General features: G+C 40.3%; 1 protein-coding gene across 1 annotated transcript; it reads left to right on the forward strand.

Annotated features, from left to right (window-relative positions):
- The first annotated feature begins 22075 nt into the window (after positions 1-22075).
- GADL1 (glutamate decarboxylase like 1) lies at positions 22076-107417 on the forward strand. The gene is made up of 15 exons (XM_075745743.1): positions 22076-22229; positions 34264-34436; positions 35340-35466; positions 37328-37418; positions 38095-38201; positions 39827-39942; positions 45696-45775; positions 45891-45945; positions 49332-49448; positions 55363-55427; positions 55690-55771; positions 63904-64103; positions 68395-68446; positions 71490-71579; positions 104640-107417. The coding sequence occupies exons 1-15, from the start codon at positions 22223-22225 to the stop codon at positions 104811-104813; spliced, it is 1536 nt and encodes a 511-aa protein (XP_075601858.1). The 5' UTR covers positions 22076-22222; the 3' UTR covers positions 104814-107417.
- The last annotated feature ends 12326 nt before the right edge of the window (positions 107418-119743 follow it).

A 119743-nucleotide genomic window follows, 5' to 3' on the forward strand; every position in this document is an offset into this window, starting at 1 on the left:
TTTTCTCCTGAAATGAAGAAGTGCTTCTCAGGGCAATAGGTGGTACTCCCCCTTCCGAGTCAGCACCAAACAGTGCTCTAGCAGGGTAGGAAAGAGAATTAGGCTAAATTCCCTCCTGAAGGGAAGGGTTGTCATTGCCCATAGCCGTTACATTAGTTTTATTGTTGAGGTAGAACGGGCCTCACCTTTAATGTTCCCTCACCAAATCTATCCTTCAGCTGCATGAGAAGAGTAGACTCTTGTATCCCCTAATATTGCTCTGTACTATATGACAGCTTTTTCAAAGTGGCTTTTGTTGCATCTGAGATGTTTGCAGCTTATTTCTGTAAAGCATATATATGCTTTGTGATCTTTAGATCATTAATCTCAGCCACTGGTATTATCTTATTTTGAAAAGAGACAGATTTTGCCAATAGACTCTTTCTTGGTGTCACTCAGCCTGATTTTTTCCATAGGCTTTGTGCAATAGTCACTGAAAACAACTTCAATGCCATGTTTATTTTAGTCGCCACTCAGTGACTCATCTTCCTCTGACTGTAATGGGATTTAAGGAGCATTTAATGTTCTCTGCCATGTAAGGGGCAGTTTCTTAGCCAAGAGAATGATAAGCATCTTAGACTTACTATAGATAGAGATGTTAGGCTGATGGGAAGGATTAAACCACGTACACATTTTGTATTTGAGACAGCAAATAATAAATACTTCCTCTACAAGAACAGAAGTCCTACAGAGGAAAGATCAGGCCACTTCGTTTCTTCATGTGGCAAAAATATCAGAGGACATGGAAGAAATCAGTGAAGCTTTGTTTGTAAAGCACACACCGGTTAAATTGCTGCCCCTTGCTGATCAGTGTAATCCTTTTAATGAGGCTAGGTAAGCAGAAAGGAGGCGGTAATGATGCTGATGACTCATAGATTTCGCTCTGTGAAAGAAAACAAGCAGAAGATGGTTGTCTAAACAGTACAGTACAGTGACTCTCCAGGTGTCCTTTTCACCTGTAAAATGCCTTTTTTTTTGGATAGCAAGCTAACCAAACTCAGAGGCTCCCAGTGTCCCTGGGTACAAGTGCTGGAATACAAATCAGTATAGTGTAAGAGTGTGAGATTTGTTATGTTTCAGCCACCCCTTTGGCTTGCAGTATGCATTTTTCTTAAGACTGGATTTGTGTTGGTCCTTTCTGTTTACAGAATGATGCAGGAGCACAACAGCTCGGAGGCTAGGACCAGCATGCAGAGACATTGGGGCACTTTGTTCTGCTCTGCCATACAGGATTTAACCCATCTTTCTTGGTGAAACTTCCCTGATCTGAGGATAAGGGACAGTACATCTTTTACACCCCCTCATTCTCTTTTTTTTTTTTTTTTTTTTTGTAAAATAATTAAAGATTTGGGAGTTATGCTTTGTCTTCAGTGATTCCCCCATGGAGAGTCCTGGGACACCATCCCTTCACCAACATTGATTTCACTGCAAAATTTGTAGTCACTTCTATAGACCTAGGAATGAGAAGTCCTTGGGGAGAACCCTGGCTGCTAGGTGACAGAGTCAGGTTACTTACATTCACCCAATGAGCTTTTAATTTTTTATGCAAAGTAAAGCAGGCTCAGCCAGAAAGATGGTAAGGACTCCTGCCACATAAAATAGCCAGATGCTTGTGGTAAGAACAGTTTCCTGGAAAGACCAGTTTGAATCCTATCAGGCAGAAGATGGCTTTGAATGTGTGTTTTCTGCTGCTGCATTTGCTGAAGTTACCACTAGATTGTAGTACAAAAGGGAGAGCGGTAGTTCATCTGTTAGCTGTGCTTCAAAAGACAGGAGTAACACTCTTCCTTTAGACATGCTGATAGACCACCACCTGGATCACCTGTCAACTGGAAAACCAACTGGTGGGACCTAGCCAGGCTTGGCACTTGATTGCCAAGTGATGTTAAGTATCCGTGTGCATGCTCAGAAGTACTTTAGATACCTGGGGAACACTCACGTTTACACTTGAGTCCCTTGAGGGACTTGAGGATTTATATGGCAAGTGGGGAAGGAGGCAGCCAGCAGTTTTATGTATCTCAGCTTCAGGGCTGGGTGGCAAATACAGAGACAAGTGAAATGTAGATGCCCTAGCCTTTTTGTGCATCTGGTACTTAGTAGCTTTATCACTTGAACAACATGGCCTTCTGCCATCACAACCTCATGCCAAGGAAATCACAGTAATGTATGTTTGGTGCCAGCTGTACAAGTTACACAAACAAAACTAGTTAGAGGAAAGTTTAGCAAATCTGACTGATTTCTGCAGGGGAATTTTTTTTTCACCTGCAAGGCTTAATTAGTAGGACTCCAGATTGTAACAGTGCAGTGCTTGAAAACGTGTTGGATTGCGTTGAGACATGTGGTTTTTTAATGGGATGCTTTCATATGCAAGTTTTGATGATACAGTGAAGCTGTTGAAAAATCCAGCAGCATTTCCTCAGACAGCTCCAGCTTATGCACACCGCTTTGGATATCGGACCCCATTTTGTTGTGGGCCTGAAAGTTTCGCATTTGACTTCTTTTTCTTCATACAGTTCTTACAACAGTTTTATATTTTTATTTGTCACTATAGAAATCTACATGACCTCTACTATAATCTTGGATAGTTGTAGCAGGTTCAGTACAGCGTATGTTCAAATGTACAAGGTAGGTGAGAATGTCATCTGCAGTACAGAACATCTCTGTGTTTTGCCTGGGGAGCTGTTAGCCTACTCTGCACAAGAAAGCAGAATGCAGTACAGTGCATTTCACAGTGCATAAGGCTAGCTGAGCACTTGGTAATATTTTTCACTTTCTATCAATACTCTAGAAAGTATTGTATAGAAATAGTATACATATTTCTAAGCAACAGTGCATTTTTGCACATTGGGAAATATAATAATTTTCTTCTGCTTGTCAAGATGTGCCACTTACGAGCATGGGGCTTCAAAGGAGGCCATTTAAAAACATAATTTTCCAGTCTGGATTGGCACTTACATGCCCCCCTAAAAGCGAGTCATTGAGACTGCATTTTTGAAATCCTGCTAAAAAAGGCAGTATCTCTCTCCTGACGTGTCTGTGTGCTTACTGCTGGAAACCAGTTAAACCAAGGGAATATTTATAGCACCAGTGAGAGAATAAAGTTGGTCCCTTAACTGTGAGAGAACCCATTTCAGTCCTGTCAGCTCTCTCCTTTCTTAGTTGAACATCAGAAAGCAAGTTCCATTCAATGGTGGCTTCATGCTGCTCTCTGCTGCTAGCTGAAACTTCAGTCATTGTCAGTGTGAATCAGTTATTAGACCCTTCTGCCTGTACTGGCTGCAGCTCATGCTCTTGATCCCTCATCTCTTGCATCTAACATCCACTTGCCTGCTTGATTGTGTAATGCTTCATGGAAGTTTTCTAGTCCATCTATGTGTAGGAGATTTTAAGTATATGCTAATTTTATTGTAAATTATTGACAAGTTGAATACGGAAAGATCTGTTTGTATAATGCTTTTGATACCGGAGAAATCTGATCAGACATTTTCCATTAAGGAAGCCTCTTGTCCTGTTTTCCCCTCTTTGTATGCTTCATTGAGAGCGTCTCCTGCTTGGCAAATGGTCTGAGAAACTAAGAACTAGCCCCCACAGTGTTCATACCTGCAAATACCAAGTTTAGGCAGCTCAGACTGACTCATTATGTTGGTGTCTGCATGTTTGGCCCTGTGGTGACCATCACTAATTCCTTCGCTGCAGTTTAGGATGGGGAGGCCCAGTGAACGCCTTCTGGGACATGCTCAAGAGAGCCCAAAGAACAGCGGTTAAGGCAGCTGGATGTCATTAATTAAAACCATAAGTAAATTTCCTTAGCTAAACCTAGTAGCAATCCTTCTTTGACCTTTCAGTTATTATGCGTTGTTACTAGGATTGGTTTTAGGATGTTATTAGGATGACTGTCATGAGGATTAAGGGCCCCAAGCTCTTTTCCTCCTAAAAGGATAACGTGTTCTTTTTATTTTAGATTAAGGAAATCACAGACCTGTCAAATCTCATGATTGCTCATGAGGTTCCTGCCACGGCATCACATCTTGTTTTCCTCACCTGCCTGTCCTTTGCTGCAGCCATCCACTGTGTAACACCCTGCGCTTTCTCCTGCTTTGTGGAACCTGATGATGGAGGATGTGAACGACCAATGTGATCTGTAATCTGCCTGTAGTGGCACCTAGTGCATGGGTCGGTGGAAGGGCAAGGCCATGGTGCTACCATGAAGCACAGATATGCCCTCTCATGAGATCCAATATTCAAAGAGACTTTCAGAACTTCTTCAGCAGGAGCCTTTTACCAAGACCCCTCCCAGTCACAGGCTTACCAGATCCAGTCCACTATCACACTCTGAAGGCTCTGGCACTTGAATACTGGGAAAGAAGCAGCTTGCAAAGACTACCAAAAAAAACCCAACCCAAAAACCCCAAAGCAAAATAAACCTTCAGTGAAAGCTATGTGAATACTTTCCTTAATTGTCAGAAGTGACTCTGATACAAAATGTTTGCTATGCTAAGGAGTCTGAAGGCACAATGCACAGAAAATGTACTTTGGCTGCATAAATCACAGAATTTGAGAATATTACCAGTGTCCCCTGTGCAGACCCTGTTGATTATCTGTGCTCTAGAGAATATAGTTTTTATTTCCCTCCTGCAAACTGATCTTGTACACACTTGTCTGACATATGAACTTTCAAAAAAAAATTTGATTTATTTTTTTCTCTCTCCAGAGCTGACAGCCTGAGTTCCTGCCAGAAATTAAATCCAGGTTCTTTGATTCATGACCATGTCTCTTTCCCATTATGCCTGAGCACTGATACCCTAAACACTGAATTCTGGGAATTTGATTCTGAACTTCACAGTCTTGGCCTCTCCATCTGTGTGCACATACCCAATGCGTACTATGTCCTTATGTGCTCAGAACTGGTATCTCTGTTTAGGGATTCTTGTCTGATATTTCTGGGACTTGGAATTTGCTCTTTTGGATTCTCTTGGCAGAGAGACCTCAACCTGGCCCTCTGCCTGCTTCCTTTGGCCTTTAGCTTTTGCTGTGGTATGTTCTTCTTTCCTGAGACCTGTCTTCATCTCAGCTGTCTGGGAGAACTCTGTGACTTTTCCCATCCTTTGCCCTCTGGTTTTGCAGGGACTCTGACCTGATTGTGATCTGCACAGGTCACTGATGTTGCAGGGAATGGAGTTTCTGAGAAAACTTGCTCTCAATGTTCTTTTTTTTTTTCCTCCATTTCCTTTCCCAAGTATCCATCTTAGCACCTTTGCTTTTCACTTGGCCTTGATTTAATATCTCATGCAACTTCACACTTTGCCCACTTCATAGTATTTCATCTACCTGCTGATGTTAAACAATTCAAAATGTCTTGCAAAGCCCTGATTCAGTTGTAACCTTCTGAAAATAAAAATATAGAGAACATTTCCTGAAGAGGAATCAAAACAAAAGAGTTAGATACTGTCATATTATTGTTTAAAAAAACTCCTAAATATTCACATCCATTGCACTTGAGCATAGATTGCCAGAGCTGAAAATGTCCTTATTAGATTAAACATTGTGGAAAAAGTTCACATGAGATCATTAATGACTTTAAAATACAACAGTTAATTTTCATTTCCCTTCCTCTTGAAAAAAATGTAATTTGGTGATCTGAACTGTGATGATCTGAACTCTTTCAGTAGAAGTTTTACAGATTTCCTAACCAGTGTCAGATGATTTTCATTGTTGGAAAAAGTTCTAGTTCTATCACACCTAAATATATACCTATTCTCTTTCAGAAAACTTCTTAAAAATAAGTTCTCTTGACCGAGATTCAATTATTAAAATCGCTTCAGTCTCAGTGAGGAGACTCACTAAGCTCAGAGAGAGATCAGAGCCCTTCATCTGGTAGATAAGTACACCTGTAAGTGTACTGCGAAGCCTAAGATGCATCCAAGGTTGGCTTCCCTCTCTATCAATGGATTCAACACAAAGCCATCCTGAGGGCTTTCCAGGTGGCAATTAGTGCAGCAATTTGGCTTTAAGTCAAGCCTCTGCTGCACAGTACTGTAAGGATTGTGTAGGGGCAGTGTTTCTAATGCTACATAAAATGGGCCAGGGAGTATTCTCTATGCTTAGGCCAGGTAGTGTAGCCTAGCTCATGTTCACATAGATACATTCTCTTTCCCTCTTCAACTATGATGATTGAGCCCAAATGGCTTAATAAGAACACAACGATGCTGTTCCACCCCAAAACTGAGCCCGGGTAGGATATGGGAGAGTGGGAGTTAGCATGGGTGAGAAATGGGCTGGGAGCATGCTAACACCTAAATGGCATCGATGATCACGGGCCAGGCCTCAGGTCAGTACCCAGCCCTGCTTAGTTTACAGTATATAGTTTTTAAGATTGAACTTCTTGAGTATTTTAAGTTCCATTGTAACACACTGTAACGATGATCACTGTGATGGCAGGGTCACAATGATGACAATTAGCAACAAGGCTGACCAGCAAAGAAAAGAACCTTTGCTATTAATGGCTAACAATTTCCAGCAACAGTAAAGAAACTTCATGGAAAAAAGGTGTGAATACTTACTCCACTTACTCCATTGGCTTTGAATTGGTTTCATATTCTGTGACTATGAATGTGTAAGTGGGATCAGACTGGAAAACCTTTGCTCCTTCAAGCAAAAAAAAATGATGACCAGATGCTGCCTTTGCCTTAGAACTGTTGCCCTAGTTTTAATCCCAAGTAGCTTCTTTTTGGACCAAAATAGTTTATTCCCATAGAAACTCTGCATTTGCATGTTGCTGCTCTGAGCCAAGTCCTTTCAGGCTTTTGCCTTGAGGTACTCTGTCCTGTACAATTTTGATCACGTAGCCACAATCCTATGCTTCAGTACAAGACTTCCTTTTCATTCCTAAAAATGTATGTTTTCCAGCTCAGTTATAAGATGACCTAACAAATATATCTCCTGTAACCTCATCTATTTGTTTAATGGTCAGTGCAGCCCAGCAATGAATGTCAGAAATTTCACTCCTTCAGTTGCAGAGGAAAGAAGCAGAAGTTCAACATATGGCATGTCAGGGGTGGACAGAGAAGCATAGGCCTAATTAGCATTCCCTAGATGATTTTCATCCAGTTCATTTTTTTGTATCTTGACAGGGCAGTATTGTTTTCATAGGTCTCTGATCTGAAAGTCATAAGTGTCAAACTCGATCAGTGTTCTCTTCCTCTGTGTTGTGACTGTTATCTTAATTTATTTTTCTGCTTTTAGAAGAATAATGATCATGCACTCACTTGGGTTAAAATATACAGGCATCTGGGAATTCCAGGTCATATTTTTTGCTGGAAAATTCCAGTTAAAATGTTTTCTGATAAACAATGAAGTTGATAATACCTTTGAATTATGGTGGGGTTTTTTTTAGTAATATTTGATCATTTGGAGGTAAGTTTTATTTATCCAGGAAGAGGTATGAGGAAAGAGCTTATTATGGTACAGCTTTGTGTGTGATTGTCTTTGGCTCCAATCCTGCAACTTGATCTTTGCAGAGGGACTTCTCTGAAGGCTGTATGGAGGCTCTTGAGGTCATGGACGATGTTTCTGCATTAAGTAATGAAACTCAACACATAGACCTCTGGGGTACCACTGGCCTGCACTCACACATGCAGATGGTGCACAGATGCTAGCCCAGCGCTCTGCAGAGCCCTCGATCAAGCAGTACTGACCAAGAGCCACTGGTTATGATCAGCTACAACATGGTGCACTGAAGGTAGGCCTTGACTAAAAAGGTTGGGAGTCAGTGGTCTGCAATGTCCCACACTGAAGACTTTTGTAATGCTTTTGTTTCCCAGTTGAGTTGTTCACAGGTATGACTAAATCATTGCCAAATGCATGGGGATAGTCCCGCAATCCACTTTGGGGTTTGGCTTTGACCTCAACCACCTCAGCCAGAAAACAAAGGTCCCTCCTCCATTCTCCATCCACACACAGAGCCTGTACAGTTTAGAAATAGCTAATAAATAGTAATAGGTAGTAAGTGGCAAGTAATAAGTAATAATTCCTTCTGACAAGGGGGGGAGCTCCTGACAGGCTTGTTCAGAGACTGAAGAATTGGTCTATTTGGTCTGCCCCTGAAGAGAGAAGAGGACAGGAGGTTGCCCCACTGGGAAACTGCAGAGCACAGTCCTGGTGATGAACCTGAGCTGGATGCAGTAAGCAGTATAGCTGAAGGAGTAGAGAGGGGCAACCTTGCCCACAATCCTTCTTCTGGAGCTAGACTGCTAATTTCCTTTCATCACAGATAGCTCTACTCAGACTATGGCCAAGCAAGGGAATGTGACAAGTGATAACAATTTATCACCCATTTGGTGAAGCTGCTAGAACTGTGTGTTTGCAGTTAAGGCTAATCAGTTGCTAAGAAAACAGCTGCACTGGTTTAAGCTCTTGTAGCCTCTTTGCTGCTTGGTACCCTCCCTCTGTTAGCAGTTACTATTCCTGTAGGAGACCTGGCAGAAGGAAAAGTGTACCCAGGTCTCCACCATTCACAGTCTGGTGTCTTAGTGGAAACTCACGTTCTTTGGTATTGTGAGCTATCAGATGTATTGGCAAATAAGGTGATTCTGGTTTAAACTTGGTGAACAGGATTTAAACTAACACACTTCATGTTTAAATCAACTTAAATTTTACATTAAATTAATTGAAAATCATGCTTTTGGTTAAACTAATGTTACTTCATTGTGAAGTTAAATCCTCAGATTCACACCTGAATACTCAGAAATGTGACCTCTTGTGGAGATTTTTTTTCTTTATCATGGAATTACGAATTTGCTGCAGAGAGAAGTAACAGGTTTTGGTACGGCACCATCATAAATGTATGTTACTTGAATCTTTATTGCACCAGATCAAATGCTTCTATGCAAACTGCAAAAATGAAATCCAAGAAAATTGACTTCATTAAGGTATAAATGGAACTATTTGCTGTACTTACAAAGACATTGCCAACCTGTTTTTGGCATAAAATGTGTCTTTTACAGCCTATCTTGGCACACGCATCTCCTGCCTCCCAATTATGAATGCCTTGGGGTGACCAAGTAAGCAATAATTCCAGCTGCTCCTGACAGAAGAAGACACTGCTGCACTGCATTATTTTCCTGATGAATGTATCTTCCCAATAAGCTGAAACAGGCTTTGCATCAGCAACATCTGCAACAACAGGGATTTAGAAAATGGGTCAGGTATGTTGATGGATGAAGGAGGGTGTGTGTGAGCACATGTATAAATGTGGATCTACTTTTGTCTTCATATTTTCCTCCAAATACCTTGCTAATTGATTCAGGTCCTCTGGCAGTAGTCACAGAGGGAGCTTTCAGTATAAAGTGCTTTACGTAGAGTTTTAGTCACCATGGCTGAAAAATCTGACTCTGTTATAGTTAATAGCAATTCATTTTCTTGACTTGCATGGGGACAGCATTTCTCCTTGTAATCCCTAAACTAGTTCAGGGCAGGATATAGGTAACACATTGATTATGCTATTTGTCCTCAGCACTACTCTTTACTATTGGCTCTGGAATTGTGTATGTGGCAATGACAGTAGGTTGCTTGAGGTTAAAAAACGTCTAAAATAAGATGACAAATTTCAGGAGGGAAAGGACTAAAATCTGCAGACCAAGGATTACAATCAGCTAAAGAAAGAGACAGACGGAAAACCTGTGTTGTTTTGAGTCTGGTGTTAATATATCAGGCAGGAGGATGTTTTGCGAAAACATCTGCAGTGTGAAGTTTGATTCCCTGGGGTGTGAAAGGAGATAGTGGAAGCAGCTGCAGTCAGACTGAGAAATCTCTGCTTTTCTTCTTTATTTTAACAGCAATATTGAGCTTATGTTGTGTTGATGGCTCTGGAGGCTGTCTGGTTTTCTTCTTGCTGGCTGGGCAGGGGAGATTTGGAGCACGCTTCCTGGGAGCTGCCCATTAAGTTGGTTAATGCCTAAACTGGAAGTGCTACCTAGAGGGAACAGGGATCTTGAAGGAAGCACCTCAGCCATCGCATTTAGTCCTTTGCAGTAGCAGGCAGCCCTGTGATAAATGTTTGCTACAGATGAGTCAACAGATACGCTACTCTGTGTATATCCTAGGAGCCACAGGACACTTTCCCCAACCTTGTAAAAATGTAAAAGACCATAATACAAAAGGCAGAACCACAAAAGTGCACCGCACCACAGGGAAAGAACAGAAGAGATTGGGGTATTACCACTGTGTTCAGAATCCAAAGTATCAGGACAATTTGTCCCCTAAAGAAGTCTAGAAGATCCTACAAAGTAAACAATCCCTCACACTATTGATAGAGACCAAAACCTTCCAAGCCTTCCCTGCCAATCTGCTCTGAAAGAATTTTTTGGCCACAAACCTGGCGACCAGCTTAACCCTCGATGCCTGAGCAAGATGCATCATGATTTGGACAGCTGTTTATCCTCCATGTCCATTCAGTTTTCTCACTGGCTTTTATCTTCCGAGACAGTTAATGAGGTTCTCTGTTCATAGCGATTATGGATATAGTGATAGTGAGACACTAGAAACTATTTTAACACAGACTTTCAGACCCATCTTATGCTGACCATTTACCCACCACTACAGAGATCTTGTTGCATCATGTAAAAAAATATTCTGAAAATAAGTTAATTTTTTAAATGTTTGTTTGTTTTCTTGTTAGACCTTGCTGCAGGGTGAAGGAGAAGGGGCTCATTAGAGACTAGCACAGGAATCTTGTGGGTTTGCTTTCCTGTGTTGCCACCATATATGTCTATCTTCTTTTTCACTGTTGTTGTCTATAGTAGGGGGAACTGCTGTCAAACTAGGTTAACTTTTAGACTCTTTATCATAGACAATGTCTCTTAAAATTACCCTATAGGATTTCAAGGCCACTAAGGGCCATATGCTTCTAGCCTTTAAACAAAATGGAAGAAAGCAGATGTGTAGACATTGTAAAAGAGAAATCAAGTGAAAGCTTCAGCTCATTCTTTCCATCAAGAGGTTGAACATAATATTCTGAAGCAGAACACAGCAAAGGGGGGGGCTGTGAAAGAGTCCATTAATACTTATGTTGTCCTGGGGCAGAAACTGGCATTTCAGCACACAAATCACCAGCTACTTTCTAAACAGATGAACTGAACTCTGAGTTGCAAACCTTTGAAAGTCGCATACATAGTTCCCAATAGATGGAAAAGATTGGGTTTATAATGCCTTAATATATCACAAGTTCCGTATTCTTTTTAGTGCTAAGTAGATTCTGGAAAACTCCTGAATGCAGTCCTGTTATTCACCATTTTGCTGTAACCTTTCTACTGAATTGATTTTTTTGGACTGCTAAGAGAGAAATACTAATTAGCTCTCTCCATTTTTGATAGCTTGCCTTATTATAAAACTAATTAGTGTCTGACTTTTATTGTTGTGAGAATTAGAATACTGAAAAAAGTCTCAGAGTAACAAAATTAAAACTATGAGATTTTCCTAATGATTCTGTGCTGGGTCAGACACTTATGTATTTCTTCCTACAAGTTTTCATTTTCTTTGGAAAGGAAAAAGAAATGAGAGTACTCTTTGGGATACCTGAAGTTCTGTTACTGCACCAGTTCTTAAAACTAGCCTCTGAGAAAAATGGAGCAGTAAAGTGTAAAAGATACTCAGAGCTAGGATTGTTAAGTAAAAAATCCAGTTTGCTATCAATAGAGGTTTCTGCTTGAAAACTAATGGCAGAATTATTATCTTTATTCTAGTACTGAGAATACTGAGGAATGTATTTGTCATCTGAAAAGGAACCAAAGCATCTAGAATAGATCAAAAGCCCTTATTGCCACTCTGCGACTGTAAATGAACTGAGTAACAAGGGACTAGGATTAAAGAATATATTAATGGATTTACAGAGAAGGGTCAAAAATAGTAGAAGTGCTGTCTTTTGATGGGCCAATACTGTAATAAAAAGCAAATGGCTGTAAAGGGTCATCTTGAAAAACTGGAAGTAATCTGAGGTACCTAATTTTGCTACAGTGGGTCAATTTATGTTAGGAGACTATATTAATGAAATTTTATTGAGTAGTTTGAAACTGTAGGGATTGACCTTTGAAGAGGAATCAAATAGTTACACGACTAAGAAGTTCTATATGAATATAAGTAGCCCTATTTTAAAAGGCATATGCTGATTTGAGCTACTGATTTAGCACTTCTAAATACCAGTGGTAAGAGAATCTGTTTCAGTGATTGTGTTAGTAGTTCAGACATAGAAAAACTACACTGATACTAAAACTGTGTCTAAACAAACCTTTATAGGTTGCTTATGCGCAGGATGCAACACAGATGATGTAAAATTACGTATTTTGGTTTTATGTTGCTGTCGACATTAAATGTTTGAAGATGGTTATGACTCAGGAGGGAATGTAACTGGTTTTAATGGACCACAGTTGGTTGTGAAGTATATAATTTAACGGCATCTTTATCTCTAAAAGTGTTCTATACCACTCTGTATTGCTTTATGTAAATAGGTACTAAAAGAATGCGTTAAAATGATGCATTTTCTCTTCATTTCATTTTTAACACTATGTATATTTATACATTTTAGGTTTATATATTTGTCAGATATTTCCTACAGTTCAGTTTATTTGTAAAATGGTATTGGCATCTTTTCTAAAACAAGGTGGAAGTTCATTTTGATTTCTTTCCATTGCACTGCTGGCAGGCCTCGTATTTTGTGACTGATTTGGCTCCATTCTTTCTGATATGCCTGTAGAGTAAGTCTTTGTATTTGTATTCTTCTGTGTTGTTGAGTACAGAAGACTATACAGTGTTGTCATCTCTACTAGTTTGAATACAACTGGCAGAGTGAGCAATCACAGTCTGCATTTCTTTACCTGTGAAATCAAAAGACACCCCAAGAGAAAAGATGTCTTGGCAAAGAATGCCTTAGAAGTTTAAATGGAGGGTGTCTCAGGAGAAAACCAGTTCTGAATGATTAAATAAAAAAAATATTCTTGGAAATAATGAATCCTTCTTCCTACCTGGGCAGCCTGATACCAGCACACTTCATGAAAGAGTCTACATAACTGAAAGTCACAGGACTTTGAACCATTTCCCTCAAGCTTCAACTTTTGGTTTGCAGCTGACTAAGTTTTCCTCTACTTTTCTTCCTTAAAAAAAAAAAAATCTCAAAAATAATGTGTGAATTGCTGTTTTCAAGAGACCAGTTCACATAATCCTAACATCTAATAGTGCTCCCAAAGTGTTTGATGGTGAAAGAAATAGCAGTGCACAGGCTCCAGTTCAGCTATTCAGCTGTGAATGTCTTTGCTAAAGTGAAAATGTGGTCAAAAACAGTCGAAAAAGCCCTCTTGTTCAAAGTTCTACTATTCTCTCATTTGTTTACACACTGCCATTTCTACACTGGAAACTCTAGTTTCTTTCTTTATTAATGTACTGATCCTACTGTAAAAGGTCTGGAGGTACCCACGTCAAAACCCTACTGCAGAATAAAGGTTGTGCTATACTCATTAAGTACCATATCTTAACTTCTATCAGCGCCTTTTTCAGGTAGACCTGTCCTAGTTTTACCTCAGCTCTATCAGCAGAAGTAGGTGGTGCTTTTCATGGGTGTCGTCTTTGGAGGAAGTGGTCTTCCTAGCCCTTAAAAAGCAGAAACAGGGGTTAGTGTTTCAGCAACAAGGACAGGCTTTTCTCCTAGTTAGGGGCTGGGACTTCCCTTTCTTTTTACTGTGTAACAATTTTAAATCACTAGCCCATTCTCAGTCTCAAAATATGAAATGTACTTGGTGTTTTCTTCAATCTAACAATAGGGAGTTTTGAAAAGTTATGTAAGAGTTGAAGATGCTGAGAGGAGTGAGCTGCTTAGCATAATTCTTGTCATGAGAGGAGCTTATATTTCTTGTTTATCTCCTTTGATCTCAGAAAAGATGCTTTGTCACAAACTAACCTTTTTCCTCACTATAAAAGAGTTGCTGGAGAAATAACTGAAAAAAAAAAAAAAGTTGCAGACATTACTGATATGCGTTGTACTGTGCCCAACTCCCAGTCATCTCCATTTCTTGGTCTTAAGTTTGAGTTTGCAAGGCCAGCTTGTCCTATTCATTGTCTGTTTGTAGGTGATGACGTCGTTCAGTGTTGTGAAAGCTATACAAAAACCAGACGCATCAGGACAGACTCGAATTGCAGTTGAATGTGTGTCCATTGGAACTAACTAGTCACTTTACTTTCTGCAGAGGGCGCTAAATACTAAAACCACTTCCAGTTATCACACTAACAAGGTTTAGCATAGCTGTGCTTTGTAATCAACAGTGTACAGACAGACAAAAGGGCCACTGAACTACTTAATTTCTGCCTCTGCTAGCATGACAAAGATGACATAGGCCAGAAGTGCCTTCTAGTTTCACGTAGCTAATACTGTCCTGAAGAAGTTAGTCCTCTTTCTATTGCTGCTTCACTTCTCCTGAAAGATGGAGGAGTAGTAAGCCACCTAACTGACACTGGCTCTCTAATCTACATGCAGTATTTGCATTATTTAAAACATGTTATCATTAAAAAAATACTTTGTTCTGGGCGTGGGCTGGTGACATCTGTTTGCTTCTTGCCTGTGCCTAGTCTCTGTATCCCAGCCATGACATCAACTATTACAGTCCCTGCACACAGCAGATTTTACCTCAGACTTCTTTAGCCATAACACTTCTTCGCACAAATACAAGAAATAGTACTCATTCCAGTGAGATTGAACAAGGTCACATCAGATATGAAGATGGCTCAAGCTTTTTTTTTTTGTCCCCAAATGCAGTTTCATGGTGCTCAGCGTACATTATTTGTACATAGAATTTTACATTTGCCATGCAAGTGAGTGTCGGGGTCATTTCATTTGCAGAACCCACACGCTCCTTTTTTCTAAATAACACTGCTCAGTATGATTCTGAAATTGCCTGCTGCTTTGCATCCTTCTGAATGTTATGTGGTCCATGACTCTTGTTTGGCAAGAGGACAGAATTCATATAAAATCTGTCTTGAATCAATATAAACTTCATTCTTTTCCTGAAGTTTACAGACACAGGAGGCTCACGCATTAGCCCTCCTTACTTAATATGGTTACATGCTCTGGAAGACAATGTAGATGTGTTCCACTTACACTCTGCGATATCTGTATCTGCCTCCAAATGGTACCACCCAATGCCCTGCACTGGACGAAGAGTAGACCTGTTTGAGTGCATTTCTTGGGCTCGTGTTCCCTTCTGGTGGCTGCAAGTTACAAAGAAGATAAATCGTGATTCTAGAAACAATATTCATGCCTTTTATTTTATGGCTTGCTAATGTGATAATTACAGCTTTTCCCCACAAAGGTATTTCAGGATGGCATATACTTAGCCTGCTCCAAATTTCCTAGTTTTTATTCTTTTGGAAAATGAAAAGATATTATTTTTTAGGTAGGGTGGCAAATGTGCAACCTACTTTATGTGGAAAACCAGGTATATAGGGTTTTCTTAAGGTTCCTGCACTACAAAATGTAAAAGTGGAGAGTTTGCCCCATCTCTGCTTTGCCACCACTAATGTTGTGCTCTTCCGAGCTTATTGTCCAAAGAATATCTAGTGAAGCCTGATTCAGAAGTATCTATAAAAAAATTTGGAAAAGAGCCATTGTGGGAGAGTCTAATTGATGCAGCTGACTGATGAGTGAAACCCTGCCTTTTTACTAATTGCATCTTCAATTTTTGTAATCTTCATACGTGGATTTTTATCTCCTAACTTCCAGGATAAACTAAGGACTTATCTTTCCTCTGTTCTGCTGGCATGTATGATCATCTGTTACAGCCCTGTGCACAACAGCATGCTGGCTGCAGCAGTGCATAGCTCCGTGTGGGCCACGTGCCAAATACCCAGCCTTGAGGAAGAGTCTGCAGCTTGCCTTGAGCATTGTGTTACTTTTGCTACTTCTTCAGCAATATCCAAGCTTGCTAGTTTAAAGATAGCTCATACATGCCCACACTAGCTGCAGTGACCGCAGTACAGCAGTATCTGGTGTTTCTTTAATTTTTCTCTATCCCTCCTCTGTGATCCCCTTTGTCTTTCTATGCTTAAAACAGAATGTTAAGATTTTTGCATTAAAAAAAAAGAAAAAAGCTATGTGCACTTTTAGTATATTTTTGTTTATTAAAAACCATCAAGTACAAACACATAATAAGGATAAAAACACCTTGCTTTTATTAGCCATTTTCCCCTAGACTTCTCTGTCTAGAACACAATGAAACAGGCAAATGTGAATTATATGGCTATCAAAAGATTTTGGTAATGTTATAAAACATAAGAATGAAGCTTGTATAGTCATCTTCTTTGTAATCCATGAGATCTTGAGATAAAATTAGAATTTGAGATTTGAAATATCCTCATTTTTTACAATTCTTCAACATGATTTCCTTATTGCTTCTGCTCCCTCTTTTTTCTGCCTGATTCAAATAGGAAACAGAAGCCCTGCTCTAATCAGTTGATCGTCCTATTTTTAATTTGCAGGAGTGATTTAATCCCTGAGAATTACAAAAGGGGCAAGTGACTTCATAAACCTGAGTAATGAGATTTGTTAAGCATTATTTTATCATGAGGATCTTTCCTAGAGCACGTATCTACCCCAGGAAGATATTTGATTAAAACATACTGGGTGAAACAGTATGCCGATTCCCAAATCCTACAAGGTTCTTCCTCCTATGAGGTTTTAAATTCTTTCACCTCCCACCAAAACAAGCATTAGAGGAGGGATATAACATGACCTCATTTGTCAGCATTGATTGAAGGAGAGTATAGAAAATGTATCAGTTATTCAAGAACAGTATTACAATTTTGAGATCAGGCACCTCATGTAGTCTACCCTTTAATAAAGTATGTTGCAAGGCTTCTTTTATTAAACATGGGAACAATAACAGTCAGATCTGTAATGATAATTATTTACTTGAATCAACAAAAGTCACTCTTGAAAGGTTTCATGTTCAAGGGTTATAAATAGCCCTATTTGGATTCCCCTATGGTTTTTGTTTTGTTTTTTCAAGAATATAAAAATGTGATTTAATAGATTTAAATATGCAACATGGGTATCTAAACTGGGTTGATGAAACTGTGAAAGACTTGCCAGCAATTTGAGTGAGCTTCTGTTTGAGCAGCAAGTGGGCAAAAAGCTAGTAATGTGAGGTTGCCACAGGCCTGAGCCGGACGTCTAGCCCAGGCCTGTGGTGGGACATCTTTTCAGTGCCTCTGCCTCTTTTAGGCTGGTGTTATCTCCTGCTCATCCTGCCTCTGGCACCAGCAGCTGGGACAGCAGTGGGTTCTGGTTATTTGACAGCTCCTTGGCCTGCCTCCTAAGGATGCAGAGGCTTTTGCTGCTTATGAACTGTGCTCTCCATGCTTTCCTCCACCTAGACTCTTCATAGAATATGCGATGACCAAAAGAAGATATGGTCTATGTGTGTCTCAAGGGAATGACATTTGATCACCTCTGATATGCAGAATATAATCTCCAGAAGGTGTCCTGTAGCCATATTTTGCTGCTTAAATACAGTATTCCTTCTGCCAGCTTTGTTGTCTTTGCTGATGCCTTTAGGGTCTGAGCCTCACCTACTGATGTTTTGTTGTTTTGAGCCTTGATGCTCTGAACAATGTGTTTTGCCAGCCAGCTAATGTAATATTGTTCCTTTGAAGGCATCAGATGCTGCAATTTGAGAGCCTAACTACTTCTTCACTTTACTGTATCGAATGATCAGTCTTCACCTTTGGTTGGCCTCCAGTAGCACAGCAACGTTATTCCTCTAGGCATCAAAACGGTAATGAATGCCCTTCAACCTCTTAATGCTTTTTTTTCCCTGTCTCAGTTACCTGCACCAGACTACTAATGTCTGAGTTCCATAGGTGATGTTGATGCCAATAGAGGTAACCATGACACTTCTATTATTAATGCCCCAGGATCTGATTTTCACAAGCACAGGGATCTTGCAGCTTTCGTTTACTCCATTTGGAATTGGGAATTCTTTGTGATTCTAAAAATGGAGCCCACAGCTTCTCCAGGGGAAAAGATCGAGAAAGAGCCAAGATCCTATTTTATGCACCTTCCAGGTAAGATTTGCAAAAGCATCTGGTAATTTTGAAAGCTTCCATCTTTACGACCATCTTAAGGGCCTGGCATTTTTCTAATAATTTCTAAAAATCAGAACCATTCACAGGGTGTTAAGGTTTGCATACCAAAATTAGGCAGTTCAGAATCTTTGAGTCTCTTGGAAAAAATTGTTTTCTTGTTTGGAAAGCACCCTTGTTTTGAATTTTGGGGTAGTGGAACTGAAAAAATGTTTACATGCTGACTCCAAAATAAACTCTCCCTCTCCATTCTTTCTTCCTTCAATTAAGGAATGTATTATTATTCTACTGTTCTAACTATTTGTTTATGGCCATTGGTTGTCTGCATAGTTTAGAGGACGTTCCTCACTTGATGAAAAAGTTGTGTCTTCATACAACATACTTCAGGGAGAGGAACAGGTGATGAGAACAGAAAGGGCACTGACGTGAACATTGCCATATCAACTTTGTGAGCAGAAGAGAGAAGATGCAGGTTCACATCCTAGCAAATAAAACAATTTAAGAAGAATGTTAGTTCATTAATGTTTAAATGGAGTTCTCAATAGTTTATGCGCAACACAATTCAGTTGTGTCATCCTGGCTGCTTTCAGAGAGGTAGGTATTACTTGTCAGTGTCAAACCTTTTAGTCTTCATTGCATACCACTGCTCATTATGGGGGATCATAGCTTCAGGTGAGGTAACTTGATTCATTTATGCACAAGCTGGGCAAGAAACCCATAAATATTTAAAACTGATGTATATTTACTAGCGTAATATTGCATATAAAATTAGTTGTCTGGTTTGTCTGCCAGTGTTTCAAAGCTTGCAGTTTAATTACCATGTTACCTAAGTCTGATGGACAGTGTTTTTTAATGGATTCATGCTTCTGCCCTTTCCTTCAGCATCTCCTTAAGCTCTTCTGAGCTCCTCTGCAACCCAGATGAATTGAAATCTTGTCTGCTTAGTGCACTGACAAATGAAAATAGGTGACTAATGTTGACTGTCTTTTGATATTTCATACTCTGCTTGCCAAGAATGTCTCATGTACTGCGAACATTTAAAATCCTACACATTCAGGGTAGTCATGTTGTTCATAAAGGCTGATCGCAGCCAGTTGACAAAGAATATTATCTTGAGCAGATGCTCACTGGTAGCCTTCTTATATTTACTATTACAAGAAATAATGAAGTAAGACCACAAATATGTCTCATGGTCTGATCTCCTCTGTATCCTATGTCATTAGATTTCAAGGATGTATAAGCACTAAGGGCAGTAACCTGCATTTGGCTAAAACCTGTCTTCCAGAATGACATCTTGTCCTGGTTGGGGGACATAAAACCATTAAGCATTTCTTGGTGCCCCTGTTAGCGTGTTCCACTATATACTAGGTGTATTGTCACCTTAAGATGAAAAATTTTGTGTTTCATTTGAATTCGTCTGACATCAGTTTCCACCACAGCTTCTTGTTATGCCATTCTCTGCTAGGTTAAAGAGCCCTTCAGAATTCAGTATTTTTTTCTCCACAGAGGTACTTATATGCTGTAATCAAGTCAATCTTTTTGATACGACAAACAGATCGACCTCTTTAAGTCTCACTTAGCAGCATTTTTCTTCAATTCTCAAGTCACATTTTCAGCTCTTAATCTGCCCCCTCTCCAATTTTTCAATGGTGTTTTGGGGTTTTTTGTTTGTTTGTTGGGGTTTTTTTTCTCAATACATGGGCAGGAACAGAGTTTTATCTCTGGATATATCACTGATGAGACCAATCTTGTATACTATCTCCCCTACTTCCTACTCCCCTGATGCAGATTAACCTTCCTGTTACCAGTGTCAGAGCAAGCATTTATGATGAGTTGGTGACTACAACCCCTAAATCTTTTTCAGCAAGTGCCAACTCCCTCCCAGTACACAGCACCTTGTTACAGGGATTTAGTTATAGTAAATGCATTTTGTTTGACAAGGCCCAGTTTGCCACTCAATTCAGAGTACTTCATGTGGTTGCTTGGTCCTTATTACTTCTACCATTTCTCTCCTCTTTGTGTCATTTTCAGATGTGACCCTCTTTTCACAGAAACATACCCGTTCGATGAAGGTTCCTTACTGTCAGCTACTTTTTGTCATCAGTCATTTAGGCAAGTCTTAGTCAATTTAGGAGGTGCTTTAATGATATCACAGGGTACTACATTTTCTTTCAGACTGTCTTAAAGGTCTAAATCATCAATATGCACTTAACCAAAGGAGCAATCTCATCAAAGAATGAATTTAGAGAAGTTGGATTAGACCTGGTCTTCATAAAAAAGACTGGAATTATTTCTGTTCTTTGAAATCTTTTTAAATTGAATCTGTTATTCCCATTATTATTTGGGGTTCTGATGTTGGCCTATATTTTCCTGTCATTGCAATTGCCCTTTTTTGACTACTGGTATAACACCTTGACTACTGGTATAGCACCTCTTTGGAATTTCACAAGTAAAGTTTACTAAAACAGGTGAAAAAGCCCAAGTATCTACTCTGGAACTGGGAGTAAAAGTTATCTCAAGTTTGCTTATAGGAGAATGGTCATGATTCCTATCTTTCTTCATTACTAGCAGGCTGGAGCAGTTCTTCGTAGTCTCCTGGAAGTCTTACAACTACAGATTTTTTCCTGCCTATTAACTTCCCTTATCAATTTTTGATATTGTAACTTGTAATTTATAGCAACTGTAATTTATATAATTTCTCTTTGTTTCCAATTTTATTTCTAACTGCCACCTTTGAGCTTTTAAGGGAAAGTTACTGCCTTCTGTGACTGCCAAATCATAGTCTTTTGCCCATTTAATAGAGTCTTTAAGAGATCTCCTCTTTCAGTGTTCTCACTAAGTGTTTCTTGCCTTGTGAGTTCCCCTTACTGTTTTTCTCATTTGTGGAAATCAGCTTTTTTTGAAGCAGCAGAAATACGTAGTTTTGATTTGAGCTATCCTTCATTTACCCATGATGAATGTAATCAGGCCACGATTGCTTGTTCCCAGGCAACTACGAACTTTTAATTTAGTGATATCTACCATTTTATCTATCACAATGAGGTTCAAATACTTATCTCTTGCAGTGTAGGATATCTATTGGACTACAAAATTACCTTCTGTGAGTTGTGGAAGTTATTAATGACTTAATAGAGGCTGCAGTTGAAGCTAGAAAAGGGCTACCTTTTTTGTTTCCTCACAAACAAGGAAAATGAGGATAGAACATGTGAATAAGCATTTAATTCATGCCTGAATATTTCACTGGCTTCCAAAAATCTTTGCCAAACTTTAATCAGGCCTGAATTTTAATGGAGGACATGAGCTTTTGAGGACTTTGGTAAGGAATTTTTGAATGCTTTCAGACCTTCCTGTGACAATACCACTAATCCTTTTTGTCAAAAAGAAAGCTTGTTTGCAATTTTATTTTTTTTAGCAATTGCGAGGAAATAAAGGGGTGAGAATTAAGAAGGCCTGTGTCGCATTGAATGGGGCTGGTGTCCTGGAATAAACTGGGATAATGAGGTCAGTCACAACTCACTCGGAGGCCTTAAAATAGCCCTCAGCGGCCGGCGGTGCCAGGCCGGGCCCGCATGAGCAGCAGCGCGCAGGCAGGGTTGTGCGGGGCTGGCAGCCGCTCCGGGAATGGTTCTGAGGCACCGAAACACACCCTGTCACAAGCAGCGACAGCAACGAAACCCCGACTTCGGCAATAAGGGCAGCCCGCCGGTATTAAAAACTCCCTTCGTATTTACTGCGGCCTCCCCGCCGGCGGTTCTCTTACACGGGGAGCACCCGGGTAGGAAAACGCGTCCGGCGGCTCCCCCCTTCGGTGCGCCCGGCCATGCCCCATCACCCGCCCCCCGTCGCCGGAGGAGGTGGCTGGCGGCGGGCCAGCGGTGCCGAGGGTATTAATAGGCGGCCCGGAGGCAGCTGCTGGGCGGCTGCGGGTGTGCGGGGCGAAGGCTGCGGGGCTCGGCTCGGCCCCGGCGCGGCACAGGACGGCTCGGCGCGGGAGCGGCCAGGGCCACGCTGGGGAGGTGCCGTGCCTCCCCTCCGGTCCGCACCCGGCTCCCACCGCGAAGGCGAGATGGAGGGTAAATGCTGTCGCGGCTAGAGCCGCCTTCTCCCTCCTCTCTCTCCCCCCGCTTCAGCGGGGCTGCGGCCCCCGCCCGCCGCTCCTCAGGCTGCGGCCGCCGGGGCGGCGCCCTCTCGGCCGGGCGGATGGGCTGGGGGGAGGCAGGAGGAGGGGAGCGCCTCGCTCTCTGCCCCGCTCGGGGCTTTTAACCCCTCTTCCTGCTGGCCGCCGGCTTGTGGGGGCTCCCGGAGCCTCCCCGCCGCGGCTACCACCGTGCCCGGGGAGGAGAGGGACCCGGGGGCTGAAGAGGGAGGCAGGGTCTGTTCTCAGCCAAGGGGCGGGGGTAGGGCTCCCACCGGTTCGGAAACTTCCCCGGTAACGTGTGGAGATGAGCAGAAAGGCTGCCTGTTGAATACCAATCTATAACCTCCTTTTGTTAAAGTGCAGCAGTAGGGTAGCCAGAACGGTTTAATAAGGCATAGAGTTTGCAACAATTATTATAAAAGTATTGCAGTGCAGTATTTTTGTTGAAATAAATGATCTTTAAAGAGTGGTGCCTTTTATTTATTTTCATTTTCTTTCAGGCACCAGAATAAAACAGGCATGGCAATATGTTGATTTGCTTTGGAGCAAAAGGTCTCAGGAAGGGAGAAGTTAATCCTGTTTTATAAATGTATTACAAAGTTAACTTGTCTACCTGCATTAACAGGAAGGCCTTGCATTATTATGTAATGAAAAATAAAAGTTGACTATATGTTTATGAAGTTGTGAACAGGGATGACATATGGATAATAGAATAATGAGGCTCCTGTAGAAGCTTGGAAAATGAGAAGAGACTAAATTGTGGTATGCTTAGGCTTTAGGTATGCTGTTATTTGCAAGGCTCAAAAATGAGGAATTCCTTGATCTTGTGGGTTGAAACTGGTTGCTAAGTCAGAAAACAGTAAAAGTGTTTGCAGATGGCAGTCCCCCTTCCCACAAGATCAGTAGTCTTGATCAGAGTTTCTCCACTTATCCCAAATTGGGAATCTCTTATGAAAACAGTCAGAAAAGCGTGGGTCTAGTAGATTTTACCCTAACTGTGGATGAGACACTTTTAAAAAAGTTTTTACTGGCAGTCTCCTAGCTTTCTCCAAAAGTGCAGTCTCTTTCATTCATGGGTGACCGAAGTTATTAGCACTCTATTGGTGGAAAATGTCTGAACAACAATAATATATTTGAAATTGAGAGAATATAAGAACTCCTTGAACTTAATATCTAAGGACAGTGATTCCCTTTTTCTTAACTTGCTTTGTAAAGTTACATGACAACTCTAGTATGGAGTAGATATGTTCTAGACTGCAAGGTAGCTTAAGGCTGTACTGTACAAGTAGCAGCAGCACTACTGTACGAATGGCAGCAGCTCCAAAAGTGATTCCCTTCAGATGTAGCTTATCTTAATACCCTCTGCCAAGACACCACCAAAGATAAGCTTCTAGTGGTCACTAAGACCAAGATCCTGGTGTTCCCTTCAGCTAAATAATAATTTTCTTGTTGAAATATTGCCCAAAATATGCTACCAAAAGTCTAATTTCCTTCCAAATCCATTGGCTTGTGCTGGTTAAGACAGAATGAGTCTAGCAATAAGACGATCCCTACCCTTGTGCTGCAGGTTTTTCAGTCCCTCTACCTTCCTCATGAGTAGCATCTATAACTTCTGGCTACTTTCTTCTCATCAGAAATTCTTCGGTCTCCCTTCTTCCCTTTACCTTTGGTGATTTGCTGTGTTTTCTGTCTGGTGAATGAACTTCACATCATTGTGGTGGTGAAGGAAGTTGGGCTGCACTGTAGCCTTTGCTGGGGATGTTGATTGTAGCCTGATTATTTGTGGATTTAGGTGATTTGAGATCTGGGGAAAGACTGTGCTTGTTATGCAGAGCCGTATGAGGGTCAGGTTCTTGAGGTGGTAAGGTTGTTGCTGCCTCCTGAAAGCTTTTTTTTCTAGCAAGTGTAGATCCACACATAAACCCAGATCGTTTTGGGCTAGTATGTGCAGTCTTTCTCCTTTCAGTACTGATTTTATGTGCTCTTAGCTGCATCATGTTAAGGCTATATGGAAAAACATCTGGGAGACAAAGACTGAAGGGTACTTGCCTGTTGCAGCAGTAGCATTGTGTTTGCTTTGCACAACTGGAGCAGCTGGTAAAGTGGATGCAGTTGCAGTGAAGACTTGGACGTGTTTCCCAGTGCATAGTTATCCTTGCAGTGGCTGCTGTGGCTGTGAAGGCAGTGGGAGCGCTCTTGGGCAGTGACATTGATTTTGAACACCCTTAACGTATCCGAAAGTGAGGTTCACCTTGCTTTTGCTAACTGACCCTAGTTTCTCTCAGACATTATCACCACTGTCTGCAAGGGCAGCCTTACTGGCTGTGCAGGGATGGGTAAGAGGATTCTTTAAGCTATGCCTCCACTAATACAAAAGGTAGCAAAATCCCATGTGTGAGTGGGGACCAAGTTGTTGATTCCTACTCCTAGCTGCAGAAACGGGTCTTGACTGCATATATCCTTCAGTCATTTGGCATTAGGGTAGCTTTCCAGTGCTCTTGTGGCAGGTAGAAAGCCTGGTGAGTTCTGTATTTGGAGAAAAAAATATGTGAGATGTTCCGTTGTGGGGTATAAACGCTGAGTCTATTAAGCAGAGTCTCTAGCAAGTTGTTACGAGCTCATCAAGTACAACAAATAGAGCTGGAGCTGGAAACCACAAGAGGAAGGGAGCAGCCAGCATTTATGCAATATGCTGCTTAACTTCTGAGTTGCTGGCTGCTCAGTGTGTATATGTTAAATTTGGGGTGTTATGTGGTTTGCATCTGCCAGCAGACTGGGGAGATGGGTCAGTCAAACATTTATTTAATGTAAGATGTTGCTGCGTTGCCATCTCAAACAGGTGTAATGTGAAGCATGGTAAAACATACTGGAAGTTAGGGTGACTTTAAGGCTCTGGTAAGGTGACACTCACGTTAGTATTTTGGTCAGAGCAGAGGGATAGGATCTCTCTTGTGTCTTAAAATCTGATCTGATAAAGATACTAGGATCTTTGCTAATATCACTTCATCAGAGGAAGGGAAACATAGGTTTGCAAGAAATGAAGTTTGCGTCAAATAAAGCCATTCTACGTGCATGCATTCATTGTGCTTTAGAATTAATAAGAATTTTCTTGGCAGTTAATGAACATTTAGTGAAGAAGCTTAATTTGACATTTGAGAAGTTCAATAAATAATTTTTCTTTCTTGATTAAGGCATCTTTTAAGCTGTCACTTACACAACCAAGAATTGTCACTTTTTAATGCACTGGGAGATCTTGTTGCATACTGATTCAGCTATTATTGCCTATTAAACAGTTTAGATTTCACGTGCCTTAATTTTCCCTGCTCTTGATTATTTTAAGTAGCCTGCTTCTATAAAGACCGTTTGCATTTCCATAAGCCTTTATTACATGTGCAAGACACAAAAAATACATGTCTTTGTATTTCTCTGACTTTTCCCCTCTACTGTAGTCTGATTTGGGATAGTCAGTCCTAATGCTCATCCCAAATGTTTGCTACCTCTTCAGGCTTTGTAAAAATCAAAAGTTAAATTTCTTATGGTCTTTTTTTGCTTTGTCTTGTCTCACAAACTGTAGAGGTTGTTGGAGGTAGTTGTTTGTAAAGCATTGATACCTCAAGGATACTCAGCAGGACATGGTTAAATTGAGGCCAATTCCCCCCTTTTTTATTTTCCCATCTGTGCACACAGGTTATCTTATTTTAACATTAATGGGGTTTATACATGTGCAATGAAGGAGTAATAAAAGGCAAATGGCTGTTGCTTTGTGGCATGTCAGTGGAGGCTGTTTCTGTTGATAATTATCAGGACTAGTCTAAGGGTAATAAAAGGTGACTTTGAACTGGTTCAAATGTATGTATGTCCATCTCTGTTACTGTTTTTTGAGTATATGTGATCCTGGCTTTTTTTTTTTTTGTGGGTTTGGTGTTTTTTTAAATGAAAAACTTGTCAAGTGTCAGCAGATAGAAGTGTCTTTAAAGAAAAACTCACTGGACCAGAGCTTTTTTCAGTGCCATAAATATGATGAGGAAAGTGGTTCTTAGTGACCAAGGTCTTTTGTCAGTGAAGTAGCAATAACTCTACAAAGTAGCTGGTTAAATCTAGATAATTTGGAAGAGCTTTTGACTCTGAAGCTTGGATGTCCCTGCCCTCTGTCACTTCTCACCTTATGTAAGCTGAAAAGCCTCATAAACATGATCTTATCCATTGCAAATGTCAGGGTTTCAACAAGAAAGGTTGTCTTGTAAGCGGCTTGGCGTTCCTCACTAGTTACACTGGAATACAGCTTGTGTCTCATTGAATTTCTTAAACTCCTTTTTCTCAAGCAGACCTACTCTATTGTTCAGGGATTATTGAGCCCCCTTTGGGGCTAATATGTCATGTTCAAAAGCTGTTACACCTGCCTGAAGGGGAAACAGCAAACAACAAATGTTTTATGTACCTGGTATTTGGTTGCAGTGCTGAGGCTGATCTCAAATGACTGATTAAAGTTTTGACATGGCCAGAAAAACCCCAACCAAAGTAAGTTATCCATCTTCTGCCTGCCTTACAGGAAAGATGGAAGACTGGGATCACAGGTGCAGTCAGACTGCAGGTGGCGTGGGGACTCTGGGCCTCTTTCAGCTGGGGCAGGGATCACACAGTTTCCTTGGTGAGCCCTAGCATGTGTAGCGTGGTCAGATCTGTGCTTCTGCCAGGCATCACCCTGGCTGCTGCCCTCAAAAAGGACTGCCAGTGTCTTCTGCTGGCACTTGCCACTGCATATCGTCACCCAGCAGCTTGGCCTCTTGCAGCTCAGGAGTAGTTTCCCAAAACCACATAGGAAAAGCAAGGCAGGTGTGATCTAAAGTGATATATCCAGAGCTCTGCTGGGTCCCTTAGCTGTGTGACTGGTCTCTGCTGATCTGGCCAGCAACAATATAATGGTCTGTGCAAGGCAGCTTGCTCCATTTTGAAAGTGGATTGACTACTTTGCGATACATAATATGCTAGTGAATTAATGAATGTCTACATAGGAACTACTTCAGAGTGGGCTGTGAAGTTGCATCTTGATTTACTGTGCACTAACTTCCCTGTGTTAGTAACCAAGGGCATATCTCGGAGCACTGTTGCAGATGTGAATTAGTGAGCAGTAATTGGAAGTCCTTTGTAGGAAATAGAAAATATAGAAGTGTTTATGATGTTAAGAAAAAGTGAAAGGAAAAAAGTTGGTTTGACTGTAACTTGAATGTAGAGGTAAAACTTCCTAAAATGAAATTTGGACTTTACATCTATTTTTACATTTTAACTTGCACTGAATCCCAGAAAATTCAGTTTTAGTAAATTACTGCTTTCTTACTTGATTTTTGAAAGACTGGAGTTAAAAATTGTTTTTATGTTATGACTAAAAATATAGTTCTTGCATGAAATTACAGCCTGTTGCGGACTCTCTTAAATCAAGTTGCAGGGCTTCCATTTGGAAAAAGAACCCAATTGTATTTTCACTTCAATTTTTTCCAGTGGGAAGCAGTGAAATCTCAGGGATTCTTTGTTTTCTATGTGGGTCACACATATATTCGTCGCTTCTGTCTGAATTCAGCCTCCTGGAGTTGTTAACTTTGCTATCCCATGCACAGTGCCTGTGATTGCCTTGGACGTTGCACATATATTCACTTTCCCCCAGAAAAAGGAATGTTCATTAAATGTTCATTATCAATGTGCAACTTCTAATTAAAATAAAAGCCATTTTGTTTCTCAGATGCTCCCTACACTGTTGGCAGATGTTAAAAATTAGAACGTGTGAGCTGAGAGAATCTCATTGGGGTCAGGGAGTTGGGATTTCCATTTCATAGTTGGCATCTGCCGTATCTCAGTTTCTTATCAAGGTGAATTCCAATTCCCCGCAGCCTTTCTTCCTAATTGGAAATGTTACAGCATGAATCATTTCAGCAGTTACTTGGTTAGGGCACTGAGAAGTCATTATTAAATATTAACATCAATTCCTGAGGTTTGGCTGCATAAAAATTCCCGATTCTTGTTTCTTAACATTTGTCTGCTTCTTTTATTATCTTTTTTAGCGTATCCTGCCTAGAACCATTGTATATAGCAAGCGCTTGGCATGCAGTGAATGGGCACGACGTGTCATGAGCATTCAACTAATAAAGGTGCCTCCTCAGGACTCTGGAAACATCTCTGAAAGCAGAACCTCTGTCCTAGCGCGGACCTTGCATTCCCTGTCAGATATTCCTCACTGGGGCTCCTCTCCAGGTTTCTCTCTTTCCTCCCAACCTTTCCTTTCAGAATGGGAAATTCAGGTGTGGAATGGAGAATAGGACCCGTTTGGAGTACTGTTGCCATTCAGTGCTAGCAGTGTGCTCAAAGAGTCTATTGAGGAGTCTCTGAGCCCGGACACAAGCACTTTGTTTTCCTTGGGTCCTGCTCTATACAAGTCACTTTTGCATTTTCAGTCAGAGGGTTCCTCTGTGCGGGAGGCTGTTATGGACCATCTGAAGGGAAGCACCCAACTTGTTCCCTATCGACAGGCCTTGTCTGTAAACCTGCAAAACAGAGGCGTGTAGTACAGGGGCAATTGCATGACCCCTACCGTACCTGTGCCTATTTTTTTTCATGTGGATGGCTTTCCCAGGATACCAAATCAACTTGTATACTGGATTCTAGGAAACTTGCATCTCCTTTACTTGGCAACAGGCCTGGGAAGTCAGTTTACTAAGAAACAATGGATTTTTCCTTAAAACTCGAGTGGCTTTGCTTCAGTCATTGACAAAAAGCGGTGATTAAAGAAACAAAAGTGTCCTTAAAGATTATGTATGCCATGGGACTGTATTGGGTCTGGCTGAGATGGAGTTAATTTTCCCCATAGCAGCTCTACAGTGCTGTGCTGTGTACCGGTAGCCAGCAAGGTGTTGGTAACACCCCAGGGTTTTGGCTACTCTGAGCAGTGCCGGCACAGCACCGAGGCTGTCTCTCGCCAACGTTCCCCCTCACCAGCAGGCTGAGGGTGGGCAAGATCTTGGGAGGGGACACAGCCAGGGCAGCTGACCCACACTGACCAAAGGGATGTTCCATAACGTATGATGTCTGCTCAGCAATAAAAAGCTGAGAGAAAGAAGAAGGAAATGGGGGCATTTGTTACTTACGGCATTTGTCTTCTGGAGCAACCACTATGTGTACTGAAGCCCTGCTTACGTGGAAGTGGCTGGACGTCATCTGCTGATGGGAAGTAGAGAATGAATCTTTTGTTTTTTTCCCTTTGCTTCCATGTGCGGCCTTTTGCTTTTGCTTTATTCAACTGCCTTTATCTTGGCCCACAAGGGTTTTTTTCCATCTTATTTTTCTCCCTTCCCTGTGCTGCTGAGGAGGGGAGTGATAGAGCGGCTTGGTGGGCACGTGGCGTCCAGCCAAGGTCAACCTACCACAGGGATTTGAATAGCTGCATAGTACGGCACAGGTTTGTGTTTTAATACTTTGATACATGATACGGCACCACAGTAATCCATTAAACGTGGTGGTGTGGAGTCTTGACACTGAAGTTCACTTGTTTTCTTTTGCTGGACACACTGAAAGAAAATACTGAGGTCATCTGAAATAGAAACAATGACTAGATCATACAGGATGAGAAACTTAAAATTTGTTTCTGATTAATGCTGGCAATTATTACTGCATTTGTTACAAGGCAGATATCAGCCTTTGGTCAAAACCAGCCTTTTGCATTCACTGAAATAGTCAGTGGCGCTAGTGCAGTGTAAACTGAGCAGTATTTGGCTCCGGCATTCAAGCACAAGCTACTCTTTCACAACCACCCCCTTCTGTTTCCGCCTTTTCCTTCTGAGCAGAAAATCTTTCTGGGCATTTTATTCTACTCTCCCAAATGTTGTTAGAACGTGCCAAGTACAGGGCTCTGGTTTCCTTTTGTAGTGCAAGAATTTAGCAGTGAAAATTTCTGTATGTTTATGGAAACACAGATGCAGCTTTTAAAACACTTGGTAGTGCTTACATAAAGATATAGAAACATCTGAAAAATGTTTATTTTTCTGTACATTATTTCAACTCCAATTAATTTACATTTCCTGCTGGGAAAATAATATTGATCATAAAAATGAAATGCTAGTTGGAAATCCTTAGGCTTCTGTAATAGAATATTTCATTCAGGATGAAATGTGAGAATTATGGGTTTGAGTCTGCTGCTGCTGAAGCCAGTGGCTAAATTCCCAGTTACCTTCAACTGGAGCAGGATAGAGTCATCTCTTTTGCAGAAGGATATCTTGAACAGTCAATAATCCTTAATCTCTGATTTAAAGCACTTCCATTTGGTAAAATTTTAGTACTGTTTCAAGCCTGGAGCCATTTGGCTGAAATTGCATTTGATATACTTTCTGGAAGTCTGTTTTCTGAGTCTGCTTAGGAGTCTGTTTCTATATTCTTAAATAGAAAAGAATATAATTATTGCAGCCACATCTCAGGATTGTTTGCCTATCGTGTTTGAAAACAAAAAAGATGTGTGTGACAAGATGCTGTTTCTACAAAGTGGGCTCCATGTGGAACACGTTCCCTTAGTGCAGTCAGGTGTGTTTGAGACATATATAAAAGGCCCCAAATTCCTGGAAAATAATGTTTTGACCATTCGAGATGTGGGTGGGTTTTTTTGGTTTTGTTTTCTTTTTTTTTTAAAGAGACAACATGAATTACCAGCTCATAAAGACAGCGTGTGTTTATTAGCTTGGATGCTGAGCTCTGAGAAGATGCTAAAAGCATGCTACTTAACTTGAGTAGTGTGACAAAAAAAGTGAAACTTGAATCTTTGTGGAGGTTCACCCATCTAAAACATAATAAATTGGTCACAGGATCTTTTTAAAAATGTGGTAAAAAGAAAAACAATATTATGGAAATTCAGACTTTTATAATCTACTTAGTTTTCCTCTTCAAGGTTTTTGCTGCAACCAAGAGGACACAAATTTATTTTTCAATAAAGAAGAGCTTGGGATTCTCATAAGAATTCCTGAAGTCAGACAGTTATAAGTAGAAGATTAAGTATCACAGGATTTGGAGTAAAATCATGAGGGATGGGACTAGTGTATATATCCAACAGTGGCTTCCAAAACCTGAAGACATCTCCCTCAGAAAATGTGTATGTTTGGGGCTAGATTTAAGCTGCTGATTGTGAAATAGTTGTTCATATTAATTTCCAGTAATAGTCGTGATAAGTTCCAGGGCAGAATTTAGCTCAGCAAGTTCAGATTGAAATGGTAAGTGATAACAAAAAAAATATTGAGAAAATGGTAAATAATTGCAAGGTGTGTTATTTCATGAAATATAACCTGGCTAAGTCCTGAACTCTTTGCTGGAGCCTTACACAGGTAAATTGCTGTTGTAGTGAAGGCTCTTTTCCCTCCCTTCCTTCTGACCCCTCTGCTTTGCCTTTCTGTTTCAGAAACTGTGCCTGAGGCCCAACACAGATTTGTTGGGACTAGGGGTAGGCTGTCACGTATTTTCCAGAGGATGTTGTCTTCCTCAGCCTCCACAAAGTGTCCTGTGGAGACTGTAAAACTATGTGTAGAGGAGAATAGACCTGCTTCAAATAGGGATCAGTTGTTAGACCCATCACCCAGCCCCCTAAAGACCTGGTAAAAGAAGTGATGTGAAGTTCTGCTTTTGCTTTTCACAGAATCTCTGGAAGAGATCGTTGTAAAGTCATGGAAGTACTACTATCACATATCTGTGCAAAAGTATCAGAAATAGGGCTGATGGAGTTACCAACAGGCAGCTTTTGCACAGCTCTGGTTCTAGCAGAGACCTGAGAGGCAGGGCAGAGCAGAGCAAGAAAAGGAGTTAGTGAGTTCTCTTGCTCTGCTGTTTCTTCTTCCTGTAATGAAAGGAAGTATCAACATCTGTGCTCTGTGATAGATATTAATCTCCTATGAAGTTTTCTCAGATCTTGTCCTCTTTTCCATAGAAACAAACCACCTTTGACATACATGGAGATGGTAGCATCTCCAGGAGATGGCAAGGCTGAGATTTTGTTTGTTTGTTTGTTAAGGCAGCTATTTATGCACCAACTAACTCACTCTTAATCCGAAAATAGTTCCTGTTTTGTCTACCCAAAGACCTGGTGGCTTCCAATTCCTTGTTAATACCTGGTGTTTTAAGTCTTGTAAAGTTGACCTACTAGCTTGTGTTTTCAGAGAGAAACCTCTAAGACTTTTTCAAAACTGCAATTTCTGTACAGTGCCTCTGCTGTGGTGTGCTGGGAAGCATGATGAGAATTGACATTTCTGATGTCTGGGATTTTCCCTCTTTACCTGTTGAAGATGGAATACTGTTTACCTGCCAGTTCTGTATCTGTCCCACAAGAACATTCAGGCCTGTCCTGTAACAATGTGCTGAAGGGTACTCTGTTCAGTGAATTTGAGTATATTACCCCTTTGGATTAAAAATAGAAGTAATTTCAGAAGTGCAGAGGGTAGGGGTCTCATTTTTGCTATCAGTGCTATGGGAAGCCTGAGGTTCTACCTCATGTTAGAATTTGATCTTGTTTATCATATCTCTCCTGATAAGCGAAAGTAAACTGAATAGCTTCTCTGAGTCATCAGTAAATAAAAGCTCATGAGATTGACAGGGTTTTGTTCAATCAATGGACCTCAAAGTCACCTTCCTAGGCAGCATTGTTGTTCTTTTATATTCTCCTGTGCATGAAGAACTGTAATTATGATAAGTATGATGAATGTGTCAGACTGCAGTGTCTGGCAGGCTTCTGGAAATTCACTTGTTTGTTTAGACCTGTGAAAAAGGTACCTTTCTTCTGTACATTATAACTGGAGCAAAAAGTAAAGCAGAAGGTAAAGTTGATTTGGGCATAGAACTTTCTCCTCGTACATCTTACCCTTCCACCATCCTCACTGTAGCACTGGCTGAAGAAGACACTCCAAGGCAATGCTGCCTGGCTTCATAGATTTTAGCTGTTCTAGGGTGAGATCAGCGGACAAGCGCTGTCTGTAACCCAGATAATTTGGATACAGTAGTTACCGCCTCTCCTTTGAGAGTTATACCGTTTCAAATGTCTGTTCCCTTGGTATCTCCAAATGTCTCACTTTCGTCTTTATCCTCACGTTGATTAAAACTGGAGTCCTGATCTTGCCGTGTGAAATCAATACATGAAATAGATCCGTGATTGCTGCTGTTGGCCAGTGTCTTATAAGCATCTTGGATGTGCATTCAGAAGTAACGTAAAGAAGGAAGTAGCAATGTGTTTATGGAACACATCAGGAGAGTATGTCTCATGGATAGGTGAGGGAGAAGAGGCATCATTGTTGAAGTGCATAAACTGGATAATCTGCACAGCAAATTACTGTAACTAGTGACTGAGGGCACTTAATAGGATAAGGCCAGAAGGGAGAGAAGTACAGGTATGCGATATTGACAGCAGTCTCAAAAGGTTTTATGTTCATGGAGTGTGGGTCAGTAAAACACTTTGCAAAGGATGCAGAAGACCCAGAGAAAGAGGACTGGCTGGTGGGAAGGATCAGCATAAAGATATGGGAAATGAAGCTGGAAATTAATTCACGAAAAAAGAGGAGCAGGAGAGATGATGTGGAGAGAAACGTTTTCAGCTAAGAAAAATGCCTGCTGTCTTGCACTTTATTTCTGTTTATCCAGCTGCATCATGTTCTAGGCTAGAACTGTATTTTCCTGTGTGTTTGGAAGGTGCCTTGCATGCTTTTTTTATGCTACAGAAAACATTAGATACCATACAGTAGGCTATTATTACTTACATAATAGCAATCTAGGTTTGAAGTAACACACTGAGTTTTTTTGTCTGTAAAGATTCTTACACCAAAATCTTGGATTTTTGTACATGTGAAAAGTCCGTGTGAATTTTTCCTTAAGTTGACTAAATCGTCAGCAATGAAAGAGTATTTGTTTAGTTAATGATTTAGTTGTCCAGGCCTTGCTCTAATGGTGAGTTATTTACCTTACAGTTGGCATTTGCAAACAGGAGATGCTGCAGAAGAAGAAAAATGCTGTTTTGGTGGATGGGGTCATCCTAAATGGTCCAATAATGGACTCAAAAGCAGGAGAGAAGTTTGTGGAAGAGGCCTGTAAGATTATAATGGAAGAAGTCATCCGGAAAGCTGATGATGTAACAGAAAAGGTAAAGCCTTTGTTGAGAATTTGTAACAGAGATAATGAACAGTGAATCATTTTTTTTTTCTAAGCTGTATTTTATTGCACTTTAAGTAGCCTCAGAATTGCTTCTAGTCTGTGCCTGGCTCTGAAATAAAAAGACAGCCTTCCAAATTAAGAGAGATCATATTATAAAACCTTTCAATAACGTAATTAGCATACATATTTGCCAGAATATAATGAGTTTTTTCATCTCAGAATACAATGGTCACTTTCTTTGAGATGACAAATGGGTGCACTGTTTTTCCTGTTCGGGGTGGGGGACTTATTTGTTTGCTCCTCTGGGGCACTGGTTATCAGAGAAGGAGGAACAGTGGATGTGGTACCACTGTGGGGGAGGAACGTTATGATATTGCTCTGTGTTTCACAGAACCCCTGCTTAAGAGGGTGTATGGGAAGAGGAGCTGAAAATGCAGCATGTTTGCCTTTGGTCATGCACTGATTGCTCCCAGCCATTGGCAGAACAGCATCTGAAAATGGTATAATTGCAAATCCTTAGCTAAGGACAGAACTTTACCTGCAGGCCTCTTGCTCCTAGCTAGGACACACGAGCCATGAAATTTGGTTTTCAGACTTGAGGCTAGCTTTTTACACCCCTGCATTCCAACAGGCACACCTTATTCTCTTCTAAATCTATTCTTCCTTCCAGCTTTTCCCACTCTAGTTTTTATGGTCAAGGAATACCTGAGACACAATAAACCCAAGATCCCACAAGACCAGTTTACCAGAGATACTTTCTAGTGGCATGCTGCACTGCAATGGGCAGTTGAGTGAAACCGGTGCTGAATGTGGTGCTTACCTAGTACCTTTATAACCTCTTCCTCTTGGCAAACCTGTTCACTGCTGGTGTCTCCTTCCTCCCCATCGTTAGGTTTGTGAATGGCGGGCCCCCGAAGCACTGAAGCAGATTCTTGACCTGGAAATGAGGGACACCGGAGAATCTCATCAGAAACTCTTGCAACTCTGCCGGGATGTTATACAATACAGCGTCAAAACCAGTAGGAATGGGATTTCTAGTGAAGTTATTTTATATGCTAACCTAGGAAGATGGGATAATGTTTACAAAGTTCTGTCACCTTTCAGGGAACTAGGGGTTTGAATGTTTGTTTTCTGCCTGCCTATACAAGTACGCAAACGTTTGGCTGTGTTTCCATTGTTTGACTGGATGCTAGTCACCATAGGTTTGACTAAAATGTATAATTGTGGCAAACTAAAGGAAAACTAATTCCTGTAATGCCATGGACATTAGTGGTATATTTTGTTATTTTGAAGTCTTATGAAAGTCACCTAGATGAGTATGATATAACAGTCTAGCAAAACAGGCAGGAGAAGGACCTCTGCCTGTGATTTCCTGCTGTCTGAGTGATGAGGAGTGGAGTTGCCATCATTGCCCTCATATATTCTTAGTGATGATTACCCTACATTTACTATTGCTCTTTTTGAGCAATAGTCTTACAGGGTGTTAATTTGCTGATAGGCAGCAATTCCTGTTCCAGACACTGTGAGAAGAGAGCCTGCAGTGTTTCAGAGACAGTACACCACATCTCTGTAGGATTAGCTCTCTACAGCTAACCTTTCTGCAGCATGTGTAGTACAATTCAATCTTAGTGAAAAGGGATGAATAACATCTGTTCAGGAAATAGTGCTGTGGATCAGTAGCTCAGGATTTCAGATGTGGCGTAGCTTAGGCTGTGTTTTGGAAAGTGAGAAGGACGTTTGGTACAGTTAGTTATGCATTTCCAGGGGATGTTCCCTGCTACGGTCACTACGGCTATGAAGTAAAAACGTTAAATAATTTTGAGAGTGAATGTGTGCCTTTGAAAACCATAGAAAAGTAGCAATACTGATCTGCAGGGGAAGTGCACTAATAATATGCAGATATAATTACTGAGTTACTGGAAGGTGTTCTGTTTATCTTATTTTTGCAAATTGCCTTTAGATTTTCATTTTTTACACTATGGTCCCCTTAGAAAGGATATTGTAAATAAAAATATGCTGTACAAATAATCTTTAATTTAAGTAGAAATGCTTATTGAAGCCCCCCAGATATAATATAAAGGGAGCCATACAGTTTACCTGGTTTTGCATGTGAAAGTATTATGTTGTGAGTTAAAATTTAGGTGGTGATCCCACTGCAGAACTGACTTGTTTTTATAGTCAGCAGTAGTATTAGAATTTTCTCATAATTAGTTATATCTCAGTGTTTCAAGGCAGGTAAACAAATTCTTTTGTCATTTTAACTCTATAGCAGGTTTTTCCAGGCTGTTATACCACCTCTCTCTCTCAATACCAATACTCTGGTGGGAGCACAGGCACAGCTGCCTAGGATCAGCAGGTTCTTGTATTCTACTGCTTAGCAAAATTTGGCCAAGCATCCATTGTGGCCTCTGAAGACCACTATTAAAAGCCACTGTGTATACGTAATTGTCAATCCCTTTTTTTCCTCTTTTTCTTTTTTTCCTCTTTTTCTTTTTTTCCTCTTTTTCTTTTTTTCCTCTTTTTCTTTTTTTTCCTCTTTTTCTTTTTTTTCCTCTTTTTCTTTTTTTTCCTCTTTTTCTTTTTTTTCCTCTTTTTCTTTTTTTTCCTCTTTTTCTTTAGTTGTAAAACTTGTGAACAACCCACATTCATTCTGTGCACTACTTACATCTCTCAAACCTTGTTTGGGACCTGAAAGTGCTTATTAAATTTACTTTCAAAAGATTGTGTAACCTAGGAAAAGGACAGTAAGTCCAGAAAATACTGAGAGAATGATGGAGTGAATTGTGGTTTGCAGTGATCAGTGTTCAACTGAGAGGGCCTGTGATATATCCTCTTTGCATGTATATCCTGTCACTGCTTACTTTTCATCTGTATTTTCAGGTCATCCAAGATTTTTCAATCAGCTGTATGCTGGAATAGATTATTCCTCGTTAGTGGCTCGTTTCATTACAGAAGCACTGAACCCAAGTGTGTAAGTGTAGTCCTTTGTCCTCTCGTTGATGAATTAGCATGCTTTTCAGCATAACAGTGTTTTTTGCTCCCTCTGCCCTTCTGATTTCTGTTTTCAGTGTTACAGAGGAGGTAGGAATTGTGCAGGAATTTGGGAGAGAAAAGAGTCTGGATTGGCCGAATAGCTCACCATAAGGTTGGATAATCTGATGAGGCCTTTTTTTTCTAGTTTGTGAGGTGGGGCTTAAGAGGAGAGATCTTTGTTTTTCAATGCTTTTAAACTTAGACTTTTATCTTACTGAGTGCATAAAAATGAATTAATCAGACTTACTCAGTTGTTCGTTTCCTTTGAAGCATTCTGCACACAGTTGAAAGCAAATGGTTACCTGTTTACTTGCAAATGTAAAGCCCAAACAAAAAGTAATTTTTGCTTGCAGTAAATCATTATAGCTGAAATTTAATCCTGTGACCTACATTAAAAGCAAACTGGAAGTGTCAATGTGATGCTGTTAGGAACTAAGCAGTTGCTCTACTGGGTCAGATCTGTAGTGTTTTAGTTTAGAGTTCTACTGCTGATGGTGGTCAGCTTCTGATAGATTAGAGAAAGGTGCAAGAAACCTTTATCTAGTTCTAGCAATATTCTGTGACATGAGTTCTGTAGTCTTAATACCAATCATGATGCCTTCATTTTTGTTCAGATATACATATGAAGTATCCCCTGTGTTTCTGTTGGTGGAAGAAGCAGTCATCAAGAAAATGATTGAGTTTATAGGCTGGGAAGAAGGTGATGGTATATTCAATCCAGGTAAGAACAGTTCAGATTTCAAGTTGAGTCATTATAAAACAGCTAACACCAGTAATTCCATGAACATTGGATTCGTGTAGAATATTTGAAAATGCATGCAAAAATCCAGTGATGCACACGCATAACTATTTAATCCAGGCTTATCTTACGTGTTTCTAGTAATAATTCTGTGAACCTGATCAGTGAATGAATGAAAACAGTTCTACATTAAATATAATTATGTGGAAATTAATTGTTTGTAACCGATGCCCTTCCTGACGTTACTAACAGCAATACCAACAGCCTCATGGGACTGAGTCAAATTGGTTGACAGACAGGGACCTGATTTATGTGCTAGACACCAGCCGGTGGTGCCTGAGAGCACTGATCTGTGTATGCTCCTATCAGCTGTGGGAGCCAGACTTTATCTTAGTGGGAGTGTCATAAGCTTAACGGCTTTCAGTTTTGATCGTTTTTGTAAATGTTATGATAAGGCCAACCAAAAAAATACTTAAGCTTCTTGAGAAGCCACAGTTTTCCAATGTTCTGTAAAGCAGTGTTCCAGCCCACTGTACTGAAATGATAAAGCATACTGATATTATTCCACAGATTATTTGGCTAACAAATTATTATGCCAGATGTGAAGCTTTTCTGTCTAATTTGGGGGTCAGAAGAGAAATAAAATTAGTAAATGGATTTAAACCCCACCTCCAAAACCAAACCAAAGTCAGTAATTCTACATGTAAGTAGTAGAAAAATAAATAAAAATAAATATTTTTTAAAAACGTATTAATGGTCTGGTTTTTTTAATGTCAGATTTGATGTGTATTTTCAGTAGAATCTGTTCTTTTATGGCAGAATTGCTTAATTAAAACTTACTGAGATACTGTCAAAAGAGAAATGAATTGTACTTTTTTATGCTAGTTTTATGTAAGGGTTTTTCTTACTATTTTGGTTTTGTTCTTTTAAGTGAGTAAAACCCATCCAGGTCTTACCTTGCAGATCTTCCAGTTCCCACTCACTCTGGATTTTTTTTTTTTCTAATGGATTTTTTTCTCTGAGGCCTGGTTGCCCAAGAGATCTCCAAGACTCTGTACAGTGCAACCACAGCGGAGCTCAGTGCAGGCAGCTGAGCTGGCACTGCTTCAGTGTAAATGGGAAGGAGCTGTTGCAGGGTATCCTCTCTTGGGGAGGATTGTTTGGGCACAGTTCTCCAGGAAATACAGAATCGTAGGACGGTTTGGGTTGGAAGGGACCTTAAAGATCATCTAGTTCCAACCCCCCCTGCCATGGGCAGGGACACCCTCCACTAGACCAGGTTGCCCAAAGCCCCATCCAACCTGGCCTTGAACACTTCCAGGGATGAGGCATCCACAACCTCTCTGGGCAACCTGTTCCAGTGCCTCACCACCCTCACAGTAAAGAATTTCTTCCCCAAAGAGCATTCAAACACGCTGTTTCCATACATGCTGCAGAGCCCAAAGTTCATTTTATGTTTGTAGGCTTTTGAGGAGGAAATAAGCTATGATGGATGCATCTATAGGGTAACTGTAAGGTTTATTTTTTCCCTAATAGATCAAGTGCTCAGACACAGGACAGGTGCTAGGACTGTGGCTAACGCAATATCTATATGCCTTTTTCTCCAGGTGGCTCTGTTTCTAATATGTATGCTATGAACTTAGCAAGATTCAAATTTTGTCCTGAGATAAAGGAAAAAGGCCTTTCGGGTTTGCCAAGACTAGTCCTGTTCACTTCGGAAGAGGTAAAAACAAAACAAAAAAAGCTTTTGTTTTCATTATAGAATTTCTAAAAATGAACTTTTATTTTTCAATGGTTGCAAAATTGTATCATTTGCATATCTGATGGGGCACTGGTGTGATAAATTTGTCATCAGGGTATGATGTGAAATTTTGGAGCTATTTGGAGAAGTCTGATGGTAAATTTCCCTGCAGAAGCTTCCTTCCTTTCAGAACGCAAACACAGATGTTTCTGCTCTTGGAAATCGCTGATACAAGAATAGGTTGTACGTGGGGCCAACCTGAAGCAGAATGTGGGTGGGAGGTTGTGGAGGTCTGCAGCATTTGATTTCCCACAGCATAAAGTCTAGCAGGAACCATAGATAGTTTTGTATGTCAAAGTTTTTTTCCTGCCGGTTTAATTTGTACTAAGCTGAGCATTTGTACCTGTGAGACAGCTCTCTGCAGCTCCCACTCCTCCCTGTATCAGAATACATACTGGCTGTGGTACAGAACCGAAACCACTGTCAAGCATTTTGGAAAAACCTGCTGGATCTTTAGACAGTTCTTCTTTAAATAATTGAAAATATGTGGCTAGTGTTAAAGTTTTTGAATATTATCTGTACAAACTGCCTGTGGGAAATTGAGTTATATTCATACATTTATTCTGAAGCTATTTTTTGAGGCTTTTTCTCTCACGTATTCCTCCAATTTTAAGAGTTTATAATTTCATTAGTACAGAATTGTTATTAATTCTGACTCCACTATATAAAGGCCCCAGTGGAACTAAGAACCTTATTGTACTAGGGAATATGTAGTTACTAGAATAATTTTAGCTCTTAAGTTTATGCTCCAAACAGTTTGCAGTGTAAATAGACGAGAGGCTTATTTTGAAGAGGCCCAAGGGATGAAGGCATTGCATAAGTTGTCCAAGGCAGCACATATATTTTGGAACTGAATCCAAATGTCCTAAATAAAGGGATTTTTTTTTTTCCCAGGCAAAATATATTTAGGTTTTTTTCTTTCTGAAAAGTGTGTATATGAAATGACATGCCAGCTCATACTTAATCCATCACGTTACATCTTAAAAATAGCTAAGGAGGAAAAAATGAAGTTGAAACATGTTCCGTTAATGCTTTTGAAGAGAAGCACATAGAATTTTTATGATGAAGTAACATTTTATTTCATTGCAAGATTTAACTAAAATGTATACTCTTGTACTCTAAAATAAACATGCATTTAATTTCATAACAAAATAACTTTTATTTAATGCCCAGAGCAAATTTGTTTTGATATCTTTGCTTCTCTAGAAAGACCAAAGCCATAAAATTATTTGTAAGGCAGTGCTCTTGATCTCCAATACTTTGCTTGATTTACAAAACCATGTGGTCTTTAGTGCTAGTGCTGAATGATCACTTGCTGCAGAACTGCCACTTTTAGTGGTTAGATATTGTGGCTATTGTCTAAGATCTCTAGTGTTTATTCATGGTTATGAGCAACAAGATGTGCATATTCATATATCCTTATTTTCGATACACCTGTACTGAGTCCAAGTTATCTTTTAGAATTGTATTTAGTTCAGATATGTCATATTGAGAATATATTTAATAAATGGCCCACACTGAAGATAAGTACGTAAGTGCTTGCATCGTACACTCTTAAATTTTTATTATTTGTTTTTATTTTGAACCTTCATTTATTTAGCTTTTCGTGCCTTTTTTTTTTTTTTTTTTTTTTTTTTTTTTTTTTTTTTACTGAATCGGGCAAACAGTGTTGGCATGGAGAAGCCATGAGGCTAAAGTGAACTGAGAGTATTGATAAGGAGTCAAAACACACGGCTGCTTAAGGCATTTTTGTCATTTTAGGGCTTGGCTTCAACACTGTGTTCAAATGAAATTATATTTGCCTTGAGCTGCCAAGTCTCAAAGTTTCAGTCTGGCACTTGGCAGACTGAAAGAGTTGCCTTGCTGTAGAGCAGGGGAATGCACAGACTTGTCAGTGACTTAATTTTCTGTGATCTGGGGCTATGTATTTTTTGTATGTTCTTGGATAACGTGAAGGTGTATGTTTAATGCGTGGCCCACCCAAGGTCCTCATGCTGCGTTTGGCCTTCAGGAACAAAAAGGCTCCTTGTTCCTACAAGTAAAATGCTTAGCCATTTCAAATCATGGTGATACACAATGAACACTGTTTATGCTCCTACTACGTAGTTCTCTCACTGGACAATTACAGAGTGATTCCTCTTGAGACAGTAGCAGTAGTAGAGAAATTGTTAGATCTCACTTTCTTGAGGCATGATTTGTGGCTCTGATTTGTATGAGCTGAATGCAGTTGTAGTTATAGATGTCAGCCCAACTTTTTATCACTTTTTGCTATTTGAATCCCATCTGAACTTTATTCTGACCCAAGAATGTATTGCATTGATCTGAAGGGTAGAAATCTGCTAAATTTGAGGTAACTGAGGGTAGAGGAGAATGTGTAAGCAGTCGAAATGTGCATGCTGATATGAGCAGTTTTTTAGATGCAATGAAACTAAATTCCTCCCCAGTGCAACTTGATCATGAAAGTAATAAAGTGAGAGAACACAACATTAACTCACCACGTTGTCCCCTGTTGAAATTACAACAGACAAAAATGAGTAATAAAACAATCTCATAATAATGTAATTGCTTTATGCAATCATGTTTCTAGGAAACTTTTCAAAATCAAGAAAATAGAAATTCATCTTCTGTTTTAATGAGCACAGGGGAAAAGTACCTTGTCTTTGCAAACATTATTAGGAAACAAAAACTGTGTCCAGCTATAGTTAAAATAGTAGAGCAGCACATCCTAAATGCACTGTTCCAATTTGATCTTGTGCTCAAAGGCATTAATTTCTTACTACAAATGGCTACAGATTTAATAATGTGTCCAAACAAACAAAACTGCAAAAGACATGGCAAGAGTAATCTGAATTCACAATATTAAAAATTATTCTTTAAAATTATGTATATAATCTAGATACAAATAATACCTTTTATCTGGATATTTCTTTCTCTTTTTTTGGAAGGGAAACTATGAACAAGTGTATTAGTTGACACTGTTGTGAGTGGAGCTGCTAAATGTTCTCTGGTATATTTTTTCTTAAAATGATGCAGTCTAATTTACCATAATGGCTTCTAGTAATGATAATGGGGGAAAAAAAAGATATTCTTGTATGTTTTCAATCAATATAACTGGAAGACTACTTTTTTTTTTTCATCAAAGAAGCATATTCCAAGTCTATGTAATAGTATAAGTCTTGTCCCTTTTCTGTCCTACTGAAGACCTGACAACATTTTCCAAGAGGCGCAGAAGTACTTGTGGAGGCGAGAAATAATGTATCTTGAAGCCTGTTTTGTTTTGGTATTCCCTTTGTTCTTCTCTTTCCCTCTGCTTTTTGGTATAATCTCTCAGACAGTCAAGCCTCTTTCATCTTTCTCCTAAATTCCTATAACATTTTTTATAATAAAATACATTTTTTTAGTGATTGCCTGTTTACTAGTATACTGAATTTGCAGGTCTACTGCTTTGTCAATTTGGAGCAATCTGATTATTCCTGGTGATTCATACCTTTCAGTTGAACCTAATGGATAGAAATCAGTGATGGAGGCAACTCGTGTTTTAAGTGATTCACTAATCAGTTGAAAACATCTCCAAACTTCTACTGAACAACACACAGCCACTCTACAATCATTATTACCATAATTTGCTGTAATGTAAGACTAATTATCCACCTATGTATGTTATTTTTTTTTTTTATAGTCTAAATGAATGAGCCCTAAAGGCTTTGTGGATGTGTCATGTTACAAAATTAAGGTTTCTTAAAACTACCTGATAGTATCAAGTAGTGTCTTTGTATGCCTTTATTTAAAAAGTGGGTGATTGTGGGGGAAACCTTTTTGTCAAAAAGAAAAAGAGCCCTTTGAGATGATCCATCTCATCAAAATAAGCGTGACAGGCTTTAATACCCTTAATATATTCATACCCACACATTAATATGTTGTACATTTTTCATAATTATGTTCAGCAGTAACTGCATTTGTGTGAACTCTCTGGAAGAAAATGGAATTAATTAACCACCTGGCTTCACCTCCTGTATGAAAAGTAACAATTCTAGACATCTTCACGGTTGCTGGAATATGCGTTATTTTAACTCTTCAGTAATAATGTGAAAAAGAGCCAATTTTATGTTTTGAGAAGAGCACTGATAATCCAAGGTTTGGATGATCTTGATTCCGAGAACTGTGGTAGCCCTGTGAGATGCTGCATACTCTCAAAACTGACTCCATTGCTATAAGTGGGTAGGCATTTGGCATGCTGCAGGTTGTTCAGAGTGGTTTTGACATCTAAAAATATCTTCAGATCAAGAAGGTTACTGTATCTTGAATTCCCAGGCTAATCTTGAAGATGGATTAAGCCGAGATCAGCATACTCTTATTCTGGAATAAGACAAAATGTTCTTATGCTGGAATGACAGTATCCACAGCAGAGCAGGTCCTTGTAGGGGTGAATGTTGGAAAGATGGTAAGATATACCTTGAGTATTTGTTTAACAGAAAAAAGCTTGTAAGAAGTAGAGAGTGGACTGTAGGCTTGAGTATCCTTCTCACCATTTTACCACGTTCTGACTGAATAAGCACCCATTTCTAACATCCTTTGAGCAGGTGAAGGGGCCTCTGCTTTTACAGTCAATTCTGAGGTTTCATACACTAATGCCCCTTAGTGTAAAGTGAGAAGTGGGCGGCATGTATCTGTAATCATTCAAAGATACCTCTGTCATGAGACCTAGCTAAAATTCTTTGCTGAAATAGCAGCTTCATTTTCTGGAAGATGCAGACTGGCCCAAACTGGAACCTTTTGCAAAATCCATATTAACTTTTGAAGCTGTGTTGAGTCCTGTCTGAAGTCTGCTTACTTTTGTAATGGCTTCTAAGAGCCATGTCTGTATGAACAACCTTGGTATCTAAACACCAAGATTTTCAGGTCCTTTTCCAGAGATGGGGCTTTGAAGGCCTTGGAAGTCCCAACTGTACCACATCTAAAGGCTTTGGTAAGTCTTGGGACTTGAGCTCCTTGATGACCTATGAACAGAGCTGCTGGATCAGGCCAAGGATCAGTTTGACATAGTATCCTGTCTCTGGCAGTGGACAACAGCTGGTGTTTAGAGAAAGCATATGGAAAAATCACAAGGATAAAGTAGTAGAGGCTTTAGATATATCACAAGATACATCCTAATTAAGGGTCCAGTTTCCAAGGAGTGGTGCATTGGACTTTCAGACCTATAGGTTGCCTCTAGGCTGTTGAGTTCAATAGCCTTTGGACCTTTCTTCATGTGCATTTCCTAACTCTTACACTCATGGATACTTTTGACCCAGATCTATTAAAACATTTTGAAACAATAATTCTTCCCTGATGACACTTCAGAGTTTCTATTTTTCATTGTAGTGCAGAACCAGCTTTAAAAAAAATCATATGGAATAGAGCTTTTTACTTTTTCAGCCCACGTTTTAATCATGGTGCACATCATTTTTTGTCTTGTTTTCCCCAGTCTTCAGTATGTGTCACTAATTCTTAAATACAAGATGGTCTTGGTGCTGCGAAGCTTTTGTCAGTTTGCTTTTTGTATTAGGATATACTGTTGTCATGACTGTTATCTGCTATTAAATTAATTTCAGTGTCACTGTTCCCTATGTTAAGGAATCTATTTCTTTCTTTTTAATTGCGTACTCAGGTTTTTTTCATGCGTCTTTCATTTACAGTGTCATTACTCCATGAAGAAGGCAGCCTCCTTCCTGGGTATTGGTACAGAGAATGTTTACTTCGTCAAAACGGATGAAAGGTAAGCAAGCAAAAGCCATGGCTGTGGTCTCTGAGCCTTTTTAAAAAGCAGTAGTGCTGTATGTAACCAACCTATTTCAATGTAACTGAAAAAGTTTTAAATCTGTGTCCCTTAGAGGTAAGATGATACCTGAGGAACTGGAGAAACAAGTCCAACGGGCCAGGAAAGAGGTGAGAGGGGGAGAGAGAGCATGAAGGAGATAGGACGAGTGTATGCAGATGGTGTGCTTGTGTCTGAGTGAAAGCAAGGAGAACCAAGAGTGAGTGAAATCTTAAAAATAGGGCAGTTCATGTACCAGTGTCTTTCTAACAGGTGCGATCTGTTTGCCACAAGCTTGTGTAACAAGCCAAGACTTCTAGGTGCTGCACCCTTCCGAGGGAGAAAAATTCCACAGGTTGTTTACTACTAAGGAAAGTCCTGAGAACAACACTGCTCTGAAGTATTTAGCACATCTGCTAGGATTTCTTTTGCCCTTGATCCGTTTTTTTAAATGGATGCAGTACTGGTTTTCCTTAAATGGTAAATGAAAACTGTAGGTTTTTCAGTTAATTACAGCTGCTGTTGCTCTGTCTTGTGCAGTGAATAAGAACTGTAACATGGGGCTTAGTCTGTAAAACTATCACACAACCTACAAATGTTAAATTTGGTCCTTTCTAGTATTGTAGCAAGAGTGCAGGGATTCCATGCTGTGCCTCTTTTCCCCCAGGGACTTTGCCAAGTAGAAAGTCAAAGGCCAGCATTTGGAAATGTACTGATGTGTGTATTAACATACATTCCCACAGTCTGTAAGACAGCACTTAACTATAGTCAACATAATTAATTTTAAAGAACTTGGAGGACTGGATGTGAATTCTAAGGCACGGAGCATCTTCTTTTGGCTCGGTTAGCTCACCTTATTTCTCACGTCCAGTTTGTGCATGAGAGCAGCAGGATTCAGAGCTCAGTCCTCAGTCCATGATCTGTGAATACCAAGCAACTAGCGCAACATCCGTGGTGTGGACAATGCCTACCATGGAATCCTACCTTGAGAAACCTACTTTTGTGGCTGATAGAAATGCCAAGGCTGTGCTGTCCTGTCGTGCACTGGCATGGCCACAACAGCTTTCACTAAGACCCGATTTAGATACATCTTTTGCCAAACAGCCATCTCTTCTGTGAGTTTCATGCTAGATAGAATAACTACTGATACATGGTGGCCCTAATGACCTAGCAAACTCTCTTGATTGCCTCTTTCTGTACTTTGTGTTATCTGTGGAAGACAGCTTTACTTTACTCATTTGAGCAAGCTGGGGGGAAAAAAAAAGGACAGAAATTAAATGGGGCAAGAGGAAGCAAGCTGACAGGAATTCTGCTCTTGCGAAAACAGAATTCTTGTTTGTTGATGTAATAATAAATGTACTGGTTATTTGAAAGAAATCCTCTGACATTTATGATTTTAAATAAAAGGTCAACCTCAGTATGGTGCTCTGCAATTTAAAAACAAATGTTCTATATTAAAATGCTCTGCTTACAGGAGAACACTATTTCGCTTGCATTTTAATGGAAGTTACAGGTGTATTGGAAGGTTTTCATTTCATCAGAGCTTCAGTAAGTGTGTCTGTCCTTGATAAAGTGCTACTTTACAACTTTTACAGAAGGACACTTCAGTGAATTACAGTAAATATTCTAATGATTCTAGACAGCAGAGGATGTATTTGTAGTGATAGGAGCACAAAATGATCACTGACGATGAATAGCAAGAGTCTTAGGCCTCTTTTTAGAGAATTTAGTCAGGAAGATTTATTTATTTAACTATATTTAATTGCCTTCTTTTTGGGGAAAAATGTAATGGTAACAATCTTTGGAATTTGTAGAGATCTCAGACTTGTCCCCATATTTAGTCATATTACCTTCTGGCTGCTGGGAGACCCTTGGCTTTGATGTAGCTGTGGGAAAAAATTGGTGAGAATGCTAACAGGAACTAGGTGCAGCAGATACATCTTTGCCGCACTCGCAAGTGTTTTGCACTTGAGCTTCAGGCTGGTTTATAAGTTTGATTGCCTTTTGTGGTAGATTGTACTAGGAATGAATGACCAAGAAGTGAATTATAGGCTGGTAATTCTCTGTGAATGTATGAGATTAATTTAAATTAATTCCAAGGTTACTTTTCACTGCTTTAGGAATTTGTAAAGAAATTTAAAATACAAATAAATCATAATTATGTACTGTTCGAACAATCCTCTACGCTGTTCAAGAAGTATAAAACTGTCAGAGTGTAAATGTGAATCAAGCCTGTCTGTCTCCGTAGCAGATGTTTAAAAGAGGCAACTTTTTTTTTTTAAAGAGACAGATCAGATTTCAGCTGAATTGAAGATACATAAAAGACTCATATGTAGAGTTTGATTTTTCCAGCTGATGTCTGATTTCAGTGAAGCTATCTTGAGTTACATCAGCAGAGAGACTTATGTCATCTGCGAGATTTAATTCACTGCAAGTGAACTCCAGGGATTCCAGATTATACAATTTAATAACAAATTTAGTCCCTCTTCAGTAACTGTGTTGTCACGCTGCGGGCCAGATGCTGAAATATTCAGAGGAGTTCCTTCCACATGTATTTACCAGCACGTGAGACTACACAGTCATCGCGAGGGCTGGTACCCTCAATTTCATGAAGTTGTTTCAAACTCTACGGATTCTTTTTCTTGTTTCGTTTTCTGCTCCTAAGCAGGCACAAGGCACATACATCTGCAAGGGAAGGTGCCAGCTGGTGCACGCGACCTAGTCTGCTATTGTAATTGCACCCCTGGTATTAGTTGAACGGGAAAGCAATAAGCAAAGCCACTGAAACCAAAATGGATGGCTTGTGACGGTTGTCTGAGACTGCAACCTGACAGTAGTTTTCCTTTTCCCACCTGTCTAACCTTACAACTGTCTGAGATTTCCAGTGGTCTCTCTTCTGACCATTTACAGCCTTGCCTGTTTTCTAGACAGGAGTAGGAGCAAGAGAACAGCGCTTTGCTGTAGATCAGGGTCAGACAGCAATGGCTGTCCCCATCACGGTATGTGCCAGTGGTGCCGAAGGCAAATCGTGTTCCCAGAAGGTTCCTCTTCGCTAGACAGAGAATAGGGGCACTGTAGAGATGACACAGGTGGAACCCCTAAAGGGATGAGCCCGTTCCTTGCATGGGTAGCCTGCTGGCTGAGTTAGTAGCTTTATTTTATTCAGCAGAATGGCAGCATATATGGTAGCAAAATGTGGAAGACTGAGAAATGAAAATCAGTGTATAAAGAGAGATGTCAAATATTCGGTATGTTTTGATCTTGACAAAACTAGCATCTGTCAAAACAGTCTGAAGCTGGTGAAGTCTGCCCTGGGATGATGTTAACTGGAAATGGAAAAAGCTCTTTTTTTTTTTTAAAAGAGTCAGCACTTTTAGATGCCCTACCTTCTGCTGGGAAACTAAAATATAGACTGTCACATCTTTGTCCTATATTCCTAGACCTTTTTATACTTTAGCTCTGCAGATATACTGAAGGAAGTGCAAATGACAATTTTTTGTTTTGAATCCTATTGCAGGGGTCAGCACCATTTCTTGTCTGCGCTACGGCAGGCACAACAGTGCTGGGAGCATTTGATCCTCTGGATAAAATTGCCGATATCTGTGAAAAGCATGGCCTCTGGCTTCATGTTGACGTGAGTTTGTATACTGTGTAGTTGTGTTTAGTGTTCCTTTTTTTTATAATTGCTTTTTTTATTTTTTTTGACTGTTGATGTTTCTTTCTAGAAGTAAGTTGAACTCTGGTAACTTTTTTTTTTTTTTGCATGGAGAACAGAAATACGTTCTGATTTGTCTCTGTTACATGTGCTGAAAAACAGCAAATAATTTGGTTGTGACAAGCAGTCAAAGCTATTCTGTCATTGTCAGGTTATATTTCAAAATGATTTTAAAATCAGTTTCTTCTTGCTACCTCCTAAAAATGCTTCGAGGGTGATTATATACAAATATAACTTTGGATTCTTTCCACATTCTGTGGGAGAATGGACACATTAGAATTGCAGTGTATGGTTTGTCCGGGTTAAAATAAAGGTATATTTCTGACTCAACCAGTCATAAATTATTCTGTGTCATATTTACAGGTTTGAGTTTCCTGTGGATCTCCTTACGTTATCCTAAATTGTTTAGAAATTTTTCTTTTGTCATTTCTTTATATTTTAGGTTTGGATATTAAAATCCATTCATGAACCTTTTTGGAGTAATCATTGAGCCTTTTTATTACCTGAAAGAATTAGCTGTAAATGTATTTTTCTAAAACTAGGTCTCTTCATATTTGCTAAAATTGCATTCTCTTTATAATTGCAGTGTCACAAATCCAGAATGGCTAGATTAAAAGCCATGGAGCAATGAGAGAGTCTGGCACAACATTAATGGAGATTTTTAGACCTGGACTAAATTTTTGAAGTGTTTGTTTAATGTTGAGTATCTAAAGAAAAATCACGTAGGCAGCGATGTGTGTTTCAACTAAATGTGTCACGGACATTAATAAATAAATTTGCTGTGAATCACAATAGTTTTCTTATTGACTTGGAGGCAAAGGTGGAGAATTTAGCGCTAGTATTTAAACTGTGTGCTGGTGAGAATGACCCAGCAGATTTTCAGCACAAGTGCAGCATTTGCATTAGGTGCTAGTCTCTTGTGTGTCTGCGTATAGTTAGTGAAAAGAGGGATGTATTCAGAGTCTGTGTTGGATCTTAGGTGAGTTGGAGATGGGTCTAGCCACTTCTGTTCAATGGCTGTAGGAGGACAATGAGTAGTCTCCTAACATACTCCCTGTAGCTGAATAACTAAAATTAGGTGAGATGGGCCTGGGCCATGTTGTGAACTATATACTTCATATGCAGTTGATAGGGCTTTGTAAAGAATTAACTTTCTTCTTCCAATTTTGCCTCACGTTACACTCAGGTAAAAATGTCAATGAATATCTTAAAGTTAATTTTCTGTTTGAACAGTGACTGTAGTTGTCAGATGTTAATTGATTCCCAGTACAAGGACAAATGTCCAGTAATAAATTTGGTTTATGGTCTGAAAGACCAATTGTTCTGTTAAGATGTGATTCATGTTACGAACCTCTCAATGGTTCTCAGGAGTTCTGTCAGTATTTTTTCCATTTTTCCTTACACCGTCTCTGAAGAATTGAGTGGATGGCTGTTTCTTTATTTTTTGTTTAAAGTTTCTAGCTGTATTTATATGAGAACAGGGTATAGGGAAAAGACTGAAAGCTTTCCACCTAAGGGCCATCAGGCATACATGTATATACAAATGTGCTATGGTAACATGAGCAGACTGTAATTCATAATGTGACCTTTTTTTCACTCATAGCACTATTAGAAATACATGTACTAGAATAATATGTGAAAAGACCAGGCATCTGCCATTCAGAAAGAATGTACAAGAAATATATTGAAGAGTTGGATTTTTTTCTTTGTTTTTAAGTAAGCCTACCTCCTTCTAGCCTTGTAGGCAAGAATATCATATTTTTTGAAAGCTTTGAGGATCTACGTTCTTCTGAAAGACCTGGCTTCTTGTTGAATGATTTACATGTTATGCAGTCTGAGTTCTAGCAAGTGAATACTGCTGTTTTGGCCTGCTGTAACTTTGGAGGAAAAGAAGATATGGTACAATTAAAACAAAGATTAAAAAACAGGGAAATGTCTGTCTAATTTAGGACTGTTCATGTATCATTGATGGGAATCAGGATTATCTACTGCAAATGGTCTCAAGAGCTGTTTATAAGAGTATCTTATATGAATGTCAGTGGCGTTATTTCCAGATTGACACTGATGTATCTCATTTCAGAATATTTTCTGATCCCAAAAATTGGTATGTTTGCCTTAGGGAGACTCTTTTCATTAAATATGAAACGATAAAGCTCATGATTCTTAGGAGGGCAAAAGGGAGAATGTCAACATAAAATCTGTGGGCTTCAGGAGGATAAATTTCAATAAAGTCAGAAATAGTAGATAAGCTCTCACATGGCGACAAACCTAAAGAGGAAAAGGGAGTTAAGGGAAAAGTTGTTTTAAGAAGATAATACCAATAAGCCCAAACTGTCTCAGCAGTCAAGCCATTCAACAGCCTAAGTGCAAAGACTATAACCAGGCTTATTTTGTGCACGTTACAGTATTTGTACATGCATTCTAGTTGCTTTTTGCATTCATCTATGATGCCTTAATGACTTGTTTTGCATCATTAATATGCACTCAAGCTCCAGCACTTACGTACGTCATGTGTTGTGTTCATGCAGTTTTAAATACTATGTATGAGTATTTCTTCCCTGCTGGTCCTTACTTTGCCTTCTTTTTTCCTGTGACTAGGCCAGTACAGAAAATCAGATTTGACCTATTAGCCTGTGCTTAGGTAGTGGGTTTAATCACACTGCAAACACTGTGATCCCCATCATTCAGCTGTAAGCGGTTTGTTGCATAGAAACAGTAATTTTTGCATACCTAGTTACTAATTATGTTGCATGGGACACAGATGATAATCTTTGTGTTTTGAGCTACCCTGCATTGCTGTATCAGCTGGATTTGTCGAAAATAAAATGTGTCAATCTGGTTCGATCAATCTACCTTCCTTCTGTAGCCTCATGGGTGGAGGAGAAGCAGTTAACTTTATTGTGTCTTTGCAATATCACATCAGAAAGCCAGAGAAACATGCCAAGCTGCAGGTGTGGTAGTGAGTGAAAACCTGGCTGGAAAATCAAACCTAGAGAGCAGTTACCAGTGGTTCACTGCTGAAAGGGGAGAAAATTTTGAGCAGGATTCCACAACAGCCCATCCTAGGTTAGAAGTTAGTTGGTATTTTCATGAATAACTTGGATGAAAAAGAATAGATACGCTGACTAAAATTGAAAATGACATAAAACTGCTGCAAGAGGCAGTGGGAGGACAGGATTAGAAATCAAAGAGATCTTGACAGTTTGGAGAAAAGAAGTGGAAAAACTAGGCTACAGTTCAATGAAGAGAGCTCCAAGTTTAAGCTGTAATAATCAACTGCATAAACACAGGCTGGGGATTGTTGGCTAGAGAGCAGGTCTTCAGAAAAAGATCTAGGGTGTGCAGTACGTCACAAATCAGTGATCATAAACATTTTCAGATAGGGTTAAATGCCTTTCAGAGTTGAATAAAGAAGATACATGAAATATTGTCTCTTTCTGCTTGGTGCTCCATCTGCTTTATCTAGATTGTGTCCATATAAAAAGCTGCATTTCAAGAAGGTTAAGAACCTACAGGAGAAAGATTAGAAAATACTAAAGCTGTGAGGATAAACAGAACCATATCTAGAAATTATGACCAGTGAGGAAAGATTGAAAGCACTGATGCTACTTAAACTAGAAAAGACAAAGAGACAATACGTAGTAGTCTACAGATGCTTTAAAAGCTGCTGCAAAAAAGAAAAGGAATAATCTGTTCCCCTGACCGCTTGGTCTTTGAACTGGGTAAAGAAGCATGGAGCACAAATTCATCTTGTAGTACTGTGGCTCAAGGAGAGTTGAAAGGTGGTGGAGACGCCTGGACCTCCAGTACTATCATCCCTCTCTTCCAGATCTCCAGCAGTAATTTTTAAAACAAAGGTGGGAAGTAGTGCCAATAGTGCTGTGGAGGCAGCAATTGCTGATGTCTCTCTGCACCTTACTTTTCACTTTGATGCTAATCACAAGCCGGGTGTGTTCATTGATTAATAATCTCTAGAAAAGACAAGTGTTTGACAGAAATGAGATGAATATGGCTGATCCTGCCTTTGGAGGTGGCACGCTGTTGAGATGACCTCTTGAGGGCCTTTCTAGTCCTGTTTTTCAGAGACTCTGAAAATGTCAACTTTTTCAAATACAGATGCCTTTGGATGCACATTTTGTAAAGACTTACTGTATTTCAATGGGTTGCTTATGGATTATGAAAATCAGGGAATAATTTAGTGACTGTTTTGACTTTACTGAATTATAGAACGAGTAAAATTTGTCGATGGATAGGAAGTTCAGTTTGATTGTTTTCCCATAACATGGCAAATTCGGGCTAGCTGGAGAAACCCAGTTTCAAGTCACAGTTCTGCCACAGGATTACTGTGAAGTTTGAGGCAAATAGTTTCCTACCTTAGGTCCCTTAGTTACCTTAGATTGAGCAGCAGCCCTTTCCTCAGCAAGGATGTTGTGAGCATGACAACATAAAATATGATGTGGTGCATTAACATACTGCATTAATGAGAATGACGTGTTAAGACAAGTTATTAACCTTTCATTTCCCTTATGAGCCTTTACCATTCCTGTCTCCCAGAGATAGCAGATCTTATTCCTAATGTATGGCTTATGAAGCAAATACTGATGCTAAATTCATAGGTCAGCTATCACATCTGTTTCTTTCAAGGGAAAAAAAGAACAAAAGCCAAACAAGCATGTATTCTGCATGCTTAGGTCAGGAATCTTCACGTCAGTGTTGGGTTGGTTTTTTTTTTCTTCATTAGCCCAGAATGTATGAATCTTTGTTTAAAATATGCTGAGTCCACATGTTCTGTGGACTTATGCCTCCTGTGCATCTCTGAGGAGCCTTGCTTACTTCACAGGGAATTTGCTTAAGTGGATTCTGCCTGCATGAACGTTGAAAATAATTTTTTTTTTCATATTTAATAATAATTTCTCAAATGCACTGTATAACTTGTCTAGTGTTTGTTGCCTCTACCCCTCCCCTGTGGACAAATATCGTTCTTTGAGAAAGGAAGATTCAGAGCACCGGGTGGGTGAAATCTGATCCTTGCAGAATTCATGGATCCAGTTGCCAGAAACTGAACTTATGTAATAAAAGCTTGTTGTCTGGGTTCCTTCTATAGTCCATGGAGAGACATCTGCAAAAGGTGTCACCCAAAGGCAAGTATCTAGAATAGATAAAATGACACTTGATAAGTAGTCTCAGTGGTGAGCCCCTCATTACAGAGAAGGCCTAAATGACTCTTAGACAACACAGTTCTCAGATGACCCGAGGGAGACGTGGTGAGGCTTACTCCATTTTAATATCAATTGGATTGCTGGTAACAGAAATGCTGCTATTGCCTACTCACTGATTTCACCTTTTATGTGCAAACTCTGTGGAAAATCTGAGCCTGGACTATGCAATTGGCAGAGATTATAATTCTCTACTATTTCCCTTGTGAATGTCTCAGAAAGGAAACAGCTAGCAGGAAGAAGTTAGGCGAAATGGAGCTTTCTGCTCTCACTGCTTAGGTTTAGGCTAGGGGAAAGGAAGCAGCTCTGATTCAGTATCAGGAATAGGTCTGGTTATTCAAGGATGCTTCAGTTCATGCCCTTACTTACACAGAAGGAACAGTGTGGTTTGTGGCTCACATAGTGGCACAAACTGTCAGCTCCTTTATTTGAGGCACAGCCTTAGGCTGCCATCTTTATATCAGTAGATGATATTAAAGGCAAAAATTTAGCCCGCTGATTGTGTAGTAAACTAAGTTTTAAATAATTTCTGAAGATGTTTTATCGTATTAATTGAAGCATTATCAAAATAATTTTGTACAAATAATATTGTCTTGGCTCTATAAATGTTCCAACAGGCTTCTTGGGGTGGCTCAGCTTTGATATCGAGGAAGCATTGCAGACTTCTTCATGGCATCCACAGGTAAGTCACTTTAGTTCATAGGCACACCTACCAGGGACTGAGATGGAAGTTGTGTGGCCTGTTGGCCTCTGTGAGAGCTGCATTTTCCAAAATAAATATTATTATTAATTGGAGATATTTCTGAACCTATGGGTATATGGGGAGGAAAAAATGAGAAATCTGATTTGTCTGCTTGGATTGTGTTTGGCCATTTTTTATTCTCTTATACCCATGATTATAGATGCAATTTTCACCTCCCTTTATTTGTTTATAAATTTCTCAGGGCTGATTCTGTTGCCTGGAATCCCCATAAAATGCTGTTGGCAGGAATCCAGTGCTGTGCTCTTCTGGTGAAAGACAACTCTGTAAGTTGTCCTGTTTGTTCTTTGGGTTTGGTGGTTTTTTTGTTTTTTGTTTTTTAAATGCGGTAGGCTGTCATTGCTGTAGTATGGAAGTGGAAATAATTAGAAAACAACTGCAAGTCAGTTTTACTACACTGCAGTGCAAAAGGCTGAATGATATTACTTTGAATTTCACGACAAAATTAAAGGGTGATAAGAGAGCTGGGTCAAAATGATTCAAGTCACTGTACTCACCAGTGGTCAAATTTTGCAGCTGGTGCCCTTGCTAGTTAACTTCTGTGCATGATTTGCATTCAGAATTGAGTATTTTATCACCTGGGTCTGCAGCACTTAAGCACTGAACTCATCAAAGTCCTCAGAATAGCTGTCATCTATTGGGACTGCAGCAGTACTGCGTCTCTGTTTAAAGTAGGCAGAGCTCCTCTTCACATCCTCTTACGTGGGTGCACCAGAGTGAGAAAGGAGAGGGATAGGAGTCGGAGCACGTGCAGGTAAAGGTGCTGAGCCTTCTTTCCTTACTCTGCTAGTTCTTCCTCATCACCAGCGTGCTTTAGGCTTTCCAAAAGCCATGACTAAAAGGTCTAGCAAGCAAAGAACAGAGCTCTGATCTCAAGTGGTACAAAAGTGAGACGGGTCTGTAATGTTGTAAAAGTCCCTGCTTATATCTTTGTGGAATTCTTCTATTGTAATAAAGAAACCAGTAAGAGGTCAATTATTTCAAGCCCCATTTCAAATTCAGCCCTGCTAAAACTTATGCCCATTGTCCACCATCAGGGGTGAGTTTTAGCTTATACTTCATAGGTTATGAATGACTGAACATCATGAAGATATGGAACCTCTGAGGTTTGCATCGCTATTTTGTGGCCGTCGCTTATAAATCTCTGTCGAAACAGCTGGTAGTTTCTATTCAGCTCCTAGTGGTTAGCTATCCATGTAATTGGTTACTAACTTCTGGCAGTAAGAACTGATGAGAACCAAAGAGCATAGATACTAATCAGCGTTCTCTTGGAGCTGATTGCTCCAAGTCAGGGGTGAGACATGGCAGGACAGCCAGGAGAAGTGTGCCTCCTCATTTTCTTAGACTAGAGACTGTGGGATTAAAGAGGATTAGACTCCAGGACTACCCGTCCATCACTTTATTGCAGGATGAAAAACAAGCAGAGTGAAGTTATTGACTAAGATTAATATGGTGTCTTAATTGCAGGCTTGGGAAGAATTCAGTGCTATATTTTTAACTAATTAGGCCCAGTACGTAGATATAGCCCCAGGTAATGATTAGACTACTTGGGCAGCATAGCAGAGATTTCTCAGGAAGAATGAGGAAAGAAACGGAGAGGAATGAAATATTCTAGCTGCCCTGGCATTTAGAGTCCTTTTACAAATACTGTTCCAACTTCAGGGCTCTGGCACCTTTTCTGTATTCTCCTTCTATGCAGTGTAATGTCTGGTAGGGCAATCCTATTCTGCTTATAAATCACAGCTAGGCACCGTTGTGCTGGAAATAGTTGTAGAGCTGAACCCTAGGCCGTTGAGGGGTGAAAACACAAGTATTACCAATCATACAATCTGATCCTGTTGTACAGTGAGACACGTAAAGTAGATGATTTCTCTGCATGGGGCGGAGAGGGCGTTTTACTCTGTGTTTAATTCCTGGAAAATTGGCACTTATGTGTTTTGTGTATGTGCCAGTGCAGTCTTTATATGCAGATGCATGTACAAATTTGAGTACTTTCTTATCAGCTTTTCGAAAGTGTTGGAGTATAAATCCTTAAGAAAAAAAGATCAAATGCATATTTAAGACACTTTGGCAGAAAGGTCTTGCTTCACTTTGATCCTCTCCATACCAGAACAGGCAGCTGAATCCAGTTTCCCATTAAAAATGCTATTTTCACACCAGTAAGAGAAGGGAAGAGTATGTGTATCAGTTTTGCACTTTGGAGCTTGTTCCACTGCTCTTAAATTATATAAATACCTGTGGCTGCAGATGAAGCACACAATTATATGTGAATATAATTCCTTCACACTGGTTAGGATGCGTCAGTGGGAGCTGGATGCTGAAGTGGGATCTGGAAGATTTTGGCACACATTGCTCTGCTAGTGAATGTTCACGGAACCTCAGGTAGTTTCTGAAGCAGTGAACTCTGCAAGAAATCAGAGCAGTGAAATGTTAAATGTAGATGTTAAGTCCCATTTATGAATCAAACCCTAGCTCCCTTTGAAGGTCTGATGGTCTGATTAAGGAAGTTTTGTTAGTCTGTCTTCCCATTTGCTTTGAGGGCCATTTGGAAACTGCAGAGTACCTCAGGATTAAGGTTAGGTGATTATAAGTGGATACTCAGATTTTCTAGGTCTCTCTCTCTTTTTCTTTTTTTTCTTCTTTTTTTTTCTTTTTTCTTTTTTCTTTTTTTTTTAGGTATAGATTGTTTAACAAGCCCAAACTTTGTACTTTATTTTATGTATGAGAAGATAATCTTTAGAAGGAATCATCACATTTCTGACGCAGTGTTTAAACTCTAATTTGCCATTAGCAAAAGTAATAGTGACTGGTTTTGTTTGGTTTGGGGTTTTTTTGCCACATAGTATCAATAAAGCTATGTGCTTTAGCAATGTTAATAGGCTTAAAACATTGCAGCTAGATTATTGGAATGAAACTTTGTATTTAAATATTTTCCTATACAAATAAAAAAAAAGGGGGTAAACTGCAGTGAAATGCCATTAAAAGAGTATCTTCCAGCCTTAGGGACACAAAATTGGAATGACTTCCAAAGAAGGTAGACATAGAAAAGAGAAATATGCGTTTGACTTGATTAGAAGGGAGAAGCATTTTCACCAAAGAGAAGTTGGCTAATCCTCTGTAAAAGCTCTGATCAATGACAGTAGTTCTATGAGTGCTTAAAGCACTCAAGAAATGCACAGCTCTCCCTTTGTCGTGGTTTAACTGGACAGCAGCTAAAACAACCCCTCAGCCATTGGCTCTCTACCCCCCACAATGGGATGGAGGAGGGAATCGGAAAAAAAAAAAAAAGGTAAAACTCGTGGGTTGAGATAAAGACATTTTAATAGGACAGAGAAAGAAGATTATAATAATAATAGACTATACAAAACAAGTGCTGCACAGCACAATTGCTCACCACCCAAAGCTGATGCTCAGCTAGTTCCTGAGCCATGCTGTCTCCTGGCAAACCCCCTGTTATATACGGAGCATGATGTCATATGGTATGGAATATCCCTCTGGCTAGTTTGGGTCAGCTGTCCTGGCTGTGTCCCCTCCCAGCTTCTTGTGCACCCCTTGCCTTCTTGTTGGCAGGCTGGTATGAGAAGCTGAAAAGTCCTTGACTGCTTGGCAACAACTAAAATATCAGTGTGTTATCAACATTATTCTCATCCTAAATCCAAACCACAGCACTATACCAGCTGCTAGGAAGAAAATTAACTCTATCCCAGCTGAAACCAGGACACCCTTTTTCACTGTCATACCCTGAGAAACTTTCATCACTTTTGTAATAAGACAGACTTACTCAGAAAACACTTGTATTGCTGTGGTCTGTGTTGCGGTGACTGTTTAAACACAAAGCTAGATGGATCAATATTCTCAAAATATTAGTGAGTCAACTTTGTTCTTACATGTTCTTAAAATGCTGTGAATCAGTCTTGAGTTGTACGTACTCCCTTAAGACCACAGAGCTACTCTTATTTGTCCTTGCTATAATCTATATAAACATGAATATTATCACCGTATAAATAGAGAATGAGTGTTTATCACCAGTGCCAAAGTTCTGTGACTCATTAGAGTGTAGCACTAGGTTAGGTAATTAGCAATGAATTCTAGGTAATGAGCAGAATTTTCACTTTTTAGTTAAAATAAAGTCTCAAAGAATGTAGCTAAGGAAATCCCAGTTTAGCACAGAATATAATTGATTGAGGTGATCACGATAGTCATCTGCAGTGTAATCTCTTCCTCATCATTAGCAGAATCACAAAGATACCTACTTCCCTGATTCCTTTCCAGGGCAGCTGCAGGGAATACTCTATTCCCATTGCTTTCTGCTTGGGGTTAGCACAACTGAGTGCTCCTTCTCACTTCTTGAGGTGAATTACAGGGGTGGCCTTTTGCACTGCACTGCTTTTGAGTATGTTCAAGTATGCCATTCAAAAGATTGTCCTTATTGCTTCAGATGAGGCAAATCTGGAAGATGTTTGTCTTGGGGAAAAAGATACTTTGTTAATGAAATTGAAATTCACTTTTAACTAGCAATGGAAATGGAAAGGTATCAGAAGTCTTGCTGTACATAGGTATGTTTATGTTCAATGAGGAAAATATGTTGAATTATGAAACTGGAGCTTTTATATATTGATTTCATAGACGTATGAGGAGAGGTTGAAGTCCCTTGGTTTGTTCAGCCTACAGAAGAGGAGACTGAGAGGAGACCTCATCGCAGCCTACAGCTTCCTCATGAGGGGGAGCGAAGGGGCAGGCGCTGATCTTCTCCCTCTGGTGACCAGTGATAGAACCCAAGGGAACAGCATGAAGCTGCAACAGGGGAGGTGTAGGTTGGATATCAGGAAAAGGCTCTTCACTGAGAGGGTGGTTGGGCACTGGAACAGGCTCCCCAGGGAAGTGGACACAGCACCGAGCTTGACTGAGTTCAAGAAGCGTCTGGATAACGCTCCCAGTCATATGCTCTGATTTGGCTGGTCCTGTGTGGAGCCAGGAGTTGGACTCGATCCTTATGGGTCCCTTCCAACTCAGTATATTCTATGATTCAGTATCTATAATTATTATTTATTTGCCATTAATTAGAACACACAACAACTATTCATAAACTTCATCAAAACCAAAGGCTATTTGAAACTTCATAGTGGACTGGGCCTTCCATGAAAATAGTATTCCATTTTCTAAACTTGAACCGCCCCAGCATAAGGCAGAGCACTACCATTAGTCTCTGTACAAAGGGTAGAAAGAGAAAAGATGCTGAAGAGAGAATTTCAAACTTGTCAACTGGGGCAATTGTAATGAAATTTTTGCAATTCTGAACAGATGGGGCAGCTCACTGTGTAGAAAACTGTTCGAGTCTTCTTGGGACTGAGAATGTTGAATTAGAAAGCATACTTTTAAACTTCTCAGGAAAACTGAGATGACTTTTTATGTCTTCAACATGTTTGAGTCTATTACTTTTGAAAGAGCAGTGATCAAGGAGAAACTGTTTTCTTGAACATAAAATTTATCTTGGATTTTTTTTCCTCTTCTATTGTCGTCCCTGCCCAAACTCTATTCTTCAACATTTCCTTTTGCTTCCCTTCTCTTTCCCCTTCACCTTGCTTCTTGCGTTGGTCTGGCATATTTCTTTCTCACAAAGCATGACTTTTGTTTCTTTTCCTGTCTGCTCTAGTGACGTGCTGGAAGATGTCACTGTACTTACCTCTGGAGATTGACAGTAGGCAGTATCTTCAGCAGGATTTCTTAAGCATGTTGCATTAGTAGTAAGATAAGCAGATGGAAAAGGATCATCAAGCCAGCACATCTTGTCAGCTTTGGATGCACCAGGAGAATAGGACAGTACCCACTTTTTTTTTTTTTTTTTAGTGAAATATTTTCTCAGGAATTTGAGTTCACTCAGACATATTGAACTATTTGTTCTCATTGTGTTTTCACTCTAGAGCATTTGTTTTTAAACTATGAAACTCTGCAACTGTACTGTGATCTTAAGTGAACTTTTCAGTCTTTCTGTAATATTACAGAGTTTAGGTTTCTTGTGACAAACAAAAGTTATTATTTCTCAGACAACAGACGTGAGGGGAACTAATATCCTGTGATGTCCTCTATTGTGCAGCTGTATTACATTCTGATAAGGCAGAAGATAGTCCCACATTGATCAGCCCTGCTATACACTTACTGCAGAAACACTGTGCAAAATTTTAATGTCAGTAAGAGACAAAGCAATTAACTTAAATTTGTGGATGTTGCTGCCATTTTTAATTTTTTTTAAAATACCACGTCTAGTAAACTTGTATTTTCCCTGAAAATCAAGGTGTGGTGATGTAAATGAATATGCCACAATGGCTTGACAAACAGATTCCTGTTCCTGTTGTGCAGCTGCTAGCCCAAGAACACAAAGCTGTGGAAAAACTGTAAAGGACTGATGCTTCAGTGCTTCACTTATCTTCAGTTTCTAATGTCATCTTCTTGCCTTTCTTTTTCTGCAAAAGTTGGAAAGTAGGTGTGAGAATCTTATATACTGCAAAAAACTCCGCCCAGCATTGGCTTTCCAGCTGCAGCAGGACGTTATCCCTCTGATGACTGCAGAGGGAGAGCAGCTGCTGCCCCTTTTTTCCCCCAAGCTGTCACATAAACTATCTTTTCACGAAGCTGAATGTGCTGGTTCTGTGGCTAAAGAGTTCAGACTGAATTTGCTGTCCTTCTTGCAAACTAGCGATGTTACTGTGGGATTGTCAGACCCCTACAGAAGTTGTGGAGAAGCCTTTGGTGGTGTTCTCCTTTTGTGCTCTACCAGTAGGTGCACAGGTTGGTTTTTTTGTTTGTTTTGTTTTTAGTATTGATGGAGGGAATTGAAAAGGCTAGGAGATAGGGATACTTACTCTGTATATGTCAGTGGATTATTTCTCCTTTGGATTTTTTTGTCTTGACCCTTTTTTTCCTCTATTTTATTGTCAGTTCCAAAGTTAGCAGTAGTGTATTGTAATGTAGATCAAGAATTGTATCTCTGTTATGGGAATGTGACACTTTGATTAAGAGTGATGTCAGACACTGTCTGCCTTTTAAAATCAGACTTGCAGCAGATGCAGAGAAAAGCATGAAATGTGAAATGCTTTTTCAGTTGGTTCAAACTGAAGAGTGATGTTGAGTTGGAAAATGAATTGTGCTCTTCGAGAAACTGTTTACCAACTTCTGTCATGCTGTCCACTTCTGTTCCTTGGTCTGTTCTGCATGAAAGATATCTGGTTCAACTGTCACTTAAATACATGTTTACATATCTGAATCAGATGCTGTAGCTATGTTTTTAACCTCATCTGAATTTCTATTCTAGTAATATCTAATAGATTGTGGTCTGTTTTTCTTACCCACTTTTAATATCACTGACAATTCTACAACCTTTTCTGTCTCCTGGGCTCCTTGTAGGGCTATCCTCAATTCTGCTCTTGTAACCTGCTTTCTGCCAGCCCTTCTCTCTACTTCATAATGTTACAGAATATACTTCAATAATTCATTCTTCAGCCAATGCCCAGTCCTATGCCTCTTCTCTTCCTCTTCTTTAAACCTGTAACAGCTTCTGTGCTTTCTCTTTTCCAGCTTTGTTCTTTGTTGGAACTTGCCACGTTACTCATTTATCTTTGTTTGCTGCTGCTCATCTCTGCTCAGGCAGCCTCTCAAAAGTTGGAGGGTGAAGATTGCTGAATAAAAATGATTTCATTTACAAACCATAATTAGAGTATGCTAAAGTACCTTTTCTGAGGTTATTTTCAAATGTTAAAATTGTCTGAACTGTGAAAAGAGACAAAAATCGGGGTTGTACTAATCTCCTCATGATGTTTCCACTCAGCCTATACTAAATCCTCAGTGACTTTAGTTTCTGGTAAGGGCTAAACATTTACTTCTTGGGGCTGAAATCTTCCCTACCTGCAATTAACTGTGCTGTATACATATAAAGTTCTTTGTTTGACAGAGAAGGAATAGCTTGAGCCATTTGTGAACATGTAGGAAGCTCCTCAGGACCTGTTCTTCCAATCTATAGACTGGCACAGTGAACACAGGCTTCTCCTTCTTCTCCCTCTTTCCCACCTATGTATGTCTTTGGGCAACTGTTTCTGCAGTACTCACTCCCATCGTTTCTTGAGATCATCTGAGTTAGAATTTCTCTTCTACCTGCAACTCTTCAGTGACATTATGAAGAAAATAATAAAAAAAGAAGTTTCCTTGTTGTCAGTGCTGACTTCACTGAGTTCAGGTTCATCCAGGGTTCTTAAACCACACCATAAGCTTTGGATAGTTTCCTGCACATCCAGTTCTGTTTTACTAAGAAGGTGGTACAGACAGGAAAAAAAGACTTTGGCTTGTGAAGATGAAAAAGTTTGAAAATGCTTATCAGCAATCTAAGTCTTTACTGTGTTTCTAATAGGGCCTCCTGAAGAAGTGTTACTCTGCCAAGGCCGCATACCTGTTCCAGCAGGACAAGTTCTACGATGTCAGCTATGACACTGGTGACAAGTCCATTCAGTGCAGCAGGCGTCCAGATGCGTTCAAATTCTGGCTGATGTGGAAAGCATTGGGAACCACAGGCCTCGAGGAGAGAGTAAACAGGGCACTGGCTTTGGCTAGGTACCGCCTCACAATTTTGACTGTCTAGTCTGTTTAATTGACTGAAATGTTGGCACTGCTGATACTCCACATCCTGGAACAGACCACATTGTTACTTTTTTCCCCCATCTCCTTTTGTATAATGGGAATAAGTAACAGCAATACTAATTAGTGTTATTACATTTGCTACAATATTTAATGGTAATAATTACTTTTAGCAATAAGCATAAATGTTGGTAAGCATAGAAGTCTAAATTAGGCTATCAATCTACATTGTTTCACACTTACCTGAATCAGACATAGGACAAGTTTACCAATACACCCTCTTCTAACTCCTAACTGTGTGTTCTGGTGTTAGTATAAAAGCAGACCTATGTGCCAGGCTCTGAGCTGGGTCTAGCAAGAAGTGAATTAGCATTCTTCTGTTCACTTCATTCCTCATGACTGAGGAAGAAACACAGAAAGCCAATGATTTGGGGAAATTTGTATGAGGTCTATGAAGGCATATTGTTCTAAGATACTGCTTGTTTTTTGTCCACAAGTTTGCTGAAGTTTTTAATGCTTACGGTATGTCCTGTTAGGGACTGAAGTACCCTTTTCTTGTGATCTTCCCCTCGCCTGCCCTGTTCAATTTTACTAAGTTTTTGGTCTCGCAGAACTGAGTTTCACAAGTGAATTCTGCAAAATACTTGCTAGAAGATGTTTCTAAAGTGATGAAGATGTCTCAGTTTCTGGGAAGAAACTTCCATATGCAGGTTGTTTTGTCTTCCAATAGAAGGAACAATATTGAAATAAGATAATGGCCTCATATAAACAACTCACTTGAAGTATCATATTTGTTCAGAATTTATACAAGATAAACCACAATGAAGTCTTCACCATTTCCTGGGCTAGCTACACACTACCATAAGTCAAAGCATTAATATCAAAAAACAGTCACCCATATCATATTGCCATTTTTTTTTGATATGAACTACCAAGTTGAAAAGAATTGAATGTTTACTCCAGTGAAAATTAAAGGAATAGTCTCACTTTAATTGAAGTCAAAGAAAAGGTGAAAATACCCATTACCTAAACACAGAGTGGATTAGAAAGAAATAAAAAGAAAGAAGCAAAACCAGAAAAGCCCAAATGAGCCGTGGCTTTTTTCTCTATTTTATTTCCTTAAAGCCACTCATTGTTTGGCTAGTTAAGTGTTCCTTAATAACTTCTGGTTAAATTGCACCTTGGTTTTGTTCTGAAGCATTGTACTGTTCTGTGTCTGTACCGGGTAAGTAATTCATTCCACTATCAGTAGGAGAATTCAGCCTTATCAAGGTCACTGGCCAAAGTCATTTGACTGAGAGTGTAGTGATTAATGACCTTTCTGGGATCGATATTTTCTTTGAACATTAGGATTCAGCTGGTAGCGCTTCTAAGGGGTGACTTGAGTTGTCTTCCCCCCCCCCCCCCCCCCCCCCCCTTAAAGAAGAAATTTAATTCTTAGTCATTATCTGATGAAGTATATTCTTTACAGTAGCTGCCTTGCTAGCTTGAGTTTGCATGGACATGGGCGCTTTGGAGCTGAAACATCAGGTTTACTGGGCACTATGCCAGGTTTCCTAACTACTCAACAGCTGTGCAGCCTTTCTCCTGACTTGCTGCAGTAGGTTTTACTTTGATGTTGCAAAGATAGTATTTCAGTGTTCCTGAACACAAACCTGGATTAATTCTGGAATGAGTCCGCTGACTGTAGAACTTAAGAGCGAGATTACTTCCCCCCCCCCCCCAACCCATGGCCAGACAGAGCTGCAAAGGTTTTAGGGTAATTGCAGGCATGTATTTCTGTTGCATCAAACTTTGCTTATTGGCAGTTCCATTAATTTCTTCTTATTCTGAAGATGAATCATGTTTTCAGTGTATTAGATATCCCAGGAATATTGTGATGCTACCTATTTGGAAAGGCTTATTTTTAAAATAACTATAGTAGAGCATCCTGCTGATCACTTCAGAAAATTTTTTGCTTTTTTTTCCCCCCTCAATTATTTTTGATGCAGGGATGTTGCATTATGAAGTACACTAACAAGAAAATGGAATACAACTATAACCACCTCTGCATTTTATGCTTCAGCATCTTTGCAGTTTTTCTGCATGATTCCTTTTCTGACACCCACTCTTAGCAGACATATGTCTACTTTCACTGCAGATCTCCACCCCTCATTTTCTACAAGGCTTAATCATAGCAAATATCACTTTTCTGTGCACTCCAGTCCTCACTGAGACTCAATGTCTACAGTTCTACAACCATGACACGATAATAAAACTCCACTGTCAACTGTAGAAAGAAGCACAGAGTAAATTGCTCCACTGCCATCAAATAGTCCTGGCAAGATAAATCATGGGTGATGGATTTTCTAATGGCTGCCTTCTTAGGCTATTGGAAATGTAGTTAAGAACATGATTAACACTATTGTGAGCTTGAGTGACATCAGATATCCTATATCAGATGGTGGTCTAAAAAAAAAAGGCACTTGTGGTAAGAGGGAAGGGTATTAAGCGTTGTAAACAAATCAAGACCTCCAAAAAAAAAAGGGTGATCATACATAGGTTTCTTTTTAGTGATTCATGAAAAAAATAAATTGAGGGCCACTTTCTTGTGAATAGCCTGCTGATTTTGTTGAATGTTGGTTTTATGGTACAGACAAGTATCTTCTAATCAACAGGACAAAAGCACTGAGCTTGTTCAGCAACAGGTTCCTCCCAACACCCTCATGTGATATCTGGCCTCCTACTTACCTTTCAACATAAACAGTAGTGTGGGCATTTACAGCCAGGTAACAAATGCACACAGTAGGATCTAAATGGTCATTGCAGAAAAGACCCAGAACCTAGACCTACTATATTGAGAGGAAACATCTCAACAGCACACAGTGCGGCACAACTCATAGAGCTGCATGCCGTGGGAACTGGCGCTCTACCACAGCAATCGTTTTGCAGGGATGTGTGCTAAGAGGTAATGAGTCACATGCACAGTCCTTGTTAATGATAAACAGCGTGACAACTCCCCATGCTCTGTTTTGAAAAATGTACACCATCTAGGGTATTGTTTACTGCCTCCCTAGCCAACCTGTTTCTGCAGCACATCTGCCAAATAGCAGGCGTTGCAGATACAACTGTGCTAGAGGTGTCCCTATGGGGACAGGTTTCAGGCAGGTGGATAGGACCAGGGGGGGTTATTTTGACAATATTTTTCTTCCTCAAATAGTGGATGAAAGAATTATTTGTGTGATGGCCAGTAATGCAGCTGCAGGCAGGAAAATGTTAAATTAATGCAACAAAGACGTAGATTGGTACACAATCAGTAGTTTAGCTGTCTTAGTTTTATTACTGTTAGACAGCAAAATCTTTGCATAGAAGACTAAAATTCTGTTGAAATGGAAAAACTGTGAATTTGAGGTGACTTCTTTGGAGTTTTCCTTGGGAAGGCTTTGTAGGGGGGAATAACGAGAGCAGTCCCAGCTATGTCAAAGTGTCGTCTTTGCTTCAGAATTCCTGTGTGGCATGTGCCATAGCAAAGTTGAGGTCATGATTTAAAAAATGTCTATAAATTGAAGCTGTTTGGATCCAAAGTTTTGATTCAAACCCATTTTCCCATTGAAGGCGTCTGTGTTTTTCAAACTAACAGTTGAAAGAGAAAAGCAATACTTATTTCAATGTATTGTTAGCATAGGATGTCCAGAGATTACTGTGCATCAGCAGTGGCTCGCTGAATGGAAATGGGCACTGTTGTGTACAGTGTGGAACAAGGACAGTACTAGGAAAATTGCTAGGCTTGAAGTACATGGAAACTTTAACATTCTGGGCTAAACTAAGAGGTCCCGGTGACACTAGTAGTGCAAGAGATGTCAGGGTGACTGTGAAATAACATGGCAGCAGAGCATCAGCACTTGAGAAAAAGAGATGGAGGAATTAATTTGTAAAGAGCAACATCAATGAAATTTACACTGAGAAGGTTCACAGCCTGATGCAAATAGGATCAATTTGTGCCATGTGGCTCCACTGAAAATCTGTGCCTGAGGACAGAATTTGGCCTCTCCTCAGTGCTCCTTGGCTGGCTGTAGCCTTCATTTGTTTCTAGGAACTGATATCTACTGCATTTTCACAGCAGGGAGAAATGAGGTTTAACTCTGTGGTTTCTTGGGGGGGGAGAAGAACAACAACATTGGAAAAAAAGAAAAAGAAAAAAGTGTATAAATGTTCAAGATCCTTTTTGTTGTTGCCTGTATGTATTGCTTTGTTCTATGCTTTAAAACCCTGCATCTTTAATTTACAGGTATCTAGTGGAGGAAATTAAGAAAAGAGAGGGATTCCAGCTTATTTTGGAGGTAAGTGAAAATGGAACTGAACTGTGGTGGTTGTTGGGAGGTGTTTACTGTTTGATTTTGTTCTTTTATGCTAATTGCCAGGATGTATTTGAAGTATGTAATTTAATACACTTTACGTATTGGAGATGCACAGCTATGACTGAACACATAACATGCTTTATATTCCCTGCCATCGCTCTACCTATTTTCCTAGCTTCTGGACCTGTATTGCCTCGGGGGGTATGGATGGAGCACTTTCTCAGAAAGTGAAGAGTCTGGCTGCCAGTACTTGCCAGATGTAGGGATAAGACTGTGTGCTGGATGGAAGAATATTTTGATCCTAAAAATGGACATTTCATCACTAAAGTCTATGTTTTTATCCCTTAATTCTGTTTCTACACTCTTTTCCCAAAAACTGCTTCAAAGTTTTGGTTTTCACCCGTCTTTGCTAAACCTGTCAGCTTATTACCTGTTGGTGATCTTGCTTAGGGGAGAGTGAGAAAAGGCGTCAGAGCTGAAGTGTTCTGTTTTTCCACCTGTGCCTAGCTTTTTGGTTAATGTGACTAATATCTGGGGACATTGAAAAGACTTACCATTTTTAGAAAAATCTTCAGTGGTGTTGGAAGTGTATGTGTGTGAAAGCTGGGTATGTAGCATGGGGAGGAAGGAAAACGAAGTGCCACGCACGGAGACCGGCAAACCATAACGATGTGGATTTGGTTTACGCTTGCTGATGCCATGAGCATTCCAGGTTAGGCTAGAAGAAATATGAAATATAAAAAAAAAATTATACTGTTCATACAATATAAACTTTTCCCGTTAACTTTGAAAACTGCTAATTTGAAAGTGCTTACTGGGAAACTTTACATGGAGTGAATAATTCTGGGCCAGCAGCACATAATGGGGTTACTAAAGTGGCAAGTCTGTTAAAAGTTCTCCGTTCTCCATTATTGTAGAGCTTAGCAGAGAGCCTGGATCTGCTGTAGATGTAAAAGCTGTTGGTGAGAGCAGAGACTGTTCTTGCAGGAACAGGACACCTGGATTAAAAGTGGGATTGGAGGGAGTCTTGTAGTATGGGCTATGAGACGGAAGTTAAGGAAGGGTTAAGGAAAGATTTTTGTGGAGTGCAGGGGGACAAGCAGTGAGAGTTCAAAGAAAGACTGCTGGGAGGCAGGTAGACCCAGTTATGTGAGCCCTTTCTGAAAGCAAGTTGGACTTTGGGCAAGAAGCTCAGGAAGATGATCCTCTGATACATGCAGTGAGGGAAGTCCTGTAACGAGAACCACTCTATGGCCTGGAAATGCTGCTCACGCTTGAGTCATCTTGAATTCTTCTGTGGTATGATTGCTTACCTGCTTGGGTAAAAGCTGTGACAAGATAACCAGAAATAGAGTGACGTATGTCTGGGAGTAGTTAAGTTTTTCTAGGATGAATGGCATTTTCAGAGGGGGATGATGTATTTGATGTGTGAAAGGAAACTGAGATAATCAAGAAGGCAATATAGGCAATGGCAATATGGTAATATATGCCATCTGTCTACTGCCATCTAATTTTAAATAGTTTTAAAATAAACCCTTTAACAGCGAGCTAGTGCTCGTGCTCATGAGGAAGCCGCTGCCTTTTCAGGGTCTGTGTTTATGTGTGTACTCAATGCATGCTCTTTGGGGAAAGAAATGGGACTTTAAGAGCTGAGTTTTATTTCATTCGGTGGCAGCAGGTGGCAGGTTTGCAGCTCTGTTCCTGCTGACAACGATATTCTTCTTGATGATTAAATTGTATTTAATGCATTCTTTGAAGTGAGGCGGAAAATGATATGAGCAGTTCCCAGTGCCCTTTCATGAAGGAACATGTCTCAGCTGGTGGGCTCTCCTCGTTCAGGAGACTGCCTGGGATTGTAATAGCAGCTGCATTCACACTGGGGCAAAGGGATGGTGTGAACCAGCTACCAAGCTCCCTTTTAACTTCTGTTTTTTTTCTCTTTCAACCAGTACTAATGAGGATGGCGTGTGGGTGAGGAGAGGGGTGTGTGAGTTTATAATCCATGTTATAATCTAGACCCCAGTTAAATACTGTGTTGTAAATAACGTAGGTCAAGATTAACTGAGTGGTTTTATGGGTAGTGTTGGATGGGGCTAGAAGGCACATCTATTCCTCGTGCTGTTGCTACCTGTACAGGTAAAAAAAAACAACTTCCAAATTAGCAGGAAATATAGAGAGACCCTAGACTGATCTGCTAGGAACATTTTCTCGATCTTGTATGAAACAGAAACCTCATGAGCACAAAATGCCTTATTTTGTAATGCATGGCGAACAGCCGTTCTTGTTGGGAGTCTTGCAGCTAACTCTCTGCTGAGTTTAAAGGCAAAATTTCTCTGGAGGGAAGCAGAGATGTGTAGTCTTTGCTCAAAAGGCCTGCTTAGATATTGGACCAGATATATCCAGGATATGGCACATACCCTGCAAGTGGTCCTGAGATTCCTATAAAATGTGGAAACTGAGAAAGCCAACATCAACTCCAGCAGTGTGTAGTGTGCTGTGTGATATATGATATAAAAGGAGATTGGCATTGTTCAGTAGAAAAATGACTAGGTGTGCAAGTGTTAAATTGAGTTTATATGTTTTATGTAAAATGCATCATAGGAAATTTTCATTTAAAAAAAACACTTGAAAGAAAATGTATCCTTCTCTTTAAGGTTGCTTCAATTTTGAAATCTGTAAGTTACCTCTCTATGCCTCTCTCACACGTTTTTCCTAATGAAAGTTTTTAGTGAGCAAAGCAGAGTTAAATACATATGTAGGAAGAAGAAATGAAAAAGGAACCCCAACAGGTTTTCTTTTTCTGGCAGCAGGAAGAGAAGTGAATGATATGAAAACTATTTCTGGTTTCTAAAAAAGGAAACAAAAGGTGAGTTGGAGAAGGATGTTTTAATGAAAGGGGTATAAACTCATAGGCTTGCCCCCCCCCCCCCCCCCCAAAAAAAAGCAGAACTTTTTGATGAGCTATAATATATATTCCTGTCCCATTTGTTACATCTCATAAGCAATCACTTGTTTTCTTGTTTAGCCGGAGTATGCAAACGTTTGCTTTTGGTACATTCCACCAAGCTTAAGAAAAATGGAAGATGGACCTGAATTTTGGCAGAAGCTACACCAGGTGAGTGTCACATGAACAGTGTCAGCTGATTTATCTTGTGCCAGAGAAGAATGTGAAGTAGCCTGACTTTGTCGACCATTAACCTATCAGTAGAATGTGGATTTAATCCTTAAATAGACAATGGTAGGATTTAAGTTTGTTGTCTACTTAGACAAGGCTAATTAATTTTTTTCTTAATGTAAGAGATGCAGGCATTTACAAGTATTCAGCTTACTGTCAAAGCTGTTAGCAGCTGGCAGAACTGAGGGAAGACGAGCAGTGTTGTCTGCATCTCTTGTCTAGCCAGTCTTCATTACCTGTTTCAGACACTTAACACTGTCCTTGGAACTTGTCTTGCATTAGCTATGATAATCTATGATAACGCAAGTGAGGAAGTGCTTAGGAATACATTTCTGATGCTCAACAACCCATAAATGACAACAGGGATATCATGGGAAAAACTTCATTGGTGAGCATTTTGTCAACTCCTTGCCATCCTGGTGGAAAATCATGAACATCTTAAAAAAAAATAAGCAGCAGTAAATTTTTGAAGTTACTAGCGGGAAACAGTAGTTAAGACTTAATTAAGAAGCCGATAGACACTGTGGTACTATGTTGTACTGAATAAGCTATTCTGTGAGGAATTGAATTTAATTCATTGTTTGCTCCTCTCTGTAGCAGCTTTGGTGTTATGCATTTATTTTTTCCTAGAATTTACTACTAGAAATTTAACTAGAATGCAGATGTATATATACTATATATACATGCTATGCATACTATATATACATGCATACTTCCTATAATGTCTACTCTCCTTTCAGCAGCTTTCCTTTCACAGGAACTGCTTTCAATTTATGCTGGATGCTGGTCTCTTTAGGGGTGAGGTCTTCCTTAATCCTGTCTGTATTGTTTTAGGAAGTGTATTTAACTTTTGCAGTACAAGGGCATGCATAGCCACAGTGTGGATACAAGGGATTTGCATTTACCATGCTTCCACAAAGCATGGATGGGTAACGATCCTTTTATATGGGGCTTTCCTTCTTCTTGTTAGAGTAGAAAGGCCTATATATGTATATGTGTGTATGTACATACACGCACACTGCTGTATAATAGCTCCCCTGCTGATGGAGGAGTGAAGATTTGGAAAGGAGCAATGGGAAGGCATAGAAGAAATAATGCTGCAGCTGCCCCCTTTGGATTTATGTATGCTACGGAAGGGACTGAGGAGGGAAGGGATGAAGCACAACGAATGGCTTTGAGCATGTGTATTGTGAGTGGCTTTTTGAGTGTAACTTACTGGTTCTTTGCTCTGCTGCTCTATGGTGCTTCCAGTCAGGGTGGGGAGTAGATGCCTGGCTTTATTTTATATACTGATATAGACAGACGGATGCTGGAAATGCAGATTTCCTAGCCAATGTTTTGTGGGCGAGAACTTGGAGGGAAAGGAGCTTGTGTACAGTTTCTCCCAAGAACTGAGCACCACTGCAGATCTCAACCACTCTTTTCATGAGCTAGGTGACATTTTCTTGATTCTTATGCATCCTCTGATGAAGCACTAGGAAAACTAAAATCCTAAACCATAACCTGTTTCCCTCCTCCCCAAATAAGCCCAGAAGAAAATCTACAACAAAACAGACCAAAACTGCCTAGCAAAACAAGGCATTTAATGGCACAAAATTCTCTCCCGGATGATGGGGAAAGGAAACAACAAATGATGATTGTTCATTGCGTTGTTTAAGAACTGCTGGGAAATTCTTTGACATTACAGAAATGAGTCTGTTATGCAGCTAAAACATGTTATTTCACCTCCCTGATTCTCTACAGGGACAGGTCTGGGGTAACTTTCCTTTTTGGATGCTGAGGGCCAGTTTGGTGCACAACATGTATCAGTGAGCAGATGAGGCAACAGTACTGGGTCACAAAAAATAAGGCTGACTTGACTTTTCCAGCTAATGTCAATTTGTTATAGCATTGCTGATGCAAGCAGCATAGTCATTATATTAGTATTTCATTAATCAGTACAAATACATGGTTGGGCAAGAAGGAATGCATCCTGATCAGTAAGGTGTAAGTGATAAGAAGATGAAAACTGGAGAGGTTGTTGCATTATGCTATCGACAGGCAGATGGGGATGTGTACAGTTTCTTGACTGTAAGTGCTTCCTAAATATTCCCATCATTTCACTAAAATGAGCGTTAAAATGCTTTAATTCACAATTTGTCTTTCCACACAACATTTTAACATCATAGTTATTCTGTTTATCCAGAAATCAATCTTCCTTTTTGTTGACCTGCATATCTGACAATAATTAAGGAAATGTATGTCTTGAATATCCCTTGAGCAAGTAATTGATTTTATTCAGCTGCTTGTTCAGCAATAGTGTTCAGAATAACATGCTGTCTTCTAAGGTTAGTTATGTGAGTTTTAGTGCTGGTGAAAGTTGATAAGCAAATACCTCTGATCTCAAGTCCTCAACTTTGTGAAGAATTTGCATAGTCCTATGCAAAATAACCCTGAAGGTTTTCTGCTATACTGGCTTTTCTCCAGCTTCCATGGCCCACTTTATGTGGAAATGTGTCAGGGCTGACTGGATTGCAGCATGATACCTGATTCTGATGTGAATCTTCTAGCCGTCCTACATAAACTGTGTCTCTCAGAAGCTTGGTGGTTTGGGGTTTTTTTGTTTTGGTTTTGGTTTTTTGTTTGTTTGTTTTTGTGGTACACTGTTTTAAATTTTGGAACCTCAGACTTTAGGTACAAAATCTAGCCATCCTACATAAACTGTGTCTCTCAGAAGCTTGGTTGTTTTTTGTTGTTTTTTGTTTTGTTGTTGTTGTTGTTGGTTTGGGGTTTTTTTGTTTGTTTGTTTTTTTGTTTGGTTTTTTGTTTTGGGTTTTTTTTGTGGTACACTGTTTGTGTTAAATTCTGGAACCTCAGACTTTAGGTACAAAATTTGCCCTCTTCAGAGTCTCCAACGTGCAAAACAAAGGTGATAGGAAAGAGTGGCCTGAAGGATTTGGATCAGCCACTAGCTGGCCATTTGATTCATCACCTGAACACTTTAGCAAATGAGAAACAACGTGATGCTGGGGAAGTAAAGAACAGCATGAATGGTACATTACTCCATTACCCAGTGAAACTGGGAATTCTGTGCACATCCACAGTCTTACAACACTTTAATCTTTTGGGATTACAACAGGAATTGGCTGTGTAGTGAAACTGGTTCTGTAGTATAGCAAGGCTTTGGATGCGGTTGGGTGGTCCAAGATAGTCCATGCCCTGAACATTTTGCCATACTCTGAGTACATAGCAGATGGCATAACCCATAAAGGAACCTGTGATGCAAGGTGTTTTTCAGCGACGTTCTTCACAAGTAAGTAAAGAGAGTTTTCTTCTTGTAGAAACCATACAAACAGGCACTCTGTGGTAATTGGGCATCTAGTGTTACATTCAACTAGAAATATTTGTAAGTGGTGCTATTTTGTCATTGCAAACTGGGGGCAGTTGTCTCTGACCTGGAACTTACATAATTGATGGGATGAAGGAACAAGTCCTTTGCTAGTACTGCATGTGCTTCCTAGTGGTATTTTTGCTCCTCTTCCTCTTATGCAACACTGTAAGATTTACTTTGTTTACTGCTGAGGATGGTCAGAATGTCACAGGGTCACAGTGAGAAAAGTGTAGCTGGAAATTACAAGCCAAAAATGGAAGAGAGGGAAGAAGTAAAAAAATTAAGTCCAGACCATTCCAATTTTCATATTTTTCCATAACTCCAAATATCTATGTATATTCTTACTTGTTACAATCTTCTTTTTTAGAAAGGTCAGCTTTCTCAACTTATGCTGAAGTGTCTCCAGATGATGCAGAATTAGCTGATTGTTAGTAATACTGTCTCTGGAAAGTCTGCTGGCAGCACAAAGGGTGCTAGGACACAAGGAAAGGTTGGAGCGATGTATCTGGAACTATTGCCATCCTGTTACTAACCCACCCAGCCAACCATACCATGTGCATTCTGGATCAGCTCGTAGTCTGCGCAGACTCCACGGGGTCTAGAAGACTAAGAAGGAGACCGAGAAGTAGCCGTCTTTAACAGAGCCCTCCTCTTGCGGGAGCCTGGCTTTGCTGAAGGATCCTGGAGCGTAACTGAAGGTAGACTACTGTGTATTGAATACTGCTCAGTAAAGGAGGCTAGTGGTATATTGTGAAGTACCACTTTAGACCTCAAAATTGGGGATAGAAAAGTGTCAGTAGGTTCCTGGTAGGTCTTTTATGCTTACTAAACTTTGCTGGATCTGTAGTTGTAAACAACATATGCTGGAGTATCCAATTTCCAATGGTTCAGTAAAACTCTTATACAAAGTTGTTAGTTGCACTTACTCAAAATTCTAGCGTCTCAGACTCTACTTGTGTGGTGTGTTTGGGGTTTTTTGTTTTGTTTGCTTCCTGCCTTTTTGTGGATTTTTGGCCAAATAATACAAAATTTATTGGTTATATTAAAAGGCTCAGGATACAATTTCATAATAAAGCCTGTGTAGCTTGGAATGTCATTTTTGCCTCTACCCCTTAGTAAAAAGTAACCTTATTATTGCCTTCCCCCCCCCCCCCCCAAGAGAAGAATATAGCTGTCTGCTATCTGAAGGCATATTTGTAAAATAGCCTGTCATGCTGACTGGTGTTGTGATACATTTATATAATGAGAGGTTTCATATCAAAGCAGAAATGTAAGGAGGTTGAAGTGGTGTTGCCTTGGCAACCTCTGAGTCTTGTGGTCTTTGTGGTATAACTCAAACACTAATCAAGGACCCGATTCAGTATTCTTTGTGTATTCAAAATATCTATTGACTATGATATGAGGTTTGGGAAGGGAAAACAAGACCTCCAATTGGTTATATTAATAATATTTGCCCTCTATATTTTGGAATAACAAGAGGAAAATGACATAGATTATAACCACAACATTCAATGCAGTGAGCCCAGGTTTATGCACAAGAAAGGTCCCCAACATGTCACTGCAAGTGTATTTCCACTTGGGATTTGTGTGCAAAATGTTGTTACTTGAATGCCTGGCATCCTTATATACTATACTTTGAGTTTTTCTTACACTTGAACAAGAAAACAATTAAACAATATTTGTATGTGTGTATTTGAAGAGTAATGGTAGAGACCCATTTCTATGAATTTTGCTTATGTGAGTAATTTTTAGGATAACAAATAGTCTACTGACTAGCATCTAGCTCTGTTTGTCATGAGTTTCTGTGGAGGGCCACATCAAATGACAGGAAAATCAATGGTAAGATTTACGCAGAAGTATATGGGAGTTAGATTGACTAAATCATTGTGACTGACAGATTTGGAGCTGTTCATCAGTCATTTGTGAATACTGTATTCACAAATTGTTTCTGATCCTAAGTGCTTTCTTGTTGCATTGAAATAATGTAATCGTGTAGAAATGTGTTTGGAAAAGAACAGAAAAAGAGTGGGTCAAGTTCTGGTTTTTTTGCAAACATGTAAGGATTATTAAGAGATAGTGCCATCCATTAACCTTTTTGCTTTCTCTCAAAGCAACCTAGAAATCTGTTGTGGCCGTCAAGGAAACAGAAATCTACAAGTAGAAGAGATTGCTTTGGCAAGTCTAAAAGAAAGGCCTTCCAGGGGATGGATTGTCATTTCAGGGAATCAGATGGGGACCTTCAAAGGGGTTGTCTGAGAAATTTTGTCAAGGAAATCCTCAGGGTCAACAAAAGCTCCAGATGCATCCTATATAACTTCAGGCTCTTATCCAGGGAAGCTACTTGAGAAGTTGGCACAGTTTCCTTTCATCTTTAACATGGAGAAGGAGAAGGGGAACTCCCAGATCACGATTTAGGCAACCTAGTGTCAGAGCTACCGTTGGGAAAGACTTGTCTGGCTTCGTTATTCAGGAGAGGAACTTAAGGGATGCTAGGATCCCAGCTTGGCTGCTTTAGTTCATAAACACAAGTACAAAGAACCCAACACTAAATCCTATTGACCCCTATTTTACAGCAGAATTCTCAGTATTGTGTTCAAGAGGGGCAGAAATGCAGCATTTTTGGAGACGCAAGAGCAGGAGGCCTGGTGGAGGCAGGGCTGCAGGCAAGGACCTTAGGGGAGAGAGGCACAATAAGCCCTGAAACCACAAAATGAGTAATAGAATAATAACCAGGACTTACGTTGTAGTGTGACCATTTCTCAGCAGAGAATGGTGCTCAGAAATTTAATAGTACAATAAGCAGTCACTTGTTAGAGTAACAACATCTTTTATATTGCAACTAATAGTACATAATATACAGCAGCAAATGAATAAAATCTTTGTAGTTTAGCTGCATGTAAATGACTGTTATTGTTAAGCAGAGAGATCTGAGCTCTGATAAATGAGAAGGACCAGTACAGTGGAATATAATAGCAGAGAAAAATTATAGCAGTGTTTCAATACCTTGTTAATGAGGGATTTTGCACACTTTCACTTTTAACATGTTTTTTTCTGCAGTTTTATATAACTCATCAGTACAAAAGTGTCTGCAGCTGTTAATTAAAAAAGATATTTAGCATGACTTTGTTTTAAATGTCTCCTCTGTAGGCTTGAGTTGTAAGAACACAATAATAACATGCCTTTTAAAAAAAACATTAATTCAAAATACAATACTTTGGTTTCTATATCTGCCCATAACTGGAATTTATGTCTTTGTTCTCTGTTATGTTTATTCTTGCATGAATGCTGAAGTAGTAGTGCTAGACTAAGGGGACAAATTTACTATTAAAGTTTCCATCAGGAGAAGTAGGGATCAATGCATTTTACATTGATGGTGTCTAGCTCACCTTAGCATTAGACTGAGGTGCTAGCAACACTTCAGCATATATTTTACATTGGTGGGGTTGTACAGCTGCTTAACTTTCAGCCACATATAATGGTTCGTGAGACTGACCTGATCTCATGCTTGCTCTTTCATGGGATGACTGGCGTATCAGATGTGTATGGGAATAGGACGGAAGTATATTTGTATGACTGTATTGTAACCTACAGTAGATGTCATAAGGCAAGGCAAGGATGTGAACTGCTTCCAGCCCATGCTTTCTGTAATAGTCCTAAGTGAAATTTTGGTAATTCATGATATGTCCATTGTAGAGATTTCTGTTCTAGGTCTCTGCTTGGACTCTCTTCTAGACTGGCTTTTGAGGAATGGGTAGCACCAGTTAAAAGCAGTTCTGTTCATGCAGAAATCTTTACTGGTTTTAGGTCAGTGGTACTGTTTCAATTGAGGTGAATAGGCAAGAATCAACATCACTAAATTTACTTTCACTTCATTTTAACCATCTAAGTTCTGTCCTTTGGATAGCTGACTATTTCTGTTCAACTCCTCAGTCCCTTCCCAGCCTTGTAATATCAGGTGATATCTTGAACTGACAATATTTACGTCCCATCGAGCAATAACAACACATCTGGCAGCAAAACATCTCATTTGTAAGAGCAGTGTTACACAGCTGCTAAAACTACCCCTCAATTCTCAGAACAAAGAGAAGAAACCCAAATGGCTTTGCTGCTGTATGGTTTACTAGATGAGAGTGCAGGGCAACTTTTGTCAGAGACTTAACATTGAGCTGTGCATGTTCCAGGTCCACTGGGGACTGAGGTCTATTGATCCCTAGTGCTCATCCTATAGAAATGATTGAAGCTGTGGGGAGGGAGTCTGCTGCAGCTCCGTATGTTTCTTTCAGTCTGAACAAGGATTTCATCTTCCCCGAGCCACCTGCAGAGCAAGATTGCTCAGATCTCCAGAGGTGAAGTAGGTTTCACACTAGTTGTTTCTTGCTTGAAATCCTTTTAAGGATAATGGAGGGTCCAATCATTTCTCTGTGTGGTAATACATACAATGGCATGAAATGAAGCTGGGGGGGATAGACAAAGTGGAGAAAAATATTGTAAGGAAATAAAATCATGAGAGACTGACAGATTCAAAGTAAAGGACCAAACCTTCCAGGGAGATCAAGGCACGATGTACTTTCATCACAGTATGTGATGCTCTGTGAAGCTACCTCAGGTACTAGGAGTGATCTGGCGATATATAAGTATGGTACTTGATTCAGTTTAAAAAATAGCTGACCGGGACTAGTTAGCTAACATGACCATTCTTTCAGGACCCATGGAAATCACCTACGATAATAGGGTATTGTTTCTGTAGATGTACTCCCTTCTTATGGGGGAAGTGTAAGTTCCACTTGTCCAATGTCTTAAAAATTTTGCATACTCTTGTGCTAAAATCTGAAGGTCATTCTAGCTTTCAGTTCAGATAGAGAAAACAAACAAGCTGATTTTAAATCTTTGCATTGTTAAAAGCTTCACACATAATAAATCTTTCTGTTTATATATAGGAAGCATCTAAAAAGCTTTATTTTCTAACTGAAAGATCACAGAAACAAAGGCCATGGGGATTCAGTGGAACTGAATTCTCCACTTTATTGCTACAGATTCAATTGACTAAAGGGTGCTTAAGCACTGCATAAGTGCTTCTTGCTATTTCTGTGTGAACAAAGACAGTACTATTTAATTTGTACTGCACGTTACCCAGAGCAGTGGACATTTTCATCCATTGTTACAAGTCTCATGGCTTGTAGAAGTATTGAGATGGTAAAACTAAACCCCATTTCTTTTCCAGAAAAGTGATTTTTTGGGGGGATTAAGTGCAAGTGGCACAGTTTGTATAAATTAAGTAGATAGATGGTGACATACCTCAGAAAATTGTTCTCTCTCTGCTTGTGAAGAATTGAAAAATTAAGATACCTAAGTGCTCCTAATTTGGAGATAATGTTCATCTTCATTAAATGGTTATACTAGGGTAAACTGAAGCATTGGAATGGTATATCCTACTATGAATGACCGAGGTAGAAAAGAAAAATAATGATCATTGCTGTGAAGACAGGAACAAAGAATAATTTAACATTTTCTGTTATTATTAGCCTGTCCTTATGCTAATAGTCAAAACCAGCTAATCTGAAAACTAAGTCAACTCTATGACATTTTTTAAAAGCAAGCATTAAACTATTTTCGGAGTATAGGAAGCTGGAGGGAATTTACATTGAATCTGTCCTGCTAGCGAATGCTTGTTACATATTTGAAAGGCAGGTAAATTAATGATTAATTATCAATATTTTACAGATAAAGAAAATGAGGAAAAAAGGTATGGATGTAAGAGCTTATCGTCTTGTAAGAGGTCTTTAACATGTCATCTTGATTTGTACCTCTTGTCATTTCTCAATAGCATAATAAAAATAAGCACTTCTTGGAGTCATGTTGCCACACAGAACAGTATTGTATTTTTGTTCATTGCTGCTATAGAAATGCAAAATTTAATATTTTGTGATGTAACACTGTGAGACATTTTAGAATTGTTCATATATGCTTTTTGAATGTCCGTGTGTATGTGTGCTCATGCATGCACATGTGTATGATTATGTATTTACATATCAGGATCATGTAAAAGAAAATAATTCTTGAAAAGGGAGAGGATGGAATAAGGCATAGTATCACTGAAGTATCTAGATTCTTAGAAAAACTAGTTAACAGAATCACAGAACAGTTGAGGTTGGAAGGGAACTCTGGAGGTCATCTTATCCAAACCCTCCCCAAAGAAGGGACACCTAGAGTTGGTTGCCCAGGACCATGTCCAGGTGGCTTTTGAGTATCTCTAAGGATGGAGACTCCACAGCCTCCCTGGGCAACCTGTGCCAGTGCTCAGCCACCCTCACAGTGAAAGTGTTTCCTGATGTTCAGGGGGAACCTCCTGCGTTTCAGTTTGTGCCCATTGGCTCTGGTCCTGTCACTGGGCACCACTGGAAAGAGCTTGGGTCTGTCTTCTTTGCATCCTCCCTTCAGGTGTTTATATCATTGATAAGATCCCCTCCCCGGAGCCTTCTGTTCTCAAGGCTGAACAGTCCCGGCTCTCTCAGCCTTTCCTCATAGGAGAGATGCTCCAGTTCCTGAGTAGTTTTCATGGCCCTTCGTTGGATTCTCTCCAGTATGTCCATGTCTCTCTTGTACCAGGGAGCCCAGAACTGAACACAGCACTCCAGGTGTGGCCTCACCAGTGCTGAGTAGAGGGGAAGGATCAGCTCCCTTAACCTGCTGGCAGTGCTCTACCTAGTGCAGCCCAGACTACACTTGCCACCTTTGTGGCAAGGACACATTGCTGGCTCGCGTGCAACTTGGATGTCCCCCTACGTCCTTTTCTCTCAAGCTGCCTTCCAGCTGAGTGGCCCCCAGCATTTATTGGTGCAGGGGGTTGTTCATCCTCAGGTGTAGGATTTAGCATTTCCTTTTGAACTTCATGAGGTTCTTGTCAACCCGTTTGTCCAGCTTCTATTTAGTCTGCATGTTCCAGTTTCTCTTAAACATGGTCAACATTTTTGCTATCTTAATAGTCTTTGGCTACTTTTAGGGGAAAAAACCATACCAATCCACAACCCTACAAAAGCAAATGCAGTCTTATTCCTTGCAAATGTATGCTTTCCAAGAAATGGTGACCTCTAAATCTATGGTTTATTCTTTGACAAAAATACAGTATGCATTCTTAGCCTATTTACAGTCAAAAATTTTCCATTCTGTACTATGGCAAACTGCTATACTCTTGGTGTATTTTGTTGGTTTCAGCAAGTGCATCCAGATTCCTGACTACATAGTACTTGTTTGCCCAAACAGCATGTATTTTCTTCTGCTTAAATAGGACTAATTATTCTTCCTTTCCTTTGCTTCATTTTGGAGTTAGAACATATTGACTAATATTTTAAATGGCCTTTTCTGCCTGTCTGTGAAGAGAACTGCTTTTAATAAGAAAGCAGAGTTTGAAGACACTCAACACAGTTAATTTAGTTCTAGTTGACCCTATTGACTATGTTCTTATAAAGCAGCACTGTGCTCTTGCATATCTGTGCACCTCTTCATTATGCTCTCTCAGTCCTATATGCACATTAATAACCAATGATGGAAGAAAAAAAAAGTTTGAGTTACAGGCTGAACTCCAAACTGCAGCTTTTCTGAAAGTGTCATAGATCATGTTTAATAGCCTGTGGATCAAAATGAAACCCAATATACATCACAGGGGAACTCAATAATTGAAGCATCCCAGGAATGTCTAAGTACTGGAGTCTTGAGGTCACTAGAAGCTTCGTTCTGTGCTCAGTTTTTACTTGAATAAATGCTGTTTCTTCCCCCCATCATCTTTTCTTTTTGTAACAAACACTAATCATATTTTAATGCACTGACAAATTATTTTATCTGGCATTTTGGGGAATAATGAATTCCCTTTTCTTCCTCTTCCACCTACTAATTTTCTGTGAAATGAGGAAAACAGTCATTCAGAGGTATTAGCATTTCATAATGTCTCCAGTACACTCGACTCACGGCTATCTCCTTTCTGTGCTGGGTATCTGCAGAATGGTCCCACAGGGGCAGTGAACATGTTCTCTGGGTCTGTGAAGCTGGTCTGCACACCAGCTCTGAATTTACTCCTTTCATATGAGAAGCCCCTGGGGTGCTCTGAAGGATCATAACTGGTCCCTTGGTGATGAGAACACAATAATTTGCAACCCTGGGGCTGCACAGGTGGTATTATGTGGGTATGGGGAGGATGTATAGTCTCGTCTCAGGAAAACAGCAGTCGCTGAAGGGTTTTGTGGACTCGGTGCTCTGTGGTTTACACAGGGGATAAATTCTATTCCCATGTGAAGGTGGTGGAAGGAAGGTTGACTGCTGTAGCATCCTACTGACAGAAAAAAACCTTGGAATGAAATTGTAGGAAGCCTGGCCAAATTGAGACCCTGGGGCCTTTCTTGAGTTGTGATCACAGGGCTCCTTTTGCCAGGGCTGCGTTGTGGCATTGTAGCAGAACTGGGCTGGCGCAGGGCATGAAGTCTGATCCGGAGCCCTCGGGATTAGATGTAGCAAGGCAGCCGTGCAGCCCAGATCAGTCCCATCTCATGGTGGGCAATGGTGCTCCGTGAGGACCGTCATTGTTTCACCACATTGTTTAACCTTGTGCCTGTAAGCTGCTCCTAGAATTGCCCTTCCTGCAGCTGTCCGAGCTGTGGCTTCCCTATCCCTGTGAGGATTTTGGTATGCAGTGCAGAGGATCAGGGGTTTTGTCTTTTCTCTGGTACAGTGGGAGTTACAACTGAACGAGGTTGATGACTGAGGAATGCAAATGAGGGGATAACGGGATTTTTAGGTGAGCACTTGCAGTGAACATTTTAGGGTGCGCTAGGGATTGATTAGGTGAAGGCCCAGCAGAGCCACTGGCTTCATACATGATGGTTATATATATTCCTTAACCTTGCTAATAACTGATTTTTCAATGCTGAAGGATATGTGTAGGATAAAAGTAACATCTGCCCCTCCCATTGGTCCTTTGCACAGGATGAATCTCATTGAGAGTGAAAGCAAAGAACGTGGCTGAACAAAAATTATTTTCAGCGGTTGTTTAATTGTTAGTGCATGATTTTTCTTGCTTTAGCACACAGCAAAACTGCAGCGTGGAATGGAAGCCACCACTTCTTGGTTGGCGCCTTTTGAAGTGCACCCTCTCCCTCCGCAAGGGTGTGGTAACAGGAGCCTCTCTGAGTGCTTTAAATATCTTATAAAGGTACTTGAATATCAGAAATTGCAGGTGGGCTACATGACAATCTCATGAATAATGAGTGCTAGTGTGGTCTGTTGGTAGTGGCTATTTAAATGAACCCTTTCTACACTATACAATAAAGTTTCCTCCAGTTACAAATCTTACTGGTGGCATCGTGACCATTCTGCCCTGCCAGCTGGTACCTGCTGTGGTTTCTAAATGAACCGAGTGTTTTCTAGCATTCTGTTAGTTTTGGCATGCTTAATAAATAACAGCAATGAATTGGCTGTAGTGCAATAATAGTGATTACAAGATAAATAGCACAGTGATTTTTTTTTTGGTCATGTTATAGCAAATGGGACAGAAGGAAAATAAAATCTTTGAGTTTCACCCTTAATTAATGGACCCTACAGCATGAGTTACTATGTATTTGATGCAAAACCAAGATAAGATATCTTTCTGCCTTATCACCCAGAAAACAGAAGCTGCTTAACAGTATAAGCCTTTATTTTACCTCATAGGAAAGGTAAGCTTCTGCTGGAGTCTGGAAATAGGGATGACAATTTCAACACTGGCTTAACCTGTCTGGGGAAATATTTAATGATATTTGTTCTGTCAGGTGTAAGTGGGGAACTTCCATGTTGGGTGGAGTTGCAAAGGATGCAGGCACTTGGGCATATGCAGCATTTCTAGAAAAGAATGACAAACATACCTGGGTTACAAATATTTGATCAAAGAATTGTTTAGTGGTTGTTATTAGGGTACGAATGAAACATTTATGGCTTTACACTTCTCCTTTTGTTGGACAGCTGATGTAGATTTTGTGGAAGAGTGGTAGTGCATGGAAGAGTCTTTACTTTGTTCCTAGCAGTCCAAAATATGCTTTTTTTTTTTTTTTTTTTTTTGGCACCAGAATAGGAGTGCAAGTACCACATAGGAAAGCATACTCTGCTGCTCTGCTGCAGACAAGCAATGAAGCTGTTGTGCTTTCCCTGCCCTTTCCTGCTGCAGCAGCTCTTCACCAGTACAGTGTTTGCGCTCTCACCGTCTGAACTGCACCGTGTGTGCTAGGACAGATGCATCTGGACAGGGAATGTAGTTCCTCTCCCCTTTCCCTCTTTTGAGCAGATCAGATGAACCAGCTGCAGTCAGTCCAGAGACCTGTGGGAAGGCATCAGCTGGTTCTACCTTTTTCCCTTAAAATTATGCTTAAACTGAATTATGCCTGCCAGACAGGAACATATTAGCCATTTTTTAACAAGGTTCAGGGTGCTGCATGTGACTTATGAAAATAAATGAATAAATTAATTTACATGTTTGCAGCTGATTTGCATCTTGCCATAAAACTGAAGCCTATGATCAAAAAGAACTTAAGGAGAGAAGGAAATTACCTGGCCATCTCTGTATTTTGGGGACTTTTCTCTGGGTAGCCCAGTGACTTTTGTATAAGTGTATCTTCTAGAAAGGCATATATTCTTGACTGGAAAATATCAAGGAAAGGTGAAACTACCATTTTCCTTGGCACCTTTTTTCAATGGCTAATTAGCCTTCCTGTATGAAAGGAGATTGATTGAGAAGGGAGGAAGAAAGGTGAAAAAATACCTTTCCGCACTAAAATAGCCTTCTCTATTTTTCCCTTTCACTTGCTCATAAGCTATCATCAAACCACCTCTCATTCTTTAATTTATAAATTAAATAGATTCACGACTTTAAGTCTTCATTAGCCATTGAATCATTTCTGCGGCTGTCATTAGCATCCTTCCAGTTTTTCATTATCATTTGGAAAAAAAAAAAGTGGATGTCTGAACTATGTATTGTTTGCCAGGACCTGAGTTTCCACTACTGCATGTGGAGACAAAATTGCCTCCTTAATGCTTGTGCACTTATTTGCAAAATTGTGGATCATATCAACTTTTTTCTGCTATTGTATTTCTTTGGGAGCTCAAGCTGATGAGGCTTTGTAAAATATATATATTGCAATGATGAATGCTGAAATGAAAACTTTTCTTGTGTGTATAAATGACTATTTCACGAACAAAATAAATTGTCAAGACATCTTGGTTTGGTTTTTTTTTTTTTTTTTTTTCCCATTGGCCCACAGAAAACAGACTGACATTCCAGATTAACCAGTGGTCCTAGGATCTGGGGAGCTGTGTTTAAGAGCAGCCCTCACTGTTTTAAAGCATCCACATAAATGACCTAATGTAAAAACTTTGGAGTCTGTCTCTTGACAGAACTTTTTAAAGCTGATTTTGGCTTTGATGTAGAGTGAAAACAATTGCAGAGAAGTCAGTTTCTTGCCAGGAAGGATTCTTGGTTTCTGATATGTGACCTGGAAGCTCGTATGATTTTTGTTTTATTGTTGACTCCTACAGTCTTTTCAGAGTCACTGTTTTTAGGATAGTCATCCATTCTGAGCTGTCTGGGGTTTTTTCCGTACATGCACAACTTACCTTTTGGCTGTATTGACAAGCCGGTGCTAGAGTGGGTTTGAGCAGGTCTGTGCAATGGCTTGTCTTCCTCAGTTTTTTCCCTTTGTGAGTCTCTCACTTACAAACGATATCAGCTGTCATTTATTGACTTCCAGGAAACCAACAATGAGGATTAGCATCAAGGCTAATCCTGATCTCCATGGAGCCTCACTAGCAGCACCATTTGATTGACCCCCTATTTACTATATGTGGAGATATGCTAGTTATTCAAATCTTGCTTATTTTTACTGTATCACTGTTGTGTGGTCCTAATTTTTTTTTGTGCTGCTGCTGTGTGAATTGTTCCTGCTATTTTTCATCTAAATGGCTTGTGTAAGGCTTTCTTATTAATGCTCTAAGTGCAAGTAAATCATCAAGAAAACTTGTATTATCAGCAAAATAATGAAGGCAGGCTTACCCAAAAAAATGGTGTTTGGCAAAGATATAAATGTAACTGAACACAAAAGACTAAATTTTAAATCTGTTTCTATCAATTCTAAAATGACTATATATTCTTACCCTTTAATTCATTATAAATTAAATCCGGTACAAGTGTTTCTTTTTTTTAAACTTTCTGTTCATATTAGCTTAAGAATCCTTATTTCACTAGGTCTGTCTCCTTACCACTTCTAATACTGGTGCTTGTTTTCTGAAATTTCCATGGTAGCCCCAAAATTACGCAAAGATTCAGTGAGCCTTTTTAAATCTTGGTACAAGTCATCCAGGCCTGTAGGTCTAAATAATTGCCCTCAGTAGGTCTTTAACATCCCAATAGCTGCTGATGGCTCGGAAAGTTTATCATGTTTGTGGTAGGAATTCCTCCCTGCAGAAACTGAAAGCTTATTGAACACTTCTGCCTTGCCTGCATTTTTAACGATTAACTGTAGGTAGGGCTTCACTCATCTCTAATGTACATACTAAAGTGTTTCTTTTTTCCTTAGTCCCGTCAATCAAGGATTTCTTTTCCTTCTGATAAATTTTCTCCATGTCACATTTGTATTGATTGCTATGTGATCCACTTCCCCCTTTCAACATGTTAAATATTGCTTTGCTATCTTCACTTTGCCAATAAACCAAGATGGGCTTTTAGATAAAGCTGTCTTCTTTCTTGATTGAAGGATTGCAGCTTTTGGCCATCTAATCTCTTCTTAAAGAGCTTTAAGATTTCATCTATCTTTCCCACCTGAAGTTTTTTGGAAATTAAGTCTTTTGAAACACCCTTTGTGATTGGGACCATCCTTTTCCTTTGGCTGCAGTGAGTATAGTCGGGTTGTGATCGGTTCACAGAGGGAAGTGCTGATTTATAGACCGATGATTAATTTCTCCGTGCCACGATATGTTTGGAAATGAAGATGTATCATACGGGGTCTGCGCCACCCCTGCTGGTGAGCGGGACAGGATGGGTTGCTGTGCAAAACTGACTGTTGTATGAGATGGGGACTGTCTGGACATGCTCGGCCAGCGTGTGTGATAATGGGATGCGGCAGCTGGGGAAGGGCGGGAAGACACAGCCAGCGCTGGGTATCCATGTGCCTTAGCTGCTTGAACGATGCCTCAGTTTGATTAGTACAATGCAGTTTTCTACAGAAATCCTGGATGTAACATCTGTGCTTGTGAATCAGGTTAATTTTCGCAGTCAACAGTAGCTATGAGGTAGTTGGTTGACCCAGAAGTCTCACTGCTCAAGCTGCCAACGTGTTCTGCTGGAAGTGGTTAGGCATGGTGGTTAGTACCTGGCTGTAGGACCTGCCCTGCATGCCCAACTCTGGGTACCACCTATGGGAAATCTGCAGTGCTGGTACCTGCGTCAGGGCTTGGAGTTCAGGTCCAGCCGGATGGAGACCTGCACGTACATTCGGGGATTACATCTGGATTGTAGCTTTTCCAAGAATGTTTTTTAAGCCGTAGCTAGTAGTAAAGCCAGGTGACCATTGGGGGGCACCAGAACAACAGTAATGTGTTGGAACTGCTAATTAGTGCACATGCTGTTAATGTCTATTTGGTGCAGTCAGGGAAAAAACCCTGTGTTTGAGGAGGGGAGGAAATTTCTTCCAGTTCTTAAATCAACATAATTTCCTCAGTAATACTTCCAGCTCTGTTTTGAAAGCATGAGCTGTTACAGAATAAACTATAGCAAGCATGAGTTATCTCCTACTTTCCAGGCAGCACTAGCTTTGTCCTTTTCTTTTTTCTTTTTTCTTTTTTCTTTTTTCTTTTTTCTTTTTTCTTTTTTCTTTTTTCTTTTTTCTTTTTTCTTTTTTCTTTTTTCTTTTTTCTTTTTTCTTTTTTCTCTTTTCTTTTCTTTTCTTTGTATAAAATTATGTATTACTTACAAGGTTTAGACTAGAAAGTTATTTTGCATAAGATATTTTGAATAATTATCACTGAGAGGTCAGTGTTTAATAAAATATGAAGCTGCTTGTAAAGATTTTACAGTTCTCTCCTTCCTAGGTATTTGAGTGTCCTATATGGGGTCTAAATCCAATAATGTTTGAGGAGTTAGTATACAGTTTTAACAGCAGTTGAGTGTTTTGATTTTTTTTCTGAGTGACAATTCAGCTGATGGTCTGAATTTCAGATGTGAAGGGATATCTAAAGACATCTCTTCTGACTAGTTGCTCTATGTGGATTTTATCATGCATAGATATTGTATAACAGTGACTATAGGCTACTGGTCTCAAAGTATCTTTGCCTGCTCCTTGACCTGGCCTCACAAAAAATGGGTGGGAAGTAGTATTTTTCCATTTAAAAAGAAGGCTCTTCTGTTATCTATAGGCAAAGGCTTCTTCCAACTGTCTATTGAAATTCCTCCTGCTAATCTTTGGTGAAAATGTACAGTATTATTATTTAATATTGAAGGTATGACCCTGTTTCAGTAAAGATTTGTTTTCTGGTTTTAGTTTAAGTTCCTCAGTGTGAAGATAGTGAGTTTTCTGCCTTTTGAGTCACAACATGCTTTCTGAAAGGCAAAGCTACTAGCTGAGGTCTGGCCTGGCTTGGCCAGTGCTGTTGGAAAGCATTGTCCAAGTTATCCTGAGTCATCTGCAATGATCAAAGCCTGAAGCTGCCAGGGACTTTAATCTCCAATGGTACCAATGGTCTTCCTTTGACCAGTTGTCTTACTGTTTACCAGCCGTGAAGTCCCCATTGCGTGGATGAATGTTGAAGTGCAATCAGTGGGTTTTAGTTATAACAACACACTCAATTCATTTTGTAAGTGAAAAATTTCGCAAATAGTATTTCTGACAATCTTGACAAAATATCAAACAGCAATGAAATGAGTTTAACATCTAGACACCTAGAAAAGACCCGGAGACTTGAAGAAAGGACTCCTTGCCTGAAACCATGTTGCTTTTTCTAAGTAATTGGCCTGAAAAAGATACTACTTCACTATGCAGGTCTTGCTTTCTTTATATCTCTAGACCATCATAGTCACAGAAAACAGTGTCATCATGAAACATCTGGCTTTTATCAGGCAGCTAGGGGCATCTGGAAATTCCTGCTTTTTCAAGCTCGCTAAGCCTATCTGAGGTTTTCTAAAAATGATGAAAAGAACTGTTAATCCTACTGTTGCTAACTTTAAATTGGGAAGTCACTCCTTAAATGTGTGCAGTTCCTTAATTCATGCACTAGATGGTGATCAAAAGCAGCCCAAGATATATGCTCTCTTCTGCTTCCCAAAGTCACAGCTGACAATGGAAAATGAAACCGCATGAGACTGACCACTTTTCCTGCCAAGCTTTTAAACTTTTTTTCCTCTGTCCATGAATGATTAATCTATTTAGCAGAATCTTCTCAAAGATTCAGGTAGAAATGAAAGTGCTTAGTGGTGCTGCTAAATTCATATATCCTGTTGGAACTGTGATTTTTAAATCAGTTGTTTGATAAATGCATTGGAAGTACTTCTGCTTGTGTGATCATGAAATATTCATAAAATGTCCCATAATTTCAAGCTGGGGTTAGTGTTGTTTCCACAATACAGGAATTCAAATGTACCAGTTCTTAAAATAGTTGCTACGGACTGAAACTTGGTCTTTGAATGTACAAATCGATTACTAGAGGATAATAAAAGATAGTAATGGAAAAGGGGGAGCACTACTCTGAAAACATGATTACAGATTTTTATAAGATTGAAAACAAACCGAACAGAAACCGTTTCCATACTGCCCACCCTGAAATTACAAAAGCTATTCTAATCCTGTACCTTGGGAATACTACTGGCTTCAAAGGGAAAGATTGCAAGATGTATTTTGCATTCTGTAACTGGAAAAATGCATTCCACTGAAGAGAATCAGTCAAAAATATTCCTTTTACTAAAAAATCAAAGTACAATTTTCAGGAATGGAGGCTGATAGATGGATTTAGACAGATTAGGGACATGGGGAAAGCTAGTACAATACTGTGTAGAGTGATGGTAGGTAGAGAATATCGGTGCAGTTTTTAGATAGTAGAAGGGGAAAGTACTACACATGGGACTGTAAGATGCCATTGTACAACACACTGGACTGTACTATAGCCATTATAGGACAACAGAGTAGTTCAAATGAACAGTTGAAAGAAGGAGGGTGTCACATAAATAGTGAGTCTTAATAGCTGGGAACTTTTTTTTTTTGTCCTCTGGGTACGTCTGTAAGTAAGGCAGCAGAAGCCTATCTCAGGACTAGTGCTCAGAGCCACTCTCGTGCATACATCCTTCCTCTGGCAGGGTTAAAAGCTAATAGAAACAACCCTCTTGCTCCTCCAGCACAGGAGGATGGCTGTGGCAAAAGATACGGTGCTGTGGAGCCACCTTCACGTGTGGAAAGACGGAGGAGATGTGACATTGCATGGAGCAATGGCATGGCTTAAATTGAGAGGCATCTTTTTTTTCTTCCTGAACAGAACACGCTCATTGCTGAGGCCTTATCCTAGAAGCTGGGTAAAGAGATACCCCTTGGGCAATAACCTCAAGCTAAATATTTGTAACTCTCTGCGACTTCTGCGAGGCAGGCAGTGAAGGCACAGATCATCAGTGGTTAGGAAGCTGGAGAACAGTAAATAAGTATCTGCTTACAGGCAACTGTACGGTTAAAAAGAGCAAAAGGAAATTTGATGCAGCTACAACATGTTTTACACTGCTGATCTGTGTAGCAATGAGGAAATGCATGGAAAAGCAAGATTCCAGACAACTGAGTTGATGATATGATTCATACACTGACTTTTTAACTCAGCACTCAGCCCGGTTATAATGAGAATCATCTGAGGGGAAGTAAAATAACAACAGTTTGAAGCTTGTAGGAGGGCAGTAGCCTGTAGCCATGCTAGATGTAGAGACTCAATTGCTCTGTAGCACGTTGGAGAGATGGAGGTTGTGTCACGTACTAGATGGAGTTTTTTCCTTGGCATGGTTTTTGTGTTTGTGTTTTTTGGAGTCCACTGCAAGTCTGACTTTTGTTCTAAATTGGTCCTACACAGCTGCATGTATACACTTGCATGCATATAATACACGCATGCAAATAATCTGTGTATGCGTGAAAAATGGATCTTTGCATGTACACATAGCCAGCTTGGCAACAGTGCACCAAAGGGATTTGTGTGCACTACATTTATAAAAACTGGCTCTGAATGTAGAAGGGAAATAGCGTCAAGAGAGCTGAGGCACACCCCTAGTATGGTGTTAGCACGTATTCTCACAACTGTTCTTGATTAAAGATGGCTCTTCCTCAAACAGAATCAGAAGTGCAAACCTCACATTGTCTCATTCTGTGCATTTGCGGTTTTTGATCCTAAAGAACTTAACATATGATAGGATAACGAGGTAAAAGCATACGTGGATTTAATCCTAGTCTGAAGTCCCATTTTAAGTTCATGTCAGATGAACCTCCACCCCAAAGACAGAGCTTTCTAATGATCAGTATGCATGTATGGGACCAGTGGGATGCTCCCGAGATCAAATGCAAATGAGTTCTTATATATAGAAAATGATTCAAAGCACATCCTCACCATTTCAGTGAAAATTGTCAAGTGTCAATTGTCAACCACAGAAAAGACTTCAGAGCAGTGGCAATTAAGTACAATGTCAGAAGGTGGCTAAATCCAGGTGCCTTTGGGACCCAGGAGCATTTCTCCTTTTCCAGCCCAACATGTATGAGGCCATTGTGGTTCCCTGTCCACAGGTCCAGCGAGTACACATATTGCAGTAGGCGCACATGTGCGTGCATGCACATACATACAAAAAATACATGACGTATACGTTTTCTACGATCCCAGAATTTCCATCCCTCTGCATCCCATAGTAAGTATTGCACCCCTTGCCTGGCATTCCTTTGAGAGTTTTTCATTTATTTCTCTTTGTGGGTTCCATACGAGGGCCAAGCGTCCTCTGATAGAGGAGTAGTCAATACGATGTGCTCCATTTTCACTGACCAGGTTACTAGAGTTCCTCTGCTTGTTGTTTCTCTGATCCTTGCTGGGTCTTTGTGTTCTCTGTGGTTAGCCTTTAATCACATCACCTAATGCACATTTACCATGTTAGTCACCGGAGGACCTTGGTTCCCCTTGATTCTGCTTGTACTCTGGATATCCTCTCTCTATGCTGTGACCAGTGCAGCTCTCGGGCCTATCCAGCAGTTCCAGAGCCTAGAAACAGTAGAGGAATGTGGATTTTAGATATCTTTGATTTAAGAGAAAATGTCTGCATAGACTTCATCTTACCTTGCTTTAGCCATCTAAAACTTAGGCAGAGGTCTGCTACTGAAGCCCATGGAGGAGGAGAGAAACTTTTCTAAATTGAGCCTGTCTATTAGATGCCTACTCTAGGATGAGGTGAATCACTCTCTAGAGGTGCCTCTTTTTCTCCGTTAATTAAAGACAAAGCCTAGGTAACTAGCTTAGGCTAGATGTCTAACTTTTTGACTGCCAGAATGCTGGGAGTTGAGTCCTGCTTTCCATGTTTTACCTTCAGTGCTGGAGGCCATGTCTCTGGGTAACACGTGATGTACAGTTCAATGCACCTAACACTTCCTCTCAAGCTATTATTCCCCTTATGTGTGAGACACAGAAATATAAACATATACATTTTGTAAGCAATGCAGGTCCTGATGGAAAAATACTTTCAAGGATCGATGTAAGTCAATATATGGAGCTGAAATTTGGGAACTGTTGTCTGTTTTACTGATGTATGTGGCATAAAGAAGACGGAGTGACCAGGATTTGATTGCAGGTCACTCTGCATTGCACCCTGATGCCTGAGTTCAGCTGTGATTCCTTCAGGAAGGAAAACACTCTGACCCAAATGGCAGCAAGTTTGTGTATATTCTGCAAGAGTATTTGCAAGACAAATTTGCACTAAAAATACCCTGTCCTGCTCACTAACTCACTAACGGACCTGAGTGCTTAAGATCTTGGTCGTTACTTCCTTTCTGTGTGCCTCAGTTCCTTCCAGAGATTAAGGTGAAAATGATAGTATTTCCTCTTATGAAGTACATTGAAATGTGGGGATGGAAAGCACTGTAAAACTCCAAAACAGAAGGAATTTTTCACTTATACTTAGGAGTATGACTCGTTTTCTTTTCCCTTTCTCATTTCCCCCGACAGCAGCTACTTACTGATTTATGTCCCTGCTCCTTACCTGCCTAGTGCATGAATAGTAGATTGATGTGGCTTTAGGAGTATCAGGTTTTTAAGACAAATGAGGAAGTTTAAAAAATGGTGTAGTTCAAACAGAGCTTTTGATTCCTTAGCTGTGCTGATCCTGGCAGAAGAAGGGAAGGAAGGTCTAGAGCAGCATGAAGGAAGAACCCAATGAAATGTACAGTTATAGTCATGGTAGAGAAAAATAAGTATTTCTATCCCTAGATATTTAATTTTATTGGAAATTATATGATTTAATTATCAAAGCACAGTAATTATGACCCATGCAATACTAACGACTATTGGCAACAAGGCTCACGAGGACACGCAATCTAATTAGTTTTAATGGGATGGATTTAATAATACATTGGATTAACATCTGTTAGAACCAAGTATCAAGATTTATTGTTCTCTGAATAAATATTGACCTCTTGCTCTCAGGTCAATAAATCTTATGCTTGCCTCCACTTAAATGTATCTACTTACTACGTTAGCGCTCTTCTGTTTCCTATCACCAACTTAAGTTGGAGAGGGGAGCTGCACTTCCCTCCTGCTGCATCAAATGCTTCTTTAAGAAATGGCAAGAAAACATTGAATTTGCAAATAGAGGAAAAAAGGGTTGGGCCCTGAACTCTTTGTCCTTTCTTCATGTAAAACTGCCCTTCCTTAATGTTGCTTGCTAAGAAATTTAAGAAAAGTTCAGAAAAAAAATCAATTACTAATAATGCCACAGAAAAAGTGTGTAGCTTGCATCATCTGCTCAATTAAGCAGTCTTCATATTTTGTGTAATGTTGTGAGTGGTGTCAGAAATATTTGTGGGGGTGAATGGGGGAGGAAATTCCGCTCCTTCATGTCTAATGATCTACAAAGTTTTTTCTAGAACTTCAGATTTCATTTTGTGTTTCAGATATTTACGCACAGATTCCTTGCTAACTGTAGGCCTCTCAAGAGGATTGAGATGGAATATGTTTCTTTTTCATGCCTACAAGGGAGGAATTTCTTGTTACTCTCCAAAGGTGTCAGTATGGTCAGAAATATCTACAAGTCTTACAAAATTTCTTATAACTGAGAGTTCCTCTAAAAGCAGTAGAAAATATTTGAGATAGATTGATATCCATTCAGCAGCTATTTAGACCTTCCTTTCAAATTTAATAGAGTTATAAGGAAACATATGTTAGTCTAACTCTACTGCAGGTGAATTCAGCTATAAAACTCCCCGTGACTTCAATGGCAGACTTCTGTCGGTGAATGTTGATTAACGTAGAGAGTCTTTTCCGGAGCCACTGATCAATTGGAGACTTTATAAATTTTGTAGGAAGATTATTTGTATTTATTGAATTCTGCAGAACCTTTTCAATAAAGGAAGTGAAATCTAGCAGACTTTAATGGATGAGTTTTATATAGTAGATCGTAACTGCTTTCAAAAATCAAAAGATTGTCCTTGCTCGCTCTCTCTCTCTTGTCAAAATATGTATGCTGGTGTGGAAGCCTGACAAAAACGTGCAAGATTTTCACCATTTTTCACCCTGCTATTTTCCTTCTAATTGTACCATTTTTACCTTTTTGGTGTGATTTATAGGTAGCTGTGGCACTAAGGCAATGATGACATTTGCAATGGTCCAGAGTGAATACCTGATCAGACTGGAGAAAGAATAAGGTTCTCAAAGCAATTTGGTGTACAGGATTAGAGGATTTAATTTGCGCCTCTGAATGCTGAGCCATATCTATAGGGTGTAGGGTAGGCCCGAGGTTAGCAAATTTTTTATTCCATGTATTCCTTTTGAGGTAAGTATATTGTTACAAATCTCTGCAAAACAGATGCTAAATTTTGAGCCCCGTGTGCTTTTCCCCCTCCAGCTGCCCTTAAATTATCTAGGGTTTGACTGCAGTCTAGTTCTATTTAGCTAAGACTTTTAAGAATCATAATTACCTACATTTTGGTTCTTTGGTTTGCAAATACTTGTAGGTGCAAATCATTATTTTCCCTTCACTTTCCACCCTTTCAGACCACAAGAAAACTTGTGAATTTTGATACCCTAGGGATCCTGCTTTGTTCTTTCAGTTTCCCGAAAGTGCATTTAAGCACAGAGGTTTGTAGCATATGTTGCATTTAAGTTGTGGATAAAAAAAAAAAAGGAAAACATGCTTACTGGGGATGAGGAGAGGAGGAGGGCTGAGCTGGAATGACCACTCTCCTGGGACAAGTTGTACACGGAAAAAGTGTTCTTGACTTTGATAGGGCTCCACGTGGAAGGGTTTGGTGGCCTTTATTTCATGGTCAGATCAGGCTTTAAATAAATGAGTCTCAGGTAGGAAAAACAATTCTAATAACTGGCAGTTATGAGTCCTATATTTCACTGGGTAGAGGGGGAAAGTGGATAATTTTCTGTGTTAAATTTGGTGATCAGATCAGACTGCAGCCTTGGTTTTGTGGTAGCAGTCTGGGTCATGGTAGACACCATCCCCTCATCCCTCCCAATAGATTGTAAGCCCACTCTGAGCAGGTCGTTATGATGTTTTTAAGGAGAAAAACAAAAAAGACACAAAAGATATCCAGTTTTGTTGAAATGTTCATTTTTCTTTAGATCTGGTTAAAGAATATGAATAAAGATGGGTTACTATTCTTTAACTCTTACTGTAATGCAAATACAGAAGGTGCTGCTACCTTATGTCAGAAGCTGACTGGTGCAAGTAGTAAATAAGATCTTAACAGTTGGGAATCATTTCAAGCTTCTGAAGCAACATTGCTTTTTCTACACCTGAAGCGTGTCAAGTTTTGGAACTTGTGTCACCATATAATGTAATCTTCCTGGTGTAAAGTGCTCCTCCCAGGCCCAGGCGTTCACATCGCACTGTGATTTCTTTTTTTCCCCCAATGGAGTAGAACAGAAGCTCATCCCTATGCATATAAACTAAAAAGGATTTTTTTTTTTTTTTTCATTAGTTACTCTTGCTTTCAAGATAACAAGCTACCCTTTCATCCTGGATGGAGAAAGGGAGCTTGTCTTTGGCAGGGTTGAAAGACTGGAAAACCTAGACACTAAAATGGAGAATAACAAAATGTTGCACGGAAGAACCTCGTGTACACTCTGAAAGCTTTTAAAACAATTATTTTTATAAAACCAGTAGTGCTCAACTCTCTTGCTACTGTTTAAACAGATCAGAGCAGTGGATCCATAACGTTGTGTGCTAGTCTTTGGAGTTTTCTTAATGCCTACGCTTTCCATATGGCTTGTTAATAAGACCTCGGTAAAGCACCACAGAAATGACAGAAAAATAATAGGAAATGCACGTGAATTGTCTTGAAAAGCCACATGTGCTCAGACAGCATGGGACATGGGACTGTGCACCTGGAAAGCCATGTTGCTCACCAATGTACCTTTTAGCTGTAAGTAAAACCATGCACAAACATCTTTAAGTGCTGATTCTGTTCTGGGTGCTGTCTGTTCAGCCACCTCTTTCTCAGAGGTACACACCATTAGTGTAAAAGCCTTTCTCTGAAGGCTATTTTTTTTTTGTGTAAATGACCAATTAAATAAGTCATTTAAGGCAATCAAAATTCAAAGCCAACCCACCATCTCCTATTAGATAATTTTCAGTGATTTGTTGGGTTCATGAGTGTGTCTTCTGGCAAAAAGCCACGGGTGAGAAGATGACGTGCAAAATATGATAGCGTAGACATACAGCACAGCCCTGAGTTTGAAGGTACATGGAGAACATTGGTATCAGGACAAAAATACAGCAGCATCTGTTCTCCTTTGATATGTTAGCTGCTCCGAAGAATGTGGAAGCAGTTACTGCTATTTTGACAAATGCGCTTATTTCTGCTTTTGTTGCCTGGTGTGGCACAAGGGGAACACTGGCGCAATAGTGTACCGCAATAATTTATTAGTGGTTTAGGGATGTGGGCCCAGAACAAATTCTAGACAAAAGAAAAACATGTTTGGGTTTTACAGAGTGCCTTGGCTACAGGAACAAAGCTGTGTTTGGGTGTGCAAATATTTGGTATTTCGATTGTCCCGGTTGGGATGACAGCTGACAAATGGTCTGAGTTTGTTTTTAATTATCACCAAAAGGGAAAAAGCCTGTTGTTTTAAAGCCAGCAACCGATGTTGCAGCACAAGGCAAGAAAAGATATTTAACAGTGGAGGGTATACTTTCTCAGTGTTAGAATATGTTGAAAGCACTATTACTTCCAAATGTTTATAGTGTTTAGCTAGATTTGTGATTACAGCCAACCAAGAAAAGTGTTTTGTTCATTTGTATTGCATCCAATGATCGATATTAAAATGCCAGCTACTGTTCTTACTTAATACTGACTGGTATCATTGATATCAAAGTTACCTTCTGCAGTCACACTGGGAAATGCAGCGCTGTGACAGATGTTTGTGAGACCTATTTGGCACAGCAATTATTTAATATCTATCACAGCAGCCTGCAGAGCACCCACGAGGTATCAGGGCCAATTACAATTACATGTATGAACACACAGAGGCTTTGTTGCCCTGAAGGGTTATATGCCTCCAGTGAAGGGAAAGAGAAACCTGTTACCCACAAGAGATGATTTGTCCAAACAGCCTCTGGCAGGGTTAGGGACCAGTGCTCTTTGTTGAGTCTGTATCCAGTACAACCACTGTGCTGTCATTTAGGCAAGATAAGAAACAATATTGTGAAGACCCACTGAACTCAATAGCCCATATGTAAAGTTTAAAATTGTGTCCAAATACTTCACTGAATTGGGGTTTTGTTTACTTTTTTGCGTGGCAATTGCTGTACAATAGTTGTTTTCTTATGAACATACATGAATTCAAACTGGTCATTTCTTGCAGGAAGCATAACTTGTCAAACTTTGAATAGGCAATAAGTTGCCTTTTAAGTAACAATCGTGAACTTCCAAATGAAATTTTGCCCCTTCTGGGGTAGCCAGAATAGATTTTTGTGGTTAGGTGGGAGAGACTGTTCTTTATAAACTTGTCTTCCATTGCAAGGAATAATTGAGGTAAGAACACAAAATGTGTTTTCCATTTTTGTGAAATCATGAGAATGTGATGTTTCCATTTTGTCAAAAGGGCAACTTTTTTTTTTTTTTTCTTCTAGCTACAAATCTTCAGCCAATTTCTAGTGCAGTATTCGGTACTTCAGAAAGTTTCATCAAGGCTGTATTTGAGGAAGAGAAATAGTTTGAGCTGCTAATATGCTCCTGTCCTTCCAACACTGTCTAGCCTGCTTTTGTGGATCCCTGGAAAGGTTACTGATTTACTGCAAGTGTGGCTTTCTCTAGTAAAAGCTGAAGGCTGTTTGCAAACTGCCACCTGAAGCAGACACATAAGGAGGAAATTTAGATAATTGCATTCTGCTTCCATTGAAGACTTTGGCAATTTTGAAATGAATTTCAGGAGGAGCAGAATGGGGTTCTGGTGACTAGGAGTCACTACTGCCAGCAGCTGGAAAATACCTCTTCAGCTTTATGTTGCATAGATGCTCAGTGACCTGGGGACTGTCCAAAAGATTTGGAAAAAAATGTTTCTGATAGTAGTTGCCAGTATTAATGCCAGTTTTTATAGGTATTCTGACTTTGTAGCACTTGCTGGCCTAGCACGTTTAGTCATCCACCCTACTCGAAGCTGTTCACATGAGATTCCCAGCCAAATTTTTGCCGACAGAACAGGCAGTCCTGTGAATTTTCCCATACTTTCTGTTTTTTCTGGGAGCCAAAAATTCTATGGATGTTTCAGTTAAGCAGTGTCAGCACTTTTGATCCTACATATTTATGGTTGTACAAATAATGGATTTTTTTGCTTTGGCCATTGAATTAAGAAACTGGAAGCAATTCTTGGTTTTAGTTGACCAGAAAGAATTTTTGTTTTCAGACAAGCTAAAATGAAACAATTTGCTTAGTTTCTGTTTCCCCAATCCTTTCCTACTTACTGCAAGAAAAATGGGTCAATTTCCAATTTAATTTAAGATTTAATTGAAAACAGTGTTTTGAAACAAATATTCAAAATACTTTTACTTTAAAAATTTAGAGAACCTTTAGGCTCTTCTAGTTTCTGTATTTTTGTGGCTAATGCTATCTCTTCACTTGGGCTATTTGTCAAATTCACAATTTCTTTTTTTTTCCCCTGAAGCAAAATACTCTCGTAAATTCATTCCTTAGCAGAATATTTTTACCCAGCGCTGTTATCAATTTACAACTCATTCCTGTTGCCTTGGTGTTTAAATACAAAATTTACAAAATGTTGCTTTTAAAGAGTATAGCCTGTAGACTACAGTTTGGAAAAGCTGTTGCGATATGTCAACATCTGGTATGACTAGAGTAATACAACTAGAGCCTGTGAGAATGACAGCAGTACAAGTAGCATTTAGGTAACAGAGGTACAGTCTTAGAGGCATAGAAAATCATTTGTGATGGGACAGTTTGAACTGACTGGATCAGGTCTAAAATGAGATCCCTTAAAGATTAAGGGAGGGCGTGGAGAAAGAAATTCATAAGCAAGGTTGGACGTAGTCTGCCACTATCAGCAAGCTCTATTCTGCAGTTGTTCAGCCTGAGCTTTCTTGCTCTTTCAGCATATCTGTTAATTGCAATTGTCAGAGACAACATTAGAGCAGAAAAATAAGAGGCTAATTAAACCCAGTAGGTGCTGAGTCCTCTATTTAAGCAAGTAGAACAAGGAAGCAGATCCCTGGGCCTCTGGTTGCACAGTGCAATGTGCACAGCTCTGCTGCAGGATGGCCTTCCATGCACCGCACCTCCTCCCCACCTTCCTAGGTGGAAGAAGGGCATGTCTGATAGCTAATACGCTGCTGAAATGAGCGTTTGGAATAATCTCCAGGGTGGATTGGCAGGGGAGGCCAGCGGCAGGAAGGAAGAGGTGAAGGGAGCAAAGGAGAGAAGATGACTGCAGTTTTAGGATACATTACACTTAAAATTCTGAGACTGTTCCACCGACGGGCCACATAAAGAATTAGATTTACAATTTGAAGTAAGTTCCGTAGTAAAATAATTGGACTGGTGAAGCAATCTCACTCTCACTAAATTGCTTTCCGAGGAGCCTATCCTGAATGGGGCTGTGCAGCTTTTTCTAATATTTGAGCATCCTCAGGTCTCATTGACTTCAGTGGGAATTAAACTCATTGAACTCCTCGCTAGGCAATTAGTTTCTTATAGGTCTAATTTTTCTGCTGCAAAGTAGTAGCTGCCTTTACTTTCAGTTAGCAGTCATTCCCTGTGCTCCTCAAGTCCAAGCCTTAGCATGCCTGTATCATTCGATGGTCCTTTTGTGAGACATGTACTTAAGCATTTGTGCATACATTCTGTTCCTTACTGCTTTCCGTGGATAGGATCCCTGATGGTTTTGTTACACCGACTGCATCACGTTGGCAAATAGAACATGCAAAATACTTGATGGAAAATCTTCTGAAAAAGAATCCAGTCAAAAGCCCATAAGATAGTTTTATGTTTTGTTTTGTTTCTTTCAAGTAGGAAGTGTTTGCTTTGCCTTCAAAAAGGGATGGATGCACTTCAAATTAAGAGGACAACTTCATTAGCATGGAGGATGAATGAGATAATGAAAGTGAGATTTTTCTACCTTTCCTTTCCATGAGAGAAGACCTACTGAAATGCAGTGTATTTACAGTCCTCAAATTACTGAAGCGCTAAATGTTTTTGCTTTCATGGTCTCCATTTCTGCTACTGCACATTTAGGGATGATGGATTGTGGAGCACTGGGTGTTGAGATGAAGAGAATCAATAGTGTGATACAAAAGATGAAATAACTCTGATGGAACATCAATAAAGGCTAAAAGTTGCCATAGGGATTTGAATCCTAAAGAAGAGCTTGAGAAAGTATATTAAGAAGAATTCGCTTCTCCCCTTGCACTAGTGTCTTTATTCCATGAGCAGAAGTCACTTGTGGGTTCTTGTCAAATACAGGGGTGGAGGAATTTTTTCTTTTCTGTATGTGTATGGCACACAAGGTCTTCTGAGCTTTGTCACAGTGTCATTGCTATCTCAGCCCATAGCTGGCATAAACAAAACCAGAAGAGTAGAGCTCTTAATAGCCTCATGTGCTGTTAAAGGGTTCAGCACATGCAAACTTTAGAAGTAGGAGAATTTTATCATGCCAGAGTTACTCACTTTTGAAGAGACCGTGTGTTGCAGGTCCATTCACTAGTGTGCATAACCAGGAGTGTTCCCAACCAAGAGTCTGTCCATTTGACTCCACCACTGGCAAATTGCACAAGAACGGTTCTAAGGCCCAGATTTTGCTCTAGTGTTAGCACTGCACAGAACTGCCTTCAGCGGTTTGTTAGGATGCAGTTTGGAATATTTGATCTGAAGCAGAGAGGATTGTTTGCTGAGTAACATACTTTGAAGAAGACAGCAGAATGAAGAAGGCTGTCTCATGCAAAATAGCTACCATCTCTATCCAAGCAAAACACCAGTGTTTGTTTATTTTTTTCTTGAGTATGGACTAAATGAGGTTACTCTGAAGTAACTCTGAGCTATAAAACAAAACTGAGGAATTCTTGAACCATTTCCTAGGCAGATAGAAACCCAGGTGGGTGATGGTATAGGGATATATTTGATGACTCCTGTTTCTAAATGATGTACGCATTGCAGATACACGCAGCATTGTGATTTCATTGGTAGCTTCCATTAGGATCTTTATGCAGGAGGAACACCTGGAGCTCCACATTAGATTTTATGGATTTTATGGAAAAAGGTGCTATTGAATGTGACTGAAGGTATCACAGTATGCCTCTTAACATTTCTGCTGTAATTCTGAGCGTTCCTGTCCTTGTTGTTACCATCTTGTTTCCCAAATGTTTATCAGAGCTACTTTCACACCTTATTTCTAATTTTTTGCTTGCAGCAATATGAAAATAAAAAAAATTTAAAAATTCTGATTGCACATTGCATTCTGGAAGGATATTAATTGCTTTCACGTGCATAATTCATACTGATGTCACACTCTGGACTTCAATTAGAATTCTGACTCCGTCACTCTCACAGCTTAAAAAACAAACACTAGATAAAACACGTAGCTTTGTCACAAAGATAAACCAAAATCAGAGAGGAAAATTAAGTTAGAACCATAAACACTCCTCTGAATTCAATCTACATTCTGAAACAATGGTAATTTAGACATATACCACTAGACCAGTATGGGAAAGCTAGGCTGTTTGTGTTAAAAAGCTTAGCTGTTTCTATCTAAGCAAACTGTATGGGACTTGCCTACTAAAATGTGCCATGTAAAAATAAAGCTGTTAAGGCAAGTTTGGCGGCATCATTTTTCTTTTTTGCAGATCAGGGGGTAGTTTCTGGCACTAAATTTTAGAGCTGAAATAAATTAATGCAGAAACCAAGGTTAGGTCATATACCTATTTGCTTGGTTCAAAGTCAAAGCGTCACAAAAGGTAAAAAAGGAATGCACTGTTCTGAAGTACATTAGTGTTATTAGTAATATGTTAAAATGCAACACATTTTAAAAAATACTACTTCTGTCAAAATACTTATTTATTCTTCCAAGGAATAGACTATTTAATCCAGCAATGCATTTAAGCTTATGACCGATTTCAAGCATGAGACCACAAAACTACTCACATGCTTAAAGTTAAGCACGAGATTAATTGGACAAGGTTAATAGCCCTGCTGGGCTGAGATCAGCCATTCAGCTATAATGACCTGACTCTGCCATGTCTTACTTATAGGGTTTTTTTGCAGTGAGACACCTATGAGATTTCATCTCATTTGACACAAGAGTGGTGTAGCCAAATGCTACTTACACCTTAAGTCTAAGAAATGAAATCTTACGCTCCAGGATCAGGCCTTCTCCCTTAATATCACATCACACTGAGTTCTTTGGCAGCTTAAGTTTCACAGGGGCTCAATGGAGAGTGTCCTTTAGTGAGAGCGGCTTTGCAGATGTGGTGGGAGAAGGGCCATCAAGGGTGTGTAGTCAGGCTTAGCCTAGTTAGCGCAAGGAGAGAAACCCTGCCTTTCGCCAGCTGCAGCTGATGTTCCTCCTGAGTTCAAACCTTTGATGTAAATCAGGAAGACTAGGAACCTTAACGCAAGCTTTCCTGTGTCACGGATGAATGGCCCAAGCAGCAGGCTTTTGAGGGTTCTAGATCTTGGTCTGATTCTTCCAGGAGTCCCAGTACCTGAGGGTCTCAATGCACAGTCTGCCTCTAAACCTGCAGTTCTGAGCTTTAGTGTTTCTTGGGGCAGGCAGTGGGAAGGCAGGCAAGGGGTGCAAAACTCAGACACTTCAAAAAAACTTTGTTAAGTCACAAAATACAGTTCCTGCTCAAATCTGATTTATTTCTGAGTGTGACATCAAGTCTCTTTTGTCTCTACTTTCAGATTGCTCCTATAATTAAAGAAAGGATGATGAAGAAGGGCAGCATGATGCTTGGGTACCAGCCTCACCAAGGCAAAGTCAACTTCTTCCGCCAGGTGGTGATCAGCCCGCAAGTTAGTCGAGAGGACATGGACTTCTTGCTGGATGAAATTGAACTGCTTGCTAAGGACTTGTAGCTGTAGCTCCACAGCACCAGGCGCTGCTCACTTGTGATACTTATGGAGAGAGAATGGTGGCAGCGTTCGGGTGCTATTTTGTGAAAAGTAGTAAAAAGCTTGACACATAGTTTGGAAACTGTCATTTTACAGAGTGATGTTGAGAGCTTTGCAGGTAGAACACCCCTTTACAGGAAAGTATTTGCTGATGGGGGCTGAGAGTGGCCAGGGGCAGGCCGGTGCTTGCAGCACCACTGCCATTCTGGGAAGTGTTTCCTTGAGAAGGGAGCACTTCTGAAAATGGTGTCTGTGTCCCAGGGAGGGCAGCTATTTATGGGATGCCTGTGCACAGTGTAGCTCAAACTGGTCACTTACACATGCAGGCAATACTCCTCTGAAGTTACTGTTAGGAGTGCATTTAGCTCAGTGAGCTTTAAAATGCTAGTTAGTACTCTGTCAATATTTTAGTTTGGTATGTGTTTAAGGGTAGAGGCCTGGTTGGTAATTACATTGATAAGACTGGAAATCATGGACTTATATGAAGAGTTCCTCAAGGTCCCTAATTAGGTGGATTGTCCAGGTTTTCCGCCGTGAGCTCAGGCAGACAGCAGGACAGGTGCTCAGTGGGGTTGTGCAGTTCCCATCCTGGGAGGTTTGCAGGACCCACCTGCACAAAGCCCTGAGCAACCAATATTGACCCTGCTTTGAGCAGGTGGAACTAGATGACCTAGTAAGGTCCCTTCCAACCTACAGGATTTTGTGATTCTATGAAGTACAGTCATTGGGCCCAGTAAGCATTTGCCAATGTTGCCCACCCAAAATATGACCACCACTTTAGAAGAGCTGAGAATATTGGAATAGCACTTAGAACTTCTTACCTCTTTGGTAACAGGAGTTCCCTATCATTTCTGAACTGCTGTTCACCTTCCTCTGTTTTTAAAGTGCAAAGATTTGTTTAGCAGCTTTTAGATGCACTTTAAAATTATAACAGAGAAAAAAAAATACCTGAAAGATATGTATTTTTTATGCATGGTGACTATATATTAAGAATGTAGCGAAATGACTTATTTGTCATTGTTTGTATTTTCCTACAGATTTGAGATGACTCGATCTTATGTTATCAGTGTATAATTTATATTTTCAAACTGCAATTCATGTGGTCATGATCAGAGAAAGCCTGCCTGTAATTTTAGGGTATGAACAGCTTACATGTTTTTGGTCAATCTTAAGTTGCAAAATTAAGTTCTAAACTTTGTCTTTGTGTTAAGAATTACAGTATACTTTTGATCTGTTTTTATTCTCTAAGACGATCTGTTTTACAAAGATAGAAATATATTTCATGGGGTGAAGTACTTGCAGCAAAATAATGGAAATAACCATGTCTTTCACCTTACAATCAACACCTGCTTAACTTTCCTGTTTTGACGTTTGTTCCTTATTCTGTATTTGAGGTAGCACTGACCAATATGAACCGTTCTGCTATGATGTTTTCTGTCCTGCTGAAAGCTGTCTTTAACCACAATGCTTTCTTGGTTTCATTTCCTACACTGTACTAGAATCCAACATCGCGTGACATTCCTACTTCCAATCTCCAAGATGACAGTGTGGAAGCTTTAACAAGGTCATAATAACCAAGGAGGTCACACTAGCAGAGCAGTAGATAAGAGCAAGAGTCATCCTACAGCACTTGACAGATGCCTTTAACAGTGTCCTGAAAGTGAATATTCTTGTGCTGTTGTAGTGATCCACTGGACTTTAAGCCAAACCCTACGTTGATATTAGTATAAAAATGAATATCACAGTGTGCCCCCTGGATTCTGCCCTGCAATACCCACAGATCACTTTATCATTCATTGCCTTGTGCTTCTGGCTATACCAGCCATCACAATCTTGGAAAGCCCATAACTAAATTCAGCTTATTGAGCCTCCCAGCCACTCCGAGGGGAGTGCAGAGTACCCGAGGGGTGCTGGGTGGATGGGATGACTTTGCTGTTGCTTCTTGAGTTAGACTGTTATCCCTTCTCCTTCTCTTTTTTTGACCTTGAAGGGAAAGACAGAATACAGTGTCAGGATGTTTTGATTATGGTCCAGATTCTTGGTGAGTACTTGATTTTTTCATTCAGGGGGAGCTATGTCACCTTCTGTCAGCTAAGAATTTGGTCCGTGGTGTTTCATGACACCGCTGCTATCGAAAAAGTGTTACTGTCTTGTTTCTCGTTGTGGTGTTAGTGCATTTCTGTTTCCAGATACTGTGACTCTTATGGCACATGTCAGACTGAAGTAACACAGTTCCTTTCTGTAGCGGTAGTGGGTATAGTATTTTTAAATGAGAGCAAATGGAACGTTTTTAACGTTTGCAGAAAATAGGTCTCCAATCAACATGTGCACTGATTTATTCAAAGATATAGGTAAATCTTCCAGTGTGATGTGAGTACCTTATCTAATCTCCATATATTTTCTATTATTTCTGACCCCTTATCACCTCCCAGGTGCATGATATGATGGTTTCATTTCAGGACTAATGTCATTTTCTCCTAGCTGCCTATTTAGGACTAGTTTGTACAAACTGTCTATTTTGTAGCTGGTGATTTTAATAAAATGTGAAGTAAATGACACCCTTATAAATACAGGCTGTGTTTGTCATTTGTCAATCAAAACCTGCAGTGATATATATAAAGAAGGTACCCATGAGCTCGCCAGATGGAGAAACAACAAACTGCCAGCACAGCTTTAAAATGTGAAACCTGGTTTAACCCTGCTTCAGAACGTGGTTTATCGGTGTGCTGTGCCCATCTAATCTTTAATAAACATCTTGGATGAAAATGTGTCACAATTTTTCTTACCCTTGCTCTCAAGTGCAGAAGTTAAATTGGTTTTGGTTTTGGTTTGGGGTTTTTTTTTGTTTTTTTTTTCAGAAATGGCAATTTTATTTATTTTTTTACTATTCTACTAGATGGGATTGGCCCATGAGCTCCCTCTCCTAGTTACTGAGAAGCACCATCTCTCAGGATGCTAAGCGGAGTTCTAGAAGTAATGAGGTACAGGTATAAATCATTGCAGGAGTTGGTCCATTGGCTCTTTCAGTCTTTGTAATTTCTTGTGTCTACTTCTAATAATCTTTTTCAATAGAAAAGGAAGGAAATACTGAGAAGGGATGCTGAGGTAGTTTTTGCTCTTAGTTGTGTGAAACTAAGAAAGAAATTAGGGCATTTTGTGCTGGCTCCATGTGCAAAATCACTCACACAAATCATTGTGCCTGGAACAAGCAGTCCTGGTCTCAGGACTTGAGATATAATTTTCTGTCATAGATTAATACAAATCAATAGAGTCTGGTTATGTATGATTTTAGTGCTTCTAACTCCAACTGAGTTAACTGGAAACCCTTGCTGGATTGGGCCCTGAGTTTTATCGCTGGGATCTTTCATTTCAACACCAGCAGTTTGGCACTCAGAACATCTCAGTTATCTATTCAAGGTTCATGCCTAGAGATTCAGATTTATCTTTATTTCTGTGAGACTGAATTGAAATGTATTTTCATTTGTATCGCTCAATGATGCATTAAGATGCTTTTCAAATATCATTTGACCCTTAAAGGACAAGTAATGTCCTTTAAGAGAAGCCCGGTAGAGCTGGCAGAGTTGCATTCCCAGAATGCCAGGTAAGAGCTGCGTAAAAACCTGTTACGTGCCTGAGGCTTCGTCATACACACAGATCACAGCATTAGTTCATGCTCAAATAATTTTTATTTTTAAATGCTTGGGTGGCGTGATTTGGCTTACAAAACTGATACGAAATGTTGAAGGCAGAGGAGAATAATAATTCAGAAATACTGAATGTGAAGCCTGCTTTCTCCTATTATGTCACACATAAGCTCTGTGACAAGCCAAGAGTAAGCTGAAAGTGTCATTTGAGTCCCTCATTTTCAACAGCGCCAAATCTGCCCAGCCTCTCCTCCCTGCCGGCTAGTTCCATGGGCTTTCAACGGGAGAGCGAAGGGTCTTCAACCTGGAAATCACTTCTAGGTAAGGCCCACTCACATGCCGGCCCTCCTTCCCAGGGCGTAATTGGTAAATGCTGATGAATCGTTTGAGCTTATAAGCGCAGTATCTAGTACAGTAACTGCTAAATATTGCTACTGTTACATCCTGAAATAATGCAATTGCACACATTCATTATGTCTTAATTGCACATGCTAATTGCGGGTTAGATGCAATCAAAGCAGCACTGCCTGGCAAATGCACTGTGCAAACCACGCGAAACCCTGGTGGAAGGGTTTTCTTTCTTTAAATTGAATCTACTCTCCCACAATTACATGTTTTTGCTTGAGATGTACAATTAGATGTTATTACTCTAATTCTGTAACTACACAATAATCAACCAAACATTACTTTGAGAAGCAAAACAAAACAAGGAAATTTGCACAGCAAGAGGTACAATAAAGAGAACGTCAAAGGTTTCGAGGCAAACCCACAGAAGGAAACAACGGTCATGCGAATGATTAACCTCTGAATACGCCGCATGGCTGTGCTGCAGGAGTGGAGCAGTGAAGTGGTACCCACCACGGAGTCATCAAAGAACTTGCGTATACCCTGACACTCCAGCAATCTGCCCCAATACAGCACGGTCCATCCGTTGATCCTAGAGAAGCCCTTTCAGGGGGCAAGACACTTTGTAGTACGATAATGACTTTTTTGTATACATCAGGGTAAAGAGTGTTTTAAAGCAATCTCAATAGTAAAAGTGATACTGAAAGGATAATCTTGAAAAAGTCCAACAGAGATGACCACTTTAAGCCTTAGTAGCGCATGCACAATTGAAGTACAATTGATCCCATTTTTAAAATTCATTAAAAAAACCCCAGTAAAATCTTTATTTTATGAAGGACAAAGGCAAATAATAGAAAGTGAAGGCCATGGACCCTTAACAATTCTGTCAAACACAGATGTTCTGTTTTGATGAAGTAATTTCTTTCTCGTAAGTAACTTGGAGAGCATTAATTTCTACAGAGCTATTTAAAAATGGAAAGTATGATGAAAGCACTTGCCATGAAATAGCAGAGGTCCATGGGAAATAACATCTGCCTTTGGGACTGTGCAGTCATTATTGTCCTCTGCACAACACTTCTTCCAAGAAACTTTCACCCAGTTTGTCATTCTGGGAAGTGACTCCTTAAATCTGGCAGGCATTGGCACCGGCAGCTTTGGTGCCAGGTGATACGGTTTTTTACTCTTGCTCTGCTTCTGTGCCCTCTCTCATGCCCGGACACGTTTTCAGAGGGAGATATTCAGTGTTTGACACCATAGGAAAAATGTCAGAGTAGCAGAAGGGGGAAGAGTGAAGGGTGAAGCAAAAGCAGTGCTCACGTTGGTATCCTGAAGTGACATTTTTGCCTTCTCTTTCTCAGCAACGGATTTGTCTAGATGCTCAGGTGATGATCACTCACTGCTCCTGTCAGAACCATGCTAACACCAACAGCAGGACTTCACCGTGCACTGTACAACGTGGGAGACCAATTTGGCCTTGGGAAACTAAGACAGAGTGGGAGAAAGAAATGTCGGGTGTCCTGTTTTACAGACGAATGATGCACAAGAAACTTTAAACTTCTGTTTTTTTGTGAAAACTTGCACTGTTTGCTGGCTTTAGAAAAAATTGTGGAAGGAGTCACTACCAGGAGAGAGCTGTGGACATAGTGTGCTATGGGCTTAGCTGAGGGAGATGGTGCTGGGCTAACCAGAGAGCTTTCTGGGGGGGGGGGGGGGAATAATAAAAAATTCTAGACTGGACTCTTACAGTATTTGATGTGGTATCATTTAGGAAAGCCTACATAAGATGGGAAGCAGGACAGAAAATGTAAGGTGGATAGGACTCTTTAGTTAAAGATGAAAACAAGTGATGGAGAAAGGAAGATGCCACTCAAGTACTGGTATTGATGCTGGGCTAATCTAATTTCATACTGTCATCACTAACCCTTTCAGAAAGATCAGACATCTGCTCATGAAATTTGCTGATGAAGGTATGCTGGAAGTCATAGAGTTTGAAATGCATGAAGAACTAAGTGGTTTTAAGAGCTCATGGCAGGGGAGACTCAGTCAAACAAAGTGCAAAAATCTTTGGGGACTTGCAAAAAGCTGCAAGAGCTTTTTTGGTTAGAGGTAGGATGGGAAACATTGGGGAAACAAAAACCAGTGGGGATTAGTATAATGATGGCATAAATAGCAGTGTATGAGCTAAGCCTAAATGCCATATAAATAAAGTCAGCCAGCCAAGAAATTCGGTGGTAAACATCAAAGCAGATCTCTCCTCTGCAGCATGGCAGCAAGGAAACCCTAGCCGAGCAGCAGACTCGGTGGCTGGTCCAGGCTTCTGTCGCCCAGCTCTGTTGTCTCAAGCTGCGAGCAGTGAAGAGCGAGACTATGAAATGGTTTTACGGAGCCAAAGAGCAGCGCTGCTTAGTCGTGTGCTCCATCTACTGGTGTGTCCTCTGGTAACCAACTCGCACCACACATGGAACGTCTCGTCCACAGAGCACTCTCAGACCTCTCATATGTGGCAGAGGAGGGAACTGGAACTAAAACTTCTTGGGATTTTTCAGACAAAGACGGTATGTCAGAAAATGTTGCTTTGTTTAGGCGGTCTCCTGTGAAAACGTTGGATTTCAATGGACTTCAGGGAAATGCATGCAGACCTGTGATCATTTCTTGTCATCCTGCCTAAATAGTGATGGGAATGTGTTTCCATGCTGCGTAACCCATGATGATACTGGTGTGTTTGGGGCATCCAAGCTGAACAATGGGGAGCTCAGGATGCCATGAAAAATGCTCTACCCCAACCCTGAGCCCCTCAGCTGAGCAGTGATTCCTTAATCTTGCTCTTTACCAAGGTTAAAAATGGAGTCAGGAACATGCAAGCCACTTTTAAGCTCTATGACCTCAGAGCACTGAGCTTCCAGGCTTGATTTTATTCTAAAGCAATCCAAATGTCTGGGATTTTTTGTTTGTTTGCTTTGTGTTTTTTTTTGTTTGTTTGTTTGTTTTGTGGGGTTTGGGTTTTGTGTTTTGGTTTGTTTTTGGTTTGGTTTGGTTTTTTTCCCCCTTTCCATGAGAAATATCGATGGTCTATGGTGAGTTACAAGAGGATGACCTGCCACCATGCCCCAGAACAGTTTGGAATTTCCCATAGAACAAAATTTCCAGCTTCCGACCACTCTGAACTCAGACCTTTGGAGACACAGACCGAATACAGAAATACTTTCCTGTGTCAGGAAAGGGTCTCAAGATGTCATTGCGCCTATATGACCTTCATCCTGAGATAGGCTCAGTGATACCAGGGAACTAGCGTCTAACCTTTGCCTAGTCTATATTTCATGACCTAAATTGCTGGACATCCTGCAGCCTTCCCTTGAGGTTTTCTTAATGAATAATCTAGATTTTCCCTGCTGTGCTTGATCCATCTGCCATGATTAGGGCCAAAAGATATTCTTCCTCTTTGCAGCTTCTGCACGTTCACAGATTATTATCTTATTGCCCCTTAATCATCGTCTTTTCTAGTTCTGAATTACAGTCATTCCTCTGATGTTTCCTCAGAGGCCATGTTTCTAAATCTTCTGATTATTCTGCTGTCCAAAACAGGACAGAGCAGGCCTCTGAAACCTTGCCAGGGTTTAAAAGAGAGGCAGGGTTACTTCGTACAGCTCTCAGCCACTCAGCTAGCTTATACATCACAGCGTGATTGTCATCTTTTGTAACAGCAAGTTGCTATTGACTCTCGTCAGGTTTGTGATCCACTCTGAGCACTAGAGCGTCTTTGGCCAACTGCTCTACATGGCTTTTCCCCTTCTGTATGCTTCATTACTTCTTTGTAAGTGTCTCCACTAAAGAGGATCATGTTTTTTCATCAAGCACAGCATAGCTAGCTGGTCAAGGGAGGTGATTGTCCCACTCTACACCACACTGCTGTGGCCCCACCTCAAATACTGCGTCCAGTTTTGAGTGCCTCAGTGCAAAACGGACATCAAAATATTAGAGTGTGTCCAGAGGAGGGCGACCAAGATGTTGAAAGGTCTCGAGGGCAAGACTTACAAGGAGTGGCTGAGATCACCTGGTTTGTTCAACTTGGAGAAGAGAAAGCTGAGGGGTGACCTCATCGCAGCCTACACCTTCCTCAAGGGGTTAGTGGGGAGGGAGGCACTGATCTCCTCTCTCTGGTGACCAGCGGTAGGACACAGGGAAATGGAATGAAGCCGCCCCAGGGGAAGTTCAGATTGGACATTAGGAAAAGGTTCTTCACAGAGAGGGTGGTCGGTCACTGGAACAGGGTCCCCGGGGAAGCAGTCACGGCACCATCTGTCAGAGTTCAAGGAGCATCTGGTTGATGCTCTTAGCCATATGGTTTAATTTTAGGTAGTCCTGTGAGGAGCAGGGAGTTGGACTCGATGATCCTTATGAGTCCCTTCCGACTTGAGATATTCTATGATTCTGTGATTTATTCAGTCTGTCAAAAACAATTTGAATTGTCAGTCTGTCCTGCAGCACACGTGCAGCCTCTCACAGCATGACACAGCTTGTAGATTCAACAAGCATATATTTTAATCCATCGCCTAGGCTATCATTTAAAATACTGACTAGGAGCTAGACCTGGGTCATTGTGGAACTGTACTCAATGCCTCCTAGGGACCTAGGGATCTGCATAGTAACTATTATATCTTTCAAGCCAGCTTTGCACCCACTTTCTACTTGAATTTAGACAACATTTCCCTAATTTGCTAGTAGTAATATCACGTGAAGTTATGACAAAAGCCTTTCTAAGCTCAAGTGATATGTTTACTGTATCTCTCCATTTTACAAGAGCTACTGCCCTGTAGGAAAAAAACCCCACAACCCATGAAGAATCCATGCTGACTGCTACCCTCTTCTCATTGTTTTTCCAGTTGCCTTCCAATACTTTCATTTGCCCCCCGCCCCACTGCCCGTAATTTCCTGAGATGCAGGGACCTGAGCAGGTCCCCAGCTCCTCTTGCCCCTTTTCAAATGGTGAGTACCACTTCTGCCGCCTTGGCAACGCGGGAGCAAGCTGTGCGACTGCAGGAGTCCTTTCTGGGGCACGTTGCGGCCCGGAGAAATTGGTCCTCAAGCGGTTGAATGTCAGGTTGTCCGTGGATGGAGCTGAGGCTGGAGGGTGCTGAAAGGCTTGTCGGGGCCACGTGCCCGGGTGCTGATGCCATGGAAAAGCGGGGGTCTGGGAAGGGGAGGGTGGGTGACTATCAACGTCTTGTCTCGGTACAGAGCCATGGCGTGGCTGGAATGTGCGTGTGGATTTGGAGTCGGACAAGTACTCCCACTGTATGCAGGAGAGTGAGAAGCTAGCATGAATGGAGCTGAGACTGCAAGGATGAGGTTCATCCAGATCAGTCAGGCTGAACCAATACAATATACTGTTTTCTACCCTTTTCTTATCTCATGCTAGTTTGAGAATTAATCTTTTATTGTCTGATTGTAATTAGAGAGAAGACTGATACAACTAAACAAGTACTAAACATTTTGGCTTTCCCAGCCACTCCTCTTTTCAGTTGTGCAGTTCTTTCTGAAGGGATTTCTTTTCTGTTTTGTTTTTTGTTTGGTTTTTGGTGGGTTTTTTTGTTTTGTTTTGTTTTGGTTTTCTTCATTAAAAAAATACCCTCTCTATTTAGCTTGCTGGGTTTCTTTAGAACTGGAAGACAAAGACATTGCTCTGGTCCCAGAGTACTGAGCCCGATGAGGCAATCATGTATGGGATATTTGCATAAGATATTAAAATAAAAGAGCTCCTCCTCCCCCCCCAGTTTAAAAGCCCTTCCCCTCATAATTATTGTCTTAATGAAAGCACTACATGCAGCTCACAATACCTATAATTTAATTTTAATTACTCCTGGAAGACAATTAAAACAGTTATTTAAAAATGCAATTCTTACCATGAAGTATAGCAAACTGGAGTCACAGGCATACACAAGGTATTAATCAGAGCATTCAATATCTTCAAGTTAATAATTTCATTATTGCCAGGATGTGTGGCTCAAGCAAGAAATGTGTTGCTATGATGGCGAGAGCAGTCATTTGCTCTATAACATTCAGACATTCCAATTGCTAATGCATTGGCCACACATATAGAAAAGGAGATGAAAAAAGATGAACATCATCATTCGACCTGTCTGACCCTGTATCCAGAGCTTATTTCATGCATTTGTCCACGAAATAAATTTCCATCTCTTCTAGAAGTTAATATGATTGATTTTGCACATCAGGGCAAGTAGTGAAAAAATACAGCGCTCCAGCCTAGCCAGCCCATGTGGCAATCAAGACACACCAAAGATTCAAATTCTCATTGGAAAAATTGAAAGGCAAAAATGTCTTTGTAAAAATCCATTGCATTTCTCACTACGATTTTTGAACCTGATACTCTGTATCATTAGCAACAATGTGGAGATACATAAAGAAAAGAATAAGCACTCTTTAAGCTAGTCTCCATATATTGGTATGAAAAGCATATTGTCCATACTAAGAATCTGCCTATAACCCACAGATGTAATAGATCACAGCGCTGAAGTCAAACCTAGTGACTTCAGAGGTGTTACAGTGGAGCGAAGTGACGCCCTTAATGTGAGCAGATGACAGCACACAGGGCAGGATTCATCTCTCCAAGCTTTGGCTGTCCGGCCGGTTGCTGCCGGTGCTCAGGCTCCCTCATGGCTCCCTGCGCGGCCCCGCTCCCGCCGGGAAGGGCCCGTCCTGCCTCAGGAGCCAATTTTAGGCCAAGCTGCTAATGCGGTGAAGGTGGTGAGGCACTGCTGCATCGCTCGAGAATGTTTTACATTGGAAAATGAACCTTCTTCTGCCAAAATGTTTTCCTCTAGAGCTAATAAAACCAAATTAGACTCTTCCCCAGATCAGGAATGAATTTTGTCTGGTTGTGTGTCATAGATATAATAAACAGTTTATACTTGGGCAAAGGCTGTGTTTAAGTATGGCTGAATCCTGTTTGGTTTACTGTGATTAACCTAAACAATTTATAAATGCATGGAGTAAGTTAATTTAAATTCTTTCTTCCATTTCCTATGGCTTTGTTAAGACTAGGTTCTTAAAGCAACCATTCCAGAAATTATTTCAAGACAAGCAAATTAATTTTAACATTCCTACATTAAAATGAAATTACCCTAATTTTTCCCCCTTGTTTTATAAGGCTTACATATTCTTTCCAGAAGTACTCAGGCTAAACAACCTGCTGCTTAACGGGAGATGCCCTTAATGCCTTAAAACACAGCATTTTGCTATGCCGTTCAAAGCATTACAAGGAAAAGTTCAGTCTAATCCCCTGCAAGTTGCTTCTGCAGACTCCTCCTCAGTGGTGAGGTTGAAGTGTCGGTGACGTTGTCATGTTACAGAAACATTGCTACCGCTTCTCACACGGGGATTAGATGAGCAAAAGTGGTTGTAGCCAAAGCACGTGAGCAAGTCTGTGTAAAAGTGTACAAAGCTTAACAACTGGAAAATTAAAAGTCTTGGTATGAGATTTATGTCCTGTTCAAAACCTTTTAGCTAATTAAAGGTATGGCTTACTTTCTTCTGCCTCCAGGACCACCAGATGGCTGATGGAAAGCGAGTGTCTTGGTTGAAGAGAATCGATACTCTGGCTTTAATTTCACCAAAGGAGAAAAACTTCACCTTTCCAGAAACAAGGCTGGATTCAAGTATCAGCAGTTATCATCTTTCACTTGCTAAGTGCCTCTCTTACGGATGGGCAGCTCTTGAATACGCTGCCCGTTAACTCACGTGCTGCAACTTATGGTTCTCCTTGGTGGCAGCACTGCGTAGCTGTTCTTCTGGCTGGGGTGAGCAGATGGGCTTTGTGCTTTCCTTTACTGGATCCTTGCTCTGATACAGCTTTTAGTTCAGTTTTGTTGGATCAAAGATGAAACACTGGTTTCGTCATTCCAGGCATTCATATACTCTGTGTAGAAGGCTTTGCTCTTTCAAAAAAAAAAAAAAAAAAAAAAAAAAAAAGTGTTTTACTTTAAATGGTTCTCGAACAATTGATGCAATGAGGCACTGAAAGAGCCCAGAGTAGGCCTCGTATTTTCACCTCAATCTCTGAAGCAACAATCTCTGAAGTCTGGGGAGGCATTTCTTATATGTTACCAAATTGTGTATTCCCAATGTAATATCAATATTTTACTGGGTAATCATAGCATGGACAGCCTTGCCAGATGAGCTCAGAGATTCTCTCTGCATTCACATACGTGTAGAAGGAAGTCAGTAGAAAAAGCCCAGCCTTTAAGAGCTAAACATTTGCAGCCACAGACAGACAGATGTTTATCTCAGGAGAAGTTTATACTGTCTTCTGTTTGAGAATTGGAAAGACAGTTTTTTCACCTTCAAGCGAAAGCAGCAATTAGATGCAATCAGTATCTTCTGTAAAACATTTTCTAACCTTAAATGGTCTCCCACAAGGTTGAAGCGTGAAGACCCTGGCATGTTTCTAACAGAAGGAAGTCTATTCCTGGAGCTCTTTGTGTGAGACAGAAAGCGGCGGGTTTTGGGGGGGGTGGTGGGTGGTGTGGAGCTCCACTTCTGTAGCTCACCATACAGCTCTGATAACACACCCTGCATCCCACGGTGGTTTAGCTCACCCTAAATAAAGCACTCCCCTAAACCCCACATGCAGCCAGCTGGTAGCTGAGGCGCTCTGCAAAAGATGGGACATTTCAAAGGTCCTTCTGTTACACTGGCAGGCAACTGAGCTGCACCCTACAGAAAACCCTGCTGCAGCGGGGCTCTAAATGCCATAGGGGTGTTTTCAACCCAGGCTCGGAGGGTGGGATTCATGGGGAGGGCGGGTGAGAGGCGAGGGTGAAGGAGGGGTAATGCGAATCACTTGTGTGGGTGACAAACTGGTGGAAGCTTCACTCTGGGAGTGCCAAGAGGGCACGATGTGGTTGTCCTCTCCTTCAGAAAACTAAGGAGACAGCCCAGGCAGTTTCATGCAACCACTCACACTGGAGCAGAAAGCCAGCAAGCCTGGCTGGAGACCTGACCGTCATCTCTGTGCAAGCTGGTTAGAAACACGTATGATGTGTATTTCTTTTGGGCTTTGCTTCTTCTGCATCGCTCCTGACCTAAAGAAGCAAAGTGGTGGTGTATGAAACAGGTGTGTGCAATGGGTGTACTCAGGTGCTGGTTTTGGAGGAGGACAGACCCTGGTGGTCAGGACAGTCCCTGTTGGGGAAAGGAGGGGGCCAGGAGAGAGAGGGATGCAGGAGGAAGGGCACGGCTCCAGCTGGAGCAGAAGTGACGGTGAGGCGATCTTCGGGAGATCATGCAGGGCAGAGCTCGATGCTTAAACCCTAATATCTGATGCAGGTCTTGTTCTGAACCACAAAAATGAGTTACTTTCATGAGAGAAATGCCAGCACCCTGGTCCAAAACCAGAGGCAGGAGGGAGGGCACTGCACAGGCCCCTTCAGGCACCCAAAGGTGCCTGGGTGGAGGAGAGGAGTGGCAGAGACGGGACGGTGGCAGTCTGGGCTTGAAGGCACAGAAAGGAGAGCAGGGTGATTTGCTTTTTGTTTCTTCTCCCACAGGAAAGCCTTGCTGCAGCAGAGGAGAAAGAGGAGGAGTGTTTTCGGCTCTGTGTGTCCTTCCTGTGACACACATGAGACAGCTAATCTGGGAAGAAGTGGCAGGCATCGTTGCTCTACCTGCTTTCACATGGCAGCATGTTTGCCAAACTGACATTTCAGCAGCAGGAGCTTAATCATGCCGACTTGATCAGGTGACCATTTTTATTTTTTTAAGAATTTAGCTACATAAATGCAACTGTCTGAAGAGATTGGTTTATCACCATTATAACTGAGCAAATAATTCACAGCAGATAATTTATGAGCTGCCTTTTGCCTTTGCCTCTTCATGAAGTCATTAGATGGTGCTCAAAGTATTCATTAGTCAAGAGTTTAAAATCTATTTCCTGGGCTTGGTCCTCCCAGGAGCCTCACAATGTGGCTGTATTTCAAATAAACCACTGACTTTCTCCTCAGCTTTCTGCCCATGAGCAAGGTCTTTCAGCTGCCAGAGGTCAAAAATAGGTGAGAGCTGCCACTAGGTCAAGGCACGGTGAGGAAACGGGGTCCAAACAGCCAGGCTGGACACCATGGGCTCAGGCCAACTGGGTCTTGTGGGTCATGCATGGAATGTAACCCAGTAGGGCACAGGTGCCTGAAAAAACCCCTACTGAAATTCTGCAGTGAGGTGCGTCAGTTATACCTACCCTGTTTGCTGGGATGAGGTTGGAATTTTTGGCACAATCTCTAGCAAGAGCCTTCTGAACACGCACATGGTGTGCACCCACTTGCATGAATGTTTGCCAAGTAATAAGCAGCATGAACACAGCCAAACTGCATTCAGGAACAAGAAGCAGACAGTCTGGAACAGAATTCACTCCATCTTCTTTGTGGCTGGAGGGAAAAATTGCCATAGGCAGCATTTTATTAAAAACATAATGCCAAAAAAAAAAAAGGCAAAAAAAGGCAAGCAGGAGAGAGAGAAAGAGCTAAGGATCAGGAAATAAATTAATCAGTGTTCCTCTGGAAGCAAAGGAAGCCCTTGGGTCCCAGCACAGCTGGCTTGACAAGAGACAATATAGCAGGTGCTCTACATGTGGCCCAGTTTGTTTCCAGGCGCATTCAGAACAACGATGTCTTAATGCCTTTCTCCCCCCCCCCAAGCTGGGTCATGATTTTTTTCTTCTTTTATTGTTCATGTCTGTTCCAGTAGCAGTTGGGACTATCCTAGAAGGGGCTGAAATCCCCATGGTGCTGGAAACTGGATGAACTGGTAAGAGGCTGCACTGGGAAACTTTGCCATCCAGTTTAGCCCATCGCATGGTTCAGTAGTAAACCCAAGGATTGCCTTCTGCATCGCACAGCT

This window comes from Balearica regulorum, chromosome 2 (assembly GCF_011004875.1).
Source record: "Balearica regulorum gibbericeps isolate bBalReg1 chromosome 2, bBalReg1.pri, whole genome shotgun sequence".
Classification (NCBI taxonomy): domain Eukaryota; kingdom Metazoa; phylum Chordata; class Aves; order Gruiformes; family Gruidae; genus Balearica; species Balearica regulorum.

Excerpts from the sequence above, each read along its gene's own strand:
- GADL1 (XM_075745743.1), top strand. Across the intron at positions 49,449-55,362 it reads GCCTCTGGCTTCATGTTGAC|GCTTCTTGGGGTGGCTCAGC; the intron begins GTGAGTTTGTAT and ends ATGTTCCAACAG. Across the intron at positions 71,580-104,639 it reads TTTGGCAGAAGCTACACCAG|ATTGCTCCTATAATTAAAGA; the intron begins GTGAGTGTCACA and ends CTCTACTTTCAG.